General features: G+C 40.9%; 2 protein-coding genes across 2 annotated transcripts; one reads left to right on the top strand and one right to left on the bottom strand.

Annotated features, from left to right (window-relative positions):
• Positions 1-36,765: 36,765 nt before the first annotated feature.
• XYLB (xylulokinase) lies at positions 36,766-125,821 on the bottom strand (the record flags this gene model as incomplete). Its single annotated transcript, XM_080610467.1, has 19 exons — positions 125,737-125,821; positions 123,679-123,761; positions 122,707-122,776; positions 121,406-121,486; positions 118,992-119,078; positions 117,689-117,817; positions 116,378-116,443; positions 112,306-112,378; positions 107,626-107,744; positions 106,354-106,435; positions 105,321-105,361; positions 104,794-104,909; positions 102,633-102,748; positions 99,610-99,683; positions 98,156-98,252; positions 51,527-51,585; positions 47,591-47,678; positions 45,276-45,370; positions 36,766-36,849 (listed from the first exon to the last, which is right to left on the bottom strand). The coding sequence occupies exons 1-19, from the start codon at positions 125,779-125,781 to the stop codon at positions 36,766-36,768; spliced, it is 1,605 nt and encodes a 534-aa protein (XP_080466593.1). The 5' UTR covers positions 125,782-125,821.
• A 10,847-nt stretch (positions 125,822-136,668) lies between these two features.
• On the top strand, positions 136,669-141,033 carry LOC308216927 (uncharacterized protein C9orf152; the record flags this gene model as incomplete). Its single annotated transcript, XM_080609629.1, is given in 3 exon segments — positions 136,669-136,897; positions 140,452-140,972; positions 140,974-141,033. Coding segments are annotated over 3 exon segments (810 nt in total).
• Positions 141,034-144,179: the final 3,146 nt, after the last annotated feature.

Raw genomic sequence — 144,179 nt, 5'->3', positions numbered from 1 at the left:
GGCACTGCCAACCATCCATACCTTACTATTGCCACCACTCAACACATCCAAAACACAGACACACTGCACACACGACTAATAAGGGGTTTCTATGCTGCAAAAAAGGAAAGAAAGTGGCCTAATGAGACAACCAATGATGAAAGTGTTTCTAAAAAAAGGAGCATGATCAGAGATTTTATTAAGGTTCAACTTCAGCAAGGTAATGAATCTTGCAAGAGAACAAAGATTTTAACTGGATGGTACACGTGCCTAAGCCTCTTAAGAAAGTCACTGAAATAGCCCCTTATACTGTAAAGTGAATTCAAGACATCAGTGCATCCTGATGTGCTAATGGTCTTAGGAAAAACTGTCTCCATCCAGTTTTTCAATTCAGGGTTTTCTCTTAAGGAAAACACTTTAAAATGTGTTTTTCCACATAAACTGGGACATCCAGTTCACAGTGATACTCAAATTTACCATTGCAGAACAACAACAATAGACAACAGATTAAAAGTGCCAGACAGAGAAAATAATTAAAATGCAATCCAAGTGGGCTGAAAAGATCCTTCATGCAAGCAGGTATTTATAGCAATAGGTGAAAGAGAGACAACATAGCACTGACTGTCTCTAGCCTGTTACAAGGTGAAATAAAAATATTCTTCTGACCCTCCTTGGATATAAGCCTAAATAGGGTAAAATAAATCTCAGCCTGTAGCTGTCTTGTTCCCTAAGCTGTGGGAGCTTTCAAAAAGAGGTATCACAGATGCCTTAGCTGCTTTTGCACCAGCCCAGCCAGTTTCTTCTGACAAGAGCCTATCTTCTGTCGGTGCTGCCCCTCAGTGCTTCAACACTGACCCTTAATCCGATAATTACCCAGCCCAGTAAATTATTGCAATTAAGACCACTTCCCAGCTGCAGCCAAGGACAGCCTCCCAACAGGGCTCCTTCCGCCTCGACACAGCCCAGCAGAGTGGTGAAGCCCCTTTTGCCAAACAGTGTCTCATCCCTATGGAGCCTTAGTTTGGAGGGAAAGAAAGAAATTGCTAAATCTTTCAACACAAGGCAAAGATTTCTATAGATACCAAAAACCTATTGGCAGGCTCAGATCAAGGGGTTTTTAATTGAGTGAAGAATGTTAATTAGTAAATCTACTGACTTCTAAACACAGCAAGACCAAGGGCTTCAGATTACCATTGTGTAAGGACAAAGCAGCTTTTAAGGTCTAGAGAGCATTTTCCCTTTGCTGCCCTACCCCCAAACACCAAAAACTATTGCAGCTAATTGTGGAGATATTTGGATGGTGCAGTGGCAGTCAGACATTGCTTCTCTTTAGCAGAGGGAAGTGCTCAAAGGAGTCATCTAGAATGGTTATCTCTGAAAGGTAAAGAAGCCTAAAAAAAACACAAGGTGTTGCTAGAAACCAGAAAGATCAAAGTTAAAAGCATTTGGATGGATAAAATGGTTGCAAAGATTATTACTTCTTAACATATAAATTACTCAAATCACTGCCATCTGTCTGCCTCCACTGCCATATGAAAGAGGAGACCAAAGGCTTAGCTCCCAATACATTAAATCCTAAAAAATCCACCCATGTTTTAAGTTGTAATACATTAAGCACTTTTCCTGGAAAAACCGTCTGCAAACCAGCAGCAAAGGCTTTAAAACATGTTTGTTATGGAATCAGAAAAAGAAGAGATCAAACTGCAGCAGCTCAGCAGTGAAGGATTGCTGGAAAAGCAGAAACTAAAAATGTAATAACAGGAAGATGAAGGCAGGAGGAAGCAGCTTACTAAAGGGAATGGCCTTGCTGGGGAAAGGCAGCAGAGTTTATGGCCCCAGCCTTTATTAGCTGAGGAAGTCAACGCAGGCTTCTGGGGGGAAAAAAGTAGGAAAGGAAATAAAAAGGATTTTAAGCTCATTTTAATGGTTTGAGGCCAGATCCATAGCAGCCCTGAGTTGTGTCTGGGGATCTCACCTCTATTTCTAACGTTCCCTGATGTTTTCCCATGAAATGATACTGTGAGCTTGACAAGCACCGTGTTTCCCCAATGCCATTCTACATCCTTTGCTGTGCATGCACCCTGACAGCCCAACAGATCTCTTCAGCAGCACTCAGCAAATGTCCAAACCCTCCTCCACTTTCACAGGTCCTAACCCACTTTCAGAGATGTGGGGAGCCCTTTCCTCAGCTGGTGACCATGGCAGTAGATGACACACCATGGGTATTCTTACAATCCCACATTTGCCTGCCCAGAGACAACACTTCAGCCAAACTGTGGTGTCTTTGTGGAGCAGGGACACATCTCCTCATCCCACCTTGTAAGGCAGCTACAGTTTTTGACTGGATACGCAAGAAGGCTGGGAGGGTGCGAGAAGGCTGGGGCTGCAGAATAGGGCCTTCAGCCATGGTGTCACACACATACACCACCCAGACAGTGCCTTTCCTCGGAGGAACAGGGTGATATTTTGGAGAGATTTTAGCACCCAGAGAGAGCTATAAATTACCTACCTTCAATAGGCAGCTTCTGGCTAAGTGCAGCAACATCCAGTTTACACAGTTTGCCCACATTTGTTCAGAAGAGGCCAGAAGTATCTTGACATGAAACTTGTACAGGGATTTGGATAGGTGGGAGCCATGCTTCAGCACCTAACTGCAGATGATGGCAGCTTGAGGATCTTTAATGGTCTCAAATGGTGAGAAAACATATGTATTTCACTTTATAGACCAACAATAGAGCAGGGCACTTGGCAAGATACTTGCCTCTATTTCTTTGCATGGCTACAACACATTTGGCCCCTGAAACCTTCAAGGTCAGCAGTTACAGAGCACAGCAAACAACAGGCCCACAAGTGACACCTGTCCTAGGTGTAGCTCTTGCGGCAACCCATTTTTGCGGTGGCAAAGTCAAACCCAAAGCTAAGTCAAGCTACCTCCTAAGTTATGGGCAATTTGCAACCTCTGGTGTCAGGGTGGCACATCATCAATTTGCAAAAGCATTATTTTATTTAAATTCTTCCTACAGGGATTTATTTTCTTGAGCAGAAGAACAGACACTGGCACAGCAAAAGGTTCTGCTGGGCTGTTTAACATAATCTAGAGTTAAAACACAGAGGCAGTATTTCCTACGTCAGCTCACTGCTTCAAATCTTACCTGACATCCTGCATCATGTATGAGACATCTGTGCTACATGCTGGTGGAACAAATCTGTCAGCAGAATGAACGTGCAGGGACAAATCCATCCCTGTTGGAGCAGCAATGGTGTTAGCCCAGGGGCCTGGTTTTGGCCCTCTGGAGTCAGATGGGATTCAGAGTAAGTAGGTCCCTATATGCATCTTGGAAGACGAATGAACGACTGAAATAGCATTAGTGGAAGCAGGAGTGCCTGTTCAGTATGCTGAGATACACTGGCTTGAGCGTGGCTGTGGCAGTCACACTACGTTTGGATTCAAATTACCACCAATCAGTTATGCCCTATACAAATCCATCCCTTAGCTGAAAAAAAATAAAAAAATACCCTTCTTAAAACCTATCTTGTGTTATGCCTTCAGGGCAAATTTGCTTTTATGAGCATGAATAATTCATGCATGTTCATTTATTATTAATTAATATTCCATGAACATGCATGGTTTATTCACCCAAACAAAGCACTGCACCCTGCAAACTCTCCTTGCAGCCTGGCGTTAGATGCTTGCTGCAGCCCAGCTGACCAAGGCATTAGTTCAGTATCATTTATCACCTCTTTCTCCCCAAAAGCTACTAAGAACATTTTGACTGTTCTTGCTGGTCACTGGCTTTCTACATTTCCAGGGCTGGAATAAGGCAATTCAACTCTTCTGAGCTTAAACATCTAGAAGAATTTGAAAACAGGGTTGCAAGAGGGATGCAAAAAGAGGAGTTTGACTCTTTTGGTGGCCTGTGCCAGGCTGCACTCATTTCCGTTTTGGAGAACCAATGCCAGGCACCTTACAAAATGCTGGTCTCCCTGGGCCATCACATGGGTGAGCAGGGTTTTTGGGGGGACTCATTTCTCATTTCCCACATGGAAGTCTCTCCAAAGAGATTTTGTTGCTTAGTGCAGCCCATGCCAGCCACATTTCCCTGCCGTGCAGGGAGTTTGCTGAGAGTACACAGGTTTTCCCCAGCAAAGCCAAGAAACTAATGGAAATCTCTTCCATTTCAATATAGATCCTGATGTGTATTGACTTTGTCATCAGTTCACACCATGGCAGGGCAGCTGGATTTTTCTTCTCAGAGTCTATCCTCTGAAAAGCCCACACTTCTTGTATTTGCTCACTGGATCTGCCCCTGACATATGAGCAATGCCGGCAGAGCCAGTACAATTCATGCTCCATCACCATTCACAGGTAGCTCCAGAGGAACCCCAGATGAGCCCCTTCAAGCAAGGTCAGACCTGCCACTTGTAGCTCTCTGCAACTATCACCATCTAAATTCTAGCAAAGCTCCACATTCTTATGGAGGACTACCAACTGCTCCTTAAAAACATCACCCACAACACCATCTTCATCATTGCCTCCACACAGGCCCAGGAGGACCTCAGGTGCAAGCAGACCTCCTTGGGTCAAACCACCACCTGGATTTTCTTTGCCCTCCCAGATGGACCCACAAAACCCTGCAGAAAGGGATGGTTAGCTCTTCAACCTTCACTTGGTAGGAGCAGCCCTGTCACTCCTGGATGCTCCATTCGTGTCTCAGATCTCAAAACAAGCACCTCACCTGAATCCACTGTATTACAGTCTTAAGGATGCAGGATCAAGACAGCAACAAATTTTATTTATTTGGGCTAAAACATTGCAATCTCTTTATATGGTCATATGCGAGTCCTGATTTCAAGCACAGGAATGCTGAGAAGAGATAGTAGAAAAATCCCTGTGCTGGAACAGTTTCAAATCAGGAATTAGCTAAAGCAAACAGAGGAGACACGATTTTGGCATTTACTCAGGGTTGAAGTACAGCGCACAGAGGGAGGAAAAGAACAGAGCATCACTTACAGGAGATGTTCACATGGTGCTCAGCACAACAGGGTAACAACCAGAACGATGGCAGGTCCTTTGATATTCCTGAAGTAGAACATGTAGGAAGATTAAAATGAAAAGCAATAGCAATCCAACCTGTTTTAAATAATATCAGGTCCAAGTCACAGGTGTAGAGCCAGATAACCCATCTTTGATCACCTGGAGAGGGGAGTGGACACCAGGAATGAAGCACACCAGTTCCCTTGTTTCCCTGTAGCGGCTTGAAACAAAGGACTGGGTCCAAATTCACCCAGCCATGGCGTGTTTCAGATCCAGATCTGAAGTGCCTGATTCCCGTAAATACCCCAGGTACCCTCCTGTTGACTCAAATTGTTTTACAAATAGGGATAAGTTCAGAAACTCTTTGAGAGTTACAGATGCTTTAACACGCAGGGGCTGCTCTGGGAAAACTTAAAACTGTCATAATTCATCCTCCCCTTCCCCTGGTCCAGAAATGAAAGATTAAACCCAGGAAGATTTATTAAACTGACATTTTAATAGAATTTTTGGACTTTCCCTGTTAATAGTTTAAATATAATTGAATTCTATGAAAGGGAGGAATATGGGATGGAACCAGTGTCCCCCAACAATAACAATGCTTTAAACACTGGGGCATATCACTAATGCATAATTTAGTCTTATTTGCATGGCCCTTAGAACTGGGAGTAACGAAAACACAAATCTAATTAACAGAGTGAAAGAAATGCCTCCACCGGCAAACTTCATCACCGGCTCCACTACCACACACCCACCCTCCCCAAGTTACAAACATGAAGCAGATGGCAAGGAGGAGAAAAAAATAAAAGGCATCACATGTCAGCTCTTGGAGAGGAAGGAGCGGGGGGAAGAGAGAGAAAGCAGAAGGGACAGGATGGATAACTGTGCTACTTGACGATGCAGCAATTAACTTGCTGAGGGTGGAATAATTCTTGCAGTGCCTCTCTTTGGTTGGAGCACTCTCACAACTTAGCTAAGGAGTAGATGGATTGAGTGCAGTGGCGAGTACACCGGTTTCATAAATCCCAGCAGGAGTCCGTTTCGCTTTATGAGATTCATGTGAAAAATTGAAAATTCAGGTTTTTCTGAATGCATCTGTAATCAGCAGCCTGAGCTGCGCAGGTCCCCAGAGGTAACTGATCACAGCACAAAGTAGGGTTTCACAATCACACTGAGCTTCTCCACTGCATTTTTAAAGGTTAGACATTAATTCCTGATCAATACAATGAACAGCAGGCTACCCATACCCCCACTCCTGGAATTATCTTATGTTATTAACTGAGCCTTGGTTTTGTACTAGAATTACTTCGAACCACAACTTGGGGCTGTAAGCTGCAGAGCTCCTCCAGATCCAGAGCAGACAGGGGTGAGAAAGGCCCTCCCCAGTACCTAGTCTGGACTGGCATTTACTTTTTTTCATGCTCCCTTTCAATTTTTTACCCCCCATTAGCAAAGTTGCTAAAAAAGAGTGGCTGGTCTGGGTAAGGTCTTCTCTCACTCATCAGGAGCAAAACCTGCTACAGGTTCATGAAGGTAACTGGTGGCTTTTGACTTCCTTACTCCGGAGGTATTTCTCTTGCTGGAGAGTTGCAAACAGACAAGGCTTGATGTGCTTATGTCGTGGTTTAAGCCCAGGCCGTAAATCAGAACCACGCAGTCCACTTCCCCCCCCACCTTTCTTCCCTCCGCTCCTGGAGGGACGGGGAGGAGAATCAAAAGAATGCAACTCCCACGGGTTGAGATAAGAACAGTTTAATAACTAAGGTATAACACAAATCACTACTGCTACCACTAATAGTAATAATGATAAAGGAAATAACAAGGAAGAGAATACAACCGCTCACCAACCGGTACCTCACCCCCACCCTGCCATGATCCAGCCCTTCCGGGAACTCTCCATTCTACATCCTGGGCATGACGTGCTGTGGTATGGAATACCTCTTTGGCTAGCTTGGGTCAGGTGTCCTGTCCCTGCTTCCTCCCAGCTTCTCCTCCTCCCTGGCAGAGCATGAGACTCACAAAGTCCTTGGTCAGGGTAAACATTCTGACCAGCAACTGAAAACATCAGCTTTATCAGTATTATTCCCAGGCCAAAAGTCAAAACACAGCACTGCACCAGTAGAAAAAATGACTGCTACTGCTAAACCAGGACAGTATCCACCCCTTATTCCATACCATTCACGTCATGCTCAGATCCCACATTTTCAATATACCATCACTTGTAACAGTCTTTCAGAGCAGGAGAGGCCCATTGCAAAGTCCACCCCTCGATCATGAGTCCATCTCTATGTTGCATCTCTGCCCTGATGGCCTGAAGTGTCATGGGCCCATCAGGCTCAAAATAATTCACCCTCCCCTGCAGCAGTCTCTGCAACTTGTCGTTGAGGACTCCATACAGCTGCCTTCCATCTCCGATGCTTCCAAAGCACTGGAGGGGCCCAGTGGATTAGATACTCGCCCATACTGTCCCACGCACCGTGACACTCATGACTGTCCAGCCTTGGAGAAAACCTCTCGGTCTCCCTGTATTGTCTAAACCCAGACAAGACCCAAACCTGACTCTGCTTAACTCTTGGGATCAGACAAAATGGCCGTGGGTAAAACACACTCTGTGTGTGTGCCAACATGGTGATCCCCATCACAATCAGCAGGCAGGTTCCAAGGATACCCAAAGGCCATTCAAAACCTTCAGAACTCTCAAATGATGCTGCTGTGCTTGTCACTGGGGCTGTAGCTACTGTGCTTGAAGGCTCTCTCACCACCAGCTTCCCTTTTTCTGAGTCCAGATCTTCCTCCTCTGCCTTGCTGGGAAGTGCTGCAGGGTCTCCTGCATCCTCCTGCGGCTCAGGCTCACGGCGCTCGGCAGACGGCTGCTGGGGGATGCTCTCGGCCGCCGCGGGGCTGGGCTCGGCTGTGGGGCTCGGCTCCTCCGCCGCCTCCTCCTGCTGCTCGGCAGCCGCCTCCTTCCCCTCCTCGGCAGCCGCCTCCTTCCCAGCCTCCGGCCCCGCTCCTGCCGCCGCTTGGTCCCTGGGGCCGCTCTCCCGGGCCGCTTTGGCCGCCGCCGGCTCCCGGGGCCGCTCCCCCTCAGCTCCCTGCAGCCTCACAAAGACGGACGCGAGGACGAGGGCCAGGACGGTGAAGAGCAGCGGGACGGGCAGGTACAAGTCCACGGCCACGTCCATCCCGCCCTGCTGCCGGAGCCCGCCCGCATTACAAGCCATTACCATAAAGTACAGTGAAACAAGAACCTTAGCCCAAGTCCCACACTTGATAAACACTAACACAGCAAATACCAGCTCCAAGCAAGCTACAACATACAGAAACTGTGACATCAAAAAGAACAACTTTGAGAGCCCATAAATCAGCATTGTGCCTCAGTCAGATCTGTTGTTATCTCAACCCTTCCTGCCCCACGTTGGGCGCCAAAAAGAACTGTCGTGGTTTAAGCCCAGGCCGTAAATCAGAACCACGCAGTCCACTTCCCCCCCCACCTTTCTTCCCTCCGCTCCTGGAGGGACGGGGAGGAGAATCAAAAGAATGCAACTCCCATGGGTTGAGATAAGAACAGTTTAATAACTAAGGTATAACACAAATCACTACTGCTACCACTAATAGTAATAATGATAAAGGAAATAACAAGGAAGAGAATACAACCGCTCACCAACCGGTACCTCACCCCCACCCTGCCATGATCCAGCCCTTCCGGGAACTCTCCATTCTACATCCTGGGCATGACGTGCTATGGTATGGAATACCTCTTTGGCTAGTTTGGGTCAGGTGTCCTGTCCCTGCTTCCTCCCAGCTTCTCCTCCTCCCTGGCAGAGCATGAGACTCACAAAGTCCTTGGTCAGGGTAAACATTCTGACCAGCAACTGAAAACATCAGCTTTATCAGTATTATTCCCAGGCCAAAAGTCAAAACACAGCACTGCACCAGTAGAAAAAATGACTGCTACTGCTAAACCAGGACAGCTTAGCATGGCCCAGGCTTTCATCTGGTTAAACACAGACAGCAACAAAGACTTCTAGAACTCAACCATTCACACAGTCCTCCTTCTTGTCAGTGTTAAAACAGCCATGAAATGGAAGGCACAATGCATCCAATTCTTAAAGAAATAGCTAAATTGAACCAGATTAATCACCCCAAAGAGGTCTGCATTTCTTCCATTTCTGACACATTTAGGCCAAATATTGGAAAGCTTTCTAATTCAGTTTCTAGAGTACATACACACACGGGCTTGCACTTCCATACACACATAAATCATATTTCATGTATTTCAAAAATAAGTACCAGAATCTGAAGCTTCTCCACACCTAGCTGGACTATGTAGAAACAAGTAATTCCAGATTGATCTTCATGTTTTAGTATCCCTGCCTTAACAAACAGACACACTAAACTTATTTTTGCTGGATTCCTCTGTGCCATCAGAAGTTTCATTGACATCAAGACAACTCTCTTGAGCTCTGAAAACAAACTCACACAGTATCACACAGTATCACAGTAGGTTAGAGATTGGAAGGGACCTCAAAAGATCATCTAGTCCAATCCCCCTGCCAGAGCAGGAACACCTAGATGAGGTTACACAGGAATGTGTCCAGGCGGGTTTTGAATGTCTCCAGAGAAGGAGACTCCACAACCCCCCTGGGCAGCCTGTTCCAGTGTTCCGTCACCCTCACTGAGAAGAAGTTTCTTCTCAAGTTTAAGTACTCATTCTGTTCCAAGCATCAAGTTTTCCAGCATATTAAAGAGAGGATAAATAAATGAATAAATAGATAAATACATACATACATAAATAAAACCCATGCTCCTCAATAGCATTTGGTGATCAAAAAATTTCTGGTCTTCACACTTGCACATTGGGCTGTCATTTGCTTTCCATCCATGCAGCAGGCAGTGGCTGCTCTTACGTGAAGACCTGATGCAGTTTGACACGGTCTAGGTCAGTGGCAGGAGGGATGCAAGCTGGTCAATCAATCAGAGTTAGGATAAATATTTGATTGTTGGTCATGCTGGTTCCTCCCCTCCCTCCCTTTCCCTTGTGGTAACACTCCTGCAGCTTTGAAGGTTTCAGCTGCTAGCTGGAGGAGGTTCTTGGACTTCAGGCAGCATTTTGGGGAGGTTTTGGAAATCTTCACAGTTAGGCAGGCCTGGGTTCATTAGCATGCACTCATGGTCTCATATTTTTTACTGCCTCTGTTCAGGGCTCATTTATTCCACTGAAATCAAACAGAAGAATTCCCTCAAGGCATCCTTGTCAGATATGAAGTGACTGGGCTACACGACACACTCTTTCCAGGTACTGCAGCAGGTACAGGAAGGTTTACAATGGTTTTCAGTGTTGTATCAATTCATTATTAAAGTGAAATTGATGAATATCCACTTTTGCTGAGTTAGAGAGACTCCTGATGGTTAATGAGTGGGAATAAAACGTTATGCAAATTAGTGGCTGAGAAGGGAATTCTGGAACTGAACTTGAATATGAAATGGGTCATTATACAATTACGTTTTAAACATCTGTTGATTGTTTCTAGTGTTACATTTGTGTTAAAAATGTCTATGTTGAGATGCAGGGAGAAGAATGCAAGATGACCCTGCACTCATGCACACACTCTCTGAACCCTGTGCCATGCTTGATGTAAGAAAGGAGGAGTCATTCCGGATGAACAAACAGGTCTCTACCCCTGGTGAAGAAACACAATTTATGGCCTAGATTGCTGTTTGTTCACCTGTTCAGGACACATCAGTATTATGTGTGCCTAGCTGGCTGTGCAGAGTTCCTCATAAGATATGAATACTTCTTCCAGATACGGATGGTGCTTAACTTGCGTTTACTGTGTGAACAGTTATAGGTTTCTATTATTATTTATAAGCCTATAGCAAGGGAAGCTTTTCTCTAATGCCCAAGAAGTGGCAGCTTCTTTCTTGCCAAGGACATACAGAAAAGTAGACACAGCAAGAGGAAGGCAAACAGCAAACAAGAGATGTGTAGGCAAGGTAAACTAGATTTTCTGTAAGTTGTACAGGCCATCTAGGTGTTTAAAGATGATTAACATTGGAATGGATTTGGACTTTGTGGGTCAGTAGCATAAGGTACAGTCTGTGCAAGACATAAACTGTACCTTACAACCTAGTCTGTCTGGGTTCCTGTGTATGATGGGAGTGTTTCGGGAGGGGGGGGAGGGTTGTGTGGTATTTTTTCCAAGGCTAAAGAAAGAGTGATGAAAGCCAGAAGGTAAAACAGGAAAAACCCAGCTTCTTTGAAGACAATCTATGGTGCTTGTAGCTGCCCCAAAGGGTCTCCAACACATCAGTTGGTCTCCAACACTCCAGGAGGTGTGGCAAGTTAATGTTTGGAGGGAGTGTGTCAATGGTCTTTAAAAATGAAAAGTGAATCCTTTGACAAAATAAACAGTGTCAGAATAACTGAAATGTTCCTTTGTAGGAAACAGGCATTAGTACACACAGACATACTCTCAGCCTTCACCTCCCCTGCAGCAGGATTGAGACCTTCCAGGAGAGCTAGGTCTGGGTAGGAAACAGTGATCATTACAGGGCATATTTTCAATCTGGTTCTGCAAATCAGCAACCTTACAGTCCTGTAGACATTCAAAAGGGAGAGAGAAGGAGAGGTGAAATGAAGGAAATCTCTTTCCTACCTTCCTGCCCAATGGTTATTGAACTACCCATACAAAGTAAAAAAGGTCCAAGAGGAGAAAAACAACCCATCTGCAGCAGCCAATAAACTGTGAGCAGGGCAATACACATGCAGGAAGCAGCACAGCGAGTTTCAAGCCATAGTAGTGATACAAGCTTCAGATACTCCCTTTAAGAGTGACCACCAAAATCATCTTATCTTCAGGTACTTTAGTAGAGGATATTTCTCTCTGGTTAGAAATTCTACCCTTCTGACAAAGTTTCAAATTCCATTAACTACTTCCTACCATCCCATCAGAAAATTCTACATAAGCTCTACGTAAGACACAAAAGAAGCTCCTTCATTCTCAGTCATTGTCTACAAAAAGGGAAATCAAACCAAGTCTCTTGCCAACAGCCATTAAGACCTGGCACAAGTGGTCCATCCAGTCCATGATCTAGAGTTTTGGTCAGCAATACAAGAAGAGCAAAATGCAATGATCACTTCTGGTGGAGGTACATAACCAAGAACAACACAACTGGGGCAACAGTGAAAGAGAAGACCAGGACATGCTTCTTCAGAGACACAGGCATGGAATGGAGATGACTGCCAAAAAATTAAGGGAGGTCAAAGGAAAGAGTACACTATTTTACAGTTTCTGTTGAAGGGCTCTGCCCACCACAGCCAGGCTCAGTGTAGTGTCTGCACTTGCTTCTTAGGTGTGAAGCCTCAATCACTGCCTGATGTAGCAGCTTTGATCCGATAGATTCATGCCTCAGGTGGTGCAATGTGCCAAAGCCTTCTGTCCCACAAAACAAGGATCACAAAACATGCCCTTTACCAGAGCAAGTCACAGGGCAGAAAAATAGCAATGCAAATATTCAGGTTTTAGAGTCCTCCAAGCAGGGGACTCAAGTTGTAGAGACCCTCATCAAAATCTAGGGCAGTGATCTCAAAGCCCTTATTCCAAGGGGCAAGAAAAGACAGTTACAGAGCTTCTCCATCCAGTGTCCATTGCAACCCTCTAGATTGGAATACCAAGTTGGTATAAGGAACAAGTCATGGTGAGGTAATGAAAACTGGAAGTCATGCAGTTTAACCACAGCCCAGGGACTGGAGTTGCCAAGACATCAGGGAACCAAGAATCACCTAATTTCTTGAATAAGGACCCACAGCCCAGTTTCAACGATCCTTACCAGTCCCCTATACCTTTCATTCATTGCCTGCTCATAAGTGCTAGCGGTCACCTCAACAGCTTCACCTCCACTCTAAAAACCACGGTGGTGGGCTACTATATTTATTGTCCCATCACAATTAACCACCTCTGATTAGTTCAACTAATTACTGGGTGCTAGCAATTATTCACTGACAGGCCTCTTCAGAGCCTTTAATAGCTGTTCCCACAAGATCAAACAGGTGAAGGCCAAAAGAAGAAAGCAAAACAACTACACAAGTGGGAAATGAGGGAATGAATTGAGAAATCCCTGAACAGACCCAAGTCCTTTGAGACCCAGAGGAGCAAACAGCCCAGCTAATTAGCATGCCTGTTGCTTTGCCAGCATGCATGGAAATTTTCCCTCCAGCCCTATTTCTTGCAGAAGTTCATGATTTGGGATTCTTCCACAATACAAGAACAAGACAAGTTGCATTTGCACATTCTCATTTCAACACTGCAATGACCCTCCAAAACATTAAATCGTGTCTAGGTATTTTTATTTAGAGGGTGGATTTTGGATCCTAGGTCTCCAAGTGGAGGGATTTTCTTTGCGGCTGACAGATCTCTGACAATTGGAGGGATTAGGGGTGAATGAAAATGCTGACAAAAGGACAGCCTTAACTGATGGGGAACATGCTTCTTTTATGGATCTCAGAGGCAAAAAACCTTAGGAGAATGGTCTACGTGTTGTAATAGCAACTGTCTGTTTTCAGTTTTGGATCTGCCAACAGACCTGAATAGAAAATAAATTGCTAGACACTCATAGAAGTGATCTTGATCTGTATTAAATTCTACAGGGTGCAGAAAAAAAAATATATATTATATAGAATTTTATCTGTTGCGTACAGAATGCTTTTACTCTTATTGCCACTGATTTTTTTTGAATTTTCCTAAAGAGGAGAGCATCCAAATAGTATCTTTTATTTCCAGGTGTGTCTTTTTGCACCTGTGGTGGGGTTTTCAGATGGCTGGTGAGGTCAGCTGAGGCGCCAGCATCATCTTTAACTATGGCTTCAGTCATTTTTATTTGAACACACTTGTCCATGGCTACCATGGACATGATAGTTTCTTCCTTGTGATGCAGATGTTTGCTTTTCCCAGCTGTGTACTCAGCTTGCATGAGAGCAGGGCTGGTTAGAGACAGAGCATGAAATTTTCTGAAGAGTGAAACAGTTAATTCTCATTCCTCTGCCTTTTCTCCCCTCCAGCCCCTAGATCCTTGCTTGCCTGCATGCTTCACCCCTGTGGCTTGAATAGCACTTGAAAGATCATAGAATCATAGAATGGTTTGGGTTGGAACGGACCTTAAAGCTCATCCAGCTCCAACCCCCTGCCATGGGCAGGGGCGCCTTCTACTAGACCAGGTTGCTCAAAGTCGCATCATGCTTCCAGACATCCTACTCCAAAGCCTGTTGTCTTGAATGAAACTGATCTGACAGGTTTTAAGGAAGAATTTCAAGTTGTCCATAAAACACTTCTGTTGTCTTCCAGGTGGCTTTTTAACCAGGAGCCAGCTAGCTACGGACTGCATGGCCACGGATCCTGAAGCATCTCAGCATCCCGGAACCAGCTTCCAAGCACAGCTAACATTACCAGGAGGACTGTAATCCTGGGGAAGCTGCTGGAGAGCAGACATTAAGCAGCCTGACACCTGGTAAGCTTGGTTCAGCACCTTCCTTCAAACATGATTTTCCAAAATGATGAATGATGGTTTTGCAAATAATGGGTTTGCATTAGAAACACACATTATTTCCTGAATTGACACTCCAACCTAGAAAGACTGTTGCCAGCACAGGGGGATGCGTCCAATACTTTGAGCCACAGGTGATGATGGGAGGACTGGAATGCTGACATGGATGGGTTGTTTGAAAGAAGCTGGTGGAAAACATGACCCTCCACACTGACAACAAGCTTCATGAGCACAACCCCTTGTCCCTGGGGGTGGGCATCAGGGTTTGGCATCTGTGTGGGGTGGGGTGAATCCTGCTCAAAGCCAACAAGTATAGACAGGATCTTCTGCAGACCACAGATGGAAGAAACGCCTGTCCCACGTGCACATGACATTATTACCCAAGTGCACTCTCTGCTTGAGTGGAAAGGGACAGCGAACTGGCCAGGAGACCTCTCACACCCTGACAAACAGCACCATGCAGGTCTTTTCCCTTTTTGAAGGAAAACAAGGAGGGGGAGAGAGGGAGGGTATACAGCTAAAGCTAAATTGCCCCATAAAACATTTTACTACAACAAACCAATTAACATCTGACTCTGCTATAGAACCCAAACAATGCTACAGGCTGCAAAATGCCTGCCTGAAAAGGCGGTGCAAAACAATACAGTCACACAAAGAGCTCTTGCCGAGGCAGGAAGGGCCCCCATACAGCTCCCCTGCTCAGCCACCGGGTGTTTTTTGTGCTCATGCTAGCTACCCATGCTGAAAAGGAGCAGGAAAGGTGTTTTGTTTCAAGGTACAATCTATCTGAAGGAAGTGTGCGCTGCAGAGCGCAGGGCACGCAATGGCGTTCCCCTTCTACAGGAATTACAAGAGCCCTCTGCTCTTGCAAATCAAAAGTACTCCTCAGGTTCTGCTTTCTGTCCCCAAGGCACTTTCCACCCATGCACAAACCACAGCAGGCTCATCCTGAGGTTCTCTCTCATGCCGCTTGCGGGGAGGTGGGAAGGACTTGGGGACCAGAGCAGCCAGCCATGCAGCCACCACCTGAACTCAGCCAAGCTGTTGCTAACTGTAGTTATCCATTTCTGCAAGTACATTCAACTTACACAACTTACATTCTTCTACAGTACTGGATGGGCTTTCTAGACCTAATGAGGTTATCACGTGAACTGGATCAGAGGAGACTAAGTTTTAATTCATGCTTTTGCTAATAAATTAAACTCTGGAAATCAGCAAAGGTTCAAGCAGCCAGGAGCACCTCCAAGGTTAGATTTGCTACTTTTAGTCAGCTATAAACAATACTTTTCCCTACAGACACATGCAACTGTTTGTCCTGGTGGTTCTGAGTTACTGGCTGGGTTTAAACCACTACAGTTTTTTTCCTTAAATCTCTTTTCATACCTTTTCACTTTCTTTTTCTGCCTGCTTTTTATGATCAGAGCTGCCAGAACATCTCCTTGCAGAAAGGCTTGGGGAGGTCTTGAGAGCAAGATCCCACAGGGCCAATTCCTGCACAGTTACCTCCAGCAGCAGAGGCAGAACTGCAGGTGGGCTCCAACACTTGGGGACCCACCGGGAAAGCAAGAGGAGCTGATGCACTGCCATCTCACCCACCCTCCAAAGTACAATAGGTGTTGGTGTCCCAAGCTAAAAGGTGAGCAGGGCTGGCATGTAGGGGCAGCAAGCCATGGCCTGAGGAAAGTGGGTGCAGGAATTTCCACGAGCGGTTGCTGTCAGAAAACCAACGTCAGTAAGGAGCCTCCTGGGTGAGAAAACTTCAGACCAGCTTGTCAGTCAGAGGGTAACGACTGACAGAGGCAAGATTCTTGCTGTGCCTTACAGGGGCTTTTTCTTTTCACCCACAAGCAGAAATTCTGGCTCTCCCACATTCACAGCGAGACACGTCTTACAAAGCACTCTCCATGCTCAACCAGGCAGGTAGCAGCACAGCAGTGCTCAGGTCCAACCTAACACTCTAGCTCCACTGAAAAGCAACCGCTGGCCATCATGGGTAGGTCAAGCAGCGCTGGATGGGACCCATTTTTAGGGCTGTGTGCCTGCATAAGGGGGCGCTCTGTTGTTCAAAAGGGAGATGTGCCCAAGGGAAGCCCCACTGCTCCTCTCCATCAGCCCCGACAAACAGGTGGCCACAGCATGAATATCTATGCTGTTCTGGGATGTTTAATATCAAACAGAGAGGGCATTAAGGTGCTTGGGTCTGTGACTGCTTTACACGTTAACTCTGGACAGGATGAAAACATAACCCACTGGTTTGCCTTTATAAGCAATACTTGGCTTATTCTGTTCCCAAGCTTGTCTCCTGTGCAGTGTATTTATTTTGCTGATAAATATTTATGCTCCATGATTTTGATTTATATAAGGGGCTTAAATATTGTAAAGCTGGATATAGCCAGCATGAAACAACATAAAACAAAGCACTAGCATCCAGAATGGGGTGGACTAAAAAGGCATGGCTCCTGCAGCAGCCAGATTTTACCCTGGAAATGACCTCTTTCCCCTCTAGGAGTGGCACAAATTGGCAGCTTCCCCCTCTGCTTTACAGTTGAGATTCCCAAACTGTGTGTATCAAACAGGAGAGGTGTTTGCAGTATTGCCAAGGTTACTGGAGTGAAAACATTGCAAATGGCATTTGCATGATTGTACTTTCAAATCCTAACTTGTAGCAACAGTGCATTTTAAATGAAGGGGATTTATAACTCAAACCAGAACACTAATCATATTCTGGAGTAATAGGATTTATTTGTTGGTTGTTTGGTGGTTGCGGGTTTTTTTAAGCTCAGAGACAACAAGCTATGTTCGTGAAAAGGGAGATGGCTGGGCTTAAACCCTACTCCAACAACATTTTGAAAGGATTAGAAAATAAACACAAATGTACTCCATTTTCAATATGCATTTCAGAGCCTGTGTAATCTTTAATGCTTCCCTGCCATGAGAACATCCTAAATTGCTCAGCAAGTTCAGACAATTGCCATTTTAAATGAAAAACTCAGATTAGCACAAAAAAGGAGTCATCTAAGGATCAAGAATGGATGTTTAACAGCACCCAGCTGTTCTCCAGCTATGAAACTCCTTACCCAAAGCACACTGGGCATGTTATGAAGCAATGCTCAGTCCTCCTCCAAGGCTAGGATTTAAAGCCCAATATCTTGACCAACTAACGCTGGAAGCAGTTGCCATGTTCCCATGACATTGGATTTCTGGGATTGACTGTTAAGGTCCTGGGGCACCTAACTTAAAGTCATGCAATATTTATGGGGAGAAAGAGCTCGTTTAGGCCGTAGTTTAGGAGGCACACTAAATCTCATGGCTGCATCCTTACATGGAATAAATGGATTAAGTCACCCAAAGAGCTTGATTTTAACCTCCATGTTCTGAATACACCAGGCTTAAGGGAACAAGGTGTTCCATGGGGCATTAGAGGTTACCAGAAATAGTTCCAACAAATTCCCTGGGGTTTTTTTACAAAAAAGAATTTTTCCAGACATTTCTGAAATATATCTGTAAAACACACATTAAAGCCACCTTCTAGGGCTTGTTTTAATATAACTATTCTCAGTGGTGGTCTTTTAAGCTAACCTGTCAGACATGGAAAACCAAGAGTACTCGTGTGGTCTGTTGCTGCAGTAATCTGGAGAGATGACAAACTTCATGTGACCAGTGAGAACTTCCTATAACACACACTAACATGGTCATTTACATCATATGATCATATACTTGCTGGTGATTGACTTTGGAGAGTTAAAGGGGTGTCAAGTGAGACACCTAAAAACAGCACCTAAAATCTCTAGATATGCTTGGAAATTTTGGCCTTAAGTATGTTCATATACACACTGATTTTATGCAGTGTGTATGTATATATATATGTATGTATAATTTCACACACACATATACATACATCTATATATGAAAAAATTAATGTAAAATATGTCGCCCAGCAATCTGTCAAATAAAGCTAATATAATAAATATGTCACTTTATTTAACAACTGATGCTGAAGAGAACTAGGCAGAATGAAAGAAATCAAGACAGGGCTTAGTAAAAACACTGAGGAAGGCAGAAATTAAAGCAATCAATCACATTCTCATGGAACGTCTACACCACTCAAAATAATATTTTATTGTCTGCTATTGATTGGATGCCACTGAACAAAATTGCAAACAATGAATCTGGTGTTATAAACAAGAATCACAATAAGAATAACTTATTTCAAAGCCTTGGTCACACAATAGTTGTACCCTGCAGAGCCAGGCACGGAGAACCGGCCGTCTACTTGCTCTGCCCCTGTAACCTAGGAAAACATCCCTGCTTGTTAACAATGGAAAGGTTTGCATGCAACAGTGCCTGAAACAAGTGCGCACTCCCCTTTTGCCTTCCTTTGCATTTTAAGCATGAACATTTAAAGCTTGCAAACTTCGGTAGGACTACAGAGAAGGACAAAGACACAGAAGAGAAGTGGCACTGGTTTTTTTTCTAAAGGCAAAATCTCAGTTCAGACATTAGAAGGAGAATACATTGATTCAGTCATCAGAAAAACCAAGGAAATTATGCTACATCAGGGAGCAAAGCCTGGTTGTGGTACCCAGCAGCCAGACTCAGGCAACTTCGTGGAATTGAGAATATTTATGTCCCTTCCCAGGTCCTTTGCCCTTGCTCAAGTGGGACACCGCCACCCTGACCTGTTCAGGGACAAGGGAGACAGGTCAGAACTCAGGCTGAGCTTGATGGCGAGAACCAGGCACAGGACAAGTCATAAGAGGCTACGTCCTCTTGCTGCTAACCAAACCACAACTAACACCATTAGGGCAACCTGAGAATAATAGTGCTGCTCATGCTGAGCACTGGTTTGAAAGATTCACCTCCAGAAAGGACTAGTTGCCACAATCCTTTACAGCAGTGTAAGAGTCAGACCCACAGCTGACTCCCAAACACTTCTGAGCTTGGCTTGTTTTAAGGAGCAGTGAATATCTGGCAAGTTTTTTTTGTGCAACTGAGGGGAAGTCCTACTTTTTTCTCACCCTTCTAAAGTTCAGAGGATGATAAAACATCACTACTAACACCTCTAGGTAAATCAAATGGGACAGTGTTTGGATGTTATAATATAGCCAGTCTCTAAAATAAAAGTGGGCAAATATGAATGCAAAAGGCTGGATGAAGGAGCAAGCGGTCAGGCTACATCAGAGGACACATTTCCTCTTCCTGGGTTGTTTTATGATGCCACCAGGTTTACACACATTAGCCTTTTACAGACACGTGTGAATGGCATGAAAACACTGGGCTAAATCTATCCACGGTGCAGATTCATTGAGTTCCAGCAGATCTACACTGGGTTCTAATTTGGCTTAATATGTATAACTGAACATAATTCTAATTGACAGGTTTGATTATGCCTCACATCACTTCTACTCTAATTTACCCATGTGAGGAGAGAAAGAAGTAGCACACAGACTGAAGTCTGGCTCCAAGGGTGACAGCAACAGGATGAAGAAGGGAAAACATCCCTGGACCTGTGCACAATGGCCAGGGATGGAGGGGGAGGCATTCCTTCACTAGAGAAACAGTTGCCCTGCTGGTGTTCAGGAATCAGCTTGTTTCTGATTTACCATTACGCACCTTTACCTACCTGACAGTTTTCTACCCACCCCTGCAATATCCAATCTCTACTATTACTACAGATTTTATGGAGTGGGTGTCCCTGTAAGTATGTTGGGGGTAACACCACTGTTTGGTGTTTGGTATGCTCGAAGATCCATAAGAATCATGGAATGGTTTGAAGCCTTAAAGATCTTCTTTCTCCAACCCTCTGCCACAGGCAGGGACACCTTCCACTAGACCAGGTTGCTCAAAGCCCCAGACTGGCCTAGAACACTGCCAGGGATGGGGCAGCCACAGCTTCTCTGGGCAACCTGTGCCAGGGCCTCACCACCCTCATTGTGAATAATTTCTTCCTAATACCTAACCTAAGTCTACCTTCTTTAGTTGTGAGGGAGGGTGTGTTTATACATGGGTGGGATTACAGTTTGGGGGATTTGGAGTTTATAATTATTGTCTCCCATCTGTCTCGTACACTCACCCTTCTCTTACAGACTCTCCATGTCTCACATTAGGAGGCAATTTCAAACCCACAGGGACCAACGGTGCCAGCTGGACCTTTCTGGGGAGGAGACATATTTCCAAGGGGATTCCAGTCAGTGTGGACAAGAGTCTGGTACGCCGGACACATTCATCAACCAGTTTGGAAGGAAAAGCTCTTGTTCTAATGAATTATAATTACTTCAGAAAGGTGGGCCTAGACCTCCAGCAGGGTGGAAACATCCTTGAAGGGCTGGGACTGCACAACAGGGTCCATGGACAGATCCATGGATCTTGGTGAATTCATACTATTAATGCTTTGGGCCCAGAAAGCCCAGCTGATAGCCCCAGGCCACAGGAAAAGGTAAGGAGGAAAGACAGCATGCAAGGTGGTTAGTGATGCTTCACTCCAAAACCTACAGAGGCTTGCTTCAGATCTGGGCCTGGCCCATGTCTTGATTGATGCCTTTGATGAAAGACTGAGAACATGCTTGTGAAATGCACACTGGGACCAAGCTTGAAAGGAGCACAGGTGCTCCAGAGGGAAGGACCAGAATTCAGACAGACCATGACCCGAAATGCAACTATCTGAAAGAAGGAGGCAGGAAATCCAGAGAGGTGAGTTCAACCTCCTGCCTTGTAAAGGACATTTCTGGAGCACAAGCACAAGAGCTGCTGGCAAGGGAAAAGGGCCACAGAGTCAGCACTGAGAGCAGCATCCCATCAAAGCTGTGGGCTGTGCTAGCTGGAGGGGCTACCCAGGGAGCATGTTCGGGACACTTCCTGTTACCAGGTCAAGGTACATCCCCCAATCAACCCAATTTGCTGTTTGGCCACTGCTGAATTTCAAGAAGCAGCTCTGGCTTTGTGACCAAGCCAGCCAATGCAGAAGAGGACACCACACGTCCATGGCACGGATTTTGAGGTGATCAGTGCTCTTCCACCTGCTTGGCGGCAAGGCTGTGAGCATACTATGAGCATTCAAAGGGGTGGAAGGAGCCATCAAGATGTACAAAGCCAAATCTGTCCAAACCTGTGCGCGGAAAGGCAGCAGCGTGGAGGAAAGCAATCTGGCACCCTCTAGTGTGATGCTCTGAGAAAAGCTCGTCCCTCCCGCACCCTTCTTTCTACCTCAGCCACGTCTTTCCTCACAACCACACAGGCCGTCCGTGCCCACAGGCTTAGTCTCATCAGTCCCCTTTAATTGCCATCCATTGTAACAAGACACGAAACTCATTAGCTAGAGCAGCAACACTTCACAGTGAGCCTGTCCAGCCGTTTGCATCCCAAGCCATTCCGTGTGTGCAAGCCTGATCTGTGGCACATGCACAGCCCGGCAAGGATTTAACAGAGATTTCCAAAGCTTTGAAGACATGGCACGGCTGAGACCAAAGAAATGCCGATGCCAAGATGCTGGGGCCACCATCACAAGCAGCACCGCAAGTGTGGAGTTCAGCACGAACGCAGACATGTCCCAGCATGTGCCCTGGGACACGAGATACGTTGCTGTTTGACAACATTAAGCCAGGAGATAGCAGAAGTCTGTGTGACATCTGGAGTGGGACATTTGCATTGAAAGAGACTGAGTTACACCAAAACCAACCCCAAGAACCAGCCTGGCCCCAGCAGTGCAGACACAGCTACAGCCGCCCAAGAACATTTCACTTTTTACGACTTGGCTCTCCAGCCATTGGAAGGAAAGCAGCTTTCTCCCTTTCCTAATCCCCTTCACCGTCCTCCAGTGAACTTTTGGGTAATGTATGCTGTGTCATCAGAGCAGCGCTACTTCACAGATAGTAAACAGGCACCCATATATTTCTCAGGATGACAGTTCACATTATCATTGAACCCAGGGGGCCAATGCAGAGCACAGGCCAGAGGAAATAATAAACCCTCAATTTCCCTCAAGCCAGAGAGCACCTTCCCCTTGCAGGGAGGATCTGGGACCACTTACACAAATGCTACTGAACAAAAAACTTCCTCCTCTTCCAGGGCTGTGCAAACAGAAGAGTTTTGGGGTCAGACCATGCAGGCATGGGACAGCAGTTGGTGGCCTGGCCATCAGCACTTGGGATGGTGTCAGTGGGACAACTGTCCCAGCAGCAACTGGACTGCCAACCATCAGAGACAGGACAAGGCCAAGTCCCAAAAGGCTGTGATGGATATTGTGACTGGTACTGCAAACACATTAATGTGAGTGTCCCTGGCAACCCTGGAGAGCTGGCATCTAACCAACCTCCGTGCCGCTGAAGGTTACCCCTTCTTGTCACATCATTGCTGGCATTTTTACATGTCAGAGGTCTGTATGATCTGCATATAGTTTTGTGTTTGGTTTACGGCAACCTTGTCCCCTAAAGACAGTCCTCTACACTCATGCCTCGTGCTCTTCCTTGTCTTTTTAGTCCAATACCCAAGGACCCTGCTCAGGTAGGGGGCAACCCAGGGCCATGTGTCTCCTGCACCACCTTTTAGATCCCCACCTGCTCTCCTCCATGGTCTTTGCTCCTCTGCACTAGCCAGATATTCCCCATGAAAACCATCTGCTGGTAACGCAAGCCATGGATCTGGCTAAGCTCTGGGTAAAGCTGGAACCAATTTTACAAACCCCATCTCACAAGCAAGTTCACCTCCTATAAATAAACACAAAACCTGGAACATTTGCCTGGCCCCTGAAACAAAAGGATTTTTTGCTACACAGCTTAAATTTTTATTGCTAGTTAGTGTAAGAGAGGGGGAAACATAAAATCACCGGCCGAGCCAGGATCTATGCAAGCTTTTGCAGGCAGATCAGCCGGTGTATCCCCTTAATGACCTTTAAAACTCCTATTGCCTGTTATGCTAAATCGCATGGTCATATTGTGATGTAGATACATGTTCACAGAAGACTGAGACCATCCATGAGTCAGATTACTCTCAATTGATATGCATATTCTAGAAAGTGTTATTTTTCTCCCTTAAAGATGTAAGATTCCTTCTTAAAATCAACTTTCTTTTCAAACCATAGATTCACCAAAAATGAATCCAGCAAGCAAAAGTTAGAGTGGTGACTCAAGCCATGTTCAAGACATTAGAGTTATGACTAGATCACCAGCCCCTATCAGAAGCAAGGCAGGAGGATAAACGTTAAAGCAATTCCCTTACACGGGCATTTCCACTTGCAAACTGCGGTTTCCTAGACATGTGCAACGCTTGAACCCTTTTGGTAATCACAGAAAGATACAGCCTTGCCATAAGAACATTACAGAAGCTATGCTTCATAGGACATCACTTTAAAAACAGGTCTTGGCAAAATGCAATGAGACTAAATACTGTCCTCCTTGCTGCAAACCAGGCTGATGCTGCTCTGTATCTTGTCTGCCACAACAGATGCCTAGGGAAGAGCAGCACATGACTCTGAATGTATAGCATTGGGCTGCATTTTCTAGTTACGCGCTTACAGAAGACACAAAAAGAAGATAAACAGGGACCCAAGCATTGTACTTGATCTACTTTTGTACAACAGTGCAACATCACATTTGTTCATGCCTACAGCTGTTCAGCACTACTGAAGCAGGAAAACTAATGCAATAATACCAAAACCAAATGAGACATCTTTCATCTTCCCCACACCCTTCCTAAAAGTTTTGAATAAGAACCATTAAAAGAAAGCTCTAGGTCAATCTATCCATCTCCTTTACTGTCAGAGAAATTGCATCAGGCAAGGGCTCAGCCACAGGATCTCAGGGAGGTTTGGACAGGGATTGTGCTGGTGAGAGCAGAGTGAAATCACTGACAAGAGAAACAGCCTGAGCTGTTGTAAAATTAAGGAGCTGAAACCAGCTATCATCTAGAAATAGACTAGACTATTTCAGTTGGAAGAGACCTACAACAATCATCCTGTTCAACTATCTGACTGATTCAGGGCTGACCAATGGGCATTGTCCAAACACCTCTTAAACACTGACAGGACTGGGGCATTGACCACCTCTCTATGAAGCCTGTTCTAGTGTTTGAACACTCTCTTGGTAAAAAAATACTTCCTACTGTCCAGTCTGATCCTCCACTGGTGCAGCTTTGAACCATTCCCATATGTCCTATCACTGGATCTCAGGGAAAAGAGAGAAGCACCTCCATCTCCACCTCCCCTCATCAGGGGGCTGTAGGGAGCCTTCTTTTCTCCAGAGTAGACAAGGCCAAAGTCCTTAGCTGCTCCTCATAGGACATTCCTTCCAGCCCTGTCACCAGCTTTGTTGCCCTCCCCTGGATGCATTCAAGGACCTTCATATCCTTCTTAAACTGTGGGTCCCAGCACTGCACACAGCACTCAAAGTGAGGCTGCACCAACGCTTGATACAGTGTGATAATCACCTCTTTTGACTTGCCAGGTCATGCTGTGTTTGATGCATCCAGGATGCAGTTTGCCTGGGCACACTGCTGACAACCAAAACTCCACTGTCCGTACTTTTCAAGTGGGAAAAGAGATGAGTGCACAAGCAATGGCACATATCTGTGTCGGTGCCATTAGGGAAAAAGCTTTAAAGTTAACACATTGTGCCTTGGTTTACAAAGATTAGTGAAACAGAGAGAGATTTTTCTCAATATCCCTATTACCTCATTTTTCTTGGTTGTTCTTTAGCCATTACTTAGTTCAACTCAAACTTACCGTTAAATGTATTCCCATCGATGCTGGTCAACAAAGCATTTAGGCAGGTGCTTAACTCAAAGCAGATAACTAAGGTGCATTCAGCAAAACTCACCCATATGCCTCACTTTTTTTCTTTGAATAGCGGCCCTCCATCGTTTTAAAAGCTGTATTTCTTTTCAGCATAAAGCACTACAGCCACAAAAATCAATGCACTATGCTCCATCAGTGTGCATCTGTCACTCAGCTCCCAGCATGGGAAAAAGAAGAGGCATGCCTAGAAAACACTCACCCAGTCCCCTTCCTTTAAGAACAGCCAAGAGTAAAAAGATGCATAATTTAGCAGAGCAGTTTTATTTGTGTATCAGGTTATTTCAGCTGTCAGCTAAGGTTATGTTCTTGTCTTCAGTTGCTGCTGGGTGTTGCTTCAAAGTCATTCTGAGTCACTGCTCTCCATCTTCATCTGCTGATGGGCCCCCTGGTACTGATGGAAACATAACTTCCCTTGACACAGATAACCTCCAATAAAGGAGTGACTTCCCTTTTGACATGATGATTAGAATAAATGAGGGGAGGTGTAAAGGAAGAAGAAAGGGACCACAGCTCATGAAAGGCAAAGAAAATCGGTCACATCCTGCTCTCTGCTTTTGTGGCATCAGATTCACTCCAAGCTATTTGCAAAGCAGCAAGAAACTCATTAGACTGCTGCTAAGGCTATTGATGGAAGTGTAAATCTTTACCTACAGTACCTTATTCCACAGCAAATGAACAGCAGGCTGGGGAAAACCAGAAAGCTATAGTTTCGGGTCTGTGAGTTTGGCAGACTGAAGCATCATCTCTGCTTTTCAGACTTCATTCCAAAAAGAAAAACCCAAGGTCTGACTTCACTCAGATTTTCCATTAGTTGCATCAACACTGACTTTAAAGACATTCCTTCAGGTTTACATGAGCCTGAATAAGGTAAGGATCAGAGCCTGCGTGTTCAGTAAATCAGCCTCAGCCCGGTGCAATATGAAAGGGCTGTGCTTAAAGGGATACAGTCTGGCTGGCACTTTGCAAGATCAAGGAAAGCCTTCCCCAGAGTTAAGCCGTTGTTTTAGCCTGTCACAAGACTTGCCAATGCCACTAATTCTTTCCATTATCTTCCATAGGCTTTGGATTAGGTTGTTTATAGTATATTCAGCTTTGGCTGGACAAAGTGATACTTCATGAGATCATCTAGCTCAGAAACCAGGTAGAAGATATCCAGAAAAATCCTGTCCTGGGCTTCCAAGGGGTCCTACTAAGACAATAACTAAGTCGTTGCACTGGTCCCAGTAAGGCTACTTGCAACTGGATCAGACAGCCAGGGACTTCTGCTCTCTAAGAAAAAGCATTAACACCCCCCATCTCGAACCCCTCAGTAGGGTCTGTACTCACTGTCACATGCACATTTTCCACAGAGCACCAAACATTGTCATTTACACCCATAAAAGCTGAATTCAGCACTCTTTCTATAAAATGGATCGTGAACCCTTAACACCACTTGCCTCTCCTTGGAATAATAAATTATGAGGACAAATGGCAGAATCATTATCAGTTTCAATATCCAGTCATAAATAGTCTTGTAAGAACACTCAAATGATGGTGTTTTATTGCCTTAGATATCACTTGCCATTAATTACAGCATGAAACTTTTGTACTTTGATGAAAAGCATTTTAGCCAGCTCAGTTATAAATTTAAGAGTCTTAAAACAAAAGTCACCTCAAGTTGTGGGGTTTTTTTCCTCTATAGATCTGAACACAAAATAGAATTTTGGCTTGGAATGACACAAAAGCAAGGTTTTATAAAAGCTATTTTATTGCACACACATTCAGCTTTAGTGCTTACAGCAAACTAATAGTCCCCATGGCTATTTTTTATGATAACATTGTTGGCAGATGGATTTCACTGCTACAGATACTTCATAGTTCATTTGGTTTAGTGGGGGTTTTCTCACTAATGATCAAGTGCTGTTGTGAATCAACGTGATCTAGTTTATGTTTCTGCCCTGTTTCTTTTGTTTGGATCATTTCTCCTTCCTTCTGTTGCTGTAACTCTCCTCACAGGACAGAAACACAGCTGGCTGCAGAGCATCAACAGGAGCTGGTGGGCTCAATCCCTAGCAAATCTGGGATACCCACAAAACCTCACATAGAGGAGTCAACCTCACCTTAACTTCAGTGGGATGACCCACAGGAGTGATGCCAAGTTCTAAATTTTCACATAATTGTAGGATCAATCTTCAAATCTCCAGGCTGAAGGGATTCAGCCTGTAGCAATTTAAGTTGCTGCTGCTCCTGAGGAACAGGGTATCATGGCATTGATCACATTCTGCGTTCGTTTGCGAAAAGGATTAAAGGGATTATTCCACCCCCACTCTGGGCACCGTAAATTTAAAACCACTGCAGCCAAATCCCCCAGACAGCAGGATTCAGAGCCTCTGCTCAGGTGAGCAGCATCTATTATCAAATCCAGAGGGATTGCTAACATCCATAGACAAATGTACAGTTCCAAATCCAGATACACAGCACCAGCTGTACTGGCTGCCATAGATTTTTAAATAGATTTTGAGAAGGCATTTTGCTTTCCTTTCCCAACCCTCCAGGAGGAATTATGGGTGGCCCAGTATTTAAATTATTCTCATGAGACCTTGGAGATCAAGGTTTGGTTCCTGTCCTGCCAGGGACACAGGGAAAACACCCAGCTTCCCAAAAATATGGTGGGAATCTTAACATTAGCCTCCTCCCAGTGGCTGGAGACCTTCCACTGTCATCACCACCTTTCAGAGATGTTAGAGAGCAGTCTCACAATGACATCAACCAGCTTCCTCAGCACCCTCGAACACATCCCATCTGGTCCCATGCGCTCATGTATGACCATTTTGCTTCAGTAGTCCCTAAATTGATCCTCCACTTCTACAGGTAGTATCTATCTCCCCTAAATTCTGCCACTAGGTACAAAGGTAAAGAAACTTGACAGCAGATCTTGCCGGTAATGACAAAAGCAAAGAGAGCCTCAGCTTTTACCGTGCCCTTTGTCACTAGGTTAGCCAACCTATGCAGCAGCAAATCAATCTGTTCCCGTTTTTTCTTTTTTGGTAATTTACTTTGAAATCCTTACTCTTGCCCTTCACACCCCTCACCATTTTCATCTTCGTTTTGACTCTTCAAATTTCACCCATGTTGGACCATATCTGATATCTGAGGACAACTGACATTTCCCAGGACTCATCAGCACCTGTAAAAACAGATGTCGTTGTCGCAACCCAACTGTTACTTGAAATGGTGACCATTTGCTTTTTGACACAAAAGTGAGAAATTGAAGAACAGTCTAACTGCTCATTTAAGGCAGCCTGCTCTTTCCCTTCTGCTTAGCCAGTTAAAACCTCATTTGACAATCTGAGAGTTTAGCTCCCAGTGCTCTTGCTTAAAATATAACAGATGGCCTCTAATAAGTAGATTGAAAAGTGCAAATAAGGTTAAAATGATTTTTCTTTATTGAATATCATTAACTTCAAGGCTGTCCACTTTAAAATGCTAATTAAACCTCACTTCCTTTTGCAGGGTTCTAGTGAAGAAAGATTGCCGTGGGGTAAATTTCTCTTCTTTGTAGAGGACTAGCCCAACAAACTGATAGCAAACGGGGCTATTATATGTTCCAAGCTTAAGAATTAGAGTTGGAAGCTTTCCATTTATTTGTCCCTTCCATACTAGCTCCTTCCCACAAACCAAACACAGTCAAGAAGGAAATTCAAAAGAGATCAAGTGTGAAACCCCACTCTGTCCACATGGCAAACAACCAGCTTCTCTAAAGGTCACTACTAGTCCAAACTAAATGCGGTTTTCAGCACAGGATTTCTGACACCATGTTATAGCCTTACAAAATGTCATGCTGCAGGTACGGGGCTCTATATTCCTGGCACCACACACAGAGTACAATAGGTGCTTCGGCACCTCACACCCACCTTACTCCAAATTTCCAGTTCAAATTTATTCCCAACCAGTATGTGCCAGTTGCTTGTGTGCCAACATTGTTCTTTGGATTGAATAGCTTTCCACCTGCTCTTTACACCCCTAACCCAAAGGGGTTTTACTGAGCGATGGGCTCACCTCACAGTTTCCACTTGCCAGGCAAAGCAAGCTAGGCTTTTAGTCTCCTCTTCTAGGACAGCCTTTCCTTTCCCCTGTTCAACATATCAGCCCTCTTCCTCACCTGATTCAGTTTTAATTCTGCATTCTTGAGCACAAGTGAGCAGATTTGTAAATCCCCTCCCAGGCTGGGTCTTACCAAAGTCTTGCATGAGGCAGTGTTCACATCTCAACAAGAAAGGCGCAGGGGTAAGCTCAAGGATAACATTCACCTTCTTCATGGCCAGGTCATACTCAGAGTTTCTAATAATCACAACTCAGCCCCCAAAGAGCCTCATGTTCAACTAAAAGCAATGGGTGCAAAGCTGTCAGCTTTTTAGACAACAGCCCCAGGACGGCAGCACATCATCTGGAGTAGAGAGCTCTGGGTGCTACCTCTGCGTGGTGGGTTTGACCCCAGGTCCCAGTTTGCAGGCCAGTGCTGGCAGGCTGGAGGAAGCTCCTGTATCTCCCATGATGCTGGGTTGCTGTAGAGATAAATAAAAGCAAGATAGATCAGATCAGAAAAAAAGGGAGCCTGACTGAGTACATGGGTCACCCCACCAAGCAGTTCACAAGCCCATATGCATTCTTCCTCCCCCTCTAAACACATGGTTTTCACTCATCTAAGAAAGTTAATTTACTTTAAAGATTCAATGTATAAATTACAAATGCAGAACTTGATATAAATCACCTGCCCAGTCTCACCTCAGTGATTTCTCACAGAGGGAATCTGGCTCAACATCAGCAATCCTTACCCCAAAATACTCATACCATTGATAATCCAACACGGCCTGTCCAGTGAATCGGAGTTATAGCAATGTTTCTGGGCCAAGAGAGAAAGAAAAGAGTTTCTTGACATTTACTCTGGCCTTTACAGGAAGCAGTTGCCCATGGTGGCTCATGGCGAACAATGAGGGTTGACTACCAATAGGCAGGGGCAGTTGTTTGCAGCACTTGTTTAACCGGTCCACTTATAAAGCATGCCAAAACCGCACACAACACAGATCCAAATGAAAAATCTGTATTCACTGGGTAAACAGCAAAATGAGCCTCTGCTGAAAGGCTTCTGGGAGAGTCTGCTGTGCTGCAAACACAGCGAGATGGAACAAACGAAAAACAACGGCCGTACCCTCTGAGCCAAGAGTCATTCTGAAAAAAAAACCACATTCACAGCAAGGGAGGTCTTGAAATGTAGCTTATTTGCTTATTCATTCAGTTGAACTGTCTGATTAAGTCACATATTGAATTAGCTGCATTCGGTGTCTTCCCTCTGCCTGAGTAGGCATTTATTCTAAGGGATAACAATACGAGAGACCAGAATAATTAGGATAAGAAATGGAAATCTGGAAAACATATTGTTGACTTTCAACAGCATCTTTCTTGATCAAAAGGGTATTTCTGCTATATACAACTGTCCTCAAGTAGGGCAGGAATCTTGTGTAGAAAGGGTACCAGGAGTGACAGGGGAATGTCCCATCCTAACCTGACAATCTATGGCAGCAGTGTGAAGAGATTCTCTCAAGAGGCATAAGCTGTGATACCAAAGTTGTGTGAGGATCCTTTGCTTCTTGCTTGTTTTCTGCAATATATTTCATTTTAAGATAAAAGTCCTCAGCTAAGAAGCAGCTCCATTTCTGCTCTGTTTCTCTATCTAAACCCTTCTGTTATACAGCATGGCTTAGGCTATTTTTTTAAGAAAACTCCACCTTCCAATTCACCAATCAGATCTTGAACAGAGTTAAGGTTTCACAAGGGTAGTGCATACATGTCAGTCAAAGAGTAAATATTGTCTCCAAACAGCAAGTTGAACAGACCTTTGTTTTCCTGTGCAATGCTTGTATAAGTCTTAAGGGAGCTGTCTTTCACTGAAGCAGGGTACTGAGCTGGCGGGCATAACACAAATGCCTGAAAGAGTCCAGCTCGAAGGGATAAACACAAGCAAGGGCATGCAACACAAGGACAAAAAGCAAGAATGTAAGTAACAAAGCTCCCGACCTATGTCTGCTGGATCTTTCCATGCAGGTGCATAGAGAGGACTGTCTGAAGGAAGCTGAATTTGAATTTGACAGTAAAAACAGAGCAGTCCTGGAACAAGAAAGCTTTCTCAGTTGTACAATGGTAACTGGGGACAAATCTTCTCCGCAAAGTTGAGACCAGTTTTCAATCAAGTCTTCAGGAGTTTTGGCACAAGAAGTAAAACTGGCTTTTTCTGTCCTCTGCTCCACACCACTGCCTTTCTACTCAGCAGGGAGAAATGGCTCACTCGAGAGACAAATCATCTGATCTGTTGTAGACATCTGCCATAAGATAAAATGAATAACAGAAAGAAGCTCCTCTCCCTTGTGGTGCTCTCTGATTATAAAAGGAGCCCATATGATAGCAGACACAGATGTCTACACTGGTCAGATGAATCCCACACCTGAGTGACCACAGACTTCTGTTTGGCTGAAAAGAGAAACGACAACCAGACGGACGCATTACAGACTACTAAGGCACAACATACCAAACAAAAGCAGAGCTAATCAGAGCATCATAACAAATAACATATCACTAATACCTGTCATCTAAAAATCTTAGAGCAAGAAATATTGTATGCAATTAAAAATATCCCCAGTTGTCCTAATGGGCAGGCTGACAGATCAATGGATGAAGCAACTTAGCAAAAGAGTAAAATCAGAGATCATAGGAGTATCTATAAGCAACAACAGCTGTTCCTTTACCCTTACACCTCAGCGATATGGTTCAAGAATATTGAACGAAATTGTCAAGGTCCCACAATGGTTGATACATACCCTGAAGTCTGGGATCAGTGCAGAAGCATCATTCTGTTTGCCAAAGCCAACTTTAAGAAGCCACAGAGGAGCTGAAGAACAAGTAAAGCAAAATGACTCTTGGGTCTGGATTTCAGGAGGAGACACACTCACTCAGGGAAGTGTCATGTAAGAGAAGTTCTTAGCGTCCCACAGAAGTGGAAACAGCTAACAAGGCAAAGCATGTACAAGAAAAGGTCGTATCTGCTGCAGGAGAGGTAAAAAATGCTCCAAAGTGAAAAAAATAATCTACAAGTCATACATTCTGGTAATGTAAGCATTGGTGACTCAAAGCTAAACCCCTTGAAGTGCCTAACCAAAGAGGCTTGACCTAGGCTGTAATACAAGCACAGAAGGTGTGCAGAGGTTGTAACTACTCTGAATAACCCAGGCAAATAAGCTCAGAAAAAAAGCAGGTTACCAGAAAAATTCATCCAAAGTTCTTTTACCTTGCACATCACTCTCTGATTTTGACCTGTACAAGATGAGTGTAAAGTAATAACAAGGTAAGATCCTTTGGTGCAGGTATGATTTTGTACCCAACTTGCACAAAAGTAGAACACTACTAAAATTTCAAGCCATGTGGAAGCAGTCACCTTCAGAGAAGCTGCTTAAGAAAATGCTCCTTAGGAGATAGTGATTCCCTGGTGTCTGAGTGAATGTCCACCCACCTGCTTTTCATCTTTAGCCATATGTTTGTTTTCAACCCAATTTAACATGAGGGTTGAGATCTCACAAAAAATCAGAGAGGTTATATGAAAAATCAGCAGCTGAGGAGAAGAAAAATCCAAATAACACCTTTCTGTTAGGGAAGGGGTTATAATTTGGCCCCATATTCATAACAAGCACCAACAGCAGACAGTTTACTTCTCTAAAATGTTACTCTTCCCTTACCTCAGCCCCTAACCTGCATGCAGCAGTCTAGTGACCAAGGTAATAGAAATACAGATAAAACAAATGATTTGTTCAGAGTTCTGCTTTGTCTTTTTGTGATTTTAGATACACATCCTTCACTGCACTGCTCTGTGATCTGTGGTGGTAGCTGCAACTCCGAAGGTAAAGAAAGCTGAAAAACAGAAAGGTCCCACTGGGATCACACATGGCAGCATTCAGCTCAATTACTCATTAAAGCACTGACAGAGCATAGACTTTTTCAGTACATTACTTATTCAATCAGAGCTCCAGCTCTCAGACTGATCCCTTAAGAAAAAGCAAACATTTTCCCTGTTTGTTTCCAGCTGCATCACAAAAGACTTTAAAGACTTCAGGCTGCAATGAAAACAGTTTGTCTTTGGGTCATGGTACACCAGCAGCTTGTGGGTGAATCCAGTGCAGCTCTGCTAGATGGGTGAGGGCATAAGGCCATTGAACTAAGGAAGCTGCTTGGATTTTTCCATGTAACACCATTGCCCATCTCCAGCCTAGAGTGGCTTTAGTTGTGCAAGACTAAAGGTTAGTTTTAGCTGTGAGGTTAGACAGCGATGAACAACCTCCTTGCGGCAGTCAAGATGGTATCAATTTTTCAACAGATTAGTTTAGACTGGGAATAGCTCAGCAGGTCTTTCAACACAGAAGCTAACCTTCCATCCAGACAAGATGGGGATGCCATGTTGTTCACCTTGAAGAACAGTAAGGTCACTTATGGGAAAGGAAGGGAATCAACCCCCATCAAATACGTTGAGGTAGAAGACAGTGTCTTTCCTTTAGATTCCTGCTACCTAAGATGTTAATTAAGTCAGTAACCTCTCTACTCCAGACAACCAGAATAACATAAGGTAGGCAAGCTGGCAAAAAGACAACGTGATTTTGGAAAACAAAGGGCACCAGATACTTCTATCACTGGGGGATGGGCACAAGAGCCTGTGGTTCCTTGGCAAGCTAATGTGCATTCCTGGAAAGACAAAAAGAAAAGAGTGGTGGGAGTCTTACAGCAGCATTTCTTCAAAGGACCTTTCAAGGGGAAGATTTATTGAGTCTTATTCTATCTGACACTAGTCAGTGAACATGTGCAACTTCGGAGAGCTGGAAAAAAAAAAAGAGCTTGTCTATAAATTCTTATACACCAGACACCATTCCTCAGAGGCCAGCCCTAATAAACCCATCACCACAGCAATACTATAATTCAGTGGTGTTCAACTCCTGGGAGCCCATGCATCTGAGTCTTTTCTCAGACTCCTGCTCCAAGTACACAGTGCACCAGCTACCTTGAGGAAACAGTGTTTTAATGCTAACATGGAACACATCAGAAAGCCCCAACTCAGCTCAAATGAAAATGACATGTATCTTTCCTCCTACCCAGAAAAGAGCTCAGGCCCAGAAAGTCATTAAACCATCTAAACAACATCCTACTAGCACCACATAACACTTTGCTAGGAGCCAACATATTATCTAGAATAATAGAATCACAGCATGGTTTGGGTTGGAAGGGACCTTAAAGATCACCTAGATCCAACCCTAGAAACCATCTAGAAGTGTTCTAACATGTGGTATCAGCTGGGAAATACAAGCTTTAACCTCCTTTGACTGAGTAAGAAATTGACCCCTAGTCTCCCATTTCAGGGGCAAATAAAGCCACAAGGCTACAAGACACATCAGTCTTCTCACTCTGATAAGCCAAATGAGCTACTCAAGAAATTGTCAGCAAAACTGCACAAAGCTGAAACACCCCTCTGAATCCCTTCCCTGTGTGGTTACCCTTGGATGTCAACCCAGTAACCAGGCAGAATGAAAGATTAATGATGATGGTAAATGCTGCTTAAACTAGTAGGCATTGTTTAAGTTGAATTAATGAATCCTGCTGTACCTTTCTACAGCCGGGCTCAATGACAAAGCAACTGCTGACAGTGGAGGCCTGTGAGAAGTATTATACATTTTAGCACTGTACCTTGGGACCTAGAATAATAAGCACATAAAAGAGATATATGTGTATTTCTAATGCTGCCTTTTAAAGCAATTGCTTAAAAGAAGCCTGCTTTAGAAACTCGGAAATGTAATTCTTGACTTTCCTGAGTAATCATGCTAATAACAAGAGAAGTTATAATTATTCAGTTGTGAACAAAAAGAAGAGGCACCGTTCATTCTTGCAAATGAAGCACATAAAAGGGAGAGCAAAGGGGGAACATGCCCATTTCCTTGCCACTCCAGAGGTGAATCATGGCAAGGGGTTCCCACCCTCATCACAGAGGTGAGGTAGGGACAGCGAGAGTGCTCCTGTACCACCTTAATATGAAGAATACAAATCTGAGTCACCCAGCTCAGCTCCATAATCCAGCTCTCAAATACTCAGTAGAGATCCTCTATTCCCTGCAATTCCCTGGCTTATTTCCTAGGCACATTTCTACAAGAAGGAAAGAAAGGCTTCAGTCACTTTCATTAAATAAGTCTGGTTTATTCCCAGAAGAAATTTTATCCTAAGGGAAAGATACTGGCACTGCAGAATGCAGTTAAACCTTCCCACCTGGACAGGGTGAACTAGGATGTTTACTCCAATTCTGCGACTTCCATGCATCTCTGTTGAAAAATGTCCTGGCTTGTATTTTCTCTTTAGATTTTCTCAGCTAAATGCTGCTTAATCTAGACTACAACATTTAAAGAGTAGCAACCGAGTAAGATAGTCAGCAGTTCTGCTCAGTATCTCCAAGAAAGAAATGGGATATTAGCGAAGCCAGAGCCCTATTTCTGCAGTTGCACTCAGGATAACACAAAATGTTCCACAGCCATGACACCTGAAGGAGGAAAGGAAAAAGGAATAACCCTAAACCAGTGTGCTGATGAACTGATTCTGCTCTTTGAAACATGAAGGAAACATGTAACACTTCTCACTTTTTTATTTTATAAAATCCCTTATTTTCTTTTTTTTACAGAACTGATGCCAAGTGAAACCCTGTGTAATGTCATCTGTATCATGAGGCCTCTGTGCTATCCTCAATTTATAAAATCCAACTACGTCATGTTTTATCACACAACAGACTTTCCATAGTGTCATGTAACAAGAATTCACCTTCTATGAAGATCCCAGGGAGTCTTTAAAGACTTTAATCAGCCTTCACACCACAAATATCCCACATATTAAAGAACGATGGAATTAAGTCAGTATACTTGTGCTTTCTCTTGGTTTCATGGAGGCAAAGACATAAACATCGATGAGTTACAGATGTACATAGTCTCAAACAACTTAAGTAGAAGTTGTAGAATTAAGATATTGTGCTAGAACCTCATGCAGAGGCTGCCATGCTAAACACATGAAATCAAAGTTGACAGAGGTGGATAGAGTGATTCATCTATACAAGGAACTTGACATCCAGCTAAACAGTGAAGATGATGCGAAAAGTACCTAAGAAAAATTGAAGTCACAAACACACAGAGCAATATGATGCTTTTTAATCAGGTTTTCAATCACAATGTAATTTTTTCCACCAACACAAACACAGACACTTAAAAATTATTTGTCTACGAAGAGGAACAAAATGATTTAAACAACTCCAGTGAATTCTGAGCAAATCTTCTCTGATCTTCTCCTTGGGAGTCCACTCCAGCCAGCTTATAAATTTTGTTTGCTTCTATTTCGCAAGACAAGAGGAGGTTGGGTTGTAGATAACCTTCTGTTCAAGTTCAGCATATCTTTTCAGAAGTGGATGATAGAGCTAAATAGGAAAAAGAAATAAATATGTCTAGGTTGAAAAATTAGACTTCTAAATCATGCTGCAGTTAAAAAAACATCTTCAGACCTGAAAAATGCAGCATCTTCATAGGTACCTAAGGGTCTGTGGTTTTTTTCCCCCTATTTGCTTAGGAAATGCTGCAGATTCTTCCTTCTTCAAATATCACAGTCATTTTTACCATCTCCTTTGCTGATTGGTTTTATGACACACACAGGTTCTTATTGTGACTGCTTTCTTGCTATAAGCAGAAGTCATTACTTCCAGTGGAAGCAACTCAGAGTTGAAGTCACCTCTCCCAGTTTGACATACCCTCTCTGTAATAGCTGTCCTAATCACCCAGGCAGAAATCCTGTCCTTGCCTCCCTCCACTACCTCACAACGGATCAGTGCCTCTGTCCCATCCTCTTTGGCCTTGCTAATAAGTACACTGCCACCCTCTAGCACAGTCAAACACCATCGTCAGAAAAGAAAGGTCCTCCTTGGCTAATACGCTGACCAGATCAGTCTAAAATACACTTCACGCTCCCTCTCCTGCCACTCTCGTACTTCCGTATCTATTTGATATGGAAATATCAAATGCTCTCTTTCACACTTTCCACAGCCATGAATTTTAACATCTACAATCTGCTCCATGACCAGATTCATCAATCCCTGGTCCCACACTCTGGAGGACAAATGGAGACACAACTTCTTTCCACAACTAAACCGAGTATCTGAGTAGCTTTTTTTGTATTTTATTAGCTAGAATTCTTCAGGAATTAATTGTTACAACCATAAAAAGAAGAATCAAAACACCAGATTCAAATACACCCTATGCTTTTGGATATTGGCAAAATCCATGTAGGGATTTGTATCATTCATTACTTTTTTCTTTTTTTCTCCTTTGCTTCAAATTCATCACAGGATGCATCACAGAAGATGAGCTGCTAGTATATGACCAGGTTACACAGCAGAAAGCCTGAACAGCCCTACTGCTGGCTCCAACCTAAAACCGTGCTTCATCTACATCTTGGAGATACACCTCCTTCCTTATCTCCTCTTTCTGAACCATCCATCTAATAAAATCAGTAGTTTGACAAGTCATACCAGAACAGATTCACTCATTTGCTAGCTTGAGCACAAAGAAGGGACTTCCAGGAGCCAGTGTGGGGTCTGGTATAGGCATGAGCAGTCCTTAAGAGGATGCCAGAAGGTCGTGCCGCAATGAATCCTAGGGGCCGCCAGTCTAGTCTACAAGCCCTCTGCACTGATGCTATTCATAAACAGGGCAGTCTAGCTTCTGGCTCCAGGTTCACAGAGGTTATAGAGCCATAATGAATCATACCCAGCAAACTGAATTACTGCTCTCATCAATAAGTGAGATCCAGCATTTAAGTGCAATTTAAGTGCATTTTATATGGGTAAGATCCACAGCCAACAACCGGGTATGTATTGCGTGAAAAACTCAGGAGGAAAGTATTTCAAGTGTAAACTATGAGGCTGTAGGAAGAGATAGGGTTGTTCTTGCTCAGTTTTATGTACAGTCCTGCATCAGTCTCAGTGTCTGCAAGTCACACTTTCTCAGGTGAACTTAAAAAAATAAAAATCACACTGTTTGCTAATCTAGGAGATAAAAAAATTGTGTCTTTCAGTTTTGTGTTTCAGTTAATGGCAAAATACCCAGTTCCTGTGTTTCACTCTTCCTGAATGATGGTTTCAGTCTGATCAGTGAAACCTGGAAATACCTCTTTATTCTCACTTCCACTTTCCACAAGGACATGTGACAGAGACTTAATGGACAAATTCTGCAGGAGCCTGTTTAGATCAACTCCTTCCTATTACCATCAGATGTTACAGAAGTTAGAGTACATTTCCACAACAGATTAAGTACATGGAGGGGAAGAAGTAGCATCTACAGCAAAGGGAAAGAGACACTGTCTGCTAGCCAAGGCATCATTATGACAGTTTTAAAATCCATCTCACGGTGACTAGTGAGATGGTGTGAGATCCATTTCACAGTGACAGATCTGTAAGACTGACTGGTCTTACAGTATCTTTCACTGATTAAAACACAGAAAACTACTCGCTCCTTCTTCTGCAACAGACTTGTTCAGTGACCCCGGGCAAGTTATTTAACATGTATGTGCCCCAACTCCTCTTCTCCACAGGACAGTGATATGAGATCCATGAAGATTTATGCAGATTTATGGGGTTAGAAAATACAATGAACCCCTATTATGAAACGCCACTTGTCTCAGCATGGTATTTTTAACCAACTGCATGAGGGCCTTGCAGGCTCAGTGAAGTGTATATATATATATATACACACACATATACATTCTTGTCATGTTCCCAAAGAGTATTATTGCTCCCATTTCTCCTAAATATGCACATCAGAGTACAAAAAATATTGACCAGGCAACTACAGCTATAACTGGCAGTATCAGTATGTCAAACAAAACCAGCATCTTTATTCACTGAATCATCTATAACTAAGCCTCTCTATTTCTTACTTGCTATTCAGTAATCTGATAAACTCTAAGCACATCTCAGCAAAGATTCAGCACAACAAAGCTGCATTGGTAAGCGAGCTCAGAGAAAACAAGCTCTGTATTACTTACCCAGCAGTATTTCTACAAAATACACAACAGCATATTTACTAGGAGGCTGGGAAGCATTATTGTTAATACATCATTCTAAATTAAAATGTGTCAAAATAAATGAACACCATCATTTACTGATACAGTTTCTTTTCCTGTTTATTGGACTTAAGCACTTAGCTTGCTAATTGACAAAATTCAGGCATTTGCAATAAGCTTCTCGTCCATTAGTGTAAATGAATGCTGCATTATGGACCATCTGAAAGAAATGCAAACAAAAAATTAAGAATATTCCTTGTACTCTATTTTTTTCCTCTGGGGTAAAAAGCAGTGCAGTTCAGAGGGCTAAGCCAAAGTCTTAAACTCCTCTTCCTCAGGAAATCTGGCTGTATTACCACCAGTACATCATGGCTGATAAGTGCACCACTTCTACAAGCTTTTCACAAGCAGTATATTATACGCCAGCTTGACACCAGCTGAAGTCTGGGGCCAAAGCAGAGCAGCTCTCATGAAGTATGGAGAAGAAAAGCCAAACTGCACTGACTGAGAATATGGCCTGAGAGCGCACACAGCTGTGTCTGTGAAAGATTCTTCACTGTGTCTGCCACAACTGAACTGCCCCTGCAGAACCTCAGGCAAATCCTCCTAAGCGATTCCAGGGTCTTTATCTTGAGGCAATTATATAGATTTATTTTTATAATTGAGGTCCAAAGGGAATAAAGACCTCTCGATGCATAAAAACTCAAGAACATAAATACCCTATCTGTCATAGCCTCAAAACCTTATGTATCAAACCATGATATTTAACAAAAGTAATTACATGTATCACAACATGAACCTTATTATTGTCCATAATTTAATTGTCCTTGCTATATTATGGCCTCTTCTCCTGCTTATCTCTGTAGCCTACTCCACAACATCGGCAGTACTCAGATGGCTCTGCATTACTGTGACGGCTTCATTTACAAACCCTAAACTTCTCTCCTGGGAAAATCTGGCCCCACTCTGACAGCCCCACAAATAACTAAGAAAATGCTAATGATAAATACTGCATTATAATAAGGAATAGCTTAACCTGCCCTGCCTGGAAAACACATCCAAATAAGCACTACCTTGTGCTCTAGTGCAAATCAAGTATGTCATCCTCATACCACCTCTCACCATGGCACCAGCCTATGACTTACGTCAGCAAATAGACAACTGTTCTTGAGAGACAACAAAAGAATCACTTCAAGCTAAAATTGAGTTGTAGATTGTTGTCTTGCCTGTGTTGGCTCAACAGCAGAGTAGAGGTTGTAGCAGTCTTATCTCAATACTGAAGAGAAGATTGCTCTTCTGGCAGCTTGAATAATAGTTTATTCACTACCAGCTCTTCAGCCTTCTGCTTCTTACAGGTAACAGAGCACTGCTTGGGACCAAATGCAAAAAGCAACAAAACCTGTTGTTTTTTCATTAGGGCTCTGAGCCATTGGTAAACTTGCTCTAAACTTCCCATTTCCTTTTTCCATTTGGTTTAGTTGATAATAGAGGAAATAAAACCCCCTGAAATATAAAGACATGATGCACAGGGAAGTTGTGAATGCTCCGTTCCTGGCAGTGCTCAAGGCTGGGTTGGAGAGAGCCTTAGACAGCATGGTCTAGTGCGAGGTGTCCCTGCCCATGGCAGGGGGTTGGAACTAGATGATCTTAAGTTCCTTTCCAAGCTTAACTATTCTATGAATTCAACAGGGCTTTTATTTTTGTCCTGCCTCTCTCTAAAAGCAAAACCAGCTACAAATTATTACAGCAAGCAACAATCCACATGGATCCTTCTATCTCCTGCAATGGTATGTTAGCCAATGATTAGAGCGAGTCAAAATTTACAAATTACAAAGGTGATGCTGGTGGTTATCTAATTTTAATCTACCTCAGTACATTTAATCTACCCTGAATTGGTTAAAATTAATCAGTCTCTTATAAACACTTACTACTTCTGATAGGTCCCTTTCTTTAAAACAAAAGCAAAACCAAACTCGAATTACTCAAGAGATTTGCCTAAGAAATCAAGAGTTACAGGTGTTTTATTTTTAAGTCATAGCAGTTGTTCACCTTTCTTAACACAGAAAGAATACTTGTAAAGCAGAAAGAATATGACAGTGTGCTGAAATACTCTGACGACTCCTCCAAGGAACCATACCTCCAACAGTTACTTTATTTACTTCAGATATTCATTCTGCAAAACCTATCTTAATCAGTTTAATAGGTTAAAAAAAATATTGGCTACACAAATCACCTTAATCAAACTCTCATCAATACCTATTATATTTTGGTGGTTGTATTATTATTATCTACTTTGCAGTAAATTAGCAACCTAAACCAATTCTGGAAAATAACCTCCCCCCTCAAAAATCTAACTCAACAAAAATATAATTATTTTAAATCAATATCTAAGTCATTATAACCTTCCTGGGTAATGGGGTCACTTCTATAAATCCCCCTACTTACAAGGCAATTTACCAAAGTCAAGAAAACCAGTTAGGTCTACATTTTCCCCTTCTTGAATTTTTGCAGGATTAATACATCTCAGTAGAGTCAATAATGCAATCAAAAATACACATCCAGAGGTCATGTGCTACACTTTCTCCCTAAAAAAGCCTACAGGACAATATCACAATAAATCTGACACTAGGCACATGGAATGTATAAGCACAAGTGATACAACTCCAGATAATCATGTACTCTCTCATGCTTTTTTGCTTAATTAACCCACTAGCCAACCATCTCTGTTTTAATAGATTACTAAAATAAATCTGAATTCTAATGCTGGAATAATAGATTCTTTCTGTCTGTAAAATATACTTATTCCTTAAGAATCTCCTGGTTATTTCTGGTCATGCTTAGTGGTTCTGATTAGTCTTTCTCCACAGAAGGAGGTGGAGAGTAGGCTCCGAAGAGATGAGATGACTCTTTAATTTTTGCTATTCTTAAAATAGGGAAGAAGGATTAACCCACAGATGACTGACTTCAGCTACCCTGGTTGAGTAACTGACCAAAGACTATCACCACAGTGGCTCCCACCAGAATATCTTACGATAGAATTAGACAGAATTAGAAACAAGCTCAAGTGAGACCCCACACCCTACAAATTTACTGTGAAAACAGGTTCAGCTAAGAGACTTGGGGTCATAGCCAGAGAGAGGGATTTACCTTCTTTGAAATGGTCTCTTCAAGGCAGGATGGTCTGCTACAGGATAAAGTCACATTTTTGCCAGACAAGTTGGAGCTTATGTGACTTCAGTTTCCAATAACTACTAATTCATCACCCATCACAAGCTCTATGCTCCCCATTTTGAGACTTTATTCTATTTTACCTGCCTATCAGTTTAATTGAACCAGAAGAGCGGTTTTGTGTGCCCTGCCCTTCCTTTCTGAACTCACATTCATTATCACAAACGATCCCTCAGCAATCAAAGAAACACTTTTTGCATTTTTGGTTCCTGGAAACCCCTACTGCGTGCATAAGCCTTGGCAATGAAGAGTAAGCTACATCAAACTGTCGTGTTTGACCTTTTTCTATAGGAGGTTTTCCTCTCTCCAGTGATCTAACACACGTTGTCTCCAACCTATACCAGGAAGAAAGGATGAAATCAGAGCAGATTGCTGTGTTATGACCTGTTTTCTCTCCACCCTGCCAAGATTTAGCTGTAGCTGTCCAAAAAATGTAGGAAAGTGGTCTGGGGAATTTCATATTGGTTAGCCAGACTCTTTCAGATGAGCTCCTCAGTGAGACAGAACTTAACCTCAGGACGACTTTGAAGTTTATAAAAAGAACCATCATTTAAGTGAAAGGCTGTAACCTCAACAGAATGAAATTGGATGGACAGGGTGATGCAGCTCTGTAAAAAACAGAATCAAACTGACTCATCACATTAGGAATTTTTACTGCACTGTTCATGCTAACACACTGTGTTACTGACAGGCCCTCTGGCTTTCTGCAGTTTCACAGCCATGAAACTAGCCAGGAAATCCACCATCAACTGCAAAATTATAAGACAGGAAAGGAAAAAAAAAAATGGTGTGGAATATGTAATTGCAAGAAGCTGCTTTTAATGGAATGAAGCTGGCAAGCTAAGCTAACGTGCAGGAACAGTTATTTCTTCACATGCTGTTTGGCCACTACTTTCTCTGTCATTCAGTCTTATCTGCTGGGGCAATAATTCACTGCTGTACATCATTTAAAACCAATAAAAAGATGTGCTATGAGAGCCAGGTCTAACCAAGTGGAAAAGGAGAAGAAAAGTATTGAGAGGGAGATAATTAACTCTTTTAGCTTCCAGGCCATTTTACGCAGACAGTAAAATAGAAAGAGGTAAATGAATTCCCCACTGATCTCCCCAGCTAGGTCAGCTTGGCCACTGCAGGGGTACAAGGTGCTTGCTGTTCTTGCAAGGCCCCTGTGAGTGACAGCTGTATTCCCTGCCCTTGAGTTTTTACAGCTGAAGCAGCACTGGGGGGTCAAAAGCAGGTCTCTGAGCACTCTCCAGCTCCACACAAGCCTGCCTGGCAGCTTTTCAGAAGACAGCATTTCTGGGGGGGCCAGGGCAGCAGCATGAGGTCAAATCATACACCAGGGATCTGCTCCTGAAGTGTATTCCCTGCAGAAGGCTTCAGCTGCAGAACACACGACATAGGTCATTGCTGTTAATTATTTTATCTTTTAAAATGAGGGGGGAAGGTTGAGTAAATGAGATCAGATCAATCACGTTTAAATTATTCAATGTCTTAATATTTCTGAAGGGGACTTCTATTCGATTACTGAGCTCCTCCATCTCAGTTAATAATTAAATAATATGCTGGCAGGCACAATGCAGCATGATCATTTCTATTATTACTCATGATGATATCTGGTGCTCCACTACACATGTAGCTGGGAGTTAGTAGTTTTGGCAGATCATTAATTTCCCAGTTTAAATAAAAGCCTTAAAACCTTGTTGCCTGTAGTTAGGGCACATCCAGATCTCATAAATGGAGAGTGTAAGGCTGCATTGATGTAAAAGTTTCTGCACAGCTGAAGACAGAGTTAGATTCACTTCTGGTTATTTAAACTTGTGTTCTCTAGTAATCTTGCTGTATTGTATTGTTTATTTATTATTGGATGTGGCATTTTAGAAGGTGTTGTAAACTAAGGCTTTTGACACCTGATAGTGAGAGGTGCAGGGCTGCACTGGTCTTACAGGTGCTGGAATCAGTTAGCAATGACTGTTTCTTTTGCTTTATCTATATGGTCCCACAAAGCACAAGTTTCACCTTGAGATGAGCACGGTACTGAAGCTGTGCTTACTGAATCCTCCCAGTTGGAACGCTTTCCAACTGGGAACTACAAGTAAAGATATAGAATTGCTCTTTCACTGCTTAAGATCAGGAAGAATTTGTGGGGGATGTTTTCCAAGAGGCCAGAAAGCACCATCACCATGTCTTTTTCGATGCTGCTTGCTGCAAACTATCAGTCAAGACTATTTTGTCAATATTGTCAGTTACAATCTGACTGACCTGTATCCAAATCCAACCTATTTTATAACTTTGTCTGTCCCTTAACAAACAGATTTTGCTCTCTGGTCATACCTACTTGGAAAAAATCAGTCTCACAAACCTGGATGGAGTGATCAGATCATTGCGTCATTACCGCACTAAAGATCTCTCCAAATCAAATCTATCTTTACAACAAGGAGCAAGAACTGTGTAACCAAATGTTTCTTAAGTTAATCTATTTTACTAGAAGAGTTAGTAAAACACTACATTTTGAAGCAGACAGGAAATTAAAAGAAAAATGGTATTCCCAAGCTTGCTCACCTCCTCAGCCCCAGCAGCTGGTGTAACAGCCAATTTAGGCTCCGGTGCTAATTTCACAACATCAGCCAAGGACACATTCGTTTCAGCTACAAGCCCTGCAATGAGAATCACAACCCTGATCAATGCAAAAAGCACAATGAGGGACTGGCAAATTAATACATTATATTGATCTTCCCTGGTCAGGTCAGCATTCAGGACTGAAGGATAAATGGCAGAAGATCTTACATTCCTGTGCGCTAGCCCAGGAAATTGGGACTCTGTGATTGAGTTTTTGCCACTCACTCAATTCGTACCCTGGAGAATACGTAAGCAGCAGAAATGCTGCTCGACAATATCAGTAATTATTTATGGTTACAGCAAAACAGTAAAGAGCAGTGAAAATATGTGGAAGCAAGGGATTCAAGGGCAAAATGTGACTAAACAAAAAACAGGAAGAGAAATGAAAACACTGTTAAGAAAATATCCTGCAAATTATTAAATATATTTATATATAAGGAAGCAGAATAATAGGGGAGTTCTGGTACTACAGCCTTTTGCTTTGCAAGTGAATCGCAATTTCAGGAGTTCCATGTACACCTACTAAGTACCCCAGGCTAACTGTGGAACACCCTACTTGTACACAGTAACATTATTAAGAAACCCTCGCCATCAATATTTCATTTATATTAGCAAGTCTTCACTTTTACTCAATTCCTTTGCCTGGCCAAGAGTGAGTCAGCTGAAAGCATCAATCAAAAATGCCATTTAGAAACACACACTGCAAACCCCTGGGGCTTGGCTGGCAGAATATCTGAACTAAGGAGTCCCTCCATCAGCATGGCATCTGAAATCTTCTCTGAAATGCTCTGTCAACCAAGCCTCAAGATTTCAGATGCCAAACTGGCAGAGGGAATACTCATCTTCCATACAAATGAAATATATGTGTACAAACTTTAATGACAGATTCACATTTTACATGCATTCATGGACAAGGAATTTGCCTGCAGCATTAGGTGCTGGGAAGCTTCTGCTGGGTTCTGAAGCAGTGGGCAAAGTTTGAGTACAAAGAAAAACAGTTTGGAAACTTGGCCCCCAAGGTGGAAAAATGGTCTTATTATGGCTTCAAACATACTGATAATCTAACAGGACTGTTTCTGCTGTCCTGCAAAAGCATACTTTGCTTGTCAAAACCCTTGTGTATTTTTTGGAAATAAACAGAAGAGCATGCTGAGCGTATTAAACACATCGACTCAAGTTTTCGCTGTGCGATTTTCTGTACTGTTTTCAAATGCAAGAGAGCATGTAGTGTTCAGATGCTATAATGTGACAGCAGAATTTGCTTCTAAAATTAAAACCTGCCTGATTTCTTCTGATGGCTGATGTTATCTTTTCCACGCTTGTTGCAATCCCATGATCTTACACGAATTTGTATTGAAGCTGTCCATGTCTTCAGGTCCAAATCCTAAAAATTCTAATCAAAAAACTAAGGCTAACAAAAGTCGACCTAAATAAGGACTTAAGAATTTGATACACATTCCTTGACTTGTTTAGTTGTAAGATATTAGGAACTGTTTTCAATCTAGGAATAAAATCTTCCGCCTGGGATTCAACTCTTAAATGGCTGAGGGCCCATCCTTAGCATACATCTGCATGCATTAATAGATATAAGTTAATTAACACTTTAAATCTGGGACTTGGACTGTTGCATTACAAGGAGTGATGTAGTACAGCAAGCAAAATGACTGGTCAACCTGAGTATCCCAAGCTTTATGCTTTTATAAGAGAAAGCGCATGGAGCCCAGGACACCCTGCATATCCTTCATCTTGACATTTAAAAGCTGGAAGATATATACAGGTTGAAAAACATTTACTTGGCCAGCAATATTCCTGGTTATGTCATCCCTGCCCTCTCTGGTCATCTTTGCTTGCACTGATCTTTTGTCTGGTTTGACATTTTAGCAACCCGGTTCACATCCTGGTCCACAAAGCAGGGCAACAAGCTACACCAGCACCTTCAGTTGGCTGTATTCTCCTAAGAGTGGCATATCAAGGTAGCCACTCAACACATTAAGGTCCTAGGCCTTCCTCTGTAAGTACCAACAGTTTTCAGGCCCTATCCCTTGGCTCAGAAGCAGCCACCAGATTTGAATTATAATGTTATTCTTGGGCCTGATCCAAGTGTATTAAGAGCAAAAAACATTCTTTGACCTGAGCGACCTTCCAGTCAGATCCACACAGCTTTATTCTCCCCTCTTTTTCAGTAATGTTAATCCCAAGTATTAATCAACTGAAATTAAATGCCCAGACCACTCAGAAGTATCTCCTCACAGTCTTACCGTGAATTGCTCTGTAAGCACTTCCTAAACAAGCAGAGTTGGTGGTATCGATAGTATATACCGGTGCATTGAACACGTCAGACAGGACCTGAGAAGTATCAAAGCATCGGTTACGTATGTCCATGAACAATAAGGGACAAGCAATTCCCTATCACTGCTCAGGAAAACAAATAACTACCATACACACCAGACAAGCACTTGGGTACCCAGGGAAAGAAGCGTTGCAGGAAATGATGAGTCCTGAACTTCTCACACAAGATGGTACTGGTAAATCTGAGCTAGAGTTGTAACTGCAGCCAGGAAGTCAAGTCCCATTTCTCTCCAGACCTCTTTATTGCAAGTTCAGAGGAGTCTGGGTTTAAGCACTGCCTCCCTCATAAGCCCACACAACCAGCCCATGCCAAAGACTTACATCAAGGAGATGTAATCAAGGAGATCTGCTCAGGAATCCACAACTGGTGCCTGTTTTCTTCCATCACATTTATGGCTGAGCCAAGCAGGAAGGAAGGAGAGAGGAACCAGTCATGGGTCCTCAGTTCTTAATTTGGTAAAACAGAAGTTCCAGCAGAATGAAGGCCTGCTAAGCCTGTCTTCCTCACCTCCATCATTCCCATCATATTAGGGTTAGCAGGAAGAATGACATGGGAGCTGGTTTCAGTCTACATTTACCAGGAATTTTCCTGTATTCAAGGGATCCTGAGCTATGAAGATGCACCGAGATACTTCTCAACTTGGCTTGGGCTATACAAAGAAAATTTTCCAGGCAAAGAATTCGTTATGGTATCAGACACTAAAGATATTCGACCACACATTGTTCTGCACTGAAATAAATACCAGGCATTGTGCATTCACTGAGTACATATGCTCTTCCCCACAGTGTAGGTTTAGGAAAATAGATACAAAAGGGGAAAAATTAAGACATATTTGGATAGGGACAGAGGAGGTTCAATAACACTTTTCCAAAAATATTGTCAACAAACTCCATCCATTTCAGTTTCATCTTCTCTAGGATTGCAGGTGTCCCTCAGGCTGAGCACTGTAAGAAGTGGGTAACAATTCAGATTTAACTTGTGCTGGTTTTATTACTTTTGCCAAAGGGAACAAAGAATCACCCGATTTACATCCAGATGATTAAGTCTAAATAAAGGCAGAGTGCCGAGGAATCCAAACCATTTGAATTAGTGATATACAATCCTGACCCAGGAATTCACAGCCCTACTGATCTATGAAGCTGATTTATGAAGCCCCATGGCTTCATAAAAGATGACTAAGAAATTCAATTCATATATGCTACAGAAAAAAATAGCATGTGAGGCTTTTTAAAGGATTTTGCCTCTTTCTCTGAAAGTTTGTGGGGAATCTGCAAATCAAAACCTTTGAAAATCACTAATTATCATAATATTAAAAAAAGGTAGGTGGCTGGCTGCTCACTAGAATCCAATGAAAGCCCGAGATTATACACTTAAAACACCCTTCTGGTAAGATAACCAGGTCAGTAATGTCTAGCTTCACTTGCACACAAGTATTGAGCAGTACATGAGCTTCAATGCTAGAAGACAAATGGAAAATTAATCATGGTATCTATTAAGAAACCCTCTGGACATCATAAGGTCACAGAATACCGGTTCCACTGCCCATCCTGCCAGCCAATACTACTGCAGTGTTTCAGCACATTCCCCATCTGCTTCTTTATCCCAACTCTAATAGGTATTTCTTTTCTTAAGTTTGAATTGTACATTCCTTTGGACAACACAGGTCTGTTCTGCATCTCCGCAGAGCCTTGTACAATGCAGCCCTATACTGAATGCTAATAAGTGCTCTAATACTACAAATAACAACTACCTTTTGTGTCACATCATTATAAAGTTAAAATTATTCAAAGTTCATATATTCAGGAAGTCATTTGAAACTGTGGTATCTCCCATTAATAACTTTTAAAGAAACCGTTAGAGGTTTTACTGTTAAAAATATTTCAGTGTTTCATGTGGTCATTAATCAAGGACAACATTTGTTATAAAAAGCTTCCCAGAATCGCAGAGAAACTGCCCTGCTGTATTTTTTCTTTTTAACAGATTTTCCTAAGTTGCCTCCTTTGCAGTGTAAAATATAGGAGTTACCGAATGTTAATTAAATGATAGTCTTTCGTAGCCCTGGAACAAATTATCCAAAATTGACCATGATAAGGGTGGAAGCTGTTATTCTTCACGCAACTTATATGGTTTCTGAGGTTCTGATTAAATTAAAAAGAAGGATCCAATTAGCCAGTGATTGAATTAAGTGGATGACACTGTATTGATCATATTATTTTAAGACACTTCTAATGAGTTTTAAAAGCAGATGTATTGTTACACGTGAAGAGCAAGCACCACAGCCACCACTCCCCCATCCCCACGATTTTTCAGCTGTGCTGCAGAATTACATGCTATAAGACCATTCTGTTCCTGTCTATATTCCACAGCAATGAGATACTCCTGGGACCTAAATTGGAAATACAGCTTTAAAAACAAACTCATCTATTAATCCAATCTCTTTCCTGACATATTCTTAGTAGAATTACCCCAGTAGGGACCAATGTTTTAAGCAATTAACCTATCAGTTAATTTTCTAACGTCAAGTTCTTAAGCAAAATAACCAAAGCAGATGAAGAGAAGTGACATCTACAGGCAAAACATGCCAAATTCGCTGTGTCCTAATCAGCTGTACAACCAATGGTTATACAAACATGTTTTAGATGCCTTAGGAGAAAGACAGTTTTTCACTCTTTGCTCTTCAACCTCCATTTAGTCCAGTTCAGGTCTTGCAGAGCAGATGACCTTCTTTTCATATGATTGTTACTGTCAGAGTATGGTATTAGTTAAAGTTGGCCTCTACACTTTCTTTAGCTGATGGAAAGGGATTAGCATCTCCAGAAAACAATTCACCCTGTGCTGACTAACTCCAGTGCCAGGACTTAGCCCAAGACTAAGACAGGTACCTTTTGGTGTAAATATCTACCTCCAGGCTCAATGTTGGAACCTGTAGTCAAAGGGGAGCTTGTCAAGGCAGTCAGTGGAGTGCAGAAAGCTCTCAGGTTCACTCAGAGGGAGACATCTACATTTGGTAAGCCAAGACACCATCTGGTTTCCTTTATAATGTAACTGACTGGATCTCTCCTGACTATTACATGATTGACAGATCATATACACAACATCACAGATGACTGGATTTGGGCAAGATGAATCCCGATCCAGATGTCTAGTTCTGTGCTAGTAAAAGCCAGGTGAGAGGCCTCTTACTATGCGTCAGCAAGGCTTTGCCAAATCTCAACAGGTAGAAACGGAGAGCACCTCGTAGTCTGTTTCCGAAAAGATGGATGAATGATCTTAACCATGCCTGGATGTGCAGCAACACCAGCAGAAGAGGAAGGTGGGAAGAGGGAGGATGGACTATGCAAAACAGTAACCTCCCCTCAGTATGTGACATGATGCTAATAAGTAACAAATACACAGAACAGCAAGGGCAGGGTTTTGAGGTTTGTATGGGGGATTTTGTTTGTTTGAAGTGGAATTTTTTGAGTGTTCAACACCAGTATAACCACACTCTGGTTTAAACCCATAGTCCAACTTTGATCTGAATGACAAAAACCACAAAAATCTCAAGAATTTGTATCAAGTCTCATTGATTTCTTTGCTGACTGATTTAAGTAATGAGACCGGGAAATCACAGGGTTTCAGATACACATATATAGAGCTAGTCAAGCGTAAGAAGAACTTCAAATTAGCACTGGGCTAACAGTTTCTACACTAAACCTGAAGGAAAGCCCCAAAAACCTGCAGCAGATTCACAATCCCGTTTCCACCCATTCCTGTGCAGCTGCACTGATTTGGATTCAGTACATCAAAATAAAAACGAAGATGCAACTGCAAGTTAAAGCAAAGTATTTAATTTTCTTCTTACCTGTAAGATCTTTTTATTGTGTGATGCACCACCAGTAGCCAAAATCCTTGTTCTGGGCACTGCAATGTAATACAACATATAGATCAGACTGAAAGCATCTATTGTCAAGATTTGTACTACTGAACCAAACAATGAGAACAAGGAGGGGGGAGTCAGATGGTCTGGGTTCTCTCCCTGTACCTCTGATTTACTTTCTGTAAAAAAGGAGATAAGACTAATTACCCACATTTCCAAGGCACATTAGAACACTTCCTGAGAAGAGGCAACATAAATATTGCAGATCTATTATTATTATAGTGCTATCAAAGTCAGGGAGATTTACAAAAGAGATATACAGTAAGAAAGGCAGAGTGTCATCATACTACAGCTCTGGTTTGAGGTCAGATTGGTTTGGCTCATAGCTGTACATATACAAACTGACAGATAACCTTTAAAATCAGCAATATTTTTAAACTTATCTCCTTGTGACGTTCACAGTCAGATCTCGCTAAATCTGGGCAATCCCTATCTGCTTGAATGACAAGGAAGCGTGTCGAAAGGTAATTAGAAATGGTCTAAGTCACTTCAATAAAATTAAAAGTATCTGAATCTTCATCCAGTGCAAACCTACAGCTTTGCAGATGTTAAAAATAAATTATCCTGCATTCTTTAGTCTCTAAAGAAACCCACCTTTCCTTCTCACATTCCTGAACGTCTGTCCTGTGCCTCATCATTTATTTGTGTGCATGCTTCTCTGGAGCATGGAATGTGATAAGCCATACATTTATCCCTAACTGCACTTCAGCAAGGCATTATGAATGCAAGTAGTCCAAATGATCTCACTGAAATACTTTAAAGGCTTAAAACAAAATACATGCATAAATACTTTGATACCGTACATTAAAAAAAAAAAAAAAATCTAAACAATTAACCTGATTTATGACAATAGGAAATGATACCATCATGTATACCCTCCCAAAAGGGGAATTTTACTGTGGTTATTGTTTTGTTATCTTAATCTCCTTTTTAATAAAAGTTAATTTATTTCTCACAAGGCAAAGTTGGTCAACTTATACTGATGCCCTAAATAATTTATTGCCATTTATCCTTTCAAGTATCTTAATGAGAAAAGCCTTGAAGACAGAACTGGAAATAAACAAAAGAGGCAGCTCACTATGCCAGATCTAGACACAGAGCTAGGTGCTCAGGTGGAGTCTAAGACCCAGATAAAGCCTTGCATGGAGGACCCTATTTTGCTGATAAATTTAATTTTATTTTCCTCTTTGGAGGATGTTCAGTGATGCACAAATTGGGTTTTAAAAGCCATTAGGATCTCTGTCAATGTCAGTAAACAAATAAAACAAACACCAGAGTGATTCCTCAGGGAAAACAAGTTTCAATTATGCCAACACAGAGTGACAGATCCCTGCCAAGATTATCACAACAACATAATAGCACAGAAACCAGTGAAAAATAACTAGTAAGCCTCTGTTCCTAGAAACCAAACAGAACTCTAACTGATTTGATTAGTAGTTGCAATTCCGTCTTGCTAAACTTTGTTGCGAATACAAAGTCTTGAGGAGCTACAGTATCCAACATGAAAACACCACATTTCAGAGACAACCAGCAAGGCAGAATGAGAAACAAACATGTTCGCTACACTGCACAGCAGCTAAAACTGAAGAATAAGGCTTGCTTGTGCTTCTCTGTCTCTGCAAAGGGGCTTCATAAACTGCTAGGCTATTACCATCAAGGAAGAAGGGTGGACAATATATAAGCGGTAAAGCCAAACAGCAACTACTCCTGGGAAAACTGCAAACATACATTAGCTCAACTGCTTCTTAGGCTTCCACCTGCATGCCAGCTCTCTCTGTTTTAGGGCTTCTGCTCCACAGCTTTCCAAATGTTTCCGAACTCTGTCGGTACATATTGCCACCTGCTTGCACTGAGGCCAGTAGGGCTGATTTCTGCCTTCTACCTGACTCAGTGGCCCTGTAACAGATAACATGCTTGCTTTGGGAATCAAGGACTGGACAGGAGACTTACTCCTTCCTAGGTCAGAAGATTCAAGTTTTGGCTATGTTATCAATTTATGCCATAACTGTAACAGATCTGAAGTCTAAAAGTGTTTAACACCCTGATTACCTGCACATCCATCTTAATCCAGACTAATCCTTTAATAGAAAAATACTAAGAATTATTTCAGTATGTAACTAACCTACATGATAAAATAAACTAACTTGATTTACGCTGCAAAGTTTGTAATGTTGGACATCTCAAGTTCTAAATTGGATCAGTTCATGAATGCACACACAGAGTAAAAAAGACCAACAAAATCCAATGCTGAAGCTACATGAACAGCAAAACCATTCATTCTCCTCCATTTCAAATAACTAGGCTCACTTCACCAAAACATATCCCAGTAGATAACAGCCTAGCGAACCTTAGCCATCCCTGTCTGACAACAGAATCTGACCTCTCCGCCAGTGGGACTGGTGCTCTTAGGTGAAGCCAGCCCACCAGAGCAGAGACAACAGCTTCCCCTGGCTGAGTTTCAGTCACTTCTTACAGATGAGGAGTAGGTCGCAAAAGAAGAACTTACTTGAATTTGCTGAATTTTAGGTCTACCTTTTGCTTCAATCTCTCTCTGGAGAGTGAGGAAAATGCATTGATCACTGATTTCAGGGGTTGTTTTTTAATGCCAATATTATGTGCTTTACTGAAGGGTAGACATTTGCTCCAAGATGTGTAATTGGATACATCTCATAAATAAATAAATAAAGCCCATCATTTATGTATACAGGGGCATTAACAAAGACATCGTCCATCCATCACTAGCAGTGTCCTCAGCCAGCTGTGTTTGAATCTGTCAGGAGCGACCATCTATCCCCTAGGGCAGTGCACAGAAAATACAGTGTTACTAAAAAAATAAATAACTGTAGCAAACATAATTCATGAATTCAATTCTTTGACAGTTGAATCAGATTTAAACATCTTTTAATTAAAAGCTCCCTGCATAGTACCTAACCAACCAGTTTATTTCCTTCCTATTTAAAAACTAATGATTTTTAGAGAGCTGATAGAGAATTTTAACCCTATCTGGAAAGCACTTGCAGCTGCACGTGGCATAGTGTCATCCTGCAATATACACATCTTCTACAGATCTGTTATCTGCTGTGGAACATGGCTACTGATCTAACAAAACTCTGAAAATAATAATTCCCACTGGACAGGAGGATTAGGGAAGATCCAAGTAATGATGTTCACTTATGTGGGAAGACAGAGCAAAAGGCACCTTTTTACACAAGGCTGAGAAGTCAGCCCACTCTATGTATGTTACTACTCACACAACAATCCCAATTTTGCCTTTCACAGAGATCCAGCAAGAAATGAGTGATCAAGAATTAAAGTTCATCTCCTGACTAGTTTTTAACCAAAACATTGCTTTCATTGAAAGGCACATAAGGAAAAAAAAAGAAATCTGCCACTGAGAAATTACTGTTATTTGTATTCAGACATTGAGAGTGGTCCCAAAAAGATTGAAGTCCTGCATCACCATACATTTAGAAACACAGAATTGATGCCTTCCCAGGAAAGAAAGCAGTTTAAGCGGATTAAGACAAAAAGCAAGGGCAAAACCAAAGATTTTAGGAAGTGCAGACTCAAAGAGCACTGCCCAAGTGGATTCAGCAGGTGAGACAGTAGAACCAGTGACACAGAGCGAGTGTCCTCTGAGCAGTCCGACATCTCCTCCAATGGTCTTGGCACAAAACCACAGCTATTAAGAAAAATAATCACATAAGCAAACTTGCATCAATCAGAAGGTTAGTGCTGATAATTAGCACCAAAAGTCGGCTGCCACATCATTTGTGCAAGGAGACTGGAGGTAGAAATTCAGCCTCCTGTACCACCAGGCGTGGGGTCAGATCAGACTGCTAACGGGTCCGGATGCTGAAATCGATGGGATGACTCCTGACCTTATGGCTTTTGCATCTGGCTGTATTTCAACTGGACGGCAACAACGTGCCAGTGTCAGTCCAGAATTTTGCTGGCTCATGTGCTGCAAAGTCTGAAAGCAGAATTTGACCTTCCATTTTGCCAATGAAAACTCAACTTTGTCATCTAAATTTCCAGTGCTGCTCACAGCCCTGGTTTGTACCCCAAACTCCAGGCACTTGCTGACATTCAAAACTCCTAAAAGACATTTCCAAGGCTTCATCCAAACAACTTCATAACATCTTTCTCATCACAACTGAATCCATAAATAAAACAGAACAATAGAACAGGCATTCAAAAAGCAGCTGATTATGTGCATGAACCCACGCCAGCTATAAGCATGATTGCGAATAACTGCAATTTACAATTTGCAAGCAACAAGAAAAGGATCAGCCCCTCCTTTATTTCTCTGATTAACTCCAAACACTATAATTTCAAAAAAAAGTATTTTCTAGCTTTTCATTCAAGAAAAACAAAACAAAAATGTATGATTATTTTTTCCCATTTAGAAAACAAATACTCCAAAATCATCCTACTTGCACATTAGCTCTTCCAAAATTCATGCTAATCTTTCATATTCATATAAAGCTTGTGAAATTAAACTCCAGCTATAGTAAAAGGTTTTTCATCTATACCCTTTTAAAATACGAAAACATACAAGGTCCTGAGCACCCATTGTGTTCCCGTGAGGTCTACGTCTGGGTCCAAAGGCACTTGGTTATCTGCCTCATTGTGCTGCATCACTTCTGACATCTCCATTTCGTAGCAGAATAAAAAAGACTGCCACAAAGCAGCCTTCAGCATGTTAGACAATATCTACCTGATTGAGGCAAAAGTAACGTGAACTAGGACACACTCTTTTTTTTCCCTTTTTCATTTAGACCAATACAACCACCAAGCAGACAAATTAAAAGCCAAATACTGAAACCAAATACTCAAATTCAGCCGCTCTTACAATTCTAAAAACAATACAGTAATTCATAAAAGCTATTAAAAAACTATTTTTAGAGTGTTTCTGACTTTCACTTTGAAGCATGAGCCAATTTATTACAGAGAAAAGCAAGCTGTATTTGCCATAGATTGGCTGGTTTCTTGCTTATAAGCAAAGACGCTTTCATATCTTGTAACATGCTTTAATTTCACTGAGGGTTTCAATTGCTCAAATGTATGAGAAATTTTCCAGACACAGAATTTATTCTTATTTTTTAAATGCAGTGCCTGCGGAAGAAAAACAACTTTTAAGGATAGAATTGATCATCAGCCTCTAAGGCTGCTGTAGTAGAGCTACTATCATATCAGCTGTAATTCAACAAGGGGAAAAAGCTTCAATTTCCTCAGCAGCAATGACAAATATGCCTAATATTCTCGACATTTATGCTACTTACAGAGACAAAGTCTGTACAATGATATAGGAGAGAACAAGCATGATTCTTCTTGCTCACACTGCTCTAAGGCAAGAATAATACCACTAAAATGAGTAGATGCTCACACATCTAAGTAAAACAGAGTAGGATTGGTATGCATAGACAAAACTTATATGCTGCTGATAGCCTAGGTCACCTTAAGTCCTCAAACAACTTCTAATAGGAGAAATTGTTCTTCAAGAGGATGCCAAATTTGGCTTTCCTAAGCCCTTGCTTTAATAAAGACAAAACTTTGTATTTTGCAGCCTGAAGCTTACAGACACCAAACTGCCTCATTCTGAAAATTCTCTTAGTCTAGATCACATCAGATATGAATTTAAAATTTAACATTGACTCAAGGCCTTCCCCTTTCTGAGGGATTTCAGAAAAAAAAAAAACATAGAAAAACATGTACATAAATTCCCTCTTAACAGCACCCTAAATTATTGCAGATCACCTGAAAAATACACACAGATGTACTATAGGAAACAAAATCTACTCAAGATACAACCCCACTGACAATTCAACTTCATTGGCTTCTGCAGAGCCATACAGCAAGGGAAACTTTGGAACATGACCGGTAAAGACTTACTTGGGAACAAGCAGATCAATAGTCGTAACACTGTTCAAACACATACGTTGACACACTGATGACAAGACCTCTGAAATATTTGCCCTTCTCGTAGAAATACTGCAGAGCTGCAATTGCTTATCAATTCACTGGGATTTTCTCTTTCATTGAGACACAAACCTCTATTTGACAGAATATTTTGATGAAGCCTGGGATAAATATCAATGGTAATATATAAAGAAATTCTACAACTCAGCACTGGAGTTTACAGCAAGGGAGGAGGAGAGGGAAGTGGGGGAGGGATGGGGAAACATCAGATTCAGAACAAAAGCTTTTGCAGATAAAGGCTGAATATTTATTTTTCAAAAATATTCCTGTGAAAGCTTTTAAAGGAAAGAGATGGAAGACAAATTAGAAGGAGCACTTCAAATCTGTTTGGTCAAGACTGAAAATGTATTTGGGGAAAAGTCCTCTCCTGAAGACACTATGACTAGACATAATTTAATAAATCCTTGCTACCTCTAACTTGTGTAAATCCTGGGTTCAGAATCAATTCCTTAAAGAGAAAAATTAAGTAATATATTTAACAAATAGCTAAGTTAAAATGGGTTCATGTACCAATGGAACTGCCTTATATCAGGTTTGCTTTTTTTTTTTTTTGGCTATTCAAAGTTTTCCTGTTTTGTTACACAGTTTGGTTATGGCAAGAACTATAAAACTTAGAAATAGTGTGTGTTGGGGAAAATTATCACAAAAACCATTCAGCAGTTGTCCAAACAACCATAAAGTAGCAAAGGCTCCAAGTAAAGGCTCCAGCTTTGATTTACTCAATGCTTCCACAATTATTGAGACTCCTGGCAACACCTCTCCCTTCACCCTCCACTTCAGAATTCCTGTCACCTAGTGAATAAACACAAAACCTGGAATCAATGTAACAAATCAACTGACTTTCAAAAAATATTCTAAAGCAGGTGATATCAGTCTAAAAACAAAACTGAGCATTTGAAACCTAGCCATCACATGCAGCTATGTAATAACCACGTGCAGAAAGCTTCAAAAACATAAAAGGTCAGAACGGACCATCTGCTTAAACAATATCATACAACTTTCAGACCATCCCAGATCCCACTATCCAGCCCTGCTCTGTATTCACTGAACTACAGTAATTTGAAGAAGACACCGAACGTCAGCTGAAGGACTCAAAGTGACAGAGTGTTTCTGGCTGTTTCATGTTTAATACCTTTAAACATTTGCATTTTTCCCAAAATTAAGGTTTTCATTCTTTAAAATTCTAGCCACTTGATCTTTCTGGCTTTAGCCTTCCAGTTAAAATATTACTATAGAACTGGGTTTCCCCTTCATGTGTTGGCACTTACAGACCACAATTAAATTGCATTTTGTCTTTCTTTTTGATAAGCTAAGGATATTAAGTACTGGTTCTCATTAAAAGCCATAATTTGAAGACCACAAACCACTGATGCTTAGTGCTGTTACTATACTACCAGTGCCTAGCAGTAACATCTTCACCACTGAAATCTGTCAGAAAAGAGCAGAGTTGGCAAAAGCCTTAAAAATGCCTAGCCTAGCAGTATCTGACACTGCTTATTGTCAATTTGCCTATCCAAATATTTAATAAAAAAGTACCAGTTTATAAAAACTCCTGATAAATCACAGAGAACCTTATAGAATCATCATAGTGTAGTTTGGGCTGGAAGAGCACTTAAAACTCATCCAGTTTGAAACCCGACACTTTCCCCTAGACCAGGTTGCTCAAAGCCCCATCCAACCTGGCCTTCAACACCATCAGGGATGGGGCAGCCACAGCGTCTCTGAGCGAGCTGTGCCAGTGCCTCAGTGCCCTCATAGTGAAGAATTTCTTCCTAATATCTAGTCTGTATCTCCCCTCTTTCAGTTTAAAGCCATTCCCCCTTGTCCTGTCTTTACTTGCTCTTATAAACCTTGCACTAGAAAACTGCATGGCTTCCTGGGAGAATGTTCTGGCTTTGAAGGTCTCTGCTCCAACAGACAGATGCTCTGCGGAGCCCTGTGGTAGAAGGTCAGCTGTCCTGCAGTCCCCGTCACAGGAAGCCCCAGTGTTCAGGAGGGGTCTCTGCACTGAGCTACATATCAGTGCCTCTGGGAATCCTGGAAATGCGAACTTAACAATTCCTGCTCTTTAGTTCCCAGGACTGGAGGTGAGATACTCACCCAAAGGCAGGAGCAAGATGTTTCCAGAAACTGATTTTAAAAATAAGTAAGTTCACTGCCACCATAGCATTTTCCACTGACTAAAACCAACAATTGTTTTTTTTAATGTGCTCTGTTACCAGCATTGCAGCACAGCCCAGTATTTCCTCAAAATATTCTGACACGAGAAATTTGTGCTTGAAAACTCGTACAAAAATACACCCTCCAATGCCGATCACAACTCTGATGTAAGTACCACATGTGGCTTTACAGATCACATACCAGAAAATACCGCTTGCTACTGAGTTATTTAGAAGCACAAAAGCCATCACTGTTTCATTTTTGAAAACTATTTGTCCTCATATACAGCAATATTCACCCTTGGAAATCTTCTAAAGGAAACAGAAAATTACAATGGCAAATCAACATATGACACCATTCATCGAAGGTTAAAATGAGAAAAGCAAGGAAGGAGGTAAATGAGCTACCCAAGGTCACATAAAATCAGGAGAACAACCAAGAATAGAACAAAGGCCTCTTCATTACTTAGATCACAAATGCATTCCATTCCACATTAGTTAATCTGCAGAGCAAGACATGTCCACAGGAGAAAATATAGTAATAATCAGCTGCAAGTTCAGCATTACCTAAAGCCACAGGACATAATTAAAAGGTACAGAGTGTGATGACCGGACCTTGTGTGCCACTTGAGTGAAGAAGAAAGAACATCCTACCAGCTATTTTGATTCTAGAGAAATCTAAATCACCACAAACTTGGGGAAAAAAACAGTTTGGGATCTAGATTTGCAAACCAGATCTCTACCAGAGAGAGGTGGTTTCTCAGGACCACTCTGCTTCCCTCAGCAGTGGTCTTTGCATCTTATCAATAACATTAATGAAAGCCTCTACAAACCCAACAGAAAAGAGTCAACGCTCAAGTATTATTTCATTTTTGCAAAGGATAAGACATCTGAAAAACAGAAAAGAATTGACAAAACAAGGCAATTTGGGTGTTTTCTTTACAAGATTTTTCAAAAGAATTATTACAACTATTTTGGCATCCACAAATATTGCCTGTAGCTCTCTACCTCTACTCCTGAAAGACTGTTTTGTGTTTGGTGCTGATGAAGAATTTTTCTTCGTGATTTTTCTTTTTAATACCTCCTACTCCTCTCAATAGAAATAACCTGCAGGTTGTAAAATACTTTGCAAGAATAAAATGAATTGATAGCAGGGTGACCCTGCTCCCAAAGCAGAAAAATCTGTTTACTTTGTTTGTTCAAAGTTCCATATGCCAAGAAGGGAAGCAAAAATACTCAGTAGGAAAAATTTGCTACTTCTTCTCCCTAAAAACTACACCACACTTACTAGCAGAAAAAAACCATGCTGACCTTCTATTTGTGAACGTGGCGAGTTACTGCACTCCTCTGAACCTCCTACTTTCTGTGCCTACAGAATACAGCACTGGAGACCACTTGTACCAGCTGAGGCTCTGAGCACTACTAAAGTCTTCTGTTATTAATAAACCTCCTGCTTTCCAAGTAGATTATTTATAAATTAATTTTGTGACCTCTGGCAGGCTAGAACTAAACAGAGAACACAGGGGGTTCTCCCCTTTAACTGAAAGAGAAAGGCTACAGAAAGATGGATAGAGGCAAGCAATTAATATTTCCTAATAATTGTCATACTGAATGGGAGAACCGCTATGTTTCTCGGGGTTTCTGCACAGAAAGGTTCCAGGTAACCATTCATTCATGAGGCTGCGTTCATGGAAATGTGATGCTGTTGCCAAGCAACCCTAGGTGCTAAGGAATGAAATACAGTCTGCAGAAACCTAATAGCCTGGAGAGAAAAAGAACTACAATCTGAGATTTATGGCATATATAAAAGGAAAAGAGTCATTCTCCCACACAAAAAGAACACAGATACTTTATTATAAATGTCCTTAGTGTGTTTTTCTAAGGCATAATTAAGCAATAAAATCCCTGCCCCACCCCAAATCAAAGAGGTAAATTTTTTTTAATGTTTTGTTCATTAGGCTTTCTAGAAATAGATCTTGAGAAATCAGCTACCAAGACAAAAGCTAAAATTTAACCCAAAGATCTTTTCTTTTGCACAAGAAAAATGTTAGCTATACAGACAGCACTGCAACTGCCAATCAGCTATCTACTTTACCTTCCTATGTTTTTATACCATGCTCATTAACATTGCATCTGATCATCAGAAATTCTCTTTAAGCTTATTAAGATTTTAAAATATTTTTAGCAAGTTAATTAGAATACATTAACGGAGCTCATCTGTGTTCACCCATCATGCATATTTTATTTTATTCAGGCAAATTGCTTTTAAATGAAATATTAGACCTAGGAAGGGTACACTGTTGGGTAGTGAACAATACAACCCCTTAGTACAAACACCCTAATAACTTTATGTCACTGGAAAGTGAGATCTTCTGATGCCAAAGTGCCTGCCCATATCATTGTCCCCTCCAGCTGGGGTGTGGGTACACGGGCCTGGGAAATCATCCTAGTACCTGAACCATCCTTAATTGCCATCATGTTTCCATACAATCAATAGAAGTTAAACCCACCAAGAGACCACTACAACGGGAACCAGAGGTCTAGCTAAGGAGAAGGAAAGAACGTCTTCAACCCCTTACACTTAAGGTTCAAGGCTTTCACAGATGTTTGTGTTGGTTTCTTCTCCAGCTGACAGTCTCTGAAGATATCATTTGATCTAAGGCAGGAGCCCAATTAGAATTTGACATGGAGAGGCACAGGTTGCTAACATGCAGAGGTGCACATGGATTTGGCAAAACAGCAAGAACAGCTCACAAAGAATGAACCTGAAGTATCCTTTGCTTTAGTTAGCATTATAAATTCCTCCCTTTAATGTGCACTAAATGTCACCAAATTCAATCACATAAAATTAAATAACAGTTTACGAGTAAAAAGGAGGCAGCAAAAACCACCTTGGGATATTTTCAGTATGCCACTTGCAGAATTTCACTCAAGTGAGATGAAGTCTATCACTGGACAATGAAAAGTAACTACAATACTACTATAATAACACATTCCCTTCAAGCTCCAGCTATACATTTACCAAACCAGTTAAATATGGCTTTTACAAGGGCAGGTAATGAAAAAACAATGTGTAATGGCTTTATATGGAAAGAGGGTAGACATAAGGAAGAAGTTCTTTACCGTGAGATGTCTCACCAGGTTGCTTTGAGCAACCTGGTCTAGTGGGAGGTGTCCGTGCCCATGGCAGGGGGGTTGGAACTGGATGAGCTTTAAGGACCCTTTCATTCTATGATTCTATCACATCTTTGAAATAGCTCCTTTAGACTCCATATGGCCCAAATTCTTTCTATCAAAGGAGGGATGGAAAAATCACATTAATTTCATCAACAGTTCTCAAGCTAAGCAGTTACTTTTAAATAAAAGGATAAACAAAGTTTGATAACTTCATGCTTGATTCAGATTTTACACTCTCACTGCATTTCTATTAACCTACCACAGACCGCAGAGCTGACATATTTGATTTGGATAATAAAGAAAATGCTCTTAATAAACAACAGGTCTGAAACTTTTGATGAGAGATCATACAATCCATATCAAAACACACATTTAAATCTCAGTCACCACACATTTCATGATCTGCATCATTAACACTGTCTGGTTTGAGGGATTTTGATAATCTCTTTTACAATCTGTAACAGTTCTTTATCTCCAAGGCACTGATGCCTTTTAACCAATGATCATTATTTAGGTATGCTTTGTGCCTGTAGTCTTCCCCAAGATATTGATCTCCTCAGTTCTAAAGACCACTTTTTTGTAAATGGCTGTCACATTCCCCACATTTTCTCCCACTGAGGAACCCCAAAACTGGATGCATTTCGTTTGGCATTTGGCTGAACACATCAGCCATACTGGTACAGGGAAATTTTAATTACAGCTGGGCAATCCTAGGGTAAGCTCATTCAAAGGCCAAGAGAAGAAGACCATACCAATGGGTAGGGTCCTTTTCTCTGAATAAATCAACATTGATTGCACTGAATCCAAACCCATCCTGTCATAACCTTTCCTTCTATTCCTACATTTATTTATCAACTCAAACATCAAAAGCATAAGCTGCAGTTTGCACTTTCTCCTCAAGCTTGACTGAGCAGAAGGTTTGGTTTTTAAAGGAATTCTCTGCCTTCAACAGTTCGAGCAGAGATTTCACCTCCCTGCCATGGAGCTGGAATCAGGTAGCTGCCTTAGCTGCAGGGATCAGCCAGGACCTCTCCCTGGCACTCGTTGCATGTTGAGTAAAGAGTCACACAATCCCAACAACCTATTTATTGGCATTAAAGAACACAACTGTCTTGGTTTGTTTTGTAACATTTAAGCAGAGATATGTCGTATCCTATGGAAAACGCCCACCTAAAAATCAATATAAATTTCTAGTAGCACCCTAATTGCACAGAGCAGGGCTTGAATGAGCAATGAAGGCAAACCAGCATTTTAATGTCATTTAGAGTGACCGAAGAGACTGAAATATGTTTACAATTAAGAGTACTCACTAGCAAAAGGAGGGGGGAAAGTAAAGCATGACTACTAAACAACAGTAAAATTACATGCAATTCAGCCAAGCACATTTTGTCAGTGGCCTACCCTGGTGCAGGTTCATTGTTCCTACAATGGAAACAGTGACTCAGTTACCCAAGGCAGCACATAATATAGGGATTTGTTAATTCCTATAATATCAGCACTAGAGCTGCATCTGTAGTATTGTTACATTCAAGCTCACTTGGCTCAAGATTTTAATGAGAACTTGCATCTCTCCACTGCTTACAGAAACTTCCACATTAACCCAGCCATCCATTCCCAGTGAAACATTACCAACCCCAGTCCCACGTCTGACTGATACCTTTGTTGAGAAGTCTCTAGCTGAGACTAGACTAAAAAGCTGGAAAACTCCTCTTGTCTATCCTTTCTTTCTTCCCCTTCTCACAAACACACAGCACAAAGGACCCACGACCAATTCTTTGCTTTAAATTTTCTTCTGTAGAGGCCAACGCCTTACACTACCTAAAACCCAGCTCCTTATAAGCATGGGGCATCACTGAATAGCTACTGACTCCACTAATTAATATTTTGTTATTGTTATTATTGTTATTATTAAAGTAGGAGGTTGCTCACATCTTCCTTTGAAATGGCAAAAGGACAAGGTTTCCCAATCTGGGTACATCCTCTGGGTACCTAAGATGTGGCTCACCACGTACACTAAAATACAGCATATTCTCCCATTCACTATATTATATCCAATCCTTGCATAAAACAGCAGTCAACTAAAATGCACAAAATCTTTTTCGAATTCCTCATGGTTAACACATTAAGTGGCAATAAAGGGTGCAATGACTTTCCAAGGGCATGTACCTGTTTAATTATTCAAAAGAAAATTGACTCAGGCACCATGGTATGAAACACTAAAATATGCAAACGAAGTAAATTATGGGGGAAAGCAACAAAAGAGGAAAAAAAAGATCATGGTGAACATATGGGAGCAGATTCTGATCTCCTTGCATACCTAAGTTTCTCTATATACTTGTGTAGAAGAAGAAAAGGTTGTGAAATGACAGAAAAATTATTATTTACTCATTTCAGTACTCTTGACTAGGGTCTGGAAACAATCTAACCATGCCTAAGAGAGTGTTGTTTTCACCTATACACATGAAGCAATTTCAGAAAAAAAAGAATGTTTACACCTTTCTAGACAATCAAATCTTACTGCTGGGAAAACACTTATTTCAACAGAGGTTGTACAGAACAGAAGAACAGGTGCATGATCTAATCCATTAATAAATCTTGTTTATTCTAAATTAAGGCCCTGATATAACTCAAAAATAATAAGAATAGGTAAACAGAAAGATACCACAACACTAATTCTAGTTATTTGTCCATAAAACATGAATATCTCATTAAAACAAAGAGCATTTGGTTTTAGCTTGGACCAAAGCAAGTATCTTTCCAATCAAGACATCCACTGAATTGAGCACCTCTTGTAAGCAGGTACTATTGTGTTATATTTTCATTCGAACTGCTGAGAATAAGCTAGAAGAAAATGACAAAGTAAATTGAACAAGAAAGTGTCTGATCCTGATGAATAATTCAATGATGCAATGCAACAAATACTGATTTTTCCTCGGTAAAGGCAGTTTACAACTGTCCTTTGCTTAGAAAAATGACCTTCTCGTGGTAATTATGCTTTTGTCTTTAGGCACTGGATGACAGTCTCAGTAATACTCGTGATTCCAGTTCACAGCCCTATTGCTGATCTCAAAGCTCTTCATTCCCTCTGTATCATCTAATCCTTAATCCAACTACTGAAGAATATCAACTAGAATATTAGGCACCCTGGTCACTGACTATTCTTTGAATATTTTGTTAACTTTTCTTGGGTCTTAATGAGCATGAGAGTACCTTTTAATAGAGCTCACAGAGTCACAACCCTCACATGGGCATGAGCCATAGTAACTGCAGCATGATCAAGGCAGGAATGATGCAATCAGCCAGGAATACAGCACCCAACAACTTCTTACAGCATCAGTGAGAACCTGGAAGCTAAGGATTTTATGATCCACATTCAGGATTGTCTGAACTCTAATATAAGTACATTACACCTATTTTTGTCTTCTACATGTTCAACATGATTAAAAAAGCATCTCTAAGAAGAAAGGAAATAAACTCTCTTCTCCACACTCAGGACAGAGACAGAAGAAAGTCTGACAGTATTAAACTGCAACATGCCAAAGTTAGATTTGTTGCAAGAAAAACTTTCAATACAAGACAGCAAGATACAGGAATAGGTAACCACCACTTCAATTCCTTGAGGAACTTCTTGGCTGCATGGATAACAACAGTGTGAACACAAACAACCATCATTCTTCAATTACAGAAAAGTTACCATGCAGACAGGACTGCCAGAGCAGCAGTCCAGAATAACCATGGCCATATAGTCGAATGAAAAAATAATTTACCTGGGAAAGAGCTGGATGCCAGTCCCTCTGCTCCCACAATGTCTTTTATTCCCAAGAGTTACAAAATGCAAGAGTCCACCTGTCAACCCTGCTGCATCCAGAGTAAATAATGTGTCAGAAGCATCCCATCACTGGGGAGGTGGGCTTAGCCTGACGATCTAATAACCAGGGAAATCTTCCCTAGAGTTGTGGTACACCACAGTGTATGCAGGTCTTTCTGTAAGTCATACTTGCATATCAATATTAAAAATGGACATACGTCACTAGAAGATCATGACAAGAGAAAGGCTCATTTTGCCTTTTCTCATTTATTCCAGTAAGGCGCCGGCACAGGTTGCCCAGAGAAGCTGTGGCTGCCCCATCCTTCAAGTGTTCAAGGCCAGGCTGGATGGCGCTCTAGGCACCCTGCTCTAGTGGAAGGTGTCTCTGCCCATGGCAGGGGTGGGGGTGGAACTGAATGATCTTCAAGGTCCCTTCCAACCCAAACCATTCTATGATTCTGTGCTAATTATGCTCTACATTTTTTTGTCTTGATGTATTGTCTTAATACAACAAAAATACGTGGCAAGGAATCCAGTCTACAGTAGATCACCAATCCAAAAACGATTAAGAAAAAAAAAAAAACAATTAAGAAAAAAATTAACCCTACTAAAATCTGTGATAATGGACATAACCAGTAGGACTGGCGTAAATACAAGTAAGGACACAGGCACTCACAGTATCACAGTATCACAGTATGTTAGAGATTGGAAGGGACCTCAAAAGATCATCTAGTCCAATCCCCCTGCCAGAGCAGGAACACCTAGATAAGGTTACACAGGAATGTGTCCAGGCGGGTTTTGAATGTCTCCAGAGAAGGAGACTCCACAACCTCCCTGGGCAGCCTGTTCCAGTGTTCTGTCACCCTCACTGAGAAGAAGTTTCTTCTCAAGTTTAAGTGGAACCTCTTGTGTTCCAGTTTATACCCATTACCCCTTGTCTTATCATTGTTAGCCATTGAGAAGAGCCTGGCTCCATCCTCATGACACTCCCCCTTTATATATTTATATACACTAATAAGGTCCCCCCGCAGTCTCCTCTTCTCCAAACTATAGAGACCCAGCTCCCTCAGCCTTTCCTGATAAGGGAGATGCTCCACTCCCTTAATCATCTTTGTCGCCCTGCGCTGGACTCTCTCCAGCAGGTCCCTGTCCTTCTTGAACTGAGGGGCCCAGAACTGGACACAATATTCCAGATGCGGTCTCACCAGGGCAGAGTAGAGGGGAAGGAGGACCTCTCTCGACCTACTGACCACCCCCCTTCTAATACACCCCAGGATGCCATTGGCCTTCTTGGCCACAAGGGCACAGTGTTGGCTCATGGTCATCCTGCCATCCACTAGGACCCCCAGGTCCCTCTCCCCTACACTACTCTCTAACAGGTCGTTCCCCAACCTATATTGGAACCTGGGGTTGTTCCTGCCCAGATGCAGGACTCTACACTTTCCCTTGTTGTATTTCATCAAGTTATTCCCTGCCCAACTCTCCAGCCTGTCCAGGTCCCGCTGGATGGCAGCACAGCCTTCTGGCGTGTCAGCCACTCCTCCCAGCTTAGTGTCATCAGCAAACTTGCTGACAGTACACTCAATTCCCTCATCTAAATCATTGATGAATATATTAAATAATACTGGTCCCAGTACGGACCCTTGAGGCACTCCACTAGATACAGGCCTCCAACTGGACTCCGCCCCATAGACTACAACTCTCTGGCTTCTCTCCTTCAGCCAGTTCGCAGTCCATCTCACTACCTGATCATCCAGGCCACACTTCCTCAATTTAGCTGTGAGGATGCTGTGGGAGACTGTGTCAAATGCTTTGCTGAAGTCAAGGTAGACCACATCCACCGCTCTGCCATCATCCATCCACAATGTTATTTCCTCATAAAAGGCTAGGAGGTTGGTCAAGCATGACCTCCCCTTGGTAAAGCCATGTTGACTGCCCCTCATAACCCTCTTATCCTTGACATGCCTTAAGATGGCATCAAGGATAAGGTGTTCCATCACTTTCCCAGGGATGGAGGTGAGGCTGACCTGTCTATAGTTACCCGGGTCCTCCTTCTTGCCCTTTTTGAAGACTGGAGTGACATTTGCTTTCCTCCAGTCCTCAGGCACCTCTCCTGTTTCCCGAGACTTGGTAAAGATGATGGAGAGTGGTCTAGCAATGACTTCTGCCAGTTCCCTCAGCACCCGCGGGTGCATCCCATCTGGACCCATGGATTTATGGATGTCCAGATTGCTCAACTGGTCCCTAACCCATTCCTCATGGACTAAGGCAAACTGCTCCAGTGACCTGACTTCATCTGAGGTCTCAGGAGTACAGGGCTCTTCAGGACTGCCTCCGGCAGAATAGACTGAGACAAAGGCGGCATTCAATAACTCTGCCATCTCAGTATCTTCTGTCACCAGGGCACCCATCCCATTCACCAGTGGGCCAACCTTGCCTCTGGTGTTAGTTTTATCAGCTATGTATTTGAAAAAGCTCTTTCTGTTGTCCTTGACCCCTCTCGCCAGATTTAATTCTAAGGAGGCCTTAGCCATCCTAGCTGCCTTCCTACATCCCCTAGCAGCAGCCTTATATTCCTCCCGAGTGGCCAGCCCCTCCTTCCATGACCTATAAACTCTCCTCTTCCACTTGAGCATACCCAGCAGTTCCTTATTTAGCCACACAGGTCTCCTGGCCCTCTTCCTTGACTTCCTACGTGTCGGGATGCTCTGCTCTTGAGCTTGGAATAAGCAATTCTTGAATGTCAACCAACTATCTTGGGCCCCTTTACCTTCAAGCAGCCTTGCCCATGGGATTTCCCCTAGCAATTGCTTGAAAAGGCCAAAGTTTGCCCTGCTAAAGTCCAGGGTTGCAATTCTACTTGCTATTCTACTGGTCCTACCACACAAGATCCTGAATTCCACCATCTCGTGGTCGCTGCAACCAAGGCAGCCCTCAACCTTTACTGCTTCGACCAGACCCTCCTTGTTAGTGAGGATGAGATCCAGCAGTGCTCCTCTCCTGGTTGGCTCATCCACCATTTGCATGAGGAAGTTATCATCCATACACTGGAGGAACCTCCTGGACTGTGGCTGGGTTGCTGAGTAGTCCTTCCAGCAAACATCAGGGAAATTAAAATCCCCCACAACGACCACGTCCTGTGACTGTGAGGCCGCTCTCAGCTGCTTGTAGAAGGCCTCATCAACTTCCTCACCCTGATCTGGTGGCCTGTAACAGACACCCACAACAGTATCGCCCCTGCCAGCCTGCCCCTTAATTCTCACCCACAGACTCTCAACTCGCTCATCCCCTGTCCCTGGACAGAACTCAGTACATTGCAGCTGCTCTCGCACATAAAGAGCAACCCCACCACCCCGCCTGGCTGGCCTGTCTTTCCTGAAAAGGACATAGCCCTCCATGAGTATATTCCAGTCATGTGAGCTGTCCCACCACGTCTCTGTAATTGCCACCAGATCATAATCTCCTGACTTAACACAGGTCTCCAACTCCTCCTGCTTATTTCCCATGCTGCACGCATTGGTGTACAGGCATTTCAAGGAGGGAGCTGAGCTCACCAATTTCACCCTAGGATTATAGGAGGCCTCCCAGTCTTCATCAATCCTAGAGTGCTGCCCCACAGGGGCAAGCCCAGTTACAACCCCATCCCCCTTCGAATCTAGTTTAAAGCTCTCCAAATGAGCCCTGCTAATTCATGCCCCAGCATCCTTTTGCCTCTGTGAGTTAAACCTTTCCCACGTGCCATCATCCAGACTGGAGCCTTAAAAAACCAGCCGTTATCAAAGAACCCAAAGCCCTGCCTAAAGCACCAGTCTCGTAGCCAATTGTTTACGGACTGAATTTTCCCATTCAATCCCACATCATCACCGGAAGATGGAAGAAGTGAGGAGAAGATCACTTGAGCCCCAGACTCTTTCACCATCCGCCCCAAGGCCCTGTAGTCTTTCTTCATCCCCCTCAGACTGCGGGAAGCAGCTTCCCCCCCACCTGTCTGGAAGACCAGCAGCGGGTAGTAGTCTGTCGGGTGCACCAGGCTGGGGAGCGCCTTGGTGATATCCCTGATCTGGGCTCCAGGCAGACTACACACTTCCCTATGATGAGGGTCAACTCTGCATATCGGGCCCTCTGTTCCTCTCAGAAGGGAATCGCCTACGACAATGACCTTTCTTTCTTTCTCATCAGAGGCAGTCTTGAGGCGTGAAGTCGACCGCCTTTTCCTATGTGACCTTGTAGGCAGGCCTTGCACCACATCCTCACCTACCTCTCCATCAAGATCCAGGGCCTCAAACCTATTACTGAGGGGCACCTGGGGAAGCAGGGCAGGAAGAGAGGAGGGTTGCCCACGGTTCCGAACTGGAACTTGCTTCCAGCCCTCATCGTCTTTTTGGTCCCTTACCTCTGCGCGACAGCTACAGAGCAGGGTATGTACATATGTACACTCAGGTGTGTATTTTCTGTCCCCTGCAACATATCAGTATCTCTTGCTCATGAATACTTAGATTACATTTGGCTAGTGGGCAGCACTTCTTAACACCTAACAATCTAATAAAAATACGTTTTTTTTCTCTGTGCTAGGCAAATCTGCCCACCTTCAACCTTTGCTACCCATAAAACACAATTTATTCAAGTACCTTTACTCTGAGTATAATTAACCTTTTCAACGTACAAAAGCATCTGTGCCTCTTAAATGAACAAAGAGCTATTAATGAACAAAAAATACTTTCCTGATCAAATGTTTCATACTATTTCTGGGAATACAGACTATAATATTACTACCCCTATACTGCATATAATACAGTATACAGCTCATACATCTTCTTACAAAAGGTTTCTGTTTTCAAAGTATCATTGTATAAGACTGACTAATACACCATGAAGATACTTCCACCAGGTTATTGCAGATTGACAATCAGAAAGAGAATGACATGACCATGAAAAAGAAAAACCCCATTTGCCTTAGCCAAGGGATGGACATAAGAGGAAAACAAGATTAATTTTATTCATTTCAAGGTTAAACTGCAAAAAACCTTAACATCACACATATGGGCATAAGTTTTCAATGCATGATCTGTGATCTTTTGGCAGCCCATAATGTAAGAGAAGTAGGGCGGTTGCCAAGGAGACTTGAATTTACCATTTAAGAGGTCCAGTCACATATTGAAAAATTTAGGGAATACAAATACTACAAATCTCAAGTCTGAAAATCAGCTACCAAGAGAAAAGAAGGCAGCACATGAGTGGTTTTCTTCCTCCTTTCCCTAATTTTCTTATAGGGATGAGAGATCAGAATTCACCAGTGTTGCGTGTCTTCTATTTACACCAAGACAAATTCTGGGTTTAGTTCTGTATTTTTAGCTGTATTTTAAATGAAAAGATGCCCTGAATTCTGCAGTAACACAACTGTTGATCACACACTGTTTTCTAACAGAAGTCCTGTCAGATATTTAGCCTTAGTTACCAAAAACTATCTTTGAGGAGTACAAACATTTCCCCTCTGGCATCCTGTCAGTCCCAGCAAATCTGTAAATAAACTGTCAAACTCCATTCCAATCACTCCTGAATGTGCAAGGGAAAAAAGTAGTAAACTTGGTGCAGCTGGTTGTAGTCCCTGTAGAGAAGGGTTGATTTCACAGCTTTAATATGGTTCAGTACTTCACAGCAAGTCCAGTCTGATATACAGCATGCAGAAATGAGTGACACCTTTGCTAATCATTTTCTTAAACTTATCACATGTGGAGGTAATAACAGATGCAATGACTTTTCAAGGGCATGGGCTGGTTAATTTTTCAAAAGCAAATCGACTCAAGTTCTGCAAAATTAAAACTCCACTAAGACACACTTTCAAGCTACCTAAATTATGGAGAATCACACAAAAAGGGAAAACAAAGCTCTAGTCATGAGAAAGACAGAGTTAGACCTTCTTCCTACATTGTCATATGCAAAGTAGGAATAGAGTAGCTGCAAACAAGCCAAGGATCTAAACAGAGATGCTTAGCAAAGACTTATTAAATAAAATGGCATACCCTATGTACTATTATCTAGAATATATTGGCACCCTTGTTCTATAATTCATAACTTCCTAAGTAATTCTGAAAGAGCTGGTCAAGAATTTCTCTGCAAGATATTTTTTGTTGGATCACGACAGCTGATCAAAGAGTGTCTCAGGGCCACAACAGAAAATGTGCAACAGAAGAAAGATCAGACAGAGCGCAGATAAACACTGTCACCTTGCTGCCTATGGACTCACTTAGGATGTAAATCACCTAATTTAGGAGGGGCAGAACCTGAACTGGGGTCTGCTTTATCTTACAGATTTTCCTTCACTATCAAGTTATACAAAGTCACGCTCTCTCTCCAGACCAGTGAATTTTTCATAAGAAGTAGAATGGCCCCAAGCAGAAGACAGACTGACTCTAAACCAAATAGCAAAGACACTGCCTTGATTTATGTTTAATCTAGGTTCAAGAATCATTTCTGTTATCAGTCAGTACAGGCATCTCAGTCTCCAAAAGGAGACATCCTTCATGCTTCTTCATAAAAGACCTCTGAAATATGACTTTAATTATGAGACAGTTTGAGAAGAAATTTTGAAAGCACATCATTTCTTATGAAACAAAAATTTAGGTATTTGATTGTACATGCTTACTCAGTCTCTCTGCTCAGGAAAGCAAACCTTCCATGGGAATAGCTGAAGGCACCATAGGAAAGAAAAGAGCACTTGGGTCAGTATGACTGCAAAGAGTTTGAAGGTGAAAGAAAAATAACATCACTCCCTTAATTAGGGTTGCCATATGTCCAGATTTCTGCTTTCATGTCTTCTTTTTTTGAGCTCAAATTTTGACTGGCTGAAAAGAATACAAAAGGCATCAAGATTTACCATATGTGCCCTGGCCTCCTGTGCACTACATGTGTCAGAGATCTGATATGTCAGAGACATCATGCTCACCATGCAAAGGCTACATGGCTTATTAGCTACTATTTTCTTCCACAAATTCCCAAAAGAAACTATGCGAGTCCCACACCATATCTTCGATTTTCCTAGCACACAAAAATCCAAAACATGTGCCACAAAAGTTTTCAGCAGAAGCAACAATTGCTGCTCTCCAGAACTGAGTGTCAAACTGGCTTATTCTACTTATATACAAGCATCTTATCCAAGGTGCAAATAAATCACTGTGAACCTGAAAAATTCAGTGACCCTGGTCAAGACCGTTGTACATGTTGGCATACAGGGTCCCCAGCAGGTCTTTCATCTGAGACTTAACCCAAAAAGAGAAATCTCTGGGCCTGAATCTTATTTCTCATAATGACTGACTGAGTTTATAAACCCAGTCTAATAATCTTCAGAATACCCTTAACAAATAGGAATTATCATAATCCTGATTTCAGACGTGAGAAAAAGACACAGTGAAGATACTCATCTAGATGAATGAGGACTGGAGACCAAGTCTGAGAATGTAATAGCAGCACCTAAATTGCACCACCTTTTCACTGTGAACTACAGCCACAGCTCTGCTTTAAAAATCAATGAGAAATCAAAACCCAGCCTGTATACTTTTTTCTAATAAAAAAAGCAACATTATTCCAATTTCCAGTAAGAAAGAAAATGGCTTATTGGATTGTCCTCCCATTATTAAAAAAAAAAACCAACAAAATACTTTGCATACAAAAGCTTCAGCCCTAGAAAATTCCATAGTGAAATACAATCCTCTCTGGGTTGTACAACAAAGCACAACACAACAACTCACGACATGAAATGAACCCCAAGATAACAGAGACAAAAAAGGGGACTTCAATAAAAAGAATGCAGTTATCCCAATGGGACTTGCTCTAGGGCACCTGTGTAAACTCCCTTGCCAAAAGTATTTTGAACTCCGTAATGGCTACAAATGATAAGAAAGGCGATGATGAGAGAAAGTCCACGAGGCTACACCTGCTAAGTGAGGTATTTTTAAGAAAAATGCCTCAGATACGGAGACGGAAGCAATTAAAAACCAAAAGACAAATGTGTACTGCTGTCTTTGTTTTCACCCAAGCTGAACTTCCCCTGCAATTGAATCGCTGGCTCGCTGGGGCAGCTGGCTGACATCCTGAGCCATGGACAGGAAGAGCTTGTCTGGGAAATCAGCACAAACCTCAGGCTTGTTTGCTTGGAAATGAGCCCACACGTAAACACATTTACACACACAGACAGACCAAGGTCTACAGCATGTGATTGTAAACTAACAGGGCCCGGCGATAAAGGACTAAAGTTCTCGATGACATCTTTGCCTCAGTCTTCACTACTAGGATTCACTTTTAGGAATGCCAGGTCCCTGAGGCTAAGAGGAAAGTCCGGAGCAGGGAAGAATTACCTTCAATGGAACAGACCAGGCTGGGGAGCACTTACATAGATTGGACATAAAAAAGTCGATGGAAACTCATGGGATATCACCATGAGTGCTGAGGCAATGGGCCAATATAAATTTTGAGACCACTCTTGATCATCTCTGAAAGGACACAGCAACTCAGGGAGCTCCTCAGGACTGGAAGAAAAATGTCACTCCTGTCTTCAACAATGGCAATGAGGAGAATACTGGGAACACAGGACAGTCAAACTCACCTTGATCTTTGGGAAGATGAAGCAAAACTTCCTGGAAAACATTTCCAAATATATGAAGGATAGAAAGGTGATTGGCATAAGTCAGCACAGCCTTCTAATATGAGATGACTGATTTGTTGGATAAGGAGAAAGCGCTGGGTGTTGTTTATGTCAATTTTAAGCAAGCCTTTTGACACTGTCTCCCACAGTATCTTCACAGACAAACTGACAAAGAACATATTAGATATGCGGACAGGGAGGTGGACTGAAAATTGGCTGAAGTGCTGGACTTAAAGGTTATGATCAGTGGTACAAATTCTAGCTGGAGGCAACTCACTAATGGTGTACCCCAAGGGCAAATACTGGTCTGATACTGTTCAATAGTAACGACTTAGACGACAGGACAGAGTGTATCCTCAGCGAAGAAGATACACAACTGAGAGAGTGCTGATACACAAGAGGGCTGTGCTGCCATCAGCAGGACCTCAACAGGTTGGACAAATGGATCAACAGGAACCTCAGCAAGTTCAATAAATGGAAATACAAAGTCCCGCACCTGGGGAGGAAACACCCCATGCACCAATACAGGCTGAGGGTCAACTGGCTGGAGGCCATCAGCTGGAAAGTAGCTTAGCAGAAAAGGACCTGATCCTTTTCATGAGGTAAACATGATCCAGCTATGTGTCCTTACAGCAAAGAACACCAACAGAACCTGAGTTGCATTAAAAAGAACATTATTAGCAGGTCTAGGGAGCACTATTCAGCACAATGTGATATGTATTGGTATTGATGGGTCCAGCTCTGGGCAAGACAATACAAAAATACTGGAATGAGTCCGGTGAAGAGCCATGAAGACGGTTAAGGACTAGAACACCTGGCATACAAGGAAAGGCTGAGAGAGGAGCTGGGACTGTCCAGCCTGGAGAAGAGAAGGCTCATGCGGTATTTTAGCGCTTCTCAGGGTCGCTCAGTGACAGAAGAAGAAGGAAAGGGCACAAACTGAAATACAAAAAATTCCTTTTAAAATTATTTGTGTCTCTCCCCCCTCCCCCCACCCGCCCCAGCAGTTTTCCCAGAGAGTTTGTGGAACTTTCATCCTTGAGATATTCAAAACCCAACTGGACACAATCCTGGGCTACCTCCTCCAGCTCACCCTGCTCTAACTAGATGATCTTCAGAGGTCCTTTCCATCCTCATCCATTCTGTGATTTTAACTATTCTTAGAATAACTTAATTACAAGGAACTGTAAACAGAGTAAAATACCCTGAAAGACTACTTTGCAAAATCAGCCTGAACTGTGTAAAATATTAATTTACAAAGGTCTATTTTTCATCATTATATGATTCAGCCTGTACAGACAAAAATGAATAAGATCCATGTAAGAATCTACTTTGAAATATAGAAACGAAATACCTAGGGAGCAAGCAGTCAGAGCAAACTAGAAAACTGGTCTGTAATTTAGAGTGCATCTTCAGTACCCTTAATGAAGTCAGGACAGAACAAGCTCAAGATGACAAAATTACTCAAGAAAGCATCATTATAAAGGTAATTTTTTGACTAGTAAGTAAGGACACTCTTGAGGACATGAAAGTTATGTTATAGAGCAAAAGTTTGTGAAGGTAGCCAAGTCTGCTTTGCAGGAGCCTTTGACCCCAAGTAAGCCAAATGATTTCAACGGGAATTGGATGGGACCATAGCAATACTGAGCAGTTTTATAATTTGTGATGATCTAGTCCTAAACACTTCAACAAGAAACAAACACATTTAGAGCCGAAGACCCCAAAGACTGCTAACTTACAACTGTAAAATTGAGATAGTTTTCTACCTCCCGCTATAAAGGTGGGGACTCAAGTTCCTCATATAACATGTAATTGGAAAAAAATGGTACATATGTAATGGTATGGGGTCTTAGTGAGGGAAAAGGGGACATAATACGTATGAAGGACACAACTAAATTAATTTTGAGAACCTCCTGATTTTAAAGTCCCTGGTATTTAACATCGCGGTAACTCCAGGGAGGAGAGTTGTCCCTAACTTTATAAGAAGGAAACAAAAGGAAGCACTTGGATACTGCATAGAAACAGATAGACAGATAGATTTATTTGACATACTTTCTAGAAGCCCTGCAGGCTTCATCAGTGGTACTTGTAAGGTCTTTGAAGTGTAGCTGTTGCACAGCTTGTAAGTCCCTTCCTCCAGAGCTAGTGAGCTTGGGGTGTTATAAGCTACTTAAGCTCCTTAGACTAGATCTAAGTAAACAGCTTGACGCACTTACAAGCTTCACTCCCTCTTATTCTGAAGATGTTAAGCTGCTTAGCTCACTGTCTTCAACTTTCAAATTCCTACAATCAAATCCTACCCATACACCATGCATCTGCCTTTATTAGTCTGATTCTCCCCTCTGCTGAAGATTCTGAATGTCTTGTGCCAAGTCAATGGTAGAACAAAATGATCTTTTATAGTTTAGTCCTTCCAAAGTCATAGCCAACACCTGAATGCCTATTGCTTTGGCAACTACCACTTCGCATTTTCAGTGCCCACAGATTTACTGTAAATCAAACATTTTATCTATTCTAACAAATCTCTTTCCATCAATAAAGTATATTAAACATTTTGGTTATGATTAAAAAAAAAAACCCTCCACATTAGCATAACTGTTCTCACAAATGTGAGCTTTTACTATTAAATTTTGATTCAGTAGGAACTGCAGAAGCTTTTGAAAGAAAGGTTGCTTATACAGGAAAGATGGTTTTCATCTAAATCAAGCTGGTACCAGACTACTGGCATTTACAATTAATAATGTTACAAAAGAATCTTTTAAGCTAAGAAGTGCAGTAAGGCTGGCACAAATGGACATGACACATTTTCTAGGGCTGAAATCATTAAAACTTTGTATCTATAAATAAAAGATAGGGCAGACATTAATAAATCTGAACAAGAAACTGCAAAGAAGAAATAATTCCGTTTTAATCATAGCACAAAAAAAAATGCTACTAAGCCAAGCATGGAAGTGTTCCTGTACTGATACTAGGAATCTAAAAAATTTAAATATAAAACCTTAAAATACCTAGTTTTCAATAAGGATATTGACAGAAGCAGCTTACTGGTGAAAGGCAATCATTACATGCTGTATAATAAAATAACAAATTATGTTGCAAAGACATTGGAAAACCACAGCAGTGAGTGTTGCTATACATTAATAAAAACCTGAAGTCAGAGCAAACAGTTAACTGTACCAACTTCTAACATAACTCATATGGTTTGAATACCACATCAATATTGGGGACATAAAACAGGCCACTGCCCAGAATGACAACAGTGACTAAAACACACAAAGAGATTGGAGAGACCACCTGGACAGACAACACAGTAACAATTAAATAATACAGTTATCCTTGTATGAGTTAGAATAAACACCATACTTGCATATGCTTATGCTACAACTTTAATAGAACTCTACAAAAAAAAAAAAAAAAACAAACCAAAAAGAGCAGCAACTCCTGACCTGGCTTATCTTAAGCACAAAACACATGGGGGTTCAGAAAGTTACTACTGAATAAGCACTCTGTAATAGTTGCCATGAAGAACTGAGTTGAGGTTGTTAGCCTGGAGGAGAGAAGGCTGTGGGGAGACCTTACTGAAGCCTTTCAGTAATCAAAGGACAGCTTATAAGAAAGATGGGGACAGACTTTTTAGTAGGGCCTGTTGCAATTGAGCAAGGGGTAATGGCTTTAAACTAAAATAAGGTAGATTCAGCCTAGGTTTAAGGAAGACATTTTTAACAGTGTGGGTGCTGAAGCATTGGTACAGATTGCCCAGAGATATGGTAGATGCCCCATTCCTGGAAACATTCAAGGTCAAGACAGGATGGGTACTGAGCAATCTGATCTAGTTGAAGATGTCCCTGCATACTGCAGGTTAAATGACTTCTAAGGGTCCCTTCCACACCAAAATATTCTATGATTCTATTAAGATAAATCAGTCTATGAAGGGCCAATCAATAAAAATAAACCATCAATCCAAGTGAAAACACATAATTTCAGCAAAGTAGAATAACATAAGGAGAAAACACATTAAAAAGACATTAAAGGCAGCAGTCAAAAGCCTAGAATTCTCTTAACTAACACCAAGATAGTTCAAGGACAATGTATGAAGGAGGTCTTAATTTGGGATGTGTTGGAGAGCCTGTCCCAGACTGAGTTGTCAGCATGGGATGATGCTTAGAACATGTTGTGTATAAACGAAGTGCCAAGTTGTTCAAATGATAACTGGAGAAAATACATCTTGCCTAAAGTCCTGAAACAGGAGTCTCCAACAACTTGCTTTACACAAGCATAAACATGGATTTCCAGCAACTTTTTCTAACAGGGTTCTTCACCAAAATTTTTTTGCAGAAAGGCAGCTGCCACAGGACAGAATGGAACTGGTCTTACGCATTAATGATCTCTTTTTAAAAGACATGAAAAAAAAACAGTAGGACTAAGTGATCGCTTTTTACAGCCACTAGTGAAAGGTCACAAGTAACAGGGGAAGGGCAAAGAATGAGACAACAAAGCCAGCCCTGCCCTGAGGAGTTACAGAATTTTCTTATGAGAGATAGGATAAGAAACAAAATGGCAGATGAAATTCAATGTTGATTAGTACAAAGTAATGTACACAGAAAGAACAAATCTAAATTTACATATCCATCATGCTCTAAGTATTTATTATTTTTGAGTAAAGCATGGTAAGTTTTAATAATTTCATGAAAATATTAGATAAATACTAAAAATTGAAAAAACAAGGGCATTAAAAATTGTATTAAAAGAATAAAACCAGAAATAGTATTATGCTACCTTTTAAATAAAAGGTTAGTATTTGTTTGAATATTCAGTGTAGTACTGGTTCTACGTCATGAAAAGAACATAGTAAAAATGGAAACAATACATAGAGGCACAACAAGGCTGATCAAAGGCGTGGGACAGCTTCCAATGAGACATGACTAAGTCTTGATTACAATTCTTCAGCCAAGAAAAGAAATAGCTAAGACAATACCAGGGGGAGGCCAGCAGAGCACAGGCAGTCAAGAAGATGATAAATACAGAATAATTATTCACTGTTTCTCATAGTACAAAACCTATTGAAGAGCAAATGGAATTATCAGGTGACATGCTCAATATAAACAAAAACCAGGAACTTCTCACACAATGCATAGCTCAGATGAAATGCTCTGTGCTACAGGACACTATGGGTGCCAAAAACCTACATGCTTTTAAAAAGTGATTAGAGAAGTTCATGGGAAAACGTCAGTCAACACTGTTAAATAAAAATCCTGCGGCTCAGGAAGTTGCTAAACTGCATACTGGTGGAAGCTGGGAGGATATAATAGTCGTTCAAGCCTTACTTCTGTATTAGAGACTGGCCACTGTCAGAAGATTCTAGCCTAGCTGGCCCTTTGGCCTGACTCAGGATAACCATTCTTACCTTCACCAACAGCAGCAAAACTATTTCAGCCTTAAGCACTATTGGAAGAATTTCCCCTTAATTCTCTGCCACTTTTGAATGAAAGCCTGTAAATCAGGTCAACCCAGAGGTGGTCCAAAAGAATGCTCAGCGGGGAAGACACACCCACCACATTTTTCTTTTCACAAAATACATGAAAGCATTTTACACTGAGTGTTTAAAATATTCACCATCAAGCCAACCAATAAGGCACCTTCAACTGTTGCAAACAGACATCTGATTGCATCAGCTCGAAATTTCCAAGTATATCCATTCCCCACACACACAATGTGTTTGTTTCAAAACTCACGAGAAGATAAAAGTCTGACAACCCTAATTATAGTTATCATAATTCTGAAGACTGCAACAATCTTGCCCTGTTCTACTACACATTAATGCAATTTCAAATTAATCTTCTCTGTTTCGCGAAAGTTACCAGATGTCATAGAGCATGTAAGCTACATCTTGATTGCTGAAAAAACATCTCTGCAGAACATTATTTAGGCATGCATTGAAGTTTCATTGATCTCACAGGTACCTAAAGCAATTTCTTGCACGACCATTTCTAATCCTTACAGCACCAAGAGTCAGTGGGAGCTGAAAGCCTGTACTTCAACCCCAAGACTTTCAGTCCATAATATTCTACTCTATGGGTGGCTGGTCAAGATGCTGCTTCACCTTCTTCCACTGTCATGAAGGGCATAACACAATACAGCTAAAAGAGAAAGCATTCTCTGTTTGTCAGAAGTAATTAAACATGTCACTGACTTTCTGTAAAACTCAAGAGCCATCTGGGAAAAAAGCAGTATGTCTCCACATCCATCTGAGTGACAAGGTCAGAGCATCCCTCACTTTCTTGGTTGCATCTCCATCACTGACTGTTCATCATGCTGTAAATTAATCTGTAAAAATTTGGATAGAGTACCTACTGTAATTAGTTCTATCTGTCCAAACGAGGCAAAATGAGAGGAGGTGGCAGCTGAAGGATCCAATTGGCTTGTGGCTGCAGAGTGACAGAACTAGGTCAATACACCAACTTTATTCAGAAGGAGAGCAACATAAAATTAGCCTTGTCTTTTCGCATTTCTGAGACAAGGTTTCAAGACCTTCAGTTACCAAGAACCCACTAATAAAATGCTTTATATTTATACTCCTCCCTGTGAAAAACTTCTTATCTTTTGTACGTCCCATTAGAAACTATCGATTTATGGACACGGTCTCACAATCCTCTGCTGGATACCTCACCAAAGAGCACCTCAACAGGCCACCATTAGGTCTCTTCTAAAGTCTCCTCTTCTCCAGGCTGAACAGCCGAGCACCCCCAGCCTCCCTGATCAGAACAGGTCCTCCAGCCCCCAAGCACCTTGGTGGCTTCTTCACTGCACTTGGCCCAGTTTGTCAGTGTGTTTCTTACATTAGGGGGTCCCAAATGGGCATAGTACTCCAGATCTGATCTAAAGGACTGCTGAAGAAAGAACAGTAATTTATCTCCTTCAGTTGCCTGGCTATTCTCCTCTTGCTACAGCCCGTATGATGTCAGCCTTCCTTGCTGCATAGATACACTGCTGGCTCATTTTTAGCTAGACCTCCCACGTCCATTTCAGGAGAGCTTCCCTCTCTGATTCTTATCAACACAGGAAGTTTATGTGCCCCAGGTGCAAGACTTGACATTTTTCCTTGTTGAATTTGATGAGGCTCCCAACATACCATTCCTCTGTTTAACATGCAACTTATGTGATTTATTCAAGTCACAAGCATGAGCTTCTCATCATCATATCAGAGAATAAGCCTGGAGAGAGAGTTGACTGCAGAAGACAGGATTAGATGAACATTGGATGAAGTTGTGTGATGCACAGCTCATCTCTTTGGCTTTTTCTCATTATATCATAAGACCTTTCTCAGTGTTTATAGTCACAGCAACTAACACACTGAAGGTATCTCCACTAATAGCTCTCTGTTCTGAGAAACTGGGCCCAAGCCACATGCCCCTGTTTAAAGGATTCCTGCCAGGTATTGCTAAGCACACACTAGGTCACAAATTACACAACTCAGTTTTCTTGCTGGCTTTGAGCACGAGGTGAAAAATTAAAGCTAAGGACTTAAGAAATCGCTTCAGAACATGCTTAAACACAAGTAGCATCACTAGCATCAACAAGTCAATGAGACAATAATGTCTGTATTTAAATCTAGGGAGAAAAAAAAAAATGGCCAGACTAAAGATAAAGCCCATTTATATAAAAATACATACATTTTCTTCTGAAGGTGCTTTCTTAAATCAGAACTGGGATTGAAGGATAGGGAAGCTTTCACTGCTGTCTGTGCAGAATCTGTTCTACAAATAGAGAAGCAATGGCAATTTCCACCACTGATCCTGCAGAAAGTGTGTCCTCTCTTGTTTTTTGTTTGCCTTCTAAATTTTCTGTGAACTCCTAAAGGCAATAGAAGCATTTCAGGACTGAGCTGGCAATGCCAAGTGGCAGAACACAGGAAACTTTTTTTTTAAGAGTTTAGAAGACTTACATAAATAAGCATGAGGAAGGAGGTGCTAAACTGACGTGTCAAGGAAGTGCCATGTACTTGTATTTATTGAAACCCACGGATACTTATGGATATGAACCAAGTGTGTCCCAAGGTAGAATAATTTCTACCACTAAGATCAGAGTAGCAGGACACCTATGTAATTTAAACAGCAGTCTCAGAAGATTTAATGACAGCCTTTTCACTAGAATAAGCATTCCAAAATAACTTCCCCAGGATTATTTATTAAAATTGATAATACTCATAAATTTGTGTATTTCCTTTGAATCCTTGTCAAGACTAACATATTAGACAACTGCTACGCTTGCAACCTAGAAGCACTTGGGCTTTTTGTGCATGAGTGGCACTAGGTCAGGAAGAGGTTAATGTGTGGAAAATGGATTTGGTAAGAATGAAGAGGAGGAACCACTGCACTTCGGCTGAAGAATATGACATTTCAGCACATGAGGATAATAAAACATCAGCTATTTTCTTGCTAGCAACAACGAAAGTGCACAACTATTTGCTCCATATCTTGACGAACTGAATGAGCATTACAATTTTCAGAAAACATGAAATGGAGTAAAGGAATCTTTTCTCAATATAGCGTGGGATTTGAATGAGCTGGTATCCACTAAGGATCTGGAAATGTCCTTTTTATCTCTCAGTTACAAAACAATTTTAAACATAGTGGGAAGGAAATAGTTATTCTCGTCCTGTTCTGTAGCTGAACCGTGAATCAAGATCTGAGATGTCAATTTACCCTCAAGAATCTTCTGTCACAGTTTAGTTTACTTTTTCTCCAATGTAATCCTGGTGTCACCTCACTGTTTAATATTGAAAGTTATTGACAAAGGAAATGCTGATTCATGAAAGTGAGATTTTGTTCTAATGTATTCATGTGAAAACAAATGAGCATGTACCATTACATGGTTCTTCCTCTTGCTCACATTTCATTTCAGCCCTGACAGAATTTCAGATGGGGCAAGTGAATCCTACACAAATCCTGCAGCAAGTTTTTCTCAGTCCTGGGCCAACAAACAAATATGATGCCAAGGAAAACCTTCATCTTTGGTGCAATACGAATTCTCCTTGGAGTATAAAAGGGCATGATCACTTACAAACTGAGGCAGAGCTTCCTCTGAAATTATGAAATCTGTTTACCTAGCTTGTTCCCTATTCAGAAAGCACATTCTGCTCCATAGGTACATATTTGCTGTGGCTTAATCCTGCTTAAGATTTATATTCTAATCCAGCACTACTTATCCTCACTATTCATAATACCTGTACTTTTATTTATACCGACTTCATTGCCTGGGCTGGGTCATAACCTACACACTACTCTACCTGAAACCAGTCTGTTTTGCAGGAGGAAACAAGCTTCTACTATGCAGCATGGTCAAACATTAGAGTTCAATACCAATCCACCTTTCCTCCATGTCAGTGCTGCCAGGACTTCTCCATAATTGATTCCCATTTAACTAGCATGCATTGAAAACAACCCACTGTTTGCTCTTCCTGGATGCAGAGACCTCATTCTTTGCAGATTGCTGCACTGCCATACATTCAATACAGTTAAGCAAGTACAAGATGATGCCATTGCAACATGGTGCTCAATGGCCACAGTACCATTCTGGAAGTCTAGTTATCCTCTGACCACAGTGCGGCAAAAAGACCCGTAAGTTTGGAAGAAGCACCTGAAAACATCCATGTAAGAGCATTTTCAAAAATCTTACAGAGGAGAAGCCCAAGCAATGACCGCCTCAAAACCCCAAAATATTTCCTGCAAGGTAAAGATCTCTGTCTGCAACCCAGAAACTCATCATCTTGCCTCCTTGCCACCAATGCAAGGAGGCACTCAATAGCTGGCATCACCCTCAGCAACAAATGCAGTACAACATATGGAAGTGGAGGAGGTGTTGAGCTAGAACGGTCTCATTTTTAGCCCAGGCACAGAATAGGGATTCTGATGACCATGGGCATGGAGTAGCACAAACAGACTACACTGTCAGAGGAGAGCGTTTCAGGGAGACTTTCTGGAGCCACACTCCAAGGATTTGTGCAACAACAGGCATGGGAGGGAAGCATCAAGAAAGGGAAGCATTTTGCTAACTGTATGGTAGCAGTTACTAAGCAGTCAAACATGTGAAACAAAGCAAGATGGCAAACACCATGAGGTTCTCATGATGATGCAGAAAAGAGGGCTTTTTTTCACTTGTTCCAGTAATAAAACATTACAGTCTCTTTCAGTGTCTCCACAGAACCATTCTGAATTACTCTAGATGAAGGCTGATCCAGAACTCAGGGAAAATGAAAGAGGAGGACAGAGAGAGAGAGAGAATGGAAAAGGACTGGTTTGCACTATTTAGAGTAGAATGGGCAGAAGTTTCTCTGGGCATAGGGTGAGAAGGCTGACACCCACACTAAAGGGGTGTCAATGTCTTGTCTCAGCTCTGCCAAATACTCCCCCTGTAGACTTAGACATCACAAATGACTTAACCACAGCACTGGAATCCCATCTCCCAGACCCAGCCTGCACTTTGGATACACTTGCTATGCCCACTACATTAGGTTAAAACAGAACAGTAATTACCTCACAAGGCTCCATCACATCAATTGCAACATTTATCCTGCCAGGAAAAGATTAACCATGACTGAAGTCAAATCAGTTTTATTCACATGGATGATTATGAAGCTGCTACTGCCGGATACAGCAGCACAGGCAAAAACCAGCCACAGCTCAGGAACATGGTACCCCCCAGGTGTGCCTGGCTTGTCCATAGCTGTGCTGGGCCAGCCATGCAGCAAGGTGTACCCTTGGTTAGGGTGTCCTCTCTCCACTTGGGACTGTCACACGGCAGCTATGGGCAGGTTTGGCATCTAGTTTGCTCAATTTTGCCTTCCTGAATGGCTTCTGGAGGAAAAAGTAGCTTAAAAATCAAAAAGGAGCTTTTATACAGACAAGTACCTTGGTTGTGCACAAAGCAGACAAGCTCAAAATGGCACATACATTTTCCTCTTTCCTACCTAGATTTCTACTTATTTTAGTCAGTTTAGGATATTGCACTTTACAAAATATAAACCAACAGATACAGAACAACTTGGATAAATTAAGTTCTGGTACTTGAAGACACACTCCATTTATTTTGGATGTTTTAATCATATAGGGAGATACATCATGTGAAACTAGCATTTTCCTCGCTAGCTACTAGTATTTACAGTTAGCATAGCAGAAGCCACTGAACATTTATTCAGGTGAACTCATGTATGTAATGGAGTTGCCTTTAGCAACTCTCCCTCGCTTCCAGGCCTCCTGTGACTATGCTACCTAAAGTTTACATTTATCTTTCTCTGATGATCACAACTGGACAGCAATTTAAAACATTAAACTAGAAAGCCTGCATTACAGGCAGCGCTAAAAGCCCAAACAAAGAGGCAAAAGCAGCAAGTGGTTTATTGTAATACTGGTATTTTCCAAGCTCTTATTGAGCAAAGCATTTATCTAATGTATTACACTTAATGAAGAGTCAGGAACTTGTACTGCAAATAACAGATCAGATATAATTGGAATTTGCTCCGCATCACTAGCCTACATATATCAATAAAAACAATAACCATATTGGATTTTGGGCTTACTTCATTTGCATTTCTTAATTTAGTGTTTAACTAATTTAACAATAGCAATGATTTAATTTAAATTAAAATCTAAGGAAAATAATTTTAAAAAGCCATTAAAGATTTCATTAAGTTCCATCTAAATTAATATGAGCTTTCTTAATATTTTTCAGTAAATGATTTTTTCCTCTCACACTGAAACAAACATGAAGTTTCCTCTGTGCAGCCAAGCTTTAGACAAACCTTGTTAGATTTATTGGTATTATTTTAAGCAATTAATTATTATACATTAGAGCTATTTAGAGGAAAAGCACAAAAAGGGCAGGAAAATGGATTAAGCTGTTTTTAAAACATTACATGCAACTGAGATAATTGTTCTTTGAACCTTTTATCTGGAGCTGTTTAGGCATACACTATTCATTAGATCACTTTTCTCATACCTTTGTGGTATTGCTCCTAAGCATCAGACACACGAGTTACCCAAGCCACAATAGTTTTACAAGACATTTTCTGCATCTCCACACATAGCAGTCACTTGCACATGAGTGATTACTCAGAGAAAATATTTCATTTCAGAAATGTCAGTTATAATAACCAAAAGGTTCTGTGAATTTCTAGTCTTGCCTCCCATCCTCTAAATGAAATAGAAAAGTTATTTGTACAATATAGTTATTTGTAATATATATATAGTGTGAGTGTGTATAAATATATACATATATGTAACTTTCTTGTTTTAACCAGTAGAATACAACACATCCTACCTCAGCCCTCAATGTACTTTTGCTTTTGTAGTCTGCTGGAATGTGCAGCTGATTTTGGGGTATAGGATGTGCCATCAGGCCAGACAGAAAGGAGGTATAAGGGAGGTAGGCAACAGAAGTTTGTCTGAGGCCTCTTCAAACTGGAACTGCTCACAGTTTTATCCCTTGGTTAAAATGAGAACAGTTCAATGGTCAGGCATCTGAGGAGTGATCTAACCCATTTTCAAGCATATACAAGGGGATGGAAATTAGGGTTATAGTCTTACACTCTCCTGGTTCTCATGATTAACCCTTATGAGAATAGCTAGGGTTGGAAAGGACCTTAAGATCATCTAGTTTCAACCCCCCTGCCATGGGCAGGCACACCTCACACTAAATCAGGTCACCCAAGGCTTTGTCCAACCTGGCCTTGAACACAGCCAGGGATGGAGCATTCACAACTTCCCTGGGCAACCCATTCCAGTGCCTCACCACCCTCACAGTAAAGAATTTCTTCCTTATATCCACTCTAAACTTCCCCTGTTTAAGTTTGAACCCGTTACTCCTTGTCCTATCACTACAGTCCCTAATGAAAAGTCCATCCCCAGCATCCCTATAGCCCCCCTTCAGATACTGGAAGGCTGCTATGAGGTCTCCACGCAGCCTTCTCTTCTCCAGGCTGAACAGCCCCAACTTTCTCAGCCTATCTTCATACAGGAGGTGCTCCAGTCCCCTGATCATCCTCATGGCCCTCCTGTGGACTGGTGCCAACAGTTCCATGTCCTTTTTATGTTGAGGACACCAGAACTGCACACAATACTCCAAGTGAGGTCTCACGAGAGCAGAGTAGAGGGGCAGGATCACCTCCTTCGACCTGCTGGTCACGCTCCTTTTGATGCAGCCCAGGATACACGGATTCACGCAAATGGCAGCACTGAAATCAACAGGAATGCCCTTGCAGTGATTACACTTTAAGTAACAGCCTAGATAGCACCTAAAATCTGCCCTGACCTGTATCAAAGTTCATAGCTGCGAATGTACTTGAAATAATTTAATAACTCTAATGAATAAAAAAGGAATTTAAAAAACAAAATAAACAAGAAGCTACTAAATCCTGAGTGGTTGCCAGCGATTTTTTATTCTAATGTATCATACTCATAAACAACAGCTTCAGATGTTCACCTGCATTTCAGTGGGTACCAGGCTTCTATGTTCACAGATAAAAATTAGGTATGACACATCAAGCTTTGTATCACTTTCTCTGCAGCACAAGTGTTCACTTGCAGGTAAACTTAAATCATTTTACTAGAAGTGCACTTAATTTGAAGAGATTACTCAAGCAGCTCTCCACTTGTACATTTGTATTACCATTATAATTAGAACCACTTCAAAATAACAAAAAGTTCATTTTTGACCAGAATAAACACAGAGGGAAAAGATCAAGAGCACCTTGAGTGAAGAGAGTGAATGCTTTTGAAAATATCGTTCAACATCCCTCCAGCTCTGTGACCACCTTAATTCCAATGCTGTTCACAGTGCTGCTGCTACACAGGCCAATATATGACATTATTTTCTGCTGTTTCGTATGTTTTAAGTTGGCCACCTACAGCATAGAAATACTTTGCCAATTTGAAACAATGCCGAGTGCCCTCCAGCTCTCCATACTTACTTCTTGAGATGCACACATGCAAATGGCTATGTACAGATAAATACTGACATTTACCTGTTTGGTAATAGATACTACCAATGGTGAGAGAAGGAACTGAGTGACCCAATGCTGGAAACACAGAGAAGTCAGCCAAGGATGTGCTGGAATAGAGTTCCCAGGAGCATTCTTTTAGCACATGAATACCCCTAGGATCCAAACTACCAGCAAAGTCAATATTTGAAATGTAACAAAAGTGATCTTAATGTATTGAAAACGTGACATGAAAACACATAAAAGTGAAGAAAGTTGCTGTCAATGATGAAGTATGTTGACTAGATAGATAAGTACACTGAAACTTTGGCTACCAACTTTAGGCTAAGGAAATCAAGCATATTTCGAAGTCAGTTCATTTGTCTTCCAAAATAATACTGGCATTTGCTTCTACTTCTATAATGAATACACACTGTTTAGAATTGTTATCTTGGGTTACATTGTTGCCTTGTAAAAAGAAAGAATTCAATACTGCGTGTTTGCCCACAGCAAACACCTTCTAGTAGAGTTTTTGAGAGAGCATTCAGCTCATTCAAATTCCTATGCAGCCATTCCTTCCACTTAGTGTTGCTGCAAAAGTGGAAATACAAAAGCACACAGATTTATGTTTTATAAATATGCTAGCTGTTTTCTACAAACCATGCCTAACTGAACTTTAATCTAGCAGAACTTCTGAAAATGGCTAATAATTATGCATTTCAGAAGAATCAACTGAGATAGGCACACCCAGAGGTGAAACACTGAGAGTTAAGTCACGCTTTAGTAACATTTTAGATAAAGATTTACAAGTGCAGCTATCTGCCATAGAGGTATCCTCTAAAGTATTTCACTTTGAGACACTATCAAAAATAAAAACATCACAAAACCTCCCTTTGTATGTATATACATACTCTATTTTTAATTTCAAATTTCCAGTTTTCAGAAATTTCTTAAGTTTAAATATTGTCAAATGGAAGACAAATACTTTAAAACCAACATAAGTGGTAGAGAAGTGGCCATTTTCAAACTCACTCTCTACTTGAGTAGTAATTGATGTACAATGCTCAGCAGGTACACCTGAGTTTAGTTTTACTTTAAGTCTGTCTGATGCTGTACAATCACTGTAAGTGCAGTTGGAAGAAGACAATTTCAGTTTCAAGCAAACTTTTTCTTTGTGTTCTTCCGTACACTCTCTAGATTTTCCAAGTAGGAATATCACTGATGAGCTGAAGGCCACTGTAAGAAACTCAAGTCCAGCCTTTCAACCATCAAAGAGAAAAATGATATCACTGTCTGGAAGCCGTGATCAGGAATTTCATCCTTCTTTGGGTCAGTCCTGTCACTGATCATAAATTACAGCCTCCAAGTGCAAACCTAAAATATTTCTGTTGGTACTCGTTTCAGAGCAAGAACTTCAGAAGCACATACAGCACTTGAAGCTTATTTTTCATGAACTTCCCATCCTCTGCCACCCTTTACACCTGGACTGAAACGACATTGTGAAAGCCTCGAGGCTGAGACATGTCACTTTACATGCACCATGCACACCTTTGCAAGTGCATAAGTTAGACACACCATGTACAGGCTAAGTAACATTGTATTTTAAAGGCAGAAAAAAAGAATACCATTTACATGCATTCCTGAAAACCATGGGCCAGAAATAAAAAAAAAAATAAAAAAAAAAAATCTGCCCAAATTAATCCTTTCATGTCTAAAGAGAATTGAAGTTACACAACTAGAATGCAGAATTCCCCTTGCCCACAGACATGTGAGCTTTTACTATGTTTTTACTTAATAAATGCATGTGGTTTGTTATTTTTCTCCTGAGATAATCTGAGCAAGCACTGAGAAGCTGTCCTCTAGAAATCAAAGTCTGTATGGAACCAACACTTTAGATATTTAAATTCATTTTAAAACAACTCAGACTTGCTTAATCTCATGCAGAAAACAGAGCTAAAAATCACTGTACATGCAGGCAAATAGAGTAGGTCAGGAAAGAATGACTTGTCTTGTAGAATCCCTGTTAACACTGAAAAATCTCAAGTGTGGATTGATGCAGCTGAAAGCATGGAAACACTTAGTGCTCAGAAGTGATACATAACATGAGATGTGTAAGAGCAGCTGAATAACCTTAAGCTAGAAAAAAGGAAAGACAGCTGGAGAGACTAGGGATTCTTGGGAGAGCTGAATGGAGTTCACTATCAGACCTGTCACATTTGAGCAACAAAAATGAAAACACAGAAAGACACCGAAGAAAGATTTAAAGTAATAAATAGGTATCATCTAACTAAGTGTCAGCTAAGGTAGACGTAGTATTTTACAAGCAGAATGTAAAAACACGGGATCATTTACAGTGATACCAGCAGCTGCTATTGGTATAAATGATTATTACAAAGCAATGTATATATAGCTGTGAATCAGATGAGCTTCCTAGCAATGGCATCTCTTACAGATTCCCATGTGTCTGAGACAGAATGGACCACTTTGATCCTTTTGACTCACCCTTCTATAACATGAACAATCTCTTTGGATCAGAGCACTTGTATTTAGGAAAAAAACCAAACCTTGTTCATAAAACTTCCAGTGCTAAAGAGTTCACTATACCCTGTCAATTGCTGCACTGTTTTATTTCAGTTTCTGTTAAAAATCTGCACCTTGCTTGTCATTCGAGGTTTGCCTGCTTTCAGTTATTGAACCATAGTGTTCCTGTCTGTAAGGCTCAGGAGTCCTATACTACCTAGTTTCCTTTCCCCAAGAAGGTACTTATAGACTGCAATCATGTCATTCCTTCCCTAACCTAATTGGATTTAAAACTAGATCAGTCCTAAAAACACAACTGATAAAAGATTTATTAGATAACTGATGGCCAAGTCCCCAGCTTCTAAAAATCCATGAAGCTCTAACAAAACCAGCCAACTGACAGCTCGACTATTTTTCTGAGTACTGCTTGAACAGTACATCACTGAAACAGTCATAAACAATCCCTCCTAACATTAGGGCACAGGAATTGAACCATTTACATACTTGGTCTTTTGCTGACCAAACATTAAAAGTGATTGTTCAAACAATGACAACATTTTATCATTGTGTCAGAAATGAAAGACAGATAGTACCTCTTCCAATCTTTTTATTAACTCTTCAGATTTTCTGTCTTCACTGTGTTTCCTGTATATGTATAACAACAATAAAACAAAATAAAAGTAAGACAATAGCCACTGCATGAAAAATTCTAGAGCACGTATGCAGCTTCCTTTTAGTACATTAGGTCATTTCCTCCAGAGACATTTTATCTAACCCTTTTTAAAATTAGTTAAACTAATACTCTTGGCTCTCCAGAGCCAAGTAATAATAAAAAAGCTCTTCTTTGCAAAATACTTGGTCAGGGAATTGGTAATGAGCTAACCAACCTTTCACTCCAGATCACTGGCTTAAAACCAAGCCTTGCTTGATCGTGCCTGGAAGGCTCTGCTACGTGATACAAGTCTGATGCTCTGTAGAAAATAAGAGGGGATACAGTCAAGTTCTTGGCAAGGTATTGCCCATCTCACACTGGCACTTTTATCAGCCAGAACTTTCATCAGAAAATACAAATATCCTCTGCAGCAGAATCACTAGCTTATCTGGGAGGAAGATCCTGACTTTGATGAATTTGAAAGTCCTTCTTAAGCCAACACTCCTCCCTCAAAAATATAGGCTCAAGATCTAATGGCAAGGCATACTTACGGTCTGTTTGTACTGCATGCCAAGCAGTACTCTCTGCCCCATCACTATTCATACATGTTCCAATCTGACCGCTACCACTATTCACTATTACTGTAAACAAAGGACTTCAACCTCTCACCAAGGGCTCTGTCCTCTAATTATTTTTAAACTGTTTTCATTCACTTGCTGAAGCAAAAGGCCCCTAACAAAGCCATCACCCTCATGCTGCTGAAACAACATCAGCACTCTTAGCAGCAAACAGCAAGAGACAAGCACGAAGCCAACACAACATTTTAGTATTGATTTCTCTAAGAAATTTAAATCCCGCAGGGCATAAACATCAATTTAATCTGTATGCAACTACAAAATGGCCTCACTCACGGTTTTCAGCCAGAACACTGCTACAACTGGAGTAGAAGCACACTTAGTGGTGAAGGTAAGGGCAACTGATAGAACAAGTACCCCAACATTCTTGATATTTCATAAGACTATGGAGACTACAATCACTGAAGTCAGTCAAAGACAACGACCAGCAGAAAAACCTGTCTCGTAGCCTGACACAAAGCCATCTCCAGAGTGTCCCGAAGACCAGTGCCATCTAGCTTTGCCAAACTGGAAAGCCAGTTCATCCTCCAATGGACCAACACTTTGCTCTGAATTGACAGCCCCACGCCTCCCCTTCGGGTTCTGTGATTCTGCATGACATCATGAACAAAGAAAATCAATCACTCCATGTTATACTAACCGATATTTTTTGAGCTCCCCTTGCTCCATCAGACCACCTTCCCTGCAGACAAAGTGCCACACATTACTACTATCTTCAGCCTGCTGGAAAGAAAATCAGAAGAAAACGCCACCTGAAGAAAAAAGAAATTGGGCACCTTTGAATTTGCCCTCATGCAATCTTAGACTGAGTTCTTCAGAAAATGTAAGTTCCCCCTCTAATCACGGAGATGTCAAGCCCAGCATGCTTTGACATTTCCAATTTCTCCCTAGCACTGCAGGACTGCTGTTTTGTTTAAGAATGCGTCTCATCATATATTTGATCAGAAGATGTACTTTCACATATTTGAAACACTGGTAACATATTGCACTTAAGGGAAAAAACTGGCTCATTCTTACACCAGTGCAAAGCCACGGGCATGTTTGTGTCACTCCAGCCAGGACTTAAGCACCAAGTACAGTCAGTAGAATTCAGGGCACCAACATTATTTGTGAGGGATGGATTTATGTATGCAAGAAGCTGTAAATTACACAATAAACACAGACAAGGGATTTTATGGACAAAGATCATGCTTGTAAAATGTGGCACCTTCTACCCATCTAACCACAGTTAGGTGTCAGAATCAGATTCCTAAAGGTATAAATGTGACACAAAGAGCACATCCAGAGAAACTGGAGTATATGAACTCACTGACAGGTACAAGGTGAAGGCAGAAAGCCTTGTTCAAAGTTAACAGCTTCAACACAGACCCCACCCCAGATAACCAGCCACCTACAAGGCAGGATTTATTAACTGATGCTGACATCCCACAAAAACCTTGTTTAACACAACTCTAGCACACACAGGACCCAGTACATATAGACTTAGTGCTGAGATTACCATTGACACAAAGGTTTCTACACTGAAGACCAGCACATCACTTACATATCTATTGACTACATGTGTGATCAACACCAGAACCCATACCTGTGTGCTGCTTCCTTCAGCACACATAACATACATCATGGCAATATTTACTTCACTCACCAGTGGGCCTGGAGGTAGATTTTGCTCCCAAGAATAATCACTTTTGTGGATCTTTAAAGGATAGCTTCACTAGGTCCAAGCAAGGACCATTGCAACATTCTCCAGTCAGTGTCAATTTTAGGATGAACTTTAATAGTGCTTGGTCAGGAATAGAAGCAACTCTGAAGTGACCAGCAAGGTTATTAAAGTATATACTGGCAGATCAGTCTCAACCAGTGACAGCTTTATAGCTGCTGCGATCACCTGTGTCAGTAAGCTGCAGACACTGTCATTTCTCTATAAAGTTAGCATGGTTTTGACTTCAGAGAGTCCCCAAACCATGCAGCAAAGCATGTCTGTATGACCAGCCTCTGAAATCCAGTCCTGAGTTTGGCTTTCAAAAGGGGATGGCTGCAAGCAGAAAAAGGAAGTAACACAACAGCAGTTGTTTACGATACAATCAAAATTCAGGAAAATAAAGCCAGAACAGCAAACCTTCACCTTATCTGCATGAATCTCTGAATCGGAGGATGTAAACAATAGGGACAGACCAAACTTCACTTGTTTGTTTCTAGACCACAATCCTCTATCCACCTCTTAAGCACATAAGCAAAACAGGATACAGGGTGTTACTGAATGATTTCCCCTGAAATCTGATTGAGAAAGATTAGAGCAATTAGAACAGAGTGACACACACTTTTAAAACCCTTAAATCACGATTAATGTAGGGCTTAACATTTCTCCTAGGGATCATCTGGTGACTCTGCCATTTTCAAAACAAGGCTGACACACACATCCCAGCCTCAAAGAAAAAAAGTCATGAGAGAGAATCCCCTGCCCTCTACTGGCACACAAGGCGCACTGAAACCCCTGCACATGCCTTCAGCACCCGAAGAGCTGTTTTAAGGGGGTTTGAAACTATTATTTGCAATTTGCATAAGACAACCAGACATATCAAACTGGGAACAAAACCACACGCAAATATAAGACACTCTTTCAGCATCACTGCACTTCTTACTGCAGTGCTAGCTAGACCGAGGATTCAAAATACTGCTCCTAGCAAGATAGTATATTCATTAACTGAAAATAAATTCTAAGGGATTATCTAATGTTTGTCATGTTCACAGTGCATAACCAAGAACTATATGTGGCTGATTTTTATTTATTTATCTTCACAAAATTCTCTTCCATGTATGCTGCTGCTTTTCAGATCACAGTCATCCAAACTGCATTTGGCCCAAGAATAGAGTGCATGACTGCCAAAATGATTTTTCCAGCACCTTGGTGCCAGAGCTAGGGCACTTCTTAGCCAGGTTTCTGACTCACATGCACCATTGAGATGGCACCACACAAACACCACACAAACAGCAAAACATCTGTTGTGATTGACCATGTCAGTTCCATTTGTGTTACAGATCCATTTAATATGTGTTACCCTATAACTTTCCAGATCTTGTGAGTAGTTATTATCCTATTCTCCCATTGGTGTAAACAACAACAAAAGCCAAGATTTACACTGCTGTGATTATATTTCTGAATGTAAATCAGCTTGAACCCTGGAAAAATCAAAGTAAATTCCCTGTGTAGACAAGGCCTAAAAGTAACTGAATAAACACAAGGGTCCTGACTGTATTTCACCCAAAAGATAAATAAGATTTTAAATCACATTAGAAACAGAGAAGCAGCCTGAAAAACAGCAGCTATTAAACAAGAGAAAGTCTAGCTATACAAGAGTAATTCCCACAGTACTCATCCATACCCTCAGACACGTTCAGAACTCACCCTGTTTTCAGAGCTGTCACACAACAATGCAGATGTAAGCCTGTCATTACTACACAAATATCAGAATATGACATTTAAATAATACCACTAAGGAAAAGCAGGAGATGCATACAGCCTACACTACATACAGCAATTCTTTTTCAAAGCAACTCATCTGTTAGTTACTACATAGGTGAAAGACTTTTGGAATGCAACAAAACAAATGCATACAAGGTTCCAAGGAAACTAGAGGAACACAATCCAGTCACACTCATCTCCTTCTTACTGTAGACACATACAGCATTAAAAAAAAAGTTTTTAAAGCTTATTAAGCCACATCCTAAATCTAGTTAGGCTTCTGGCTGTCCTACAGAGCCTAAACATATTTACAGATAATTTCTACCCATTTGTTTCCGTGTCAGAGTTGTCTGATATCTTAAATAGTTCCTCTTGCACTCTGGTGTTTGTCTAACCCCTGACATTTACAGACTGCAAAGTATCCTCTTCAGCCATGAGCTTTCTTAGGCTATATAAGCCAAGCTTGAGGTGGAGCAGAATCTAAGAATGAAGGCTATAACAGGTATTTTAAACGCGATCTATTTGAATCTCTGCCTGTTGCCATAAATAACCTTCCCAAATATATGCAGTTTCAAGTATATAAGAAAATATATAACAATAAAGCCTTTATGGCATAAATTTATGATGTGGTGTTGCCAAGCCTTGTGATTTGTTCCAGTGTCTCTCTATTTTCTCAACTTACAGCTCCCAAGTTCTCTTTTAAAAGTAAAAGAATTCTATCCTTCATGATTATGGATAAAAGCCTGGAGGTAAGAGTCAGGCAAGGCTTCTAAATCTGGAGGTCAGCATTGGCTTGTAAAGGAGAAGGTCAGGATGTAAATAAAAATAATACGATTCTAAAAAGTAAAGCATTGGTTAAAAACCCTCAAGATGAGATAATTCAATATTTTTAAAGATGCCATTGGTTGATACACTGGCAGAAAATGCCGATAAAACATCTTACCCACCTGCCTGTATTCTTTTTGTAGAACTGTATAGCTAGTAACGACCTGATCCCACTTCTACAGGTAAAATACTGACTTTGTTGTTCCAATGTGCTAAAAAATACTCATATTATCAATTCTAGGAAGCAGGATCTCTTGCTTTCTAAATCACAAGAGACAGGGAAAAGGCTTCTGCTTTATTAACAGGAAACTGAGGTAAAGAGGTTTATGGGAGATCCAGGAACTGAACATAGATTTCAGATTGTCTGAGTTACAGTCTTGAGCTTAAGGAAGAAGGCTGGTCTTCTTTTCACTTAACAAGCTGTTGAAGCCCAAACTCTTATTTAAAAATTGACAATGCAGCTCAGTAACAATGAAACAGCAAGAATACTTGAAAAAGAAGTCACCTTAAAGCTAAACCATCAGTCCTTCTAAAATTAACATCTGCAAAAACTTGCCCCAACACACCATCCAAAATTTTTCCAGGAGGCTAATTTAGAATTTCTACCAGTTTCTATATCCATCAGGCAGGACAAGAATCACAATACTGACATCACTGTTAGGACTCCTATCTTTGTGTCTGATCTCTAGTGCCATGAGTTGTACTGCTTTTCATCATACTTACTGACTTTATAACCCAGCTTTTCAGCATGAATCCTCTTGGCCATGAACTGCCCTTCTATCAATGCTCGTATTTCCACCTCCTTTGGAAAGACTGAAACCTATATCAAAGAGGGAATAAATTAAGTTAACAAGCACCTTACACACTATATAATGCCAAGCTGCAGGCTGGTTAAAAAAGTGAGACAGATTTATAGTTTATTATCCTTGTCTTCACCCCCAAGTCTGCTTTCAGCAGGGCCTAGTTCTTCACTCATACACATAAGATGGACCTAAAGACTCAAGACAGAGAACACAACCCATAGCCTCAGTGTTTGTTGGCAAATCCATCAAACTTGAAATCAACACAATCTACTGTAAGTTGTAAACTCTTCTCTATGCATTTCCAAACACCAAAGGCTGCTTAAGAATCAATATCTCAAAAGTATAAAATTAAAGCAGGTAGATAAAATTCAGATGCATTAAGCAATGTCACAAAAATTTATTTCTGTCTGCACAAAAGTGAAACCATGTAACCTTTTCATTTAGTTTCTACATGTAACATTTTTCTGTCCTTTCATCAACCAGAGTATGAGAAATGCAACAGAAGTAGGAAAATATGGAACTATAAATACAAAAACAGCTTCACAAAATACTGAGTTTTTTCATGCATTACAATAAGTGCCTACAACTTGCATAACAGTTAGAAGTGATTAAGCATTCATTTAAACAGCAAACATTTAAGACACTAATGCTACACTGCAAACACACGACAGTATCAGTGTCTCTTCACCTGGGCGAAGTCTAATTGACTGGGAGACATGATTGATCAAAGGCATATTTTGAGTTTCAGTACCACCCAGAAAGCCAGACATTTAAACAATATCTGTTCCTCAAAAGAAAAAAGAAAAAAGGAAAAAGATACCAAGAACTTTCCTTTTCATAATTTCTATTTTAATTCCAATTGGACTTGAGCCTGTGTTTACTTAGATACAACTATGTAGCTTGTAGATCACCCCAAGCCATGCAGGACAGAAAACTGAGGTCCTCGTATACGCATTTAGAACAAGACAAAAGACAAAATATTATAGCCCAAAATTTCAACACATCCTTATCTGTGTGTCTGAAACTTAGAAGGTGGGGACTAAGTCATGTAAGTGTACTAACTCTCAATAAGTTTAAAGTTAATCCTTTTTCAAAATCAGAATTGGTTTCACTAAATACATATTTTCCAATAAAGGAAACATTTCCTGAAAATAATACCATATAAGTTCTAGTTCAGACTTTGCACTGTAGACACTCTCAAGCTACAGTCCAAATACTTCCTTATGAAAATCATCATCAGGGACTTGCACCAATAAATAAAATTTGAAAGCAAGTATCTCCGACCGAAAAGAAAAGAAAGATTGTAAGATTATAAGATTATAAGCCTTGACAGCACTCCTTCAAGGTTTGAGACGTTAACTAGATTATTACTACCTTTTGGTTGTCTTTGTTGAATCTATGAATCCCAACTGCTTCAGGAGTAATTTCCATCACATCAAAGTAGAAACCTGCACCAAGGAACATTAAAGAGTGTCATGTTTGCTCCTAGCCCAAAGTTGGAATCTTATTTCAGCACACAGCTAAAATGATAGTAAATGCTTATCAGGTATTTGGACATTTGAGTTGCCAGCACCCTGTTTCTTAACCGATTTCAGCCCACAAATTTATCAAAATGTCACTACTTGCCAAAAATGTAGATCTTAAGCATGTCCGGGTCTAGGAATCCAAACGATATATAAACAACAAGACTATGAAGAGCAAACATCCACCACAACAAACACACGTGCAAGTAACATAGATACTATACAACATATGTTAGAAATGGGGGAGTGGGGAGGGGTGGAAAGAAAAAAACACAGAAAATGGCAAGCAAGAAGAGTACAGGAATACTGTTGGATTAGATTTTGCGAGCATATTAGAGAACATCAGACATTTTAAGTCACGAAGCAGAGCTGGTCTAAATAGTTTTGATGAGATCTGAAGAAATGCACGAATGCTTTGTAGACTACTAGAGACAAAGTGTGAAAAAGATTTCTTTTGTGTTGATGGCAAGAACGGTTGAAACGGTCAGAAGATATTCAAGAAATGAGACCAAAAAAGAAAAAGAAAACAAGGACAGAGAAACTGAACTGAATAGCTAAGCTACTAAGGAGACTTTCTCATGTTCAGACCTTGAAATAAGAATATGTTGCCCTAGCAGGTCTACACTTATTAGCCAAAAAAATAAAAAAAAACCAAACCTAAAGAATAAAAAAATAAAAAATGCCAAGTGCAAGGTCTTGAATGTAGGTTGGGGCAATCCCAAGCACAACTACAGGCAGGGTGGAAAATGGGTTGAGAGCAGTCCTGAGGAGAAGGACTTGGGGATGTTGGGTTGACAAACAATATGACCAAGCAATGTGTGCTTGCAGGCCAGAAAGCCAGCTGTCCCAGGCTGCATCAAAAGAAGCGTGACCAGTGGGTCAAGGGAGGCAATTCTCCCCCTTTGCTCTCGTGAGACCCTTCCTGCAGTGCTGTGTCTAGCTCTGGGACTCCCAACAGAAGAACATGGACCTATTGGAGCAAGTTCAGAGGAGGGCCACAAAGACCATCAGAGGTCTGGAGTACCTCTCCTATGAAGACAGGCATACAGAGCTGGCCTTGTTCAGCCTGAATAGAAGGCTCCAGAGAGACCTTACAGTACCTAAAGGGGCCTACAAGAAATTTGGAGAGGGACTTTTTACAAGGGCATGTAGGGATAGGACAAGGGGAATGGCTTTAAAACTGAAAGAGGGCAGAGGTAGATTACATATTAGGAAAAAATTCTTCACTATGAGAGTAGTGAGACACTGGAACAGAAGTAGTTGTGGCTGCTCCATCCCTGGCAGTGTTCAAGGGCAGACTGGACAGGGCTTTGAACAACTTGGTCTAGTGAAAGGCTTTCCTACCTATGGCAGGGGGTTGGAACTGGATGGTCTTTAAGGTTCCTTCCAGCCCAAGTGATCCTATGACTCTATTAGCCTTCTCAAGTACTTCCCAGGTACAACAGGATCCTCACCCGGTCACTCCTTCTTCCCTGCTTGCTACCCCTGCTACTCACATTATCCCAGCCTCATCCTAGCAGCTGCCTCTGCCCATCTCTCAAACATCTGCAAGCACATCTCACAACAGGCAATGCAAGGAACAAGTTATAAAAGGGAGTGTGGCTAACCAGTTACTTCTTTGCTTTGCTCTGGAACTCAGATTTTGGAGATTACTGTATTCTTACATGTATACCCAAAGGTTATCCAACCATACATGTTATTGAGAACAACTTTCACGAAACATCTCTTGTTATAGGGGACTGGGATATTCAAGGAAACACACTATAATACAAATTTAAAAACTTTAAGGTGATGTCCTGGTATCCTTGAAATCCGCAACAGTATTTTCATCAACTTCCAATTTTTTTTAATACCACCCATAGTGACTGACTTTGGGGTTTTAGAATAACCTTTTGCCATTTTCTGAAACACCTGAATTGATTTTCCTTCTAGTGAAAAGAGATTCCTGGTCATTTTAATACTCCACAGAGAATGGATCTGACAGACAATATAACAGAGTTTCTAAAAATGAAAAGTCAGTGCTAACCTCATAGTGTCAATGAACTGTATCTTAAATTCACTTTTCTAACGAGTAAAGTCTTCTATAGCTTAAATATCTACATTTTAAAATTTTGCTACCTACAGTTTTAAAATTAATTTTACTCACATTAATTCAGATCTAGTATAATGGTGATGGTTTTAAATCCAGCTCTGCAATGGTTAAATTTTAATCTTGATTACACATATGCTCACCTTTCAATAACATACTTCACAGCTACCTGCTACACTTGTAAAATGTTAAACTGTGGGAAAGAAAATACTGTAAAACTTGAAATACATGGGTTTATGCTTTTACAATATTTTTATCATCATCATTTCTTTCAGTTCACTTACTATAATGTGGGGTAAAGAAACAGGATGAAATGACTCTGTGACATACATTGGGGAAAATAAGGAAATCTGGGTATCATTTGACGTTACTGCTTTGTCCACACGTATGAACAAGATTCTAGAGTAATGATTGAAAAAGAAATAATATGGAGCTACTTAATTCACTTGGTTTAAATCTTCAGAGAAAGAAACATATCTATAATAAAAGTCTCCTTCACAAATTACTAGTTTTAAACAGTTTCAGCTAAGATGCTACTAATACCCTTTCAGTGACAAAAAGAGCTCCATAAATATAATTTTCTTATTTAACGAATATTGAAGGAAAATATTATCATGACACTTAGCTACCAACAGAGCATTTTTAAGTACACATTATGAATTCTCCTTCTCTAGTTAACTTAATTCTTGGCCTTTATAATTACCCAGTTAAAAAGCAGATACAACACCCACTCAAACATGTGTCTAAGGAAACCCTGAAACTCCCAGCCCTGCTAAGGATCATACCCAAGTTTCCATTGTTTCCAGCAACAGTAGATGATAAGGCTTTGGAGAATTCATCCCATGAGCCTGAAGCACAGTCATCTCTGACCCTCTCTCTCATCAGAGAGCCATTCTTAAAACTGAAATACACAAACACAATGTATGCATTTTATAAAACATTTGGCTGTAGACTCTTAAAGCAATTTGCTGGTTTACTCAATATTGGTGTTTATTGTATCAGCTGAATAAAGCTGGAGAAGCTTAAAGATACAATCACTTCTTCATTATAAAGAGACAAAGAGGAAGAAAACTAGATAAGAAAGAAAAATATTACAGGATGTGTTGGGGTGCTCAGTGAAGAGATGTTGGTATATACCTCTCCAATAAGTCAGCCTGGATCCAGTTTTGCAGGCCACACTAAACCCAGACTAAATCTGAACAGCAAAGACATTCCCTGAGAGAAGCACTCTGAGACAGTGCTAAAAAACTCACTCTGAGATGACTCTGCAAGGAGGAGCAAGAGTGTCTCTACATTGCATTTATGGTTTCAGGAGCATGGTACCAGTACGGAGCCAACTAGGGTCCAACATGACTTATTAGGTCTAGTCCCAACCCATGATCTGGCAAACGAAAGTACCACTGCTGCATCTGCACATTTCTGGTCCAGAGCCAGTAAATCATGCTGCAAAACATGCAGTGTTCAGTGTTCATGAAGTCACCTTCTTTAACTCCTCTGTGAACACAACACTAGAAACGCTATAAAATACTTATGCAGCATTGGACTCAAACCCAGAGGAAAGCAGTTTGAATGCTCTCCAGCACAGAGTTATCAAAGTAACTCAGCAGAAAACGCATCAAAACATCCAGAAAGAGGGCAAGGAAATTACTGAACATGCTCAGTAACAGCAGCTGAAATTACGTGAGTTTTCTGTGCAGACACTGTGTGTGGTAGCTCAGGCACTCTTCCCCTACTAACCAAGAGTCCCCTCTTAACTCTAATATTCTAGAAATAAAAGGGCATTGGTGCAAAAGGGGCAGTGTCAGAGCAGAAATCACCAGGCAGGAGAAACAGGAACTCTGCATCAGCATGGCTACAGAAATATCTTGCATTCTGAAAGGCAGGTTTGGCCTTCTGCACATGTAAAGCTGCAATAAAACAATAGCAGTGTAACACGTATTCAGAAAAATGCCTCAGCTTCTCCTTTGCTATTACGAACAGGCTGTTTATATATCTCCTTTACACAGCAAAAGTAAAATACGGGGTAAAGGAGAAATTTGAATGCAAAACTTTAAAAAAAATAATAACTGCTGGAAAATCATAATATGATATTTGGTAATGTGCAATGGTCATCATGCTTTGGAACTCAACTTTATAAGCACTGTTCCTAATGTCATCTACAGCATCATATTACTGTACAGATAAGATTCAATATTGAAGTGTAGACTTGAGCATTGCTGAAGTTTTGAGTTTCAAGCACCTCCAATTCATGTGATTTAGACACAAAATTTCTCTGCATATTACTTGCAAATATTTGCCTAAATACTACAACATGTTTTGGAAGATTTTACCCTGAATACAGTGACTCAGTCAGCTTCAGGCCACCTTTCCACCTACTTGGCTGGCAACAAACCCAATTCCCAAATCACAGAAGCCAAAAGCTACCAGGAGGATCATTCTCTCAGCTGGGTTTCTTGAGATCTCAGTATTTTCCACATGCATAGGCTAATACATCCCTCAACAGCACTGATTATACCACTATCTGAAAAGGGAATCTTCACTTGCACTGTTATGTCCCCTCTGGACCACTAGAAGAGCACAGAAGTTATATAGCCTGGTCAAGCTTTTGACATTTCACATTATTATATTTCAGAAGACTATTATTCCTGTATATTAAATGTACTGCCTTAGATTCATGGTGAAGTGGCTTTATGTATATGTAAAAATAATTTCAGCCTTTTATTGCCATGAAAATTTATCCTCCACAGCTCTGCAGTTTCAGTTACTCAAATTAAACAATAGGAATGCTATAACGTTGATGCAAATGTTTCAGCAGTACATTGCCATATACCATACAGAATGCTGAATGTTCTATTCATTATCATTTTGCAAAAGAAATAAAAAATACTAACACAGTGGAAGAAATATGTTATTGATCCCAGATGTACAGAAAATAAATGATACTACCATAAAAGTGCCATATATGTTTGAGAATCAACAGGATTGCAGAGGATATGACCTTCTAAGGCAGGAGTTGGTTCTTGGATCCACAGAAACAACGTGTCACTTGTGCCAAGGCTAATCTGGAGGGGAAAAATATAATTGAAGCCTTATCACAATGTGCACGGAAAGCAATACAGAAATTAAATTAAAACCATTTGTTATTACCACTAATTGTTTTTAAATTACACAATAAGTCAGTTGGATTCATGTTGAAGCTAGCTCTGACTTAGGTTGTCACACCAGTGAAATACATACTAGATAAGAGACTTAGGTTTTAACGTCTGGAGTATTAGTAAAAAGGAATCACAGGAATTTACTTACAATCTGTGAGGCAGCTTGTAGATTGATAGAAATAAAACAAGCATGAACCCAATAAACAGGAAATCAACACTAGCAAATAAATTTATCTGACAACCTACAGCTATTTTACATATCATGTATTTCATTTATTTAGGAATATGGACAATTTTCAGGAGTATGTTTTGACTTACTGCAATATCTCCTTCTTGAAGTCTCATCCCTGCCAATGATGCTGAAAGCAAAAAGTCAGAATACCAGATAAAAGGTTCCTTGTTTGACTCAATTATAGCATGTTCTGCGAGACATCATAATACATTCACCACCTCAAAGCACAATCTAAATGGCAAATACACTCATGATGGCCTTGGTCTATATACTGTAAGAGATGGTCAAAGCATTTGGATGAGGGAGCAATTTTTAACAAAATCAAAATGCTCAAAACTGCATGAGTATTTAATGTTTTACATATTCAGTTTTTAAATACAGCAGATCACTTACTTAACACATTTTAAAGGAGAAATATTCCCACTTACATATCAGACTACTCACACAGTTATTGGACTAAGCTGGATTTGAATCTCTAGAAGAAAAATTGGACTTTTGGGAAATGCAAAGTTTAAACATCTCCCAGAATATGAATATAAAATATACCATGATGAAGCCTTCATTCAAACCTGCATATGCTACAGTAATACAGATAAGTATTTTATTTTCACAGTCTTGAGAAACAGATGAAATTGCTCTACACTCAAACAGTCTCCAAGATTCAAAAAACTTACCCTAAATTAACAGCTTCTTATACTGAGCTCTATCAGTCTGACAAAAGGACAACTCTAATTCTTAGAAAAAGCTATGAGGTCTTTTTTGCTTGAAAAGACACAAGAGCACCCTTTTAATTCATATTTTCCAAGTTAAAATGTTAGCAGTTCATAGTAAGAATAGTTTCTTAGGGGCAGGCAAACCAAAACTGAAATTACCAAGAAGCAAATCAAGTCAACTCTAATTACTAGGCAAAAAGAGAATTCATTTATCATACCCAGCTTATCCAAGATGCGTATATCTCAGAAGCAGTGATTGAAGGCTGTTGGAAAAACGTATTAATGCTGACAAATACAATACTCTTTCATTGTATAGGAAGCATCTGAGAATCAATGAGATTGATTTAGAATTTTAGTACATACATAAGCATATTCACTGAATCTAAATCATGTTTAATCATCTCACCTGGATTGTCTCCTGTAAATGCTACCACTTTACAATCTGGGCTAAACCCATAACGCTGACTATAATATGGAGAAATGGGCCCCTAAGGAAAGAAAGAGGAAAAAAAGCTCAAAAACCAGAAAGTAATCTTGCAGTGTATGACAATGTGTTATAACACAGAACTGAAAAAATCCAGAGCAGCTACAATAATAATTTCTGTGTATTTAAAGCATGAATGAATATTCTAAAGATCTTTAACACAATTTTTTTGTTGTTGAGAACCTCCTAGAAATACCCTCAGATTAGATTTTGAAACAGGTTAAGTAAATAGTAACATTTAGCTTTGGGTCTTCCACCAGTTATTCACATCAAGTAACATAAACACATCCATTTGTTTTGCACACATACACAAATATTAATACATAGAAATTAGAAATTCAATGCAAACATAGGAAGAAACACAACATTAATATACATCACTGCATCAAATGCATGATTATGACCCCTATTATTTTAGGGGTCAAGAACTGTATTCTTTTAAACCTCTCTATTCTGGCTTATCTATTTGATAGCTGCAGAGAAAAAAACATCCGTAAAAAATACAAGAAAACCTGTACTGATTTTTAATATGTTCCTCTCCTTTACAGAAAATCCGCACTGAATTCAGAGGTATCAGGTGATGCATAACCACACTCTTACACATGTGCACCAGAAACAGCAATAGTTCTTTTTGTGCTGGGCAGTAAGACTAAATTCATTTACTCTAAGAGATGTGCAGCTTGATTTGATTTCACCATTATGCTACATGAACTGAGGAGCTTTAAATATCCCAAATTATTCACAAGGATTACCTCATTAACTCTACAAAGAGTTTAAAACAAGCTCTCTGTCAAGAAATGCAGATGTTGGGTTCTGTTTCTGCAGTAATAAATACAGTGCACAGTTCTGCAGTGACCAGCTGCTCATGGGCATGGGAGCAGACTCCAAAGGTTCTTATCACTGGAGCATCTACCAAAACTCTTCTCATCATAGCCCAGGGCATGCAAGAATCCAAGGAGGTCAACAATGAAAGCTATGACAGACACCAGCTAGCAGTTTTCAAAGATGTCTGTTTCTACTCTGGCATACACATTCACAATACACCTGGAAATATTATATCAAGCAGCATAACTCTGAGGATCTGTGCATGCATACTTGCATGTACATGCAAATACACTCCAAGAAAGCGCTATTAGCAGAAATCTAAGCACAAGCCCTGCTTGTTGTTCACAACTCTTCTAGACAGGCACATACCAGCACTGAATGGGATGGTACAGGGCATCCTAGTTTCTCCTTTAATCCAGGTGCACAAGCATCAAGACAGGATACTGACCATACCTTTTCCCAAATCTGCAACAAGTTCATACCAGAACCTACAGGACATATCAGAACAGGAAGTATATACAATTACATACAAGACAGTACTGTATCAGAAAATACCACCTTGTTACAGGCAACAGAAAATTTACAGATGTGTATTTTACATTCAGAGGGAATTGTTTCAGCTCTTCTAAGCATAAAGCATACTGATAATTCAGCCTCTGGATAGCTTTCAGCTGTAAAGGTAGCAGAAAAGGCTTCTCTGATGCACAATGCACTTGATGATTCAATTATTCCCACATTAGGAGCAAAAAGAACATGGATGCCTCCCCCTCAGCTCCTCCCCAAATCTTCCACCTTAGACAAAGACTTCACTACAACCATCTAAAGGTGATCCAGCAATGTCACTTGAAGGTGTGCTGTGCTCACCTGAGACCTAACACTGAAGAAACTTCCCCCAGGTGGTATTGCTTTACGCTACTCCTTTCTCTGGGTATCATATCAGCATCTAAATCCATGCTGACCAATCTTCTTCCATATCAATGTTTCCTTCTTCAGAGATGACAAAATAAAGGCTTAGAAGTTGCAAAAACCCAGGTAACTGATCTGGCCACTTAATTCCTCACCAGAACTATCACTACATCCAAGGAAAACCTGTGCAGTTTTGGTTTGGTTTCTCATTGTTTTTCCCTCACTATTTTTATTGCTGGTTTAAAAGTTAATTGAAGGTGGTTAGTGGCCAAACCTACATAACATACTGAGCACTCCACATCCCTCACTTACGTTTCTAAGATGCCTTTAATTGCACATTTCATTAGACTTGAAAATCCGTATATGCTTCTGGTTAGTACTGTTCAGGGACATATAAGTCTTATTCTGTATTAACAACATTTTAATTTCAAAGACCACTTAGCCCACAACTTATCTCAGAAACAGAGCCACATTCGCAGCTGAGCACAGTGGAAAACCTGCAATTTATTTCCATTCAGTACAACTTTAAGCTTTTTAAAGGACAAAGATGGTGAAGCTGACCTCATATGCAGTGTCTGTGGAACAAGACTACACTTGCAATGCTAAAATACAGGTTAGTTAGAAAGGTTAGTTGTTTTCTGTGAATTTTCTTAGAAAAAATCCTTTTCCCTCCCCACCCCCGTAAGCCTAGAAAAACATTTAACCAGTATCCTCAATGCAGTTTTGCAAGACATAAAGACAGTCTCCAATCTTTTCTGCATAAACCAAGAAAAATACTAACCTTTATACCTGAAAAGGACTAAGATTATATTATACAGAAACAAATCCTTCATTACAAAGACCAAAGGATGCAGACTAACTAGTTTTATTAATAAACAGACTAAAGATCAGTATTTATAAACAATTCAGCGCATCTGTATTACAGCACTTCAGACTGCCTTTTCAGTGAGCTAAAATCGTGAGCAGTGTCACTCTGCTGACACCGTGCAAGTTACAATAGAAGTAAATTCAGCCCACCACAAAGGCTTCAGTTTAAAGCATCCTTGTTTGATAGAACAACAAAACAAGTTTGCTAAGCTATGATTTGCCTAAGGCTCTTAGAAAAGCATTTCAAAAGATAAAGCTTCTCTCGGTCAAGAGCTGAACTGCTGTTCTTTAAGGTGTCTTCTAAGAGAAACAATGCCTCAAGTATTCAAGTTGTTTAGGTCCCAAAGGTATCTTACTTTAAACATCTGCACAATATAAATGAAAATTGTTCTTCATTCCACTAGAATGTAATTTGATTTTTTTTAAATCAATCACCCAGGGTGCTCAGCCATTCACAAGGACTGATTTGAACATTATGAGATTGGACCTTTAAAAACAAAACCAAAAAAATCCTGAAACTGAATAGCACTTTTCCTACAATAACCTGCAAATTTAGACAGATAAGTTATTGTGCAGAGCTAAACAATCTGACAGGGTCTTTTAAAGACAATATGACCTGAAGTTAAATCTACAGAAATGAAGAACAGGTCTATTATCTGAACATTATTTTGAGAGATGCATTTTAAACTACAGTATACAGGCGCAATGTAAAAGATCAAGTGAATTGCAAGAAATCATAAATGACAAGGAAACAAGTTTTTCAACTGGATCCAAATAACTGCTGCATACTTTAATTATGTATTAGTACTGGAATTAGAATTCTCTCATTACTTTAACAGAAGAAAGCAACAAACAAGACAAAATATAGCTTACAATGCTGAAAAATCTTTTGTCTTGTAAAGAGAACTATAACATCCTGCTTACTTCCCTTATCTTTTTTTACACAAAGATTTAATAATCTTACATGATCTGAACAGTAGATAACATTAATTCAAGTTCCGTAAATATCCAGAGGTATAACAGAACAGGATCTCCTAGAGCTGTTCAAAGAATGTGATACTTTTTCTAAGAAATTTTTCCAATTAATCAAATTTTCATTTTCTTTAGTTTGAAATGGTTCAGTTTTCAATCAAACACAGTAGTTTTCATGTGCTGAAACTGAAAAAGCACAGTGTTCCCCCACTTGCTTCCAAGTGGAAAAGGCAGAGGTAAAACTACCAAAAAAACCAAAACCCCTAACACCAAAACCAAGATTGTTTTTTTAATGCTTATAATTTTAAACACTTGAATCAAAATTAACACTTCAGTCTCATTGAAAAATAAGAGAAAGAAAAATCAACATACTTCTTTACCAGAAAAAAGTACTTCAAAGATCTCAACACCTCTCTTTGAAATGCAGTACCTGAAGCTAGTTCTATGGGCTGCTGAAAAGTGCTCAGTATTTGGGCCTGCTGAAGAGCAAAGTGCTAATCCCTGAAGAGTTATTTTTGCCAATAATACAAAGAAAAAAAAAAAAAAAAAAACAAAAACCAAACAACAAAACAACAAAATTCAGTTGTGAAAAGACATGACTAAGAGAACGGGACCAGAAGACTGATGCAATAGTCTCACAACCACTGCAAAATAAGCATGGGCTGTTCTGCAATTTTTAAGGTCTCAAGTATTACTGGGAGATCTGATACTGTATAAGTTGTCCATTAGCTAGAATTGAGGTGCCTTGCCTTTTCCTATGAGTTTGGATGGAACAACAAGGGAATAAAAATGAGTTGGTCTTAATACATGGGTGTCAACTATGACTCTATAATGCAACAAATTCCTTAGAAAGCCTTGTAATCTAACCTTTCAGGTCTGAAATGTATCTCCTCTTAGTTTCAGAGCAGGAATCAAAAATGCTACTTAGAAATAACAGCATGGCTCCTAAAAAAACAGTTTCCTTTGTAACTGCCTTTTAAAATTGTCATTTAAAAGCTGGATAACTGAGATCATAGAATCATAGAATAGTTAGGGTTGGAAAGGACCTTAAGATCATCTAGTTCCAAACCCCCTTCCAAGAGCAGGGACACCTTACACTAAATCAGGTCACCCAAGGCTTTTCCAACCTGGCCTTGAACACAGCCAGGGATGGAGCATTCATAGCTTCACTGGGCAACCCATTCCAGTGCCTCACCACCCTCACAGTAAAGAACTTCTTTCTTATACCCAATCTAAACTTTCCCTGTTTAAGTTTTAACCTGTTACCCCTTGTCCTATCACTACAGTCCCTAATGAAAAGTCCCTCCCCAACATCCTTGTAGGCCCCCTTCAGATACTGGAAGGCTGCTATGAAGTCTCCATGCAGTCCTCTCTTCTCCAGGCTGAACAGCCCCAACTTTCCCAGCCTGTCTTCATACGGGAGGTGCTCCAGTCCCCTGATCATCCTCATGGCCCTCCTCTGGACTTGTTCCAACAGTTCCATGCCCTTTTTATGTTGAGGACACCAGAACTGCACACAATGCTCCAAGTGAGGTCTCACGAGAGCAGAGCAGAGGGGCAGGATCACCTCCTTCGACCTGCTGGTCACACTCCTTTTGATGCAGCCCAGGATACGGTTGGCTTTTGCCGGCTCATGTTCATTTTCTCATCGACCAACACCCCCAAGTCCTTCTCCGCCCCACAGGAGAGAGACACTAGCATCATCACTTTGTTATGATGAATAGAGAGATATGGAAGGTAAATTTTATTTTCTTTTTTTTAACTGAGTTTAGGATTTCTTTGCTTGGTTTATGCTTCTTTTTCTCTGGGTCATTTTGAAAAAGATATTTCTGTTGTAGAGCCATACTCCAGATTGGGGGAGAAATAATCACAATACACATCTTATTCACATCCTGTGCAATTCAGAGCCAAACCAGCAAAACCAAAGAACAAATATCAAACCCATGACGTCTAGCTTAAAAATCCACATTTTTTCATGCTTTCAAATAGGTATTTCAACATTCCTTTACACATCATAAAGCAATAAAAAAAGATACAATTTCATTTACGAATATTTTCTGTAGATCCATTTTACAGAAATGGGAATGATAGTATGATAGGGATAAATAAGCACAGCTAACAGCACTATCAAGAGGAGCAACAAATTGAAAGGAGTTACTCAGCTTAATATATAATAGACTTATCATTAAAGTCTAAAGACTGAAAATATATAGCAGAGACCTTGTCCCTCTTTTATGTAAGGTGGGAATGCACAGGAAAATTTCTTTCTTGAATCATTACTATAAGAAAAGCCCACACACTTACCGTCACTGTAATCGATAGGTGCATAAGCTCCTAGGAAAAGAGAAGCTGCAAAACTACTAACCAAAGAGATTCTCTGAAAGAAAAAATGTGAGATAGTGAGTCCCATCAGTATTCACTTCAAAGAGTAAATAACTGAAAAACTGGAAGCAGCAAATGTTATTAGATGCTTAATGTTAGGCACAGAAAGCACACAAAAAATGCACTTATAAGGATTATCCAGTTCTCTTACTGCCTAAGTAATACAGCAGGTATCAACCTAGAAATAACCCCATGATAAAAGCTGTTAATAGCTTTGCATCCTGAAGCATGCAAAATACACCTAGTATATTAGCACACAATGTTATCATGAATTAATTCACAACTTCAGCGTATCACAGATCTCATTTCAAGGAAAAACACCAAGGAAAAAAAAATGACACCACCTGTACATTGATGACAGGGAAAACACCCAGAAACTATGCACTGGTCCACCCAGAGCACAGGTCTGTAAGCTTTATAGCAGCTCTGGCAAGGCTCTACTAGCACCTTTACATGAACTCCTATCTTCCTCCCAAGAGACCCCAGACCTTCCAGGAGTTACTCCCAGGAGCTGGCAATAATTAGCCTTAGCTGAAACATACCCTGCAGCTCTGCCTCATGGTATGTTTCAAGAATGCATTAGATATAGCTGTAGGGCTTCTAACACTGGCCCAAAAATGCCCCAGCCATGTGACACAATGCACTGATCCAACAAGAACTTGCTCCCACTTCAAATCTGCTATACAAACCATCAATTTAAGCAGCTACTGCCAAGCTTTCTAGGGGATCAAATATTATTTCTTCCCAAGAAGCTGGCATAAAAGCTGACAAATTCCTTATTGTGTGCTCTGACTAATTCAGAAGAAATGACTGTCACCCAATAACTAATCCAAATCAAATCTCTACTGGTCGAGTGAGCCAGCAGTGACAGGTTTTTTACTAATGATCACAAAAATCACTGCTTCACACAGCATTCAAAGATGGACTATAGCCAGAGCTCTAAGAGGTGGTTATAATGGCTAGGAAACTTAATGATGCACTTGCTCTTCATGCGTCTCTCCCCAAGAATATATCATATTGTGCTTAGGTAACGAAGGCCTACCTTCTGTGGTGCCCCAGTGGGCACTAGCTGCCTGAAATGGAAGGAAAAGGATGAGGTTAAACTCTAAATCAGCCAGTTTAGCAAGCTGACCTACAGAAGGAAAACCATCCACCTTCCACATTGTGACTGCCAGATGCTAACTGATTTTTGAGGATCCCCAAAAGCATGGAGGTATTCTGTGCTTGAACAAAACATCTTGCATATCATTAACTGCTAAAAGATGCCATCAATGCAACCAGCCCTCAAAGTCTGAAATTGGTCTGACTGTATCTCAGTTCCACGAGCCCACATTGCTCCCATTAACATATCTTTCTCTAAATTTAGTCTTAAGCTTATGATCAGACTGCATGAATGTTCTTTTTCATCCCATACCTTGCCAGCGTAAAGGTTATACAATGAAAATGCACTAAGAAAGAAAAAAAAATATTAAAAATCAAGCATTCTCCACAAAATAGGGAGTCAACTTTGCAACTCACTTCTCCATTAAATTGTTTCATACAGGGGGGAGATTTAAAACATCATAAAAAAATTATGATTCATGCTATTGATTACTGCAGTAATACAAAAACAGGAGAGGCCCGAGCTCATGGATCTAGACATTTGGCATCTTTTAACCACAGGACAGGAGTCCTTCTTTCATTTACATCATATTTGCATGGAGTTTTCACCTTGCTTCAAACCATTGCATTTCAGACTCAATGAACTGAAACAATAATGGAACTGGAAGTCGACTTCTGAAAATTAAAAATCAGAAGGAAATAAACTACACAGTACAATTCATTTGCTATAATAAAATCAAAATAACTCCTCAAGGGAAAAACTAAGAAAAAGAGCCCACAGTTGATTGCAACTTTTTTCCTACACACATTCACATGGATGCTAGCTTTGTGTGGCAGAGCAATCACATTTCTGCATGCAAACGTTCAGTTCTAAGTGTGTCAATTTCAACTCTGTACTTAATTACCACCTTATGTTCAAACTGCAGTAAATACAATTTATTTGTACTCAAATTAAAGTCTTTTTTGGAGAAAGCTTCTTCCACAAAGGTGAGATCCAATGAAACCTGATGTCTTAAATCACATAATCATAGGACGGTTTGTGTTGGAAAGGACCTTAAAGATTATCTAGTTCCAACACTCTGCTATGGGCAGGGACACCTTCCGCTAGACCAGGTTGCTCCAAGCCTCGTCCAACCTGGCCTTGAACACTGCCAGGGATGGGGCAGCCACAGCTTCTCTGGGCAACCTGTGCCAGTGTCTCACCACACTCACAGGAAAGAACAAATATCTAATTTAAACCTACACCCTTGCAGTTTAAAGCCCCCTCATCCTATCCCTACATGTCTTTGTCAAAAGTTCCTCTCCAGCTTTCTTGTCAGCCCCTTTAGGCACTGGAAGCTGCTCTAAGGTCTCCATGAAAACTTCTCCAGGCTGAATAAGCCCAACTCTCTCAGCCTGTCCCCATAGGAGAGGTGCTCCAGCCCTCAGAGCATCTTCATGGCCTCCTCTAGACTTGCTCCAACAGCTCCATGTCCTTCTTCTGGTGGAGGTCTCAGAGCTGAATGCAGGACTGCAAGGGAGGGGATATCATGAGAGCTGTCCTTGCTTCCACCCTCTGTAAGCTTCCCTTCTGTGTTTGAGTTTCTCCAGGAGCATATTGTTTATCCATGCAGGCCTCCTGACCCGCTTGTCCAACTTCCTCTTTATCACGATGCATCACTCCCGAGCTTGGAGGAGGTGATCCTTGAATATTATCCAGCTTCCTTGGGCTCCTCTTTCCTCCAGGGCTTTATCCCATGGAATTCTACCAAGCAGATCCCTGAAGAAGCCAAAGTCTGCTCTCTTGAAGTGCAGGGATGCAGTCCTTGCTATGCACCCTCCCTGCTGCCCTAAGGAACTTGAGCTCCACCATGTCATGGTCATTGCAGCCAAGGTTGCCCTTGAGCTTCACATTCCCCACCAGTTCCTCCTTGCTGGTGAGAACAAGCTCTAGCATAGCATCTTCCCTCATTGGTTCCTATTCCTAGGAGAAGGAAGTTACTATCAACCTACTCCAGGAACCTCCTGGATTTTGCTTATGCCCTGCTGTGCTGTCCAACAGATTTTGGGGTGGTTGAAATTCCCTGTGAGGACCAGAACTTGTGAACGTAAGGCTGCTCCTATCTGTCTACAGAATGTTCACCTACTTGTTCTTCCTGGTCAGGCACCCTGTAGCAGACCACTACTATAACATCACCTGTCCCTGCCCTCTCTTTAATCCCACCCCATAAACTCTTGGTCAGCTCCTCATCCATCCCCAGGCAGACCTGTATGCACAGCAGCTGGTCATTGACATAGGGTGACACCCTGTTCTCATTTCCCCTGCCTGCTCTTCCTAGAAAGCCTTTATCCTTCCACTCCAGCACTCCAATCACAGGAGCCATCCCACCATGTCTTCACAATGCCAATGAGATTGTAGCCCTGCAGGTATACTCTCTATCTAACTCCTCCCGTTTATTCCCCATGGTACATGACTTTGCACAGAGCCATTGAAGTTGGGCCCCCAGTGAAGGTGACTTACTGGCTGGAGGGACTGGAATTTCTTTGTGGTGCTCTTCAGGTGCTCACCTGCTGACCTGCCATCCCTCTACAGGCTCTGGGCATCTCTTGTTGGCACTGGCATCAAACTGGTAGGAGTAGAATGGATAGAGGTTCCCCTCCCCCAGCAACTTTAGTTTAACGCTCACTTCACCAGTTTGGCAAATGTAACATTCAAGATGGAACTGATGCCTGATTTTTATCTGCCTAACAACTAAAAATTTAACAAAAAATAAGCTAATCAAACTTATCTTAAAATCAAACACGAGGATCAATACACTTGTTAGTAAAAAAGTTTGTAAAAGCACCCCTACAAAATTAATTTTAAAAGATTTTCAACTGTGTTTTCCAATAAGTGTATTGAAATTGAGCCAACCTCAGTTTCCATGTAGATCTCAGGATTCTGGCCGTAAATCTTTGCTATCTGGTTTCCTGTAAAACGCTGAGAAAGAAATGCAAATGCTTAGAAACACAAACTCTAAATGGAGTCAATAATCATTAACTCTGTGTAATGAGTTCAGTACATTGCACTTTGGATATTTAATTTGCCTGATGCATGATGAAAGTCAGTGCACAGCAGGCAATCTCCACTAAACAGGCTATAACACATAGTCTCATTATGAGAATTTTGCTCACCTTTTGAAAAGAAAAGGCATGTGAAAAGCATTCCTATCCGTAATTTACATTTCAGAAATGACAGTTCAATGGAATGAATCACACTTATTCTGTGCACAGAAACCAGCACAATTCACATGCTGCCTTCAAATCCTTGAAAAGGTGTAAGCTAACGAACCTATGTACCTTTTTGAGAGGTGGGTGAATTGGGAGCAAAGCAGAAATTTTCATACTCAAAGAAGCAACTCCAGCACAGGCTAATAATAGTTGCAACAATAATTATTTTTTATCCATGTATTATATCAAATAACAAAAAACTTCTAACACTGTAACCTTAACCTTTAGCAAGTTAAAAATAAACTGTTGCAAAGTCTGTTTTCAACACTGGCCATAAATCTTACATGATGATTCAAAACCAGAATCAGCAATTTGGGAAGTTAGAGCCTTATTCTGTTGAACCAACAGTAAAAGCAGGCAGGTGCTGACATGCCTGGAGGGCAGCACTGGTCCCAGTACATAACTCACTGTCCCAGTTACAACAGAAAAAGGTATCAGGAAGAGAAGACAAGTGACAGTACTCACTGATAGCACCCCAAACCTCTGAAATACTTATCTCTGGCCACCAGCTGCTTGTTAGCTTTTAGGGAATATTAAAAAGCCAATCTTCTAATTGCAGGAGTAAACTAGAACATTAACCCAGAAACAGGGGGATCATAACCCGAAGTAAATCTATAGCACAAACTGGATTGCCACCCCAATGGAAATGTGGCTGCACAGGAGCTCCCAGGGGAGAACCAGGCCACCAAACACTGTAATTCAGAAACAATGGCCAAATGCAACAGCTCAACCCAGTTGCTTCCTGCAGCAAAATTTCCAGTATTTACCTAATTTCACTTTAAATTTTCCACATCTTCCTTTGTGAGACTACGACAAAGCACAATATTGTTGGACTTCCTTCAAAAACTCTCCTTCATAGTTAATGGCTGATCACTGTCTGCTGCGGTACCACTGCAATGGCAGAATTGTTTCTATCACAAGACTGCTGAGGACTTTGTTCCCATCTGCTCCTTACCTCATAGGCTCGAGAACCAGTGATACTTGCTAGGTGCTGTGCTCCCCCCACGGCTTTTTCCAGAGTGCTGCACTGGGAAGCTGTGCTAGAATCCATCCATATGGGGCTGTTACTGACAGAAAAACAAGCCTGCAATGAACAGTACCCTTTATTAGTAAATCTGATCTCTAAGAAGTCTCTGCTAAGTCACAGCAATACAACAGCCCTATGTATCAGCTCACAGCTCAGTTCTCTGACATGCCTTCTGGTCTCCTCTCAATAATGACAGGAAGGCAGATACTGGGCAGCACGCTGATCAGTGGTGAGAAGTTTATACCCAAGCCTTACACCAGATGGAAACACAGGCTTATTCTGCTGTTACTTGACATAACCTGCAGTACAATGTCTCAGCACGCTCCTTTAGCAGCCAGAGCCCCTGTCCCCTTTATGCAAGTTTCACCCCACTTTTTAGAACTCCTCTCTAAACAATCAGATTATCTTTCCACAGGTCTACTTTGACTGACATACCCATTTGGAAATGCAACCAAGGCTTAGTGCATCACCAAAGAGCATTTAATTCCATTTCCATGAGTTTTGCACAGATATTTCCAAAATTAATCAATTAATAGATCAGATGCACGAATGTCTCCCTTTCAACATAGAACTGTCCTTTCTGATTTTGAAGTAAGGAAAGTAAGGGTCTTCCAGAGGAAAGCTGATTCCTCCCTACTTTTCTTTTTAAATAAAAGTTTGTCTTTAAATAAAAGTCTGTGTTCAAAACTTACCGACCATACACACACACACACAAAATGTTGAGGTTCAACAATGTATTTGTTAGGAATTTGTCTCCACATAGCATTACACTCTCATCCTTTCAGACATTAAGTGTGTAAATTGGATTTTTTTTAATATATATTTTTTCTAGTTAAATCACAAGCACTGCAAGAAAACTTCGGTACAACAGTGTTTTCCACCACAATTCTTTGTTAACACAAATCTGTATTTAAAGTAAAATATTTATAGGTCATTTACAAAAACATTACATTTCCTAAAAGAATAAGCAGGCTGCTACTCTGACACAGAAAGATTCTGGGATGCCCATTGGCAACTGTAAGCTTTTAAAGCAGGATGTACTGTCACTTGGGAATAAAAGAAATGTCAAAAGCCCTGGAGCTGAAGGAATAACCAGTACATTTCATTTTATGCTGCAGCAGGATGCAACTCTGCCAAACAGAGGAAAGGTTTGCAAGGAGAAGAGCAGTGTGTAAGGATCAGAAAAAGGACAGCGCAGGTCTCCCTTCAGAGCTCTTTTATGCATGTTTACCTGTAGTGACTGATGTAAAGGCAGTTCAGCTGATGCATTCTTTAAAATTTGCATGCTTCCTTTTTTCCAGTACACACTCCCATGTTGCTGCAGAAAGTACAGAAACAGAAGTTGGAGGTGCCCTCCCAAGCTGTGAAATTCATCTGAATTTCAAGTTTTAAGGGACAGAGAACTCTCTCCAAACCAAGGATCAAACAATGCACCTTTTCAAATCAACTGTCTCATTAAAAGACTCCAAGATTGAGCAAAGCATATACTAAACCAGCAAATGTAGCAGCCAAGAGACAGTGATGACTTTGAACTATGGCAGTTTCTAGTGGGAACTATTATTATACTGTTAATGGCATTAGATACTTCTTTGAGGGCTCTCTGAGCTGCAGCCATAGCTCCACTGTCAAGACTTAGTTCTGCGCTATTTCAGCACAGTCCCCAGATTCTTCAGTTACATGCCCACCCCAGTCACAACTAAGGACTGCAGAATTTTGAGGTTATTTAAGCTCCATCTCTCAGGCAGCTTCCTCAAGGCAGGCATCTCTAGTTATGCACCTGCAGAACACCCTAAGGAAACTACAAAGCACCATCCAATAACCCACTCATAGCTCTGGTGACACCAAGTCACACAGAACCCCCTGGACACAGAGTACTTGACCACAGTGTCATCTAGATTGTATTTCACATCTCTCTGACATTTCTGCAGGTAATCAAGATCATGTTTATCCCTTCTTTGGGATAAACACTGGCACATCAGTGCACCTCCACAGTGATCTGCAGTATAAAGACAAAGTTCTTCAAAGAGAAAGGGGAAATAATGTGGATTCAAAGGAGGCAACTCAAAGAAATCTTTTCTACCTGAAAGAATCTGAATATAGAACCAAGTTGATTCCCCCAACTTTTGTTGAAGGATGGGTAAAATGAAGGGAATACAGGAAATCTGGAAATGCACTTCCTTTTTTCACTTGAGTAAGCTGGGATTACTTGGAAGTCCTAACTTCTATTCCACTGAAGAATTCATGACAGAGCCTTGATATTGGCTATGATTTTCACACACTTTGCTCACTTTCAACTGAAATTGATGAAAGGGAGATCAAAGCAAGAGTTTTGATTAATTAGTCCCAGATATAGCAAGATGAATAACAGAAACCTCATGTGTCAGAATTAGCTATTGTTTTGGTGCTGTCCTCACCATATCATCTGTGAAAGGTATAAAAGACTTCCTTTATTTCACCAGAATACTAGGAGACTGGCTGACTAAATCTCAGGATGGGTTTTATAAAAGCAGCATTATGTACTATAGGCTAAGTTATGACAGCATCTTTGTCATTTCTGCCAAGACTATCACCATTTGGTTTCTGTTGTTCCCAGGCAGACCTCTATCGCACTCCTCACTATTTTTTCGACCCCATTTCCACAAGCACCTGGATAACCTGAAATTCAGAATTACTTCAGTCATTTCAGAATCTTTTTACAAAGCATTTAAATGACAGGAAGCCAACTAGTTATGCACTATACTAGTTACGCGGCAGTGTGCCCTCGCAGCCCAGAAAGCCAACTGTATCCTGGGCTGCATCAAAAGGAGCGTGACCAGCAGGTCGAAGGAGGTGATCCTGCCCCTCTACTCTGCTCTCGTGAGACCTCACTTGGAGTATTGTGTGCAGTTCTGGTGTCCTCAATATAAAAAGGGCATGGAACTGTTGGAACAAGTCCAGAGGAGGGCCACGAGGATGATCAGGGGACTGGAGCACCTCCCGTATGGAGACAGGCTGAGAAAGTTGGGGCTGTTCAACCTGGAGAAGAGAAGGCTGCGTGGAGACCTCATAGCAGCCTTCCAGTATCTGAAGTGGGCCTACAAGGATGCTGGGGATGGACTATTCATCAGGGACTGTAGTGACAGGACAAGGGGTAACGGGTTCAAACTTAAACAGGGGAAGTTTAGATTGGATATAAGGAAGAAATTCTTTACTGAGAGGGTGGTGAGGCACTGGAATGGGTTGCCCAGGGAGGTTGTGAATGCTCCATCCTTGGCGGTGTTCAAGGCCAGGTTGAATGAGGCCTTGGGTGACCTGATTTAGTGTAAGGTGTCCCTGCTCTTGGAAGGGGGTTTGGAACTAGATGATCTTAAGGTCCTTTCCAACCCTAACTATTCTATGATTCTATGATTCTATACTGATCTAAACAACTGCACTGTAAACTTCATCCTCCACTCCCACCACCTTCTTAGTGACTGCTTTGTGTGCTTCAAGTTTTAAGTTCCCCTGAGGAACAGATCTTTTAATGGCTGCTTATATGGGAGCTTCAGTCTTGCTTGATGTCATTATGGTCTTCTGCAATACAATTATTTGTATGAAATTTATAACTATACCTTATACTCTATTGAAGAAATACAGTAAGACTGTTATTTTTCTTTATAAACTAACCTGGCCAGCACCAGACAGAGCTCTGACTTGAGAGAAATTAAAGCCTGAAGACTTCATCTTTTCCAAAATCATATCCAGAGCCTAAAAAACCAAGCAGAATCAAGAATATCTGTAACAAGCTATCAAATTATGCATACTCACAATCTCTGGAATTAAACAGTAAATTTATGTCATCACTGATAAGAATTCATTGGCAAATAATGAAAAATTAGCTAACAACTATGGATATCTCAAGAAGCTGCATAAATTAATTTACTAAGGAAGAGTCCATAAATGACAAGTTGAATCACATGGGGGGAAAAAAAAGAAATCTTTGGAGAAGCTGAATCATAAAGATCCATTCTTTGAAATCTAAATAAGAGGCAAGAGTTAAAGAATTCCAGTTCATTAAAAGACAACTCTCAACAGTGCCAGACACAAAGCAGGATTATCTTTTTCTGTTCTTACTTCTGGAAATCTATGAAATCTTAACAGGATGCACTCTGCACCCCATCATACAAGATATTAGGTATCCTCAATAGCACTGCCCCCAGTGCCAGGTTAAAATTCAGAATCTCTTAAATATAAGGCTAATTCAAGTGAATTTTTGCACTTTAAGCACACATCATATACTTATATCATCATATTATTGATTTAATAATTATAACTGTTCCTGTTCACTATGGTTCGAAAGACCAATTGCAAGCAAATTTACCAAACCTTTGTCAGCTACTGAGGATCACTAGCTGTGGCTCCTTTGACCTTTCAAATACCTTAACTATGCAAATCACACCAGTTAGACAAATTTACCTAGTGCTAGGTGAGAGCAAGTGTTGTAGAATCTGCACAGCAGCAAGGAAAGCCTTCTTTTAAAATAGAAAAGAATGTTGTATTTCAAAATAAACACCCCTTGAAGTGGCTTGGAATCACTGAATAAATTGCTTTTTAACCACTTAACCAATTGATGTCTCAAACTGGTATCAAAGCTTACTTTAAAAAAATAGTGCAAACAACCTGTATGCAACATATGAAACAAAAGATGAGGTGAAAAAATGGTCTTTTTTCCAAATGAGGCGAAGTCAGTTAAAGATTATCATACACACACCGCTGTAATAGTAGAGGGTAAAGAAACAAACAAAAACTCCCCACCAAAACAGTAATATTATTATTTGCATACCTAAGACAGAATAACACTTACAAGAAACAGAATACAAGCAAAAGGGCTACGTTGATTTGAATGACGAGTTTCGCTATTGCTTGGAATACATTTCCATTTCAATAACAGCAAAGAAGAAGCTGAACTGCATAAAGGTTGCTCATACCTTGACCCACATTAGCACAGGAGATGTGACTGTCAGCCTGTCACTGTGAATATAGACTCCACCTTGAGTCCTACAAGAAAAAAAAAAATTCTCTTGGTAAATTCAGTGATTTTTCTTCCCCACCAAGAAAAGATCTTCAAGTTTATTAATAACCAAAAGGGTCTGCAATGCTTTTATGCTAAGAGGAAGGATACAATCAGTGTTCGAAACCTGAAAAAGTAAAAGCCAGCTGCTAGGAAGTAACATAAGAGATATTTGACCCAATTGCAAAGTAAGTAATTTGCAAGGAAAGGCTCTAACCCTGAAGATCTGTGATAGATTCCATGATACTGATACTGCTGATACTGCTCACTGGCCCTATGTCATTCATAGCTATTTCTAAATTTCCTGACTGTTCCCAGTAGTGGCCAGAACCTAGAAGAATCAATCTTTGCTGTTAAGCCATTAAGTAAATAAATACACTTAATTGAAACTTGTGACTATGGAGAATGTTTGTAAATTCTAGTCTATTAACTGAAGTGAACAAATACTGTCATCCTGCATCTTATTGTGAGATTTGAAACCACAGCATTCTTCTCCGAATCCCTTTTGGAAGTTCCCCTCATGCAATTTACTTGCTGTTATCATAGCATTCCACCCTGACACAAAAGTGATGCTTACTTCTGCAACTCAAGAAGAAACAGACATGTTCACAAGTCTGAAGTCCCAAAAGAAAAAAATAAATTATTTCTTTATTTATACATAGTACTTTGGGGTAGATTTTTCTTCATTTCCTGTTGTGAGTCCTTGTCACATTTCCATACCAAGGAAGGCAACAGCATACGTTACCCTTGCCAAGTATGAAACATGAACATGGCAGGAACTTTTTCCATGCCTCCACACATGTCAATGAGACCAAACAGGACAACAGCTTCCCACCCAATCTCCAAAATCCTAAATTCTAATATCCAAATAAAACATTAAAAGCCTTACTTGAATTCCGGAAGGTCTTTATCAAAATGAACATTATCCTCATAAATTACTCTCAGCTGCTCATCAACAGCAATGACTTTCAGCTAGAAGATATAAAACAGGATGTTAACAAAAACTTACAATAAACAAATAGCACTGATAACGCATTTATAATAAATCAATTTCCACAGAGGAAACGTGAAAGATCACCCAAATCCATACAACTGGCTGAAAGCATGGGCACAATTTTACATTAAACAAGTTACCATGTGGATTTCCAGCATGCCACCTGTTCAGCAACATGCATATTTGTGTGCTTGCATTCCCTTCCCCCCTCATTCTCCCTCTCCTTAAACACACCAGATCCAGAGGCAGGCATACGCTAAAGAACAGCAAACAAGGGACCAGGTTCATAACTTGCATCATTGCAACCATTCTTTGCAATTTCTCCAAAGAATACAGTATCTCAGATTAAAGATGCCATATGTTGGCGTTGGTTTTTTCCCTCTCTCCTCGTTTTCTTGTTCCATCTCACCAAGGAACCTAACATGCCCTTAGAATACCTTGAGGACCTTCCCTGCTCCCCAAATGATGAGTAAACCGAGCTCTACAAGCCTGGCAAATCTCAGAGGGCATTACACAAGTTTATTCTGAGCATCTGCCATATATGGAAAGCAACATCCCAAACAGGTAACACTGTAAAGCTGAGCTTTCTTGTAAGCACGTACTAGAAGAGTACCACAACCTTTCCTCCTCTGTCAACTCAAGTTCACCTACTACAGAAGAAAAACATCAACCACCTAGAAGAAAAATGAGAAGGTAGCACACATTCTGCATGTATTTCAACAAAGCAGAGAGTGCAAACTGCTGCTAAAGGAACAGGCAGAAGAAAACCCTACAAAGACTAAGTCATCTCTGAGTTGCATTCAAGTAACAAGGCCATCCCAATTTAGCCATACTAATGTAGGACCATTATTTATGCACTGAGGCACAACTATTTATTACCAACCTGATACCCTGTGCTAGTTTTAAAATGGTTCTGACCCACTGTAGCTTAATTGGATTTCTGCTTGCAGCATGCCCCCTTAAAAAGCACTTAATCAAACCAACCTGGATGTGCCTTTTCAAGCTCCCAAACTCCAGCACAGCCGTAATGAAGTGATTTATGCTCATACACCTATTTTAAACATATTCATACCTCAGCACAACCTGAGCAGAGTTTCTATTCACAGTGTAGCAATACCCAACTGTGCCAACAAATCAAAACTTCAAGCAGCAACCCGAACATCCAGGTTCGCAATCCTACTAATCCTGATTCACAACAGGACGCTGGAAAAGCTGGATTCAGGTGCAAATCACAGCTCCCAGCCTGCCTGATGCAGCAGGCAAAGGGGTCTCCGTGCAGCCTGCATGTAAAGGATCACAGCAATCCTTTCCAGGATTAAAAACATCCTTAGCAAGATGGGGAAGAAGGCCACGTCAGGACATGCAGCCTACAGCTTCAGTCGAGAGATGGGACAAACAGAAACAGACAAAAGATGCGTTTATGCTGGAGGAGGCACATGGACAACCAGGCACACGCACTGCCCATGGCCCACTGAAGCTTTAGACCACGTGAAGCACAAGGCATTATCCTGCGTGAGCTGTGGCAGGCTGCCGGCCTGTGCGAACGCCGGCACCCAGCACAGCACAGCATCCTGCAGCGCGCTGCTGTACACGAGGAAACCCTGCAAAACAGAACCGTCGCTGGGTGGAGGGAACGAGCGCTGACAGCCCGCCTGGCGGGAGGAAGGCCCGTTCCCCTCCCGTGCTGCTTGCGGGTCAGCACAGCGGCAGCCCGGAGGGCCACGATGGCAGGCGGGCTGGGCCGCGCCTCCCTCGCTTGCAGCTCCCTAAGGCCCGGCCGGGTGTAACCCGCCCAGCGCTTGACCCCCCGGCGGCGGCAACCGAGCCCTGCAAAGGGCAGCGCGGAGGCGCTCCGCCGGATCCGGACGCCAGCTCTGCTGGCCCTGCTTGCAGCCGCCGCCGGCTGAGGGAGAGTAGAGGAGGGAAAGGGCAGGGGGAGGTGGCCGCGGATACCTGCTGCGTGCTGAAGTCCCAGCCCAAGTAACAGGGAGCTGCCATGGCGCGGCCGGGCCCGTTCGGATCTCACCCTTGCTCCTCGGCGGCTTTGCAGGCCCGGCCCCCCCGAGAAGGCGCCGCCAGCTCTGGCGAGCGGAGCTGGAGGTCGGGAGTTAATGAGTGTTCCGCGCACGGGGAGCAGGGCGAGCAGGAGCAGCCCCTCATGCCTGGCACGGAGGGGCTGTGGAGAGTGGTGGAGCACGGAAGAGCTCTGGGCAGGGGAGGAGACGTGATGTGGCGGCGGGTTGCTCAGTGCCAGGGCTGCTCACGGCAGCTGCTGATCACCGGTAACTGGGAGATAACACACGGTGATCCCTCAGCCTGCCTATGCCCGAGTAGGTGATAAAACGCCAAAGCAGCTGCACAGTGAACGGAAGGAAAACAAAACAGGAACAACTTCAAACTACATTACGAAGGAATTCAGGAAATGTTCATATTCCATTACTATCTACCAGTCCTGTTGTGGTATTGCACTCTGGCTTGCAAAAATACACAGTATCCCACTACGAAAATAATCAAGAATTAGTACTTAGGCTGAAGTTTTGGGTTGCTTTCCCTTTTCGGCTGGAAAGGCCTGCGGAGGTATCTTGGTTTTATTACCTGCCATAACATGTGACAGGCAAAGTGGAATTGCTTAATCAGAAGGCTCATCTAAAATGCTTTCATTCTGCAATCAAGGTGGTACCTCCGCAGAGCCTTAATGAAGTCAAATGGGTTTTACATGCCCAGGATCTTAAACTGCTCTAACAGTACAAATACTTAATTTGAAATGCCCTTTAAACTGTAAAATATTACTGTATTTTGTAATATGCTGAATGTTTTAAATACATTTTAAATATTCCCAGTGATTTCTTAAAGCCTTAACTCCCGTAGGTTTATACTTTGAAGATTTCTAATTATTATTGCAAGGAAAAACCTTTATAACATTAGTCCTGAAGACTCTCAACCTACAATGCAAACTAACATTCCAGTATACTGACTTTTAAACCCAGTTTATTACAGCACCTCTGAATATTCTGTATTGACAGTACCTTATTAGAAATGTGACCACAACATCTGTAAATAAGACAGCGTTTTATTGAAAATTGTCTGAAAAATACAAATCCCTTTAAATGCATAGTGTTATGGGTCTGCATTTTAAAGTCTGATCCTGCAAATTTATCTGAGTAGTTTGCAATCACAAAACATCCAAAGGAAGTAAGTGGAAATACAAGTCCCTTTAAAAATAAAAGTATTATATGGTCACCCAGTTTGTAGTTTGTCTTCTTTAAATCAGATGGTTACCAGGTAGTGGTGGAATTTCCCCCTGTCAAAGGAGCTCACACTGGACGGACATATCCTGAACAAAGGTCCCACTTAACCAAGAGGCTGTGAAGGAAATAAAGGGGTTTTTAAATGTTACCAACAACTGTTTCCTTAGTGAAACTCTTACCAGAAAGCAAAGGATCAAAAACAACATAGAGGCTGTTTTTCCATTAATGCAGGATGTGACTGGTGAGCCAAGGAGAGGCTTACTCTGCCCTTTAACTTGCTGCACATTCCCCATAAACAAGTAACAGATACGGAGGCTGAGGCTTGAAATGCTGCCATTTTCAAAATGCTGAAGAGAAACTGAAGTCAGTTCTGAAGGGGAAGAATGATGAATGACTTCAGAAAGAGAGACATTAGTGGATTTTTATTGTTTTTTATAAGGAGGCATTGGTTAGTGGAAAGAAAATAACAGTTTATCAATAAAGCAATCTTATGAGGATGTAAGAATCAATTATATTGTTCAGCAATCAGATCAGAAGAATAGTCCCCAAAAGCAAGAAATACTTTGCTTTAAGTAGCACAGAAAAGTTACAGCTGGAACAACCAGCCTTTTGTTACCAGATCTCATTAAAGTAGGAACAAGGGTGCAAGGCAATAGGATAGGAGAATCCAGTCAAGGACAGAATGGGAATGTTAATGTTGCTACTTTCACTTTTTTCACATGTTTTTTCTAGTTTCAAGTTTGGAGAATCACTGCCTTAACCAATTATTCTGTTGTCCACCCTTCCACCAAGGCAGTGTTCTCTTAAATTTAGTTATTTTTATATGGAAAATGTGCATTGTTGCTATTCTTCCTGCATTAAAGTTCATGTTGCAGATACTACCACAGCCTCTAAAATAGTTTCTTGAAAGTAAACGAGGTTTAACTGTGCAGTTATCAGTGAAGTTACAATTATGTGCTAGTGAAGTTTTAGCACTGACAAATCCAGAATTTCCAGAGGGGATAGACAAAATGCCATTTATAATTGAAATGTCACCACTGCAGCTTAACAGCTTGAGGCAGAGCACTGATTAATCACTCAAGACACGGAGCAGCGTAAAGGGAAAAGCAAGTTTATTCCCCTTTTCCTATTAACCAGTTTCTGACCTGATGGAGAAGCAATACCTCCATGCTTTGCTAGGCCCTTGGCTGTTCTGGTAAGTTATAACTAGTATGCCAATTAATGCTTTTATTTCTCTCCCCACTGTCAAGTTAACTTCAACTGCACATTCATTTCAATTTATTGCAAAACAAATTATTTTAACTGTATTCCATATTCCTACATAGTGGTATTTTTCACTTTTTATTCTCATTTTGAGTATCAGAATCTGTCTCTGATCTGTGTTGCACCCTGATATGAACTTAGATTTAACTGCATTCTTCAGCTTCACACAGGTGAACTCCTTCAAAAACAGTGACAGCCTAACTACCAAGCTTTATCATCATCAAATCATCTTAGACATGCCAACAAGCTCCAGAATAGATAGACCAGACCTTTGATATAAATTAGGAATACTAAATTGACAGCAGTCCAGCTATCCTGATTTATACCGGCTACATAATTTAATGGGATATGGAAGTACTTACACCCTCACAGGAAGTAACAGAAGCCCATGATCCACTCCAAAGCTACCAATCTTTTTGCTTCCAGCATTAGATTTTGAGCATCTAACTAGATATTTTAAGTAGCAGGGCAGCCAAATATTTCCAAGCTCACAACATTTATTTCACATCCTTCATCAGCATCAGTTGGCATCACAGAAACAATGGGACAGATAAGAGTCATTGCATGTACAGGTATCAGCTCTGCACATGCAGTACAACTGCAGCAGCCCGTGTTAGACCTAGCACTGTTAGGCCTGCTGGCACAATTATCTTTTTCCCAATAAGAAATCTTGTCACACTTTAATTAGTCTCAGAAACATTAAACATAGCAAGCTGGGTCAGATAAACTCCAACCTATTTGCCAAGTAACTCGATAGTCACGTGTAATGCCACTTAATTAGGTGGGAGGCGTTTACAATGTTAAGCTCCAAGTAGCACAACAATAACACATTAACACATCACCTTAAAAAAAAAAAATCTCAGTTTGAGCACTAGACCTACCTACTTGGAAAGGTATCTGAACAATGACAATGCTCTAAAGGTCATTCCCTTTCTACTTAGCATTGCAGGTTCTCTGCTATCACAGAATCTCCAGCAATGTTTAACCAAGTACGGATCACAGAATCACAGAATGGTTGAGGGTCACCTAGTCCAACCACCTTACTTAGGTAGGGTCACCTGCAGCACATTGCTCAGGAGTGTGTCCAGAGAGCTCTTTAGTATCTCCAGGGAAGGAGACCCACAACCTCTCTGGGCAAACTATTCCAGTGCTCAGTCCCCCTCACAGTAAGGAAGTTCCTCCTCCTCCTTTTCAGGCGAAACTTTCTGTGTTTCAGTTTGTGGTTGTTGCCTCTCAGCCTATAGCTTGGCACCACCAGGAAGTGTCTGGCCCCATTCTCTTGACACCCTCACTTCAGATACTTATATGCATCAATCAGATCCCCCTGGAGCCTTCTCTAGGTTGAACAGGCCCAGCTCCCTCAGCCTCTTCTCGTATGAGAGATGCTCCAGACCCTAATCATTCCAGTAGCTCTTTGCTGGACTTGCTTCAGGAGCTCTATGTCTCTCTTGTACTGGGGAGCCCAGAACTGGGCACAATGCTCCAGGTGTGGCCTCACTAGTGCCGAGCAGAGAGGGAGGATACCTCGCTCAACCTGCTGGCAATGCTCTTCCTAACGCAGCCCAGGACACCACTGACCACCTTGGCCACAAGGGCTCATTGCTGGGACATGGACAACTCGTCCACCAGGACCCGTAGGTCCCTCTTTGCAGAGCTGCCTTCCAGCAGGTCAGGCATTATAATACCAAAAATGTTTTCCTTTCTCTAAATTTGCATTTACACATTGAAGTTACTTTTGCACATGATTTTGTGGTAACCATTGTGTTTATCCTTGCCTCTAAATGCTGCGGAGACTGTCATTATTCATTCTGTAAAAATAAAAGCAATGGATTGAAGTAGCTGTTATCCACTCTGATTTTACTGACTGTATTCTGAACAGATGAAAGTATCTACAAAAACCCAGCAAAAGCCCTATGCATAAGTTCCACAAGAGGAACCCTAGATTGCAGTTGCTATATGGAAACTGAAGACATAGCTTAGTTCGGTATAGTAATAATTCCACAGACGTATTGGTCAATCTAATTCTTGACATGTGCATATTCCAAGCCCCAAGTGTGGTACTGCATTAACCAATTAAGGCCCTTTATAGAGATCTCATGAAGAAGTGATGCAGGATTCCCACATAAAAGCATATGAGCTTACATGAACAATGGGTACAAGAAAAGAATTTAAATGATGGCTCAACTACACAGTCCCAATTATACTGTCAGTTTCATAGGTATTGGTCAATTTGCAGCTTCTATTTAATCATATACATAAAATCCTCCACTTTCACTTCAATTGAATTCAGCAGAACATGTGTTGACTTCAGTGGGTACAGAATCAGGCACTGTGGAATTGTATCTGGTTTTACATACTCTAGTTTTACAGATGTAATTTCATTGACTCAATTAGGCTACTAGTGATTATGAAGTGCAGTACAAATTCCTCAGGAGATCTCTGCATGGAAGTGAAGTGAAGGATGTTTCTGAATAGCAAATTATTTTTAGGATACTTTCCTCCCCTGCACAGATTTCAAGTCCATATTCATTTTCACAATAGTAACAGCAGTTATCCATCCTCTTTGGAGGACTGTCTCAACTAGAGTCATTTGCAAGACTTATTAAAGTTAGCTTATACACCCTGCAGATTTCCTTGAAGATGAATGCTGAAGTGGTTTATGTCCTAATGCTCAAAAGCAAATATCTCAGAAGCAAGATGTTGTCATCCAGATAAAACTTTTCATTAACAACAGATTAACCAGTTCTTTCATGCTGTACTTGATTCTTATCAAACTGCACTTACAGATAAGTACATTTTATTGATTAAAAACAATCTAAGATAAACTCATCCCTACTGAAACAATGCCTGATGTGGAAACTAATAAGAGCCAAGCCTTGCACTTTTTGGCACCATCCTGAAAGGATCAAAATAATTTTGCAACCAAGAATGAATCAAAATCCTGCAATTTACAGGTGGAAAAATCAAAGCAGAAAATTTATATAGCTTTGGTTTAGACCCTGCCTGAAACCTCCTAGAGTTCCTAGCATATTATATTTTTGGGGAGAACAAATAAAGCCAGGTTGCTGTCACCTTCCTGAGTTGTAGCCATCATAGAATCATAGCATCATTTGGGTTGGAAGGGACCTTAAAGCTCATCTAGTTCCAGCCCCTCTGCCATGGGCAGGGCCACCTCACACTAAACCATGTTGCCCAATGCCCTGTCCAGCCTGGCCCTGAACACTGCTAGGGATGAGCATTTACCACTTCTTTGGGCAACCTGTCCCAGTGACTCACCACCCTCACAGTAAAGAACTCTATCATAACTCTATGGATAGGAAACAGTCATAGTAGTAGCTGGTGTAGAAAAGACACTTAGGTAGTAGTAGCAGAAACACAAACTCCACTGACCAGTAACTGGAATTTAAGGCATCTGTAGGATCAAGAAAGCTTCAATGAATTTACAAAAGTCCCTGAAGACAACTATTGAAGGCCATTCCTTTCCCTCTCACCTTCTTTTCATGGACAGTTTTATGAGGTCAAAATGGAGTAAATCTAATCATCTTATTTGTCACACTAATTTAAGAAACCCGAAAATAAAAAAGGAAGGCAAGGGAAGATGTCAGGTTTCATTTGTTTAAAATCTCTAACTGGTAAATACCTTCAGTTTCCTTTTAGACTTGTCTCTGCACATGGTCACTTCTAAAAGAGAATCTCTAAGTTCTCAGTGGGCAAGCACAGCAGAACTACAAAACAAACAACTCCTGACCCTAAATTTTGGATGCTGATTGTCTGCACTGGGGTGGATTCCAGTCCTAACAATGCAGACATCCAACAAGAGTGAGCAGCCCTCTAACAAAGCAAATTTCAGCATTTCAGCATTTTAGTTTATTTACCACAGCAACTAACACTCCAAAGGAAGATTATTTAATCCTCAGATTAAATAATTATTATTTACAACAGAGTCAAGACAGAATAACAGCGATTTTTAAATGCTGATTAAGCCAGGCACAAAACACACATACAGAACATCTGCTGCATTTAACTCCTCACAATCAGCACAATTCAATTGGAGATGAATCCAGTGACTTCAGTGTGACCAACTTTATCATCCAGAAGGTTAAAAAAAAAAACAAAACCCAAACATGACTCTGCAAAGGGAACTGGATAGCACCAACTTCCCAATACATGCAAAGCCAGATGAGTAAGTATTAGAAATAAAGCACACCTCCGTTCTGCAAAAGCCCTCCCAATCACTAGGGCTGGATCAGTGGCACTGCATTCGGTCACTTGGGAACCTTGGGGATCTAATGAACAGAAATTTGGCAAGCCATTTTACAACCTGTACTAACCAGGCAATGTTCTCAGACCAGCTAACAAAATAACATTCCTGATTTATTTTGGATATATAGATATATTGATATATACCTACATACACACACACAGTCTAATTATATTTATTTAAAGACCTCAAACACAGTCTAATTATATTTATTTAAAGACCTCAAAGGGATAAAAGGGGAAAACAGAATCCTATCAAGGAAATGTGAGGGTAGAAGACATATCACCCAAGCTCACCAAACCTTCACAGGGACTTGAAGGACAGCTGGGCCACTCTCCCTCTGATACATTTGAACCCTGTATGTCTGAAAGAACATGAAAAGTCAGATCAGAAGAAACATCTCAAAATCATACTGAAAACTTGTATTATAGGCTTCTTCATCCCATTAGCATGTACACTTAGAGAGCACCAAAAAATAATCCTGCATCATCAGAAAGTTCTGTGCTCTTAACTACTTACAGTAAGCCCTAACTGGGGTAAGCTTTGAAGTTGCACTTTCAAACAATAGAAATATATATGCTCTTACCCAAAAATCACATTAAAAAGTAAACAATTACCATTGATTCTACTAACACTGTCTGGAACCCAAACAATAGCAGCCAACCTGCTTCTACCTTTCTTTTTGTTATTATATTTTGTAGCAATAAAATAGTCACTTTCTAATGCTTCAAGACTGCATTTAAATTATATTAAGAAAAGAAAAACAAACACTCTAAAAAGCTAGAGAAAGGGGATTGTCACAGTAACTTTGATTTTCCTTCTCAGTGCCAATTAAAATCTAAGGTATTTGTATTCTATCTTTGTAACCTGCATGAACAGTGTTGGACATGTCTATAATTCTGCATATGAACATGAATAATATACCTCTGATCTCAGGTGTACAGTAAAATCCAGTGTTACAGGAAGTGCATTCAGTCAGTTAACCATTATGAGCATTTTTAATTATCTTTAAATCAACAATTATTCCTATAAGGTCCTCCAAACATTTTTTTAATAAAACCTGATTTCCTACTCACAAATTAATTAGTGTGAGATAGATTTAGTTGCATCTTTTTAAATGAGATTTTGCAACCAAGGTCAAGAGCAATAAATATTTACTTCAAGTTCTAAAAGCCATTGCTTTTGGATTATGAAGTATTCTCTTTTTTTTTTTTTTTGCCTCAAGGAAATGAAGAATTACTTCCATTGTGTGACAGAAGAATAGACTTAAGGGAAATACGGCGCTTCAGACTTCAGTTGGCAATCAAACGAAGATCACTCATAGATGATGGTTTGGACGGGCGTTTGCTCAATTAAAGGCAAGTTTTCACACAAACCTAATCATAGCAATAAATTTTCAGAACCTGTATTACTGTTAGGAAATACGTGTGCCAGTGCTAGGAAATGGCTTGACTGCTTATGTCCCTCAGCAACCTGCAAGGCAAATGGAGGCCTCTAACATTTAAGACTAATAGTGCCACCTGCTGTGTATTTTGAAAGTATACAGTGGTCTGGAAATCCAAGTAACTTAATTTAAAGACAGAACGATTGACTGATTCAAACAGAAGTCATAATTTTTGTGTATGTATGACAATACAAAATTTTTTTGTTGTTATTGGTAATACCTAAAGAGGCCAGGTGTACAAAGGAAGCTGTTCCACTATGGTTTAAGAACAGAACTGGTGGATAATCAATTTTCAAGTTTATCTAAATGGTATAACACAGATTAGCTATCATCACAACCACAATTAACAAAACTACACATCAAAACCACAATTAACTATATGCACTTTGTGACACCATGTGGGTTTAACCTTCAACTCACTTTATGAATCATACCATGGTTGCAAATTATTCACAGAACACAAATATATATGTGTGTGTGTCTGTGTGTATACATACACACACAGATACACACTCCTTGCTAGCAAAGTATACACACAGCAAAACACATACACACAAATATATGTACACACACCTCTTGAGACTGAATCAAGATGCCCTGTACACAGGCTTTCCCTGAAAAGGCAACAAACTCCAATGTATATGGGATTGGTTCCGCAAAACATAAGCTAATCCTTTTCCTGTTTCCACCACTCTGCTGTACCTCCTGGACTTATTCATTTCATTGGGCATTTCATGTGGTGAGGCATTCACACAGACTGTTCAGAGAAGCTGTGGCTGCCACATCCCTGGCAGTGTTCAAGGCCAGGTTGGATGGACTTTGAGCAACCTAGTCTAGAGGAAGGTGTTCTGCCCATGGCAAGGGGGGTTGGAACTAGATGACCTTTAGGGCCCATTCCAACCCAAACAACTCTGATTCTTTTCTCAGTCTCTGGTTTTGCTGCTTACCCATGCAACTGTTTGGGAAGAAACTGCCTTGTATAATCTGTTTATGTAACTATGTGTGATGGCTCTTCCATAACCCTGAAGGAATGGTACAGTACAAATAATACTAATAATAATTTCTGATTAGATACTAACTTGCACTTTAAATGCTCTTCTAGTGAGAAGTTAAGTGTATATCTTTTAAGACAGAGTTCACATTTCACATTCAAGGATGCTATCCTGGTAGTTCTTTCTGTAATATGTAGTCAGACTGCACAAGTGACTTTCACAGGAGGTCATTGAGTCAAATAGCGTGACTGGAATTTTAAAAAGGTTAGGTAATTTTTATGACCATTAATAGTGTTTGTATTGAATGCCAGCTCAAACTGTAACAAGCCAAATTAAATCTCCTGCCCCAATGTATACACCAACTGCCTGAAGGTCCAAAGGAGGACTCCACGTGGCAACAACTCAGAATACTGAACAAACAAGGCAACTGAAGCACCCCCTGCTACAGACCACTTCAAGTTTGTCATTGCTGAAGGCAGAATATCAAAGTAGATCTACCAAAGCCATGATACATCAGAACAACTCTAATACAACACGTGCTTTTTCCCAAGGTCAAGAGAGAAGCTAACTTGAAGAATATCTACAGTGTCTGACAAACTGTTGCGTTTACTGTTCTTTCCCTGGCTAAGGCAGAAGAAGACTGCAGTTGAAGTAGGCAGCATGATTTGCAAGACACAAACATTGGGAAGGCAAAAAATGATGATTAATAAGTGAACTACAGCAGACTTACATGTAAGCCTGTTGTGACTTACCAAAAGTCTATGCAATGCGTAACTAGAGCCTTGTCACATGCACAACTTCCAAAGGGATTCCCAAGATCTGCAAGATTTGAGCCTGAATCAGTAAATAATTTATGATGCAAATCAGAATTTTTGACAGTAACTGGAAAAATACAGCACACCAGCATTCTTTCCACACTCTGCCCTTTCACAGTGTTTTTTTCTGCAATGCTTTTCACTGCAAGGAACCCAGCAGATGCACAATTATATTAAAACTACTGCTTAACTGCATTACTTTTTCACATACTACTCTCTTGGGCCCTTGCAACAGGCTCATATGGACCTATTTTGGGGACAGAAACTTCCAACTCATAGTCCAGACACAGTCTCATACTTTATTTGATATAATACATTTTTAAAAGGAAGCAACAAGCACAAAATTGAGGTACAATAAATCCTGACATCCCACACCATTGCCCCAAGATGCGTGGAAAGAATGAAACTGGATAAAATTTAAGGAAGGGAGAGTGGAGAGGAAAAGACACAAAGTACATGGAAAGAAACCTGATGAAAGATTTCCCTGGTGGAATTACTGTCTTGGGGAGGTCACCATGACAGCGTCCCTTCAAGAATTCACATTACTACAATAAACCAGTATTACCCAGCCCTTTGTGCACCTGACTGTGTTCAATGAGGTTTTGTATTTCACTGTGTTTTTTGGCAAAGTTTCATATGCTCACAACCTTAAGTCAACATTAAATCAAATTGCTCAGTTATAATCATGAACTCTGTATGCAGTAGCTCCAGCCACACCACATGAAAACAAGCTGGCTGAAATCCACAACTTCAAAGCAGACCACGCAACTTCTGAAAGAAGTCACCGCACTTACAAGAAAGTTACTTCTTCATTTATGGAGAATTCAGATGTCTCATACTTGATTTGCTTATTCCCAACACAATGAAGGAAATGTCCTGCTTCTGCATGACTTTTTCTTCCTTGTTGGAGCAGATGGTGAAGGCTTACAAATACATGACTGGTATTTTTTCAGTGACTCATACCTCAGAGCAACAGGCTTCAGATTGTGATAAGCAGCCAACAGAGATGGATGTGAGCTTTCTTGAGGAGCAGTATGACCATATAAAACAGAAGCAAAAACTGCAATCACACGTTATTGTTTTTAAAACAGGTATGCTTATATTTATAGGGAAAAAAATGCCAATGTAGATGTAAAGACTGTTTCTTTAAATCTTTAATAACTCTTAGATTTGTTCTTCTTATGCTTAGCTTCAAAAGAGGTATTAAGTGAATTCTTTTTCTGTTATTTTGGGGTTTCATTCATTTCACTGAAATGTGGTCTTATGTTTATACATGATGATGAAACATTAACATGAATTTGAAACATGAAAATTTTTGAGATAAGGTTTTACAGGTTTTATGTCAGTAAAATTCTAAACATAAATGTTAACTATTACAGGAGCCATGTCTTTATGTCATCAGTGTATTTGTGCAATCTATTCTGTAACATTTCTGCTCTCTTCAATGCTTCTGTCAGAACAAGCAATTATAGGTCTTTTGTCTCCTTCCCCCTTTTTTGTCTGTGTAAAGAAATGTGTCCTACAAGACTACAGGAAGCAAGAACAAATATCAAGTAACAAGCACGAGTTGGGTTTTTGTTAAAAAGTAACTTATACTAAGAGTCACAGGGAATAACTCTTAGAAGCTTTGAGCAAGAGGTCCTGGTTTTGAAGTATCTTCACTGCAAATTGCTTGGAAAGTACATACATGGAAAACAATTAATGGTATATATCACTCATCTACCTGCTATGTCAGATATATTTTCAACATTCTTTTATCCAAATGTCTAGAAATTCTTATGTTTAAAGAATTTAAATATCTGTGAGGCATAAAAAATACATATATATATATATATATATACAAGCTTATTGTATCAGTATGAAAAGGCAACTAACTTGGAAGACAAAACAGCCCATCTAATCAGTTATAGCAAAAATATAAGTTGGTTAAAGAAAGGAAGCAGAAGTTTGTGTTCAGATTAAATTCAACTAAAGCTTCAAATATAATGAATGTAATCAGGAAATTTTTTTCCAAGGACACCATTTAGTGATTAAAGAAAAGACATAACACAGTGAGACTGCACAGTTTCTGGTAAGTTTTAAATTTAGTAGAGCTGGAAGTTCACATACAAATATTTTCATACACATACACATAATCCAAAACATTCGCAACTACTGCACTCAACTTTAATCTTCAAACAACCTGCATGGAAAAGTTCATGTTACTGTTAGAAGCAGTTACGTTTGAGGGATTTTATAATGCTGAGTGCTCTATCTCCTGAAAGTTGATCTTACACATTCCTAGGGTTTGGAAGTTGGGAAAACCTATTACATAGCTCAGCACTTTGAATCTGTTACATGCATCTGTTTCCAAGAATATGTCACGCAGAAATGAACACTGCCATACTGGGATAGCCTCATGCCAGCAAATTGTTTCCCTACCTAGAGGTTAAATCATGGCTAGGCTGGGAAGGGCATGATGACAATAGTACCACCACAACCCCACACGTACATACAAACCTCAAAGGCCAGACACAAAAACCTCATGGAAAGAAGGCAGCTTCAGTACTTTTGGTCTTAAAAATCCCTGCCAAAGATCTTGTTCCTCCATGACAGACCAGCTGTCCTGCCATGATACCATAGGGATTTTGAGCATTTCAGATTTATTGCACTGCAGCTGGAATGGTAACTCTTTTCTTGAGGACTTTCAGCTTTGTATGTCACTACCTATTTCCCAGAGTCATGAAGTTGTGGACCCTTACACAGAACTTAAGATCCTCTAACTTCTCTGGGTTTTTGATTGGTGGGTTAGTAATTGAGAAGTCATCTGAAAAGAACTTTCTTCTGTTCCTTCCCCAGTACACACAGACACATTCGTGCTTCTGCCTGTTCCTGCTTATTTGAGAACAAAGAGCAGGACAAGATTTGAAAGTTGCCAGCTATGGGATTATACAGCCGTGTCTTCATTACTTATTGACTAAGGAGCTGAAAAAAAAAAAAAAAGAGTATTTGCTTTAGGAATTAAATAGGAGCATTCAGCACATGCAGTCACAACAGAATAAACACTGGGACTGACTTGGGAATCTTCCAAGTATTTCCCAAGCTAACTTGAAATAAGATTAACTTTTCTGTTACATACACACATCTGTATCTCCAAGCTCTGAGTGTGTTTTAGTCTCCTTTTCCTGGTAACACTGCAAGAGAGCAGAAGATGTGGGTTGACACGATTCTCGCTCCCAGAGCCATGCTGCAGAGCACCTCTTACATCAACCTTATGTGGTCAACCCAGAGAGCAGTAAAAATTCTCTATTACAAAATTCTCTATTACGCTGGTGTTGACGCTTCATCAGTGGGAGCCAAAGACAGTGATGAAAGCCCCTCCTGTTGTACAGGTTCATTTACTGCCAGTGAATCAGCTGGATCTGACATCTTCAAATATTTCCTTGTAAAGATGGTATGAAAGACAGCTATGGGGGGGGGGGGGGGGGGGGCGGGGAGGAAGGTGTTAAAGGCAGCATCCTATTCGAAGTAGCTTAATTTCAAATTCAGGGTTACAGTTTTTTTAAAATTGCTATCCAGATATTGTGTTTTAGAATATAATCAGCATTCTTCTATGTCTACTTTTTTCACCTTGCTTCATAACTCCTACTGCAACAGACACAGTTCCTACAACTGAAGCCTGTAAATAAGGGTCAGCATTCTGCACAACTCCTACTTTAAACTAGATTTACACTAACTGAGGTATATTTCACGAGTACTTGCAACGCCAACAGCACTGTTTAGCTTTAGTGTAACTGTAGCTGTTCAGTTTCTATTCAAGGCACAGAAAGACAGTCATATTCAGTAATTTGATGGCTGCTACATGTAATTAAAGTAGCATTACAATTTTTGTCCCTAATACCTTATACATTTTTAACAGTTACTTTCATACTGTGTTAGAAATTAAGCTACAGGTATTGAAGAAAAAAAAGAAGAGACCAGATTCTCTCCTACTGTTACAGCTACTCTATACAACCCATGGAGCAGGCAGATTTTTCCTCTAAGTGACCATTTAGGCAACAAGAGTGTGATAAGCTACTTACTTGACACCATGTATACTTACAACAATAATAAAATTGCAATAAAATATTAAAATACACACCTAGATATTAATGATCCCTCGTTAAGAAAAAGAAGGAAAACATTCACAACTTGTTTCATCTAAAAGTGGTCACAGCATTTTTAGGTTGTTATTAGAAGCTTCAAACAGTATCAAACAAAACATTTTTGTCTTTCAAAATAACAGCACCTACCAACACACTGAGCAAGTCCCTACTCACCTTAAGAAGTTTTGCTTACAAGCAATTAATTACTTAAAGTCAATTCTCAATCTGTGGTGTTAATGAGTCTTAGAGTACCAGTTAGATCAATATTGACTCAATAAATCTCCATTTTTACTTGCCTAACCCTAAGGTGCCATTTATGTCCTTAGAACTGCAAAACCAAGCATGAATTATTCCTACTCCATAAGCTGGTATTCAAAAGAACTTGCACTATTCTCAGCCACAGATGGGAAAAGTATAGATAAATTCATCTGTGAAAGCTCTTCAGTTGAGTTTATGCTACAGAAATTAGACCCTTGATTTCTGCCACCATAGTAACGTGCATAAATGCATTTCTCTTGTAGGTGAACATGAATCTGTTATCCCAGAATCAATGGTCAATACTGTTATAATTAATAAAAAAGTTAGATCAAAGTCATTTACAGAGCATGCTCCTGTCAGAAAGGTCAAACTGGAGATGACCAGCAGTGGCAACACACAAGACAACTCGCTATGGCATACCCATCTGGGAATTCACCGTCTGGTGCAAGCTCCTTATCAAGGAGTTACCCAGGATGTCTCCCACTGCAAAAATGGACTCTGCAGCTTTGACAAACAAAGACTGATTTCACAGGGAAACAGCACACTACAACCCAAGGAATTAAAAGGAGCTAATGAACTATCTGCACCCAGTCAACTGGGAAGTTCAAGCATGTTCAACAGTTTCAGTAAAGAGAATGGCAGCAGCATTTCAAGCACCTGCCCAAAGCCTCCTCCGAAATCAGTCACTTCAGCAGTTTGGACACATCAACACATTTCTCCTACCAAATGCATGTCAGCCTGCAATAAACTGAACTTTTACCCTTTCCCTAATAAAAAAGGGCCAAGAATTTCTGAAGCAGCAAAGAGGCTTGGATTATATGTCTCAGAATGTAGACATTCAGTAATACATAAAACTTAGCAAAAAACTTGAATGAAAAATAGCCTTCCTACTTACACTGATTGACCTGCTGAGGGTCTATTACTTTTACTAGCCAAAGAAGATCCTTACTACATAATCTGTTGTTTTATAGTACAATGTAAAATGAGATGTTCTTACAAAGATGCAGGCTGCAATGACAGATACTTCTGTTACTTGAATCTTGAGATACAAGAGCAATTTCATCTCTTTTTTTTCTTTTTTTTTTTTTTTCCCCTCCTTCTTTTCAGGTCACTGATTCCAGAAACTAAGATTTTATCACAGCAATATCTGAAATACCTGAAAGAGCTATAGCAAAGACTAGTAGAACTAATGATGAAGCAACCAGGATAAATTTCAGCAGAGTAATATTTACTTTAGACAATAAACAAGTAACAAATGAAACAGTATTGAAGGTGATTGGTGCAACTGATGTATGATTGCATCACTCACTTTCCTTAAAAAAGGATATTGAAGATACATTCTGATGTGTGTATTTTTAAAATTAATGAAGAGAATCCCTGCTCATTTCTATTGTTTTAATGGTAATAAATAAATGGCTTAATAGTAAATGTCAACTTTTTCTTGTAAAATCTATAATACATATTGTTGGTTCCCATCTATCCCCAGTATTTAATTAGAAAACAAAAGTCTGAAATAATTCCTTAGCTCCCTGGTACCATATATCTACACACCTTCCTTACCAGAGCATTATGCCTTTTTCTGCTGTTACAACTGTTTGTGCAAAAAGGGGGTATAACCATTTCAATTACACAACTATAACTGTAGGATTACAATTGTTTTTCATAGATAGGATTTAACACCTTCTCCTGTGGCTCAACTGCACTGCAAACCTGTGCAAGTTTTTAAGACTGAGTAGTTATTGCCGGTCTCTCCTCCTGCAAGATCTTCAGAGGGAAGAAACCCTCTTTTGTGGGTGCTGGCTCTTTTGAATCATTCCATAGCTGAGCCTTGAAAGGACAGCAAAATGAAGATCAGGCGGATGCCCCACAAAGCTCTTCATGATCCCTGGAAGCAAGTCTGCAAGCACACATCCCCAGTTACCACATTTATCTCAAAATCACACTATCCACGCACAAAATGTGAGAAGAAAAAAAATGAATAAAAAGATGCAAAAGATGCTCAGCTGTGGTTTATGTCCTTCTAGACACAAACTCTTGTCAGCAAGAAAGATAAATCATCCCCTCATAAGATATTTTGAAAATAGAGTGACACCAATGTGCTAATAAAAGCACATTGCTAAAGAGATAAGAGTATTATTCATCTCTAATAGAAACTACCATGTTCTTTGCACCCAACACGACTTCAAACTATTAATTCTTCCTACAAGTCCACTGGCTTTTGTTGTGCTCGATGGAGGATACTACATCTGGAGATGTATGCACAGATCTGTCAGAGCCCACGCTTCCATTGCAGAAGATTCATGGCAGTAAGTGTATCACAGTACTTTGTAAAGTCCACAAGAATAGAAAAAAAACTATGGAATATAATGCTATTTTGCTTCACCTGGCGAAACATTGTTTTCACTATGCCACTCACCAGTTTCAGACCCAAAGTCTGTAAGCATCCCACACTGGTCTAGCCACCACTAGCAGGCAAACACTTGATCTCCAGTAAGTGATAGTCCTTAAACCAGTGTGGAAAAGCACCAGCTATTACCAACAGCCACAAGTATGCCTCAGTAACTCCTGAAGAATTTTCCACTCATCCTCAGTAAAAGCAGGAAATTAAGACATAGGTTTGGTAAGAGTTGTTCATTGTGATTTTTCAGGTTTTCTAGCTTTTTCAGTCAACTGGCCTGCCCAGACTAGTTTCCAGCTCAGATGCTGATTTCTGTTCCTGGGTAAGCATGAGACATAAATAAATGATTATAGCTACATTAAGTTATCTTACTTAAACACAGACCTTGAATATGCCAATTTAAAACTCAGTGCAGGTTTATGCATAGACTAAGTAACTTAACTGCTTTGTGATCACTTTCATACACTTTGTCCTTTTCCTGAGGTTTCTCTAGCATATTACTGTGCTTTGTACTGACTGGAACTTGTTAAGAATAGGCCTGTTGCCTTCTGAGAAGTCTTTCAACTTTATTCCCAAGGACATTATGGAAAAACAACTTCAATAAATTTTTGTTAATGATGTAGTTTTGGTTATGCTGAAAATTGTCATACTTACACTTCAAGAGAAAGAAAACTTACACAGGCTCATTGTCTAACAAGACTTCCCCCTCTCCCCCAAAAACAGCTGCAGTAAAATGAAACAGGGAAACATGAGAAAAAAAATGAAAAATTCAAGTATTAGAAAGTCCCAGTTTTCAAAATCCTTTACTGTTAGCTTGTTCATGTTTGGTGATTATGGGACAGGAATTTTCATCATTTTATTACCATAGTTTCTAAGTTACATAGTTACTAAGTTTCAAGCACTGAGCTCAGGATTGTCATAAAAACAAGTCTGCCCTTATTTTATTACTGGGCAAACTTGACTAACTTATGCACACAGGGGAGCCTGGAATCCTGAATTTCTAGTTCAGTGTCTTGTTCACAAGCTCACGATACCTGTGAGGTTCCCATTTCCGAAGCTGCAGTTGACAGTACCCCCACTTAGTCTGTATCATCACCTAAGGAAGAATGTTTTATGTAAGGACAGTCCTGCAGACCTATCCATCCTGGAACAAATAACACTCCAATGCAATGATTTCAGTCATACATCAGAGCAGTTAGAATACAATCACTCCAGTGCTGGGACAGCTGGTCAAAGGGAAGAATTAACCCCACGAGTTAATTATTTCTGGTGTAACCTATTGTGAGAACACTTACATCTTTTTATATGCACCGGAAAGATTCCAGAAACAAGCCCAGACCCTCTGAGGACCTCATATACAAATACAACATTCAGCAGCCTACATTGTACAGCCAAATGTCTGTGCAGCCTTGCACTCTACTCCTGCTCTTGGGCGTTATGGGAACCAGAACTGATACTCCAGCACCACCTCAACTTGAGGTGGTGTTTAGAACCAGACCTGCACGTACACCATGCATTCTTCTAGCCCAGCCTCTGAACCCAAGTTAACTTTTGACAGCCCCACAACCAGCCAAGCACCTGTCAACCACTGCT

Source organism: Psittacula echo, assembly GCF_963264785.1.
Source record: "Psittacula echo genome assembly, chromosome: 2".
NCBI classification, from domain to species: Eukaryota; Metazoa; Chordata; class Aves; order Psittaciformes; family Psittacidae; genus Psittacula; species Psittacula echo.
The sequence above is the reverse complement of the archived record's forward strand: the minus strand, read 5'-3'. Positions and strand labels throughout refer to the sequence as shown.